This window comes from Vanacampus margaritifer, chromosome 7, assembly GCF_051991255.1.
Source record: "Vanacampus margaritifer isolate UIUO_Vmar chromosome 7, RoL_Vmar_1.0, whole genome shotgun sequence".
Classification (NCBI taxonomy): Eukaryota; Metazoa; Chordata; class Actinopteri; order Syngnathiformes; family Syngnathidae; genus Vanacampus; species Vanacampus margaritifer.
The window spans coordinates 21,968,186-22,112,364 of record NC_135438.1 but is presented as its reverse complement, the minus strand read 5'-3'; the positions used below and the strand labels follow the sequence as shown (position 1 = coordinate 22,112,364).

Genomic DNA, 144,179 nt, shown 5'->3' with positions numbered 1-144,179 from the left:
TTTGCCAAATGACAATCACCATTTTAAGCAGCCAACGAGAACAAAAGCCACAACAACTGACTCTCGTGATAGGCCTGACAATGAATGAAGGTCATCGGAGTCCAAATTACAGTAAAGAGAACAACTTGCCAAACATATTTTATTGAATATAAGATGAATAGCCAGCCAGAGAAAATAGCATTCCACGTAATGAACCAAATCATTGTCTTGTTTACAACTGCAGGGATTGATTTGCCTTCCGAAAGGGAATGATGACTAGTTGTGGGGAAGGGAGGGGCATGCTCATGTTATCTATTAGGCTTTGCCTGCCCAGCACATTGCAAGTCTCACATCACGCATTTCATAGCAAGTGTGCTGGAACAGATTATAGATGGCTGCTATAAAATAACATGAGAAAGATGTGGCAGTTGCTGGGTGGGTGAGTGTGAGCAAACTTCAAATCCCCATTTATGCACACCCCAACATATGCCTCACATTATCTATCCAATTTGCTAATTTAGTGATTTATTTAGCCTGGTGTTCAACAAATTTCTCTATCCTCTTGATTCTTATGAGCTGAACTATGTACCACCAGTAACTGAATTAGAATCATTCATACTTGAATTTGAATTGCTAAACTTAAATAATGTAGAATTACACCAGTCTGATGGGCTGGATCGGCCGATATTTTGCATTTTCCAAAATCGGTTAGCAACTGTAACGTCTTAATTTGCACCATCAATCAATGGCATTATTGCTCATCTCCGCAAAATAAGACATTATCTCATTCACTGCCAGCCCAGTTCAAATATATATTTTAACTTGTATTGCTGCCAATGGCAGTGAATGAGTTATGTTTATCAGTGGTTTTTTTAAACAATTTTTTGGGGTTTAATTTAGTATTTTTCACCGGATGCGTGGGTTTTCGCTATTGATCAAATCTGTGATCGGTTATCATTTTTTTCAAACTTGCTTGTCATGATTTGGGTTCAGTTGGGTTTGGTTTTTGTTTGATCTTTGTCATGTTGTGTTTGTTATGATCCGTGTTTTGTTATGTTGTCTTTGTGTGTCTCATCAAGCTTTATCAATTATCATGTCCACCTGCGCTTGTCATCCCACGCCCTTGTGTCAGCCAATCAGTTCCCTCAGCCATGTGTGTCTTGTCCAGGTGTCTCTCATTGTCTAATTAGTGACATCGATATTTGACTTACGTTCTGGGACCTTGTTGATTTCGTTTTTGGTTACTAGTACTTTGTTTACCCTCTCGTTTTTGAGCACCTGTGACTCTTCCACCTGCTTCCCTTCACATGGGTCCACCTTCCCTCAACCCCACCGAACCTGCCACTCGCTGATCGTGATCGGTCCAAAAAACCCTCATGGTGTAAAGCCTAAATAATCACATCGAAAAACTGAATTAGAATCACACAAATGTAATTTGTAATGCTAGATTTAAATCATTGTATTGGAAAATCTAATCTGAATTGAACAACTTAAATTAGAATTTATTAGTTTGGAATTGAAATCTATTAAACTTGAAACAGAAATAAAAATTATGAAATTAATTTCATTTTCTCTGAACCTGTAAACTGAAAATTCCATTTCACAATCAGTGTCACATGCTCAAAAATGAAGGTGCTGATTGGATGAAGATGATATCTGTGTAGCTGCAATCGATTTGCAATTCCTAAAGTACGCAAATGCCTTTGTGACGCAGCAAATTTGAATCTGTTTATAGAGAACCAAATTTGATTTGAATACATACACTATAATCACATGTAATCAATACAGCTTTGCATCTGTCTTGATTGATGACTATTTGAGTCATCAATATTTAAATGTTCCCTTCATTTTATGTAAATTTCAGTTAGGCTACCGTCACAATAATGACTATGACGTGACGTGTGTTAGAATCACAGTGATTCTGAATGATTGGCTTGGAGGGAAACCATTTTGTGGTGTTGATGCCTGTGGACACTTACTGCAGCCTGCCTCTTGTGTTCTATGAAAGATGAGATGAGTGCAGACCACCGGGAGAGGACGGAATGCCAGTGCCTCTGGAGAAGCAACAACTGCAGTCATCTGGTGGCTTGAACTTGGCTTGGAGAGTAATAAATTTTCAACATGTCTTTTACCATTAAGTACAAAGAAAATATAAAAGTACATTTAAACATTTTCCGGCAGAACATGACTTCAAGAAGTTAAACAAAACATAGAGGTGTCTTGAGATACAAGTCACTCAACTTTTTTTTCACGATGTGAGCCGCCATTGGGCCGATTTGCGATATGAATACTGTATGTTGGCAGTGAACTTAATTCACCTCACATACAGTAACAATAACTGACAGTCTGACTGTTTGGCAAATAGTGAACAATTCTTCAAAAAGAGGCTTCAAGCCATTTAATGCCACTCCCAGTTGAAGTTATACAAGACAATTATATGTTTTATATTTAAAACTATCATACACTGCTGCCTTAAAAACAGTTTGCCATCTTAATGCTAACATATCTCCTGGGAAAAAATAAAAAATAAAATTAATTAATGCTAACATATAATGAAGAATCACATTCAAATGCTAACGGTTAGCATCAATAGGTGTGGCTTTAGAACCCTATAAGCAACGGATATTCAAACAAAAACTGTGAAGTAACACGTAGATGAATAATGATAATAATAATAATAATAATGACACTCACAGGCACACATTTTTTTTATCCTCTATGAAAAATTATTAATATTACAGCATCTTACTGAGTCACTTGCAGCATAACTGTAGTTTATTGCCTCCCAGTGGCCAAGATAGGCAAACCAGAAGGAACAGCACAATGAAATTAATTGTAGCTTTAAATCATGAAGCGCAAACTTTTTATTCCTTTACGCATTTTTTAATTAGGTTTTTCTCTGTTTTTATAAAATAACAATATTAAGAGTGCTATTATTCCCATTAAAAACACAAAAATGTGGGTATGTGAGTTAATGAGGCCTGTAACCAATAATGGGACTTCCATTCATTTCAATGGGGAAAGATGATTTTAGTGACACGTAACAAATTAACATCATCGTATCTCAAAGCAACACTTAAATCAGTGGTGTGCAAACTCGGTCCTCAAGGCCTGGCGTCCTGCAGGTTTTGGCTGCAAAAAAAACAAAAGCTAGTGGGGGCCCAAGACCTTTTACGCAGTATTATTATTCTTATTAATTAATGTTATTGTGCTCACATTTTAGAATTCCAGTTTAAGTTCTTTATGGGTTGGATGACGGCGTTATACAAGTACAAGTTTTTAAGGCTTGCAGCTACTGTGATCTCTGTTAGTATAAGTATGAGCAACAGGACATAATTTGTCATCTTCCTGTCATTTCTTTTTGCTTTGGTCAGAAGACAAAGCAAAGAAGAGAAAAGGTTTTTGTTTGAAGCGGCAAAAGCTCAAGAAGCTCAGAGGTTATTCGGCCTGCCACCACCCTTCCTTTACTTGGTCTCTTCCTCCTTTAGTGTTCATGAAGGGAATGCACAGTGGGTGACATAATTGTGCTGCCATGTGCCCACTTTATACCGTGCACGCATGCTGAGAGAGGCTGCCGCACAAAGTGAAAGGCCATGCTGGAATGCTTATAATGTGCTGTGGAAACTGTGACTGCTTTTGATTTAAATGGTTTCATATGTGCATTTTGGAGGTGCATGGTGAGAAACAGCTGGCTGCTGTGCCTGTTGATGTGCACAAAAAGAGTGTGGCTGTGGTAAGGGTCACACAAAAATATGCTTGATAATTTATGTTCCGTTAATCGTCAATTGCCATCAATAAGGGCTGCTCGATTATGAAAATATTAATCACGATTAATTTGGTAATAATTAAAATCATAATTAGGACAACCATTTGTTTTTTTTGGTACAAAACAAAAACAATTATTATTTATTATTTATAATTATTATAAAATTAAACAAAGGTACAAATATATACATATAAACAACTCAAGATTAGTATTAATAGTCTTTTTTTTTTAAATCACAATTATGCCAATTTTGTAATTGTGGAGTGTAATAATTGAAATTGTAATTGAATTTTGATTAATTGCAAAGCCATACTGTCAATGATGATGGCCACCTTTCGCCGAGTGTTTCCATATTTTCAGCAAATGCCTTTTGACGCTCACCAAAAAGGTGGGCATTGTCATTGTCGGAAATTGACGATTGACAGTGCCCACCTCTGGTGATCAATCTGTTGGTCATTCCATACCATATCACCCCAAAAAATCAGAACATTTTAACAGAGCAGATTTTGATTTTAATGAACCTTGGTGCGCTGTTCTTATTGATAGTGATGGCACAAACACATAATCTCAATTTTTTGGTCAATCAGCGCAGGGGTTTGGGAAGTGCGGCCTGCAGAATTTGAACATTTATGGCAAAAAGTGGCTTGGGCACCTTTGAGCTGAGGAACCTCTGGGTCAATCTTCAGAAAACAAGCATTGCTGGAAAGGGATTTCAACAAGGATTCAGGGGTATAGGGAGGGAACCATGGTCCTCAAGATCAAAGTTTGCTGATGAGCTGATAATATCAGTCAGCTGTGTTGGAGGAGGACTGTCGAGGACCTCTGATTTAGGCCCCGTCCACACGAAAGCCAGTTTCAATGTATCCTCACAAGTTTCTTACCGTTTAAGGCCTTCGTCCACATGACGGTGCGGTTTCAAAGCTTGAAACCGATCACTTTTGAAACCGGACTCCAGAGTGGAAAGATTTCAATACACGTCCGTCTGGACACCATATGCAGGATACTCTTCCAGTGATGACGTCATGGTCGCAGCTCGATGATGACGCATTGTCGCAGATTGATGTCTGTCTGTCAACAACAATTGCGGATAGCTGTATCGTAGTTGTTTTGCGCAGCCTCCTTAGCTTACTTATGCAATTGCAGCAAAATATTTTGCTTCTTTATTCCCACGTTCAACAAGCAGTGTTGTACTTGAATAGCCCGCCATTGTCACTTCTCCTGTGTTCGTCTTTTTCATGTTGTTTTGATACATGCAAAGCCATGTTTGTTCTGTAGATTGCAATCAAGTTTTTCTTCTTTTTTTTTAAGTGTCCGTCTTCTTCGCTGATTCTTCTTCCACTCCAGACTTGGCATATACATTACAACCGTTAAAGGTTCTCAGCGTCTTCTTTTGGACACACGCAAGTCTTGAAATGCTTCTGTGTGTACGAGATTTGTTTGAGGAATGAAGCCGGCTTTGCTTCCGTTTGGACAGGGCCTTAGTAGATTGGTGTATACTTTAGTAACCTTTTGTTTTGGTTGACCTTGAAATTGTTCTGTAAAACATATAAAGTTTCAGACAGGTAACATTTTTTGCAGCAATATGGAGTCAAATTATCCATAGCCTCAGATATTCATTGCATATTAATTTAATGTTGATTATTCATCAAAAGTTGAATATCCTTGTTGCGTTCCCTTTCCAACAATACCTGCTTTGTGTAGATTGACTCAGTTCATGAGATCAAAGGGTTCAAAGATAGGCCCTTTTTGCTGAAAATGTCCAAATTCTGCGGCCGTAGCTCCCAAACACCTGGTCTGATTGACCCCAAATTTGAGACTGAGTATTCTGCCATCACTATCAATAAGGACACCAAGATTTACTAAAGTCAAAATATGCTGGGGTACTGGGTAAATTGGGATGGAACGACCCCTTCCTCAGGGTCTGACAATTCTGAAATTTCTGTCACATTAAACTTAAAGGATTTGGAACAGTTTGTTGTAGAGGTTTTTGTTTAAACATAATTTAGTTTAAAATGGAGCGGATTCTGTGAATCGGTGAACTTCAGTGGAAGTCATTTTAAGTAACTCACACCAATGGTGCTTCTTTGCCTTTTTATCTCAGATTTTACACTCTGCTTGTAAATCAGCAGTGGTGCAATGAGGGAACGTTTCATGCTATGGGGTAAACATCGGATCAATTTTTGATAGGCTTCAGTAAATACTCTGAAAGTGTTTTGTTTGTTTTGTTCACAGCAATAGTATTTACTGTAGATAAATGTGTTTGCATTGTCCTTATTGTTATGCCAACACTAAATAGTGAGATGTGTGCAGAAAGCAGACATGCTTTATGCTAAATTTTCCAGTCTGCTCAGACTCATTTCTGACTCATTTTTTCTTTTTTGTTCGATTGTTTGTTTTTAAGTGGCACGTCCAAGTAATTTACACATGAAGAGGTTCTCTTGCTATAAAATCACACTAAACACAAGTGTTAAATATATACAGGCAGACGTACACTGACAAACACACATACAAAACTCCCTTGCCTCCACCTGCTGACAATGTGGAGAAGAGATAAGGCTGCATCAAATGTGCAATGCGGTATTGATTTCCATGCCAAACAATCTCACCCAATCAAAAAAGGTCACACTGTGTAGAAATGAAAAGGAAACCACTTTGTTTTGGAATTGCATACTGGGTAGCCTTAGGCACACAGACTTAGTTTGAAGCGTAAGGTTTTTCATCTGTGGCTAACCACCTTTCGCAACAGACAAAATTGGAAAACAATATCTCTATATGACCAACGTAATGGTGCAAATACCACTGAGAGAAAAGACAATTTTTGTCTCTCTTTTAAGAAACGCCGTCTAGGCTATCGTTCTTTTGCACAAAATATGAAAAGTACACTGATTACATACTGGCATTGGAGAAAACCTTATTTTGATAGCAATATGTCATGGCTTCCAAACTCAATCTGATGCCTTTTGTCCAGCTCTGCAGCTCAGTGAAATAGTATGATGAACAAGACGTCAAGACGCCTAAATGAAAAGGTGATGGTGAATCGCGATGGTCCTTAAGCCATCCCCGCCCCATAAATGCAAAGCAGTGCATATTTGGAGTGACTTGTAAATAAATACTATACAGTGACGAGTTCCTAACTTCCTTATGTATTACATTGAGGAAAACAACAACAAACTGTGTTGAACCATCAAAATACAATAATTTTATTTTGTGGTCAAATGTATTTGAGATGTAATGTCCATGATGATAAAATATCAGTAAACTTTCTTATCACAGCATGGCAAATAATTTTTTTAAATTTTAAATCAAAATGTCCCATTGCAGAATTTGACCTGAATAAAATAAACACACTCACACACACACAAGTAGCAAGAATTAAACAAGCAAACGTTTGCAGATGATGGCCCAGAAGATGAATTGTAAGCTTAATGGGATCTTCTAAGTTGTTTTGGGCTTGAGGTCAAAATCTGCATTTTTGCCCGATTTCATCAGTTGAGATGTTTTTTTTAGTTTTTTTTAACCTTTATTTTAACCAGGTAAAATGTTTGAGAACTAATTCTTATTTACAAACATGACCCGGACAAGAAGCCCCAACAGGAAGACATAAAACACAATACACAAACATACAAATAAAACAACAAAGCACAGCAAAAGTATAAACAAAGAACAGAAGGACACTTGTGCTTATATTAACAAAAACAGGTGTCAACTATAATTTCCTGAATCTTGTTTTTTGAACAGACACAGTCGTCTGAGAAATTAGTATGAGTTTGTTCTGTAGGGTGTTCTAATCATTTGCTGCTGTAAATTGAAAGGAATTACGGCCAAATGTAATAAGTGTTTTAGGAGGGGTAAACTTAACGAACTCACTGGACCTGGTGCTGTAAGTGTTCCGAGCAAGATGAAGAAGTGACGACAGACAGGATGGTATCATGCCAAGAAAGTTTTATAGATAAAGGCAAACCAGTTGTGAAGCTGCCGGGTTTGGAAAGATGGCCAGCCCACTAATTTGTAAAGATCACAATGGTGAGTCTGAAATAGAGCATTTGCCACAAATCGGATAGATGAATGATAGACCAGTTATTTAAGTGAGTGGAGTTTGGTGCTATTCTGTAAATAATGTCTCCATAATCAAGAATAGGCAGCAACGTCATCTTCACTAGCATGCACTTGGTGGCATAAGTGAATGAGGCTTCATTGCGGAAAAAGGAAAGATAATCTGGCTTTAACCTTAGCTTGCAGGTTACTGATGTGTGTGGCAAATGACAGTGATTAATCCAACCAGGTACCTAAATAGTTGTAAGAAGTGACAGATTCAAAATTCGATCCGTCAGCACAAGTAATAGTAGGACTGTAGGATGTCAGACTTCCTCAAATTATAGAGTTAAAATCTTAGATGATGCTCTTACCTGCTACTGGAATTGACTTTCCACTGGTCTGTCAACACTTTCTGCAGGTGGGCGTGCCAGAAGCCTAGACAGGAGAATCGCTGCACATTGAAAGTGTGGAAGAAATTGACTTGAATGTGAATGGGAAAATATGCCCCAAATTTTTACTGTTTGTGAATTAGGCCAAATGAGTTTATGCGGCAACACTTGAATGAAATACAAGAGACGAGAAGACACAGAGATTTAATACTCTTCAATTGTGAAGTTGGTGGCCTGATCTCTTCCCAACTGATCATGCTTTTCACTCACTGACTATGTTTCTGGAACAATCGGAATAACACGTATACATGCGCAAGTTGACAGAGTTACCCCCATATACATGACGTTTAGAATAACTCAATGTAAGGGGGTGAAGGACGAACACAATCATGGCGGTTCTTGTCAGTACACACCAGAAGACTTCGTTTGGATAAAGTGGAATTATGTGTGTGCCATCTAATGTTCCTACACGTACGTATATTGTTGAACACTGCAAGCTGGGGATAAACATTGTTTAAGCATTATGAGAGATGTCGCGTCTTTTTCGCATGAATACTTAACATATCACAAACTGTGTCATTTTTGCCATAGAGGCACAATATAAACCTAGAAACCCGAACAAGAGCATATTCGGGCTATTGCACGTGTTTACCTGGCCTTTCAAAAGGGTTATTGCCTGCATATAAATGTAGTCACTGAGAACAAGCTAAAGACAAAAAGAGCCACAAACAAACAGCAACTAAAGGTGGCTGGCGTAAAAGTCTGGTAAAGCATATTTGGTTTTGTTCATAACATCTACAGTCAGCAGTCTTTCGCTGTAAGAGGGACCTACAGTGTTGCATCGGAATTTGAACATAATTCGTTCCTGTGAAGTGTTCAAAGTCCGATTTACTCAAATTCCCCATAGGAAATAATGTAAATGCAATGAATCTGTTCCCAAACTCCGAAAACAGAAAAATTCTATTTGAATTTATTTCTTATTTAAATTAATTTAATTTCTATATATGTAAAACATGTACAGCGTGTACATTATTTAAACAATAACAATTTCCTTAGCTTTTTTTTATTGTAGTGTGATGGCATCAGTGGATGAAAAATGCACTCACAAATGTACGGAGGCTGTTGTAAATTCCTCATTATTGCTAGATAATGCTTGCTTTAGTTCAATGCTGAGTTTGTGTATTTTACATCGGGCATATTGTTAGAATAGTAAGGGGTCCTTGCATGCACTACTTATTGTCAGGCACATTGTTGAAAAGCTAAGGCGGGGTGCTTGTGCCAGTATTCACGGAAGTAGTCACTGTAGATACAACGGTCTGATTATCTGCTTCCTTAAATCCACTGTGGTTAGTAGCACTTTCTGTTTTTCTTTGCTGCCGCTGGCACAGTTGTCTTTCTTTGGGCCCACTCGGCTTGACTCAGCTAAACGTTCGATGTACACTCGGCTTTACTTGGGTGTTCGAACTCAGAGAATGAGTTTTTTTTTTTTTTTTTAAACCCCCTCCCTGCCCAAAAAAATCAAATACTAAATGGTGATAGGCTACATATTGAATCGTGACCTTGGTGTATCGTTACAGTCCTTGTCTCAATGGCATGCACCAAGTTCATGCTGCAACAATCAACATGCATTTCAGAGGATGGAAGATAAGAAGGTATTGTACAGGAATCCTCTTTGGGAGCGTACAGGGTGGTATGTAAGCAAACACACACTTCCACACAAACTTCTTGGTTACAGCATAATTAACATTGGACCCCTGGACAATGACAAGTTGTTACTTTAATGCTGTTCACATACAGTACCTGCCTCCCTCTAAGCTACCTAACTATGGAAAATGAAAGGACCAATTAGTTTGGGCTGTAGCTTCCTTTTTCAAACCAGTTTGTTGTCTATTTTGATCTTTTGCACTGCATTTGATCTTTAGTGAAGCTGTTAACAGCACCTTTGAATTAGACCATTGGCCCAAGAAAAAGTCTGTCTAATTATTGTTCCCTCTACCTAAGAAACTACCCCAGGCCATAGTTGGCTGTCACAAAAGGACACACAAACCCTTGAACACATAACCAGCAAGGTATTAAAAGTTGTAGAAGAAAAACAATATTGACATGCAAGTATATTAAGTACAATAGATAAGCCCGAAATGGGCCGAAATGGCCCAAACAGGTCACAGATGGTGTAGTGTCTAAGCTTTTTCCTCTGAGCAGCATATAGAAAAATCCAAGGATGCACCGATCACCTACATATATGTATTCATTAAAAATAAACAGCTGCTTTTCATTGAAGGTGATAAAGCAGTGTTAGGATTTTTTTGTACATTATTTTGAGGTGGGCTTGACCCATAATCACTACAATTAATCTGCCTCTGCACTGCACTTAGTTGTACATTCAGCTCAGCACGTTAAAAATTAAAACATGAGCAAACTATAGTGAGCTGACATTTTTAAAGGACTGTTCTTAATTAGATTCATTAGTAAGATATGGTTCACATATCAGACCTCGACACGGAGGATAATGTGGAGCAAAGTATTGCGATTCACATTACTGTGGGAGGAATGTCAGGAAAAGCCTACATGAACAACTAAACACTGAAACTGAAAATAATGGACTCTCACAAAGCAAGGCTATAAGAATATAGCAAAGCGTTTTCAGATGCCAATATGCTCGGTTCGGAATGTAATTAATAAATGGCAGTCTCCAGGAGCAGTGGAAGTTCAAGCAGGAACTGGAAGACCAAGAAAAAAATATCAGACAGAACAACTAGCAGGATTGTGAGCAAGTCAAAACCAGCGTTTGACTGCACAACCTCACCAGAAAGATCTGCCAGACACTAGACTTGTGATACACTATTCCACTATTAAGAGATCCTTGTACAAATATGGTCTTCCTAGAAGAGTTATCCGAAGAAAACCTCATCTACTGTATGACCTCACCACAAAAATCAGTGCTTGAATCGCAAATGAACATACAGACAAGCCTGATGCATTTTGGAAATAAGTTACGTGGACTGATGAGGTTAAAATAAAACAGTTTTATGCACAATAATATAATTTTTTACCTGGGGTGCCCAAACTTTCAATCCCTATTGTATGGCTTTTTTTTCTTGCTTAGAACATCTGTCCTCTTTACTTCACACTTCTTCCGCACACTTATCGTTTTATGGTATCAGTCTCCTAAAGTGCATGATATGATTAGCAAGCAGGGTTGGGAGTGTTATTTTTAAAATGTATTCCGTTACTATTACAAGTTACCTGCTAAAAATTTTTGTTCATAGCGTAATCCAAGTACTATAATATTAAAGTAATGTAAATTGATTACTTTGGATTACTCCACTACCGAGTATGCTCATGAAGGCAAAATAAAAAATAAACATCACCACAATATATATTCTATACAATGTGCCCTTGCTATTTGCAGGTGATAGGGACCCGGGCAGCCTACAAATAGCAAAAATTATTGTGTAATTAAAAAGCATGTAGGCTATTGATTGATTGATTGCTTGATTGATTGAAGGCCATATGCTGTTTTTGAACTGTCACTGAAAGCAACCACACCTCAAAGTTCAGACAGACAGACAGACAGACAGATATGGTTGTAGGCTAGCAGGAAGCTACAGCGCGTAGCATGCCGCTGGACTCTCAGCTCAAACTTTCGCTCCTTCAGCAAGACGAGTAAATTCCAGTGAATACTGGTCGCCATTTCCTTCTTCTGTCCGTGAAGCTTTTTCAAACTGCCCGCGTGAGGATGACACGACTAGTCAGTTCGTTCGTCCCCACCTTCCCGACATGTAGCAACGGTCCCACTTGTGCGGGCGTGCACGCGTGCTCTCTCGCTCTGTCTCTCTCTCTTTCTCTCACCCTTACTCTCATCGTAGAAATTGTAATCCCTCAAAGTAATCCCCATTTTTAATAAATATACCTGTAATCTGATTACATGTTTTTTTTTTGTAACTAATAAAAAAAAAATAGCAGGTAAATTGTGTGTATATATATATATATATATATATATATATATATGGACCAAGGGGCACTTTGGGCATCAGTGCCAAAAGTGCCTGTGCCCATTGTCCCCCCCCCCCTCTCCCCGACCGCCCCACCCCCTCTGCACGTGCATGACACAAACAAACAAGCTGAAGAACAAGATGACAAACCCAGGCCAATGAAAACCTGTTTAGTGTAGATAATTAGCAATGCATAAATTCTGCAGCATTAGAGACTATTTGTCTCCTGTGATGTGTGCTTTTAATGGTTTTAAGCAATTATATCACTCAGAGACAATTTCATACATTGCTGGGATTATGTATTATTTATGTGAGTGCATGTATACAGCTCATACTACTTCTTCTTTGGAATGGAAATTTCTCCTGGGCTGTCCGTAATGAATCCATATGGGAATTTTCTTTCTTTCCTTTTTTTAAGCCTACCATTTTGCCCAGAGGTGCAATTTTTTCCCCATAGGTTTACGTAAGCAAAAAGATGATTCAAACATGAACTTTAAAATTAACCAAATGTATAATGATAATGGTGGGATATATTGTGAATAATTCAGTGGCAGGAGGTGCATTCCAGACCTGGGTCTTCAGTGGGGGCTTAAATGACTTCATCCACCTCTTAATTAATACCACCACTATCACGTCGCAAAATAATATACAAAAACACATTTTGTCCTTGTGTGGCCTTACAGAGAGAGACATTTCTTGAATGCTGTAGTGTACAATACATCAAACAACTCTAAAACCTACAATAAAGCAGTTCACATTTAATATCTAATAACCAGTGTTGGGAATAACGGCATTTAAACTAACGGCGTTAAGTAACTCAGTTTTTTTTTTCATAAACGGACTAATTTAACCAATTATTCTCCCCATATTTGTAACGCCGTTATTGTTATTGTATGAGAAATGCGTTGCGTTACAATTTATTTATTAGATTTAAGGCTCAAAGTAAGCTTACAAGACATTGTGCGGTGACTACCTCTGAAAATGTCATTTGCGCACAGTTAGAGGCACTGTTGTTGCCGGACCTCGTCCCAATAAAAGTGTTATTATTATTATTGTATGATGTGTCATATTATGGAGTGAGGCATTTGTGTGACATAAATACTCACAAAAATAAATGAAAACACCCTATATAGTCTGTTTGTAATTTGAATTAACTGTATAATAATAAAAAATAACAATAATATATATTTTTAAAATTAATAATCCAAATTGTTTGACATAAAACATATTTTTAAAGTTGTGAAAATAGTTACTTTGCCTGGTATGAAGTAATTCAATTGCTAACTCTTTTTTAAGCAAGTAATGAGTAACTATAACTAATTATTTTTTTAAATAACGTTCCTAACCCTGCTAATAACATGACAAAAACATGAATACTTGAAATAAAATACATCATACTCACCAGAGGTGCTCATAAATTTTAGAGAAAATCAGTCCCCAATTGTGTTGAGGTGCTACTTTGGAAGTGATGAATAAATCCCTTTCCGAGTTGAAACAAACCAGGTGCAGTGTGCACTTTTTCTTGAAAAGTCTATTTTTTAATATTTTTTTTATAATGTTTGATGTTCATCAGCCCCAGGGAGCTACACATATTTATAAATCCCACTGTGTTTACACATACCGCTGTTATATGATAGGCTGCAAAACTAGTTAGCTTTAATCAAATGTCGACATCACATTGAGCCTATATGGAGGACGAGAGTGGTGAATCCGAATCTGGCATAGACCTTTTTCACACTTCAACATTTTGTGGCCGGAAATATGTAACCGTTGCGTTTTGCGACTTTTGATGTCGCTCACAGTGACCGTAACAACGGTGCAGACGTAAAATAAAAGCCACTGTATTGTACTTAAAACTTTTATTAAAGCAGTCTTACCTTTCATTTCATTTGTTTCCCTGTGACACGGAACTAAAACAGAAATAGATTTGAGCGAGGATTTTGTCTTGGCGTTAAAGTCATAACGCCTGGAACCCAAGGCTGTTCCTAGCCTTTTCCCTTGGAAAAACTAGGTTTTTTTTAGAGAGAGAGAGCTCAGTATTGTTCATTCGGAAATTTTACCGATTCGACATGTCATCATCATTGCTCTTTTTTTAAATATTTTTTTATTTTGTATGTGCGTGAGTATGTGCGCGTGCGTGAGTGTGTACTCATTAATTCACCTAAAACCTTTTAAAAATCCCATACCGTTCATCTAACCCGAATACTTCAGAATTCAGCTAGAGTCGTGAGGTTGTCAGGAGACCCGAGGAAGGATCAATGTGTAGCTCAATGTGGCTTAATTTCAGAAAACTACGACCCATCGTTAGCAAAATTAACATGCACATATCTACGTATGTTCACAGTAATCTCTGAAAATATGAAAACGATCAACGCAGTATTTTGGATTTTATACGCATATACTGTCTTGCTCTCCATATTTGCACATTTGTCACATAGTTAAGCTTTTTATAGTGAGCGCCTATGCTAAAGGGAGGAAGACTGAATGGCAATATAATCCAAAATACTGTGGCAATTGTTTTTATATTTTCAGAGGTTGAACTGGGCATAAGACAGAGACGTGTGGGTGAATATTGTTGACTGTAATCTTTCTTGTGTTCAAAGAAGAAGTTTTTATTGTAGCTTCCACTAGCTGCTTTTATTTCAAACTCCCTTCTACAATACTCTCTTCCAGTCACATAAACTCCCAGGTCTCTTGAGGCTACACTGCTATCTATGGGTTTGCACACATCACTACAGGGACCATTCATAAAAGTTTTTTGACCTTGGGCCAGGGATAGGCAAGTTCGGTCCTAGAGAGCAGTCCTGTTTGTTTTCGGTGTCACCTGCCTCCAATCCAGGTGTTTCAAATCACCAGCTAATAATTACGTTCTGCAGGAGCCTTTCAGCTGTGTTCGAAGAGGGAGACATCAAAAACATGCAGGACTGCGGTTTCTCTAGGACGAACTTGCCGACCCCTGCCTTAGGCGACTTACATGCACATGAAGCATTTTAGACGGTCACCTTTTCGATTAGTTTTTTCTTCATTCTGCTTTTTTTCGTGATGGAGTTTTCTTGTACAATTCGAGTTTACACATCGGGAAAGGTGATTTTGGGCAAATGCTTGAGACAGTGATATTAACGTACTCTGTGATCCATCTTGCTTCTAGCGCTAATATAAGGACCGGAAGTTGAGCTACCAAATGATGATGTCGTTTTTTGTTTTTGTGAAAAATATCCATTGAAGGCCCTGGGTTTACATACATGCTACATAGAAGATGGAATCTGAGTGGACAAAAAAAGAATAATTGCAGGGTGAAACCTGCCCCTTGCCTAAAGTTAGCTGGGATAGGTGCTATCTAATTCACAACCCTAATGAGGACAGCCTGGCAAAAATATTATAAATATATAATGTTTTTGGGGGGCAAAATCTGAAATTTTGTAAAACTTCCATTTAGCGTGATGAATCCGCCCATTTTGTGTATGAGAAGTATATGTTATAAACTGTATATTGCTGTTTTAATTAAACTCCTTTGTCTACTTGCTCCTGTAGAGCTTCTTTCTATATTTCTTCATCAGCCACGATACAGACATCATTGGCATACTTTTGTTGTTGCCCCCTCCCAGACTTTAATTCACAGGCACACAAGATAAGAGGAGCCTGCAGCGTAACAGCCAGCCAGAAGAAGAATGCCCAATAAAGAGCAACGCAAACACAAAATAAACAGATTTCAAAGCGCTTTTATATCAAGACATCAAACGTCCCAAGTGATGAAACAACATGCAGCAGCTCACATTAATTGACACACTGACAACCTCAAACTTATGATAAGAAGAGAAAGACGGCCCAACTAGGATGCAAGACAAGGATGGGGGACAGAGATATGAAAGACAGATCAGCCTCAACTAACAATAATAATGCGGTGACAGAAGAGCTTAATTTTGGCCGACAGACGGCGCTTTCATCAAATTGTATGCCTTGAACTACACCTTGATTAATTATTTAATAAGGCGGCCTGCTCTTCAGCTCTGGCCCTCATTTGCCGCATCCACAAATGGGTTTCTGCTGACAGAGAGGTCTATGTTACTAAAATCAGGGTTGTTTTGATATCATTTTGACTTTTGTTTATCAAATTCATTCAGTTATATATATGTATATACACACACACACACACACACACACACACACACACACACACACACACATAAAAACAGTGCTGCTCAAAACTTTGTGACCTTCTTGAGCAATTTGGATTTTCCAATTGAAAAAATAAATAAATCCTGACTTAAATTCTTTCAAAATACTGTGGCGGGACCTGAAGCCTCTCTCAATTGGCTGCATTTTGCAAGGAAGAGTGGCAAAAATCATCCCAAAGTAGATGTGAAAGACTGATAAGTCACTAAAGAAAGTGTTTGGATGAAGTTATCATTGCAAAAGGAGGTGCAATGTCTGATTAAGTTAGAGGTTCACATACTTCTGCACCCGGGAAATCTGAGTTTTTCTTAAATCAACAACTTTTGCTCAATAATGAATGACACTATTATCGTTCCTTTTGTTGAAGTCAATTATTTTCAATGTCAGCATTGTAGATTGGGGTATGACTTAACATTTAATAAGGTATTTTAATATTTTATACAAAAAATCTGACCATGACTGCAGGGTTCACAAACTTTTGAGCAGCACTGTACACACACACACACACACACACACACACACACACACACGCACACACACACACACAGAGTATATATATATATATATATATATATATATATATATATATATATGTGTATATATATATATATGAATACAGTATATTAGTCCAAAGTGCAATAAGTGCAGTGAATTTCATTACCTCTGTTGGCACGTACTCTTCCTCCCCACTGTAGCAAGTCCAACCTTCCGGCAAGGTCTCACTGTATCAGTATAGACTGGCTCTTTTAAAGGGAAAGTCTTTACAATATTATGTATTCTCTGCCTCCACTAGTCTAAAGACGGTTAATATTGTGTTGGTGGAATATGAATTAATTGTTTTTATCCATCTCAGGGGGCGGCCATTTTGCCACTTGCTGTCAACAGAAAATAAGGCTACGTTCACACTGCAGGTCTTAATGCTCAATTCCAATTTTTGGGGTGAAATCAGATTTCACGCTACCTATTAATTGCGACCTCAGTCTGTCTGCTGTGTGGACGCAATGCGTCCCCCAAGTGACCCGCATGCACAAGAAGAAGATACAACTTCCGTCTGTGAGGCTAAATTACTAATATCACCACCGTAAATGTCATCTTTAGACTTCATGTTTTAAGTGGGATTGAATTTAAGTCAAATATAAAGTCACAACTGTTACTCAAAACAACTGCCGATTCATGTACGTCTCCCAAGCCGAGCGGACCTTGCGGATGCGAAAAGCATAAATCAAGCTTAGTGTCTCCGCCCGCGCGGAGCGCATATTGGATTTTTGATGACGTCGAGGTCGGATATATGCGACCACTTGAGGTCGGATATATGCGACCACTTGCGATCACTTTCCTTTCTTTTCTTTGGTCCTTCCTTGGGTCTCCTGACGGCCTCACGACTCTGGCTGGAAGTGTTCGGTTTAGGTGAACGGTATGGGATTTTTTAATAGGTTTTGGGTGAACTAATGAATACACACACATTCGCACGCACGCACATACACATACTCACCCACATAAAAAAATAAAAAAGAAAAAAGAGAGCAATGATGATGACATGTCAAAATCGGTAAAATTACTGAATGCACAATACTGAGCTCTTCAGAAAAAAAAAAAAAAAGGATATATGCGACCTAGCCGTTCAGACTGCGTTCGCATTGCAAAAATTCGGATATGTATCCGATCTAGGACCACATATGAAAGTATCCAGGTCAAATGTGAAAAAATCGGAATTGAGCCGTTCAGGCGGACATAAAAAAGTGAGATACAGGTTGCATTTGGGCAAAAAAATCAGATCTTGGTCGCATTTGTCTGCATTGTGAACGTAGCCTAACATCACGGTGCCTATGGCTCAGGTAACGACTGTCATGCCAAATCTTTTTTCTGAATTTGGTCATGTGATGTTCGCTAGATGAATAAAAACTGGTGGATTTTGTTGCATATTCCACAAATATAATTTAAAATATTAGTCAAAATACTATGTTTAGACCAGTGGGAGTGTATACAACATATTACTGTAAAGAACATTTTCTGACTTAACTGCCCCTGCGTCAAGTGTCAGCGGGGCTGGCAAAGAAAGGATCCCAAAAAACGCAGATGGGGGTAGGTGCAACAATTTATTGTCTAACAATCAAAACTAACGATTAACAAAAAGTGCTGGCAACAACCAGGAAAATACTAAAAACAAAAACAAAAAAACACTTGCAAAAGGCAAGGAAACAAACAAGCAACAAAATACCCTCAGCTACAAAATGCACGGACTGTGAGCAACAAAAAGCACAGGCTATAAAACGCCAGGAAATAAACTTGAATACAACTTAAAGCAACGTGAGAAACTTACATGAAAAACAACTATGAAACTTATAAGTAATGATGCAATCATCATGAGTTCTCCATGTCAATTTTATGTAACACCAATGATCAGTTGTGAGGTCACACAATCTTCTGGCAGCACTGCACTAATCGTAGTAGAACTGAACGTGATCTATATTCTGAGCTGCTGATTTTTTTGTTTGAAATCTGTAGCTATAAGAATATATGTTAGGGCTAGATTTGCCTACAAAGTATAAATCAATGTCAGTATATTGCTAGTATTTGTAATCTGCTGCTTTGGCATTGACTTATTAAAGAAAATCAGTTGAATGTCATATATGACCTTGTGACTTTTTATAGCCTGGCCACAGCTACTGTTACATGATGAAATGGTCACTCTTTGCCCAAGTCTGACCAAAAATCATAATATGCTTACTTTTCTCTTTGCCACTTTTTAGCACTGATTCCTCCATGTACCACCTGCAGCTTTTCAGTTTCTCATGTTTGGTCTGCGCATTTCTGTCATAGCTGTGGTCTTGTTAATACGTCCCCTAACTCAGCACATCTTGAAAACCTTTTACACACCTTTACAGCTGTATCAGCCACCCAAATGAAATATGTTGCTTAATGGCAATGCACAGCATGGTGTAAAAGTGGTTTGTGTGTTTGCCTCATAGTTTCTGGGGTTTCAAATCTCAGCTCTGTTGTGGAGTTTGTTTATTCTCCCCATGATTTCTCTCACTGAAACATGCTTGTCAGGTTCATTGAAAATTAAATTGTCCATAGGTATGATTAAAGTGAGAATAGTTGCTGGTCAAAATGTGTCACGTGATTAACTGGCGAAAAATCCAGGATGCACCCTGTTCTAGATCAAGTCAACTGAGTTAGGCTCCATCTCATCTGTGAAAAAAATGCGGATGATAGAAAATGGATGGATAGCCAATATTAATGAATTGAGTGGCTGAATTTCACCTACAGATGGTTAAGTTTATCTTTGTCCAAACTGTCAAGTTCCACTTCTTTTTTTGTTAGATTGCATCTAAGATGATGTCACCTTCTCATTAACCTCAAACTTTACTTGTTCCAGAAAATGAGACAAGAAACAAGTTGAGATAAACAAACATATTTATTTAGAAAAGATGGCCTTTGATGCAGTTTTGACTCGATGTTTTTTATTTTTTTGGAGAGTGCAATTTATGGCTGACTCTCACAATAATAGCTCATTGTGAAAAGAGCTAAAGAAAACTGGAGAAGCTCTAATCAGCACTCTCTCAGAAGTCTGACCGAGATGATGAAGCAGAAACATAGTGGGAAAAATCTGTCACTTTTGATGTCAAAACACAAGCTGGCTGTGCCTTATCTGATTTATTGTCCAAATTAGTACGACCAAATGAAACAAAGCAGATCAAACAAGATGATGGAATTTTTTTTATAATTGCATTACACACTCCCTGCTCCACTTTGTTCTGAAGCGGACCTCTTGCATCTGTTCAAAGACAAATAGGCATTTTGAAGAATACAGTAGATGGAGGACTGAAGCCTCCGTTCCCAACAGCTGTACCTATTCAATTTTTGAGAACAATGCAGTCTTCACCAATGTTTATTTTGTTACTCTTGCCCAAAATCATCTGGAACAAGCTCCATCTCACCTGCACGACCCTAATGAGGATAAGCGATACGGAGAATGGATGGATATTTTCTTACATACACTCTAGTGTTGAATATATTCAAGTGTGGCAAAATGGAATTGAGATAGCATTGTTTTTCATGCTAACGACTTTGGCTATTTATCTGGCTTACTTAATGGCAATCAAAAAATACTGTAGCTCACTTTATGGAGATAATGCTGCATAGGGCTGAACGATTAATTGCATTTGCAATTAAATTGCGGTTTGACAAAACACGATTACGTAATTGTGAAAGGCTGCGATTTAAATGCCCATTGAAATTTAGCGGAAGGAGCAGGAACGTCACCGCTCTAACTAAAGCCTGGCGCCATAAGTGCACATAATTTTGGTGAATATTTTTTGTCTCATGAGACCCTCTGACACATGTCTAACATGTTTAATCCGTTTGATCTTGGTTTTAAAACAACACTTTTCAGAGCTGACCGATGTCCTTAAAAGCAATTGGCATTTAGTATTCTGTTCTACACTAGCCTACAATGTACTGTAAGTTTTTGGGAGAATGACTTTGAAGCTTATTCCCTGTTCAAAAGAAAATTTCAATCTGACTATGATATCCTACGACAGGGTGGGCAAACTCGGTCCTCAAGTCAAGTCAAGTTTATTTATATAGCCCTTAATCACAAACGAGTCTCAAAGGGCTTCACGTGTCCATAGTTGACAAACATTAACGACATCCCCTCATCGAACTACAAGAGGGCAAAGAAAAACTACACACACACACGCACACGCACACACACACGCACACACACACACACACACACACACACACGCACACACACACACGCACACACACACGCACACACACACACACACACACAAACATCAAGGGAAAAATGAGAAACCTTGACAAGGGACCGCAAATGTGGCAATCCCCCTTCCAGTATGACCAAGCCGCAATGGATGCCTAATGGAATCCATTTTGAGGATAGTTATATGAATCAGCTGTGTTGGAGAAGGGAAACATTCCAAAAGTGCAGGAGTCTGGGCCTGGAGGACTGGGTTTGCTTACCCCTGTCCTACAACATTGTCTTTAGTGATTGCCTTTACTGCTACCTTTCCATTTCTATAAAAGGAACTCTCGATTTGCTTATCCAACCATTCTGTAAATGTTGGGAGCTGTAAATGTGTATTGAATGGCTACAAATTAGCATTTTGTGCACACGTTATATTTACAGTGCTTGTACAATAATATATATATGTATATGTGTGTGTGTGTGTTTTTTTTTACTACCATTGCATTTATTATAAATAATTCAAATTATAATATTATTATAAAATATTTATTTGGCACTGGCATTTAAACAAAGCACAATATAAATTGAAATGTGCCCACACCGCAGACATGTTGGCTAATGGTACATTAAACACCAAACGAGGGTTGAGCCTTTTCTGGCTGTGTGATTGCACTTTATGGTCAATGTAGTTTACACAGGCGGGCACAGATGCGTGTGGCGGGACAAGGTGTGGCACACTTAAAATCCGCACATTCACATATTCACATAAAAACTTTGAAAATAAATAAATACATTTGTTCGCACCAGCTAATCAGCTTCGGGATCAGACTGCAAAGCCACACACAGCGTCCTGTACAGGTCTGTCGCCACCCGGAGATAGCGTTAAGTGTTTCCGTGTTTAAAACTGTTGATAGCAATAGTGCTAACATTAGCTAAAGTATTTAGCACGGCCACCGGGATGGCGGTGAAAAAATGGAAGCGTTCGAAGGGTTCTTATAAAAAAAAAAAAGGGAAGGCGCTGCAGGAGAAAGAGTGGCTCAGCTGTTCTGCAGTACGCTGCAGTTCTGCAGTTCGGTGCAAACTCACACGGTGAAAATATCCTTTTCTTAAATTTGTGAACAAAATAATACAATGAATATTGTAGCCTGCGTCCCAATCCATAGGTCATTGTATAGCACATTAATTGTATCATTAAAAAATAACTCATGAACGTAACAGTTAGGAATAAATATCAATGGCTTCTTATCCTGCAAAATGTGCTTCATTCTAGTAAGAGTTCAGATGTCAGCCACAGATTCAAAGTCAAAGCTGTGTGCAGAGACTGACTCGTGACATCCTCCCAGTGTCTATGGAACTATAAAACAAGTAAGATTGTCAAATGCCACTGTGTGACTTTTTGAAAGGAATTAATCTATTCTATTTAGTGTAGTTCAGAGGGGCCCCTGCTGCATAGTGAAGACATGAGGCAGGATTAGTCCTCATATAGCGGTAGAAAGATGAAAGGAGATAAACCACTTAGCTTGGTTCTTGGATGACTTTATATATTTATTTCTTCTCATCTTTTCCCAATTCTTGAAAAGGGATTTAGCATAAATGACACTTAAGACTCTGGAAGTTAACCTTTTTTTTCCCCTCTCACTTTCTCTGTTATATATATACAGTATATATATATATATATATATATATATATATATATATATATATATATATATATATATATATATATATATATATATATATATATACATATATTTATTTATTTATTTTTTATTTTTTTCTTGCGCTGTTTCATAAACTTTTCACAGTAGCTTGGGAAAGATTAAAATGCAGAACTACTTTTTTATTGTTTGTTTATTCAACTATCATGAGATCAGATTATACTGTGATTTAGCTGAAAATGTTGAAAACAAAAATCCTCAGAACACCTTTTCTGTCCCTTATGTTTTTCTGAGTTGCAGTAAATTAACATGGATGCAGATTTTCTACTCTTTAAATAAAATCTGGGTTTGATTCAGTAAAAATGATTTCTGTGTCTTTAAATGTTTACGCCTTCACAATCTTTTAACAATACAGACAACAACATTGTAAAAAACAATGCCTATTCGCACGATGCTGCACGAATGACTGCAAACACATGCAGGGCATCTCGTGACACCCAATTACACTCAGTCACACTTAAGCACAAGTCTTCAATGAACCTAACCGCTTTTGAAAGTAAAATATTATAGCCTACTCATGCATGTCTTGTTTCAAAAAGTTGTGTCATTTGCTGTTTAAATGGTAAAACCAACATTATTGTTTTCAAAAACCTTTGACTTTGAGACTCTTTTCCCAAAGTTTATGTATATAAACGAAGGACCAAAACAACAGTTTTTATCTTTTTTTGGTTAAAACAGTCTTGTGTAAACTGCTCCTGTGTCAACTGGCCTGCAAGAATCTGAATCTGACCCGTCCACTCTCAAGCGTCTTCCCACTCCTCTGTTGATGAAGCTCCCAGCCAAGTCCACTGAGGGGGGGCGACCCAGGGAATTGCACTCTGCACTTCAAAGATTCTTTATGGAGGATGTTAATATTTGCACAGGTGCATGTTGTGGGTTTCCCCTCTAGGAGCAGAGGCTGCTGTAGCATACAAATATATCAGAGGCCAATGGGACGTCTGGCCATGCTGAGTGAGTGTGTATGTGAGAGAGAAAGAGAGAGAGAGAGAGAGAGAGAGAGAGAGAGAGAGAGAGAGAGAGAGAGAGAGAGAGAGAGAGAGAGAGAGAGAGATCAAATCAGAATGTGAATGACAGCATTTACTGTCCCAAAACACATTCACAGACAGGTTTGACACATTTCCAAGTCCGTAGCCTGCATTTGAATCTCCTCACCTTGTTCTTCCCTCTCTTTATTGTGGCCGCCTGACCTGTTGCTAACCTTTGGTCAATGGATGGGGACGACAAGCACAGGACAGCTGGGGACAACAGGACCCCTATCCCGGACAAATCACCCCCTGACTCCTGACGTTTCTATCACATGACCCTTGTATCACCTTTGAACTTCTGCTGCCTGAATTTGAGGCAAGCGATCCCTCCCGAGATGCAGACTGTTTATTCAAACAGCTAGGAACAACACAGCGGCAAGATTGGATACAACTTTCCCCAAACATTTGTTTATAGCCAAAGACCTGCAACTCTTATCTGTGCTGATTCCATCTTAGTGTTACTGATTAGAAAGGTGTATAGAAAGCCTTGGCTCCATGCATTTCATATTCTCTTGTTCCGTGGATTTGGTTGACTTGGCTCGCTGCGACTGGCTTATTTACGCTGAGCTCTGCAAATGAGATCTAACACTTAGCAGTCTGTGCTGTCAGCCAACAGATAGATAGACATGGAATGTAGAAATTCCAGCATGATATCAAAGGGACTGGAAGGCAGTCAGCCACCCATCTACGGAACAGTCTGTGAGACGGTTCTGTTTCAAAACTGGCTCACTGACAACAGATAAACGAGTCTGCATTTTGCTAATGGAACATTGTCTAAAATACAGAGCACAAGTTTTGGATCATTTTCATAGGAAGTCCTCTTTTGCTGTAGTAATCCACAAATATTTGCGCGAGGTTGTTCTTGATTTTGCCTTTACACCAGAGATGGCCCTGCAGGTCTTCGATATATCCCTTCTTTAAGACAGCTGATTCATGAACAGCTCATCAGCAAGCTCTGCATAAGCCTGATATTGATCCTGTTAATTGTAATCAACTCATGTTCGAGTAGGGAAACCTCTAAAACCTGCAGTTTGCCTTCCCTATTTTACACCATCACAACATATTTGAAATGAAATGATCATGTTGTGCCTTCGTTCCAGATTCCTTTGATGAAGCAAGTGAAGAATACTTTGACTAAGTCAAAATCTACAATCAGAAAACAGATATGATTTCAATGTACAGTAGTCTGACTGCAAATGGTGTTAAATTGCCCCTTTCTTATTAGGTTTAGAAGTATGGTCATCCAGCTACTGCTCCCCCACATCAGGAGGAGCCAGATGAGGTGGCCCTGGCTGTTAAAATCATGTTTTTTCAGCATTGTGGGCATGAACACAGCTGACCTGATTCACCACCAATCGAAGTGACATTCATTTTAAAATCAGTGTGCCAGAGTTACAGTCCTGGCGGAAAAAGAAACTGATTTGCTGAGTCAATGCAGAAGGTCGAAGTACATTTATAAGCAGAGGTGGGTAGTAACGAGTTACATTTACTCCGTTACATTCACTTGAGTAACTTAACTCTTTGACTGCCAGACGTTTTCAGAAACGGGATGTCGCCAGTGCCAGCCGATTTAAGCATTTTGACTGATCTTTCAAGGTCCACAGAAAATGTTGTGTTTGGACTATGGAAACACACATACTACCAAATGAAAGATTGAACTCTCATCTTTCATCAGAAAAAAAAGTTTGTTTCTACCTTATTCCGTTCTTCAGTAATCAACAATAGAAAATGGTTAGTTTCAGCGAAATGCTGTTTTGAAACAAAAAGCGGAGAAAAAGAGCTTTTTGTGAAACTATGTTATTTCATGCACTCTAGTGAATTGTACACTTCTTTTTGTCCATGAATGATGCCACAAACACCTAAATAGTGCTTTACTTCTGTAAAACGCTATCACCAACAATGAAAAAGTGTTTTTTGGTTGCAAAATACATTTATTTCCATTCAACAGTGTAACAATTTGACAAAACAATTTCGCAAACTATTTACAAATGTGTGCAACTGTGGTACTATTTACAATTATGTGGATGTTTCAAATGCAGTTTTTCTTTTTGTAACGCTCCCCTGCGTGCAAGGAGAGGGAGCAGGATTTGCAGAGTAGTTTCACTGCGATTGGAGACGCTACACTTTTTTTGCTGGCTTTTTTTCCCCGGGGAATAGCAAGTATATACTGCAGTGTGTGTTTGGCCATGTCATTGAGAGTCATTGCTGCCATCTAGGGGCCAAAAATAGTCATTAGGCTAACTAGATCTGCTTGAAACTTTCACCACAGCTGGGCAAGGCTTTCTTCCACCCGTTTCCAAAAAATAAATAAAATAAATTGGAGAACGTCTTTTAACGTCCTTGGCGGCCCTCCGTAGGTTTTTACTAAACGTCATTTAACGTTTTTGGCAGTCAAAGAGTTAAAAAAAAAAAAATACTTCTAAGTTTTACTACACAATACTTTTTACAGTGGTTCTACCACATGACTGTGTTTCACCAATCAGACGTAGCAACAATAATCACAGGATTCCCTCCCTTATACCAATCAGACGTAACAATGAAGTGGCATGACCACATACACAAACTTTGGCAGCGGCGAACCCGGCGGCATTGGAAAAATGACAGCGGCAACTCTCTGCAATGTTGAAACTGAAGAGAACGAACACCCCCAGCCTCATATACAAAGCATGTTGACACGCCATGCGGACAAACCGAGATTACGGCATACAAAAACTCACGTCGAACCTAAGCAAACATGTCGCAATAAATTTGACCTAAATCCCCTTTTTGTTGTATTTAGGCAGGTGTTTGTCTTGTTAAGTTACAGATTCGCGGTCTTCAAAAGGATATTTTCAGATAGACACTTTTGACATGAAGACATTTTGTTAATCTTTTGTTGTTGCTGAAAACGCCTAAAAAAGGTGCACTCAAAGTAAACTTGAAGCTGTTCTTGAACCATTTGGACTATCAGCATAATTTTGGTCTCCCTTTCAAGATAACACTTCCCAACAGTCATCATCTGTTTAAGTGCTACTGGCACTGAGTAATGGAAGTTTGAATTTTTAAAAAAGAAAAGAAAAAAGACCAATTTTATCTTATCTATCTTATTTTTTCACAAAATCTACCTTGAACATGAATGCAGAATGTTGTGCTGGACTGTAAAACACTACAATATGAAAGCTTGAGGTCTTCCCTAATTTCAGTTCAAGTTTGACAATAATACTACAGAAAATGACCATTTTACACAGGATTTTCCTAAACATGGGTTTAGGCGAACAAAATTCCCATTTGGGTGACCCTTGAAAGCTAAGGTTAAGTCTGGTAAATAAATGAAAAAACATTTAATTTGTCACTATTCTATTCTATTTTTGAACATAGTTGAGAGACTTTATCCACCTTTAGACATCATTTTGACATGAAATCAAAGCAAGGAATCAACGACATGAGCACTTTTGTGACGCAACGCTGAAGCTCTCTGGTGTTACTCACATGACGTTGCGCAAACTAGCTTTCGAAACAAACAAGCAAGCAAAGGGCTCCCGGTGGCGGAGTGGTTACGGTCACTTGCCTTCAGTGCAGGTTGGCGCGAGTTTGCTTCCCGCCTTGGAGACCATATAAAAAATAACATAAAAATTAAAAACAAGCAAGGAAGAATTCGACATATTAAGAATCTCATTGGCTGTTTACACGCATTGTGATAGGCCATGACAGACAAAGGAAGGGTAGGGGATTGGACCACATAAGGTGTCAATCACTGCCCATGTGGTTCCTATGCTTTTTTTCCCCAGTCAAGCTCGGTTGCAGAGCGCTAGTCCATATGGTAGTTTAGCCTACTCACAATGCACCGCACCGCTACCCATAATGCACCGTGCAGTCGAGATGCGCACTTCGCTTATTTTGCAGGTTGCAGCAATCAAAAACGTAGCTTTATGACATTGGAGGGCTAAAGGACGGTGTTTGTTTTCAAATAGTGAGTTACTATGGCAACCAGCCACGTCAATGTTTTGAGGATCTGATTGACTTTTCGAAACGTTCATCCCCCAAAACTTTCGCTATGACTGGCTCAAGCAACGACGGGAGGTGTGGAAGGAGGACCATTTGACGCACAAAGATGGCCATTGGGTTGCGTGGATCTTGTGACTGATAAAACATCTTTCTATTGGACCAAACAAGGTGTCATTCGGGAAAGCCAATCCCTAAGAGTTTGTTGACGAAGTCTTCCGAGGCTAATTCGTGCAGGCAATGTGGAGCGACAAGTCATCCTGGGTCGATGTCGTGCGTATTTTGGAACTTGCAGCACCAAATAATGTGGCTATATGGATCTAAAGGGTCTGTGTAGGCAAACAATTTTCCCGGAATTCTGTCATTGGACTCTTTTCAAAGTAATTGGACCAGTTTCGACCAAGTGGGACATCTGGTTGGGAATAGCGGTGGCTATAAAGGGTAAGTTGCATCTTTTCTTGCATTTACAATTGTCTGACTTGTACTTGACGGTGAACAGCATGACGAGCAAGCATGCTGGATAGTGAGTGAGACACCTGGTCGCTCTAAAAAATTACATAGCGCCCGCGGCCGGGCGGTCGCAATGATAACCGGTTTTAACTGGTGCCGTAAGCGAAACAGACCACTATACATGTTCTATGGAGGCATGAATTTGCGGTATCTACTAAGTGTCACAAATTATGAACGGTAAAGATAGTTTGGGTAACTTATAAACAATTGACTCCATGTAATGTCAGAGCCTGGTTAGAAAACATAACATTTAGCTGTTTTATTCAATGTAGCAACGATAGCTTATAGAAGCATAAAAGCTTTAGGCTAAAAAGTACAAGTTTCTAATTCTTCTGCTGGATGGGTATTTAGCGATCACAATATTTTCAGTGTACACTTTAATACTTTAATACATTAATAATCACAAATCCTACTCTAATATTGTATCTGGCAGGTACACAAGCTGCCATACTAAGTTGCTTTATACAATAACTGAGCTTGTTGAAGTGAAAACAGATTTGGAAACTTGAGTTTGTTGTCCCTTGATGTGTTATTTTGTAAGAAAAGTTACTTCTTTTTTATTTTATGATTTGAAGATGCCAAAATTTGCACATAATTTTATGTTTTTTGTCTAATTACATTGTTTTTAAAAATAAATAAATCAGGCTTTATGTTCAAGTAGTTACTCACTACTTGAGTATTCTTTTCAGCGATACTTTTTTACTTGTACTTGAGTGTTTTCTTTTTACACTACTTTTTAACTTTTACTTGAGTAATATTATTTTGAAGTAACACTACTCATACTTGAGTATACTTGAGTACAATTTTGTGCTACTCTACCCACCTCTGTTTATAAGGAACTGCAAGCAGACCTCTGCGGCCAGATGATGTACAGTTGGCCAGGAAGATCACAGATCTGCGCTGTGATGTCGGGTAGACCGCCTTTCACCCCCAATCATTTGTGTGTAAGTAAGGTATGCCGTGTTAGGAGAAAAACCCAGAAGATAAAAATATGGTGCAGAATATTGATAAATATGTATTTATTCCTTCTAGAGTTGCTGTTTGTTTGAAATCTGTTCAACTTTTATTCTCCCAACTTGATGGAATTTTTTTTTTCTTGTCTTTTGTTTTACTACTATTCCTATTCATCAATAGTGCTATTTGTCTTTGTCTGAGACTCCTAATGACCAGAACTGAACACAAACAAGCAGAAACTCTGACTTTGGTCATGTCCATTCTTTTTGACTGCTAATAATTTTTTATCCAACGTTATTAATTCAGATTGCATATGTCAAAATACCTTTGAACCTCTAAAAATGTAGATACTACATCATACAACTAAATGATGATTACTGTAAAGCTCTTTGTGACAACTATCGCTGTTTGAAAGCACTATATAAATAAAGATGACATAATTAGAATAAAAATAATTTGTATTCATACTAATTATTATTATCATCATCAAGAATATTGCCTCTAAGAAATATAGGTTATCAAACATCTCACTAATACCTGCTGCAGAAAATCAATTAATGCTTTTATCAATGTAGATATGCTGGAAAAAAATTACTTTATCTATCTAAATCCATCCTCAGTTGAAGGACGTGTGCAGAAGGAAATGTCATTCTCTGATACAATTTTGTTGGTGTTCGCAGTGAATGAGGATAAGTCGCCAAACAAAATCAAACCGGGAGTATTTAATATTGAGCACTATTGAGCATCTGTTTTTATGAGTAATCCCAGGATTTACACTTTCTCATTATCCTTATTGCTTGTGGAAATCATTCATATGACAGTAATAATGTCATAGTAAAGATTTCTGACAGAAGTTTATATATATATATATATATATACTGTACTTAATTATCTTTCAGTGAGGTCATTTATTCAGATAAAACTGGCAAATCAATTATGCCTCTTACAAAGTGAAGTTTAATCTTCGTTCACCTTGCTTGTCTGTTATAAAAGGTCAACCAGTGCGTGCTCTGCACATTGACCCACATAAACAATGTTCATTGGTCATTATGAATGTGAAGCTCAACTCTGCCTGCAAATCAGTTAAATTGCTCATCTCATCCTATATCAGACAAAGTATTCAACATGAGGTACTTGTTGCCGTTTTCTGGCCCACACTTTCTTTATCGGGTCAGATCAAAACTACAGACAGGCCAGTTAAAAATTAACCAACTCAAATTCACACCACAACCCCTGAATTCTAGATTTGTTACCGTTTATGGTGTTTATCCTAAGTCTTCACCTAATGCACACTGTGTTCATTGCTTCCCCCAACCCTCCAAAATACCTATTAAAGTTATCTGTTCACAACATTTTTCACTGGGTGATGTCCCTCTCAGTTTTTGTTGAAACACTCTTGTCATATCACTCACGTACAGTATGAACTTCAGTGGCAACCCATTCCTAATAAGTTTCGATAAAACGTCAGTCCACCCTTTGCAGCCATTACAGCTTCATCTTGTCTGGGAAGGCTGTCCACAAGGTTAAGGAGTGTCTTAATGGGATTTGTTTTTTGGTTGTTGTTTTTTACCATAAGCGCACTTGTGAGGTCACACTAATGTTGGATGAGAAGAGCTGGATCTCAGTCTTCCACTAATTCATCCCAAAGGTTTTTTAACGGGTTGAGGTCAGGACAAGAGGTAAGTTCATCCACGCCAGATTCATCATTCCTGGTTCTTTGCTCCCACTGTTAGTTATTAATAATTGTAACTTAAATTGTATCTTATTTTGCTTGCTGTGTCTTAAAAACAACCCAATTTCTCCAGTTTCTCACCACTCAATACTGTTCTTACGAGTATGGAGTAGTGAGAAACCCACTGTGGGATATTTACTGGATATAATTCTTCTCAAATCATGGAACATCATAGTGGAAAGAATGCTGAAGCATTTTGATGAGACTTTATTCAGATGTGAAATGTATCTGCTTGAATAACTAATATAATAATAATAAATATATTATTATATAATATATATGTGAAATTAATCAACCAAGTACTGCAAATATTTTATTTCCCTTCCCTAAATGTACAGTACAAGAAAAAAGAAAAAGAGAAAAAAAGAGCAAATTAACAAATGCAATTCGCTGGTGTCAGGTAGAATCCTTGTAACTCTGAAATCATCAGTTTTTAGGAAACCCCCCAAACGGTATGTTTGTTCAACTCTTAACATTGCATCATCAAATAAAGCATGTCATTATCTATACTGATTGGTCAATAATAACACACACTGACCAGATTTATAGATTTGTGACATACATAGAAGATATTCATCACTTCCCCTTTTCCTTCCTGTTTAATTCCAGCTTCCAGTTCAGTAAATACATTCGTGCATAAAAGGCAAATCCAACAGGCTCCTGGGGGATGTATGTAAAGCTGGGCAATCTTCATGCATTTGTACTTAAGAAGAATCAATTAAAATGTACAGCTGTCATATTTATTATTCATATAAACATTTTTTTTTAATTCTCCCAAGGAAACTGTCAGGTAGGTTGCTACTTTAGGAAATAGAGAGGAGAGAGATCTTCTTGCCTTCAGCATTTTCAGATCTGTCACAGGTCACTAAAGTTGACATCAGTTTATTCAGGCATGTATTTAACACCTTTTAAAGGACATTATTCGTACAACAGTACGTTTCCATAATTGTAAACACTTTACACCCTTTGAGGGCCAGTGGTCAGTCACTACAGTGGACAGCTATTCTATCTTAGTGATAGTCCACCTTAGCAGCTTTTCCAACTCTCCAACTCCTGTAGTGATTTTTTTTTTTTAAAAAGGGAGAAAAAAAGGGAGAAAAAAAGGGAGAAAAAAAGGGGAAAAAAGCAACTAGCAACACACATCTAGCAACTTTTAGTGATGTTGTTGGAGACTCCTAATGACTGACACTCTTCAGTGTACACCCCAACACCTTCCCTATAAATCGAGTGCCCATCACAATTTTTTATTGTGTATTCACTCATGGAGTGCAGTGAAGCAGACCCTGACCTTTTATCTGCCACATGGCTCACAAGAGCTGCAAAATGTTCATTGGGAATTAGTGGCTCGTTACAATTAAGTTTATTAAATATGGTAATGTTCAGATTATAAAATATGACTTTTCCGCCCAGCTTTAGTTTAACCTTTGCTCATTGAAAACAAAAGAAACAATAAACATGCAGTTTATTTGTGGATTTTCACAATCCCAGGAGTGTCACAGTTTACACCAGCTTCCAGTAGACTTTATTTGTGTCACTCAAATGGCACGTGGCATTTTGCGCTGGTGTGAGTGAATTTGATGCTGTTAATCTCATTTGCTTGGAGGGCGTGAGAAACACGACGTTCACCGGCCCACTGCAGGCTAGGGGGGCATCTCGCATCCGTCACCACACTTGCTCACAGCCTGACAGCGCTGGAGGTCGACCTGCCGTCTTCCCGAACGCCAGCACGAGGCTAGGCGGTCAGCGTCCAGTGCTCTCCAGACTTTGGGAGCGGCACGTACAGAAGCTGGCTTTCGGACGACGTCATGAATGGGGCGCGGCAGCCACACAGTGGGGCGGGTTGTTAGTGAAACAGGTGTCTTATCCGGGCTAGAATAATAGCTCTCAAAATACCCCACATTTCATAAGAAATTGCATCGCCATTGTGCCAAAGGTAGAATATAATGCATCCATCCATTTTCTGGAGCACTTTTTCTTCTTAGCTGAATGGATTAGCTAAAGTCGATCCCTGATGACCCTGGACTGGTCAGCAGTCAATCTTAGAGCACATAAACAATCAGCCATTTACTCACCATCAGATTCTCTGGCATACCTAATGTTAGGACCTGTGAGATCTTAGAGCCCCTAAGGTCCATGTAAAAAAAAAAAAAAGAAAAAAAGAATACACACAAAATCTATTGAAGCTATGTGAGTCGCTTAGCTTGCATCTTGAGGAGCCACAGGCAGACCTACACAGACGCAATTGAAGTGTGTGAAGGCTATCTGAGATCACTCATGGGTTGCTCACAAATTCACACGTGGGTGTTTCGTCTTCTTACATCCAAAAATGTTCAAAAGTGCTTTTTAAAAAGTTTCTTGCCAAATGTGTTGGAAAAGTCCGACTTATGAGCAGAGCAGCCAAGTAACACACATCCTTCATGTTTCACTTACATGAAAAGACCGACTTCCACCTTTTATCACAATTGTTATTAAAGCATCAATCTGAGCAATATTATAATATCTTTCCTATGTTGTGAAGCCTTTCAGGGGATCAATCAAAAGAAATTACTCATATTCCGTTGCAGGGGGGGGAAAGTGTAGTTGTGCAGATTCAAAGAATATATTTATGTGAAGCAATGTCTCTGGATGGGTGTTGTGGTGCAGTATATTTCACATTCCAGATGGAACCCTTTTCCTGAGTTCCTTCAGGCAGAAAGCTTCAGAGGAAGTGCTGTTTTATCAAACCTTTAAAGTTTCAGTGACTGATATCAGTGCTTAAGTTGAGCTAACACCTTAGCTACGTCTTATTGTTTTTCCCCTGAGAGGGTGGATAGTCATTGCCTATACTAGGCTAAAATTGTGGCATGTGTCCATATTTTAGCCCATCTGCTATTCTCTATAAATTATATTATATGTGAGATGTGTTGATAATCCCCAACCAAAAGTGTATGGTAGAGAATATCAAAAACCATCCCCTCCTTCTGTGGTAGCAGCTACTAATGTTTAGACTTTATACCTGTTATGTTTACCGTTCAGTTTATAAGTTGTGTCAGTGCTCTACCTAGTGGTTAAGTTCTTATTTTTATTAATTTTTTTGGTGGTTAAGTTCTGTCAGTGCACCACATAGTGGTTAATGTTATTTGTGTGTGTAGAAATAGTAGTAGAAGAAGAAGCCAGAAACCAAGTTGTTCAAGCATCGTCTGTAAGGGATTTATAGAACAACTATGCATACTGACCACGCAGCGCTTAGATGTGTACCGAATTGTAGAGGTTTGTCAACTTAAAATGCTAATGCTAATCGCTAATTGTTAGCATATGCTAATTACATTTGTTGTCTTATGATCATTCATGTGTATGTAGCGCAAATGTTAATTGTATTGTATATTTCTTGTTGCAGTTTCACAATATAAATAGACAACTTCACTGCACCCGTGGAGGTTGTTTATGAATGTTTAGCTGCTTGGGTAAGCTAATCCTTCGACTAGCAAGACCTTGACAATACCCCTAGATGGCGCATTCTCAACAGTGGCCCTGTTTCTTTAGATGCAGCTGGATCATTGAAGACTTTCTCAAGTCAAGGTTTTCAGATTTCACTGTAGCAAAATAGAAAAGAAAAGAAACACTTTTTTTTTTTTAGTCAATACGTACAAAATGGTACAAAAGACGATCTGAAATCTCAGAAAAGGGAACATTATGGCGACATGGCTGCAGGAAAAACCAGAGCGCAACTCAAACAATGACCTGCTGAAACATTTCTGACAATTCGTTCTGGCTCTTTGCCACATATTTCTTGCTTCTTTTTAACTTTTATTTATTTCTGTTCTGGCAGTAGAACATAGAAGTTTTTGAAGGCTGGAGATACTGAGGGTTACTGTACATGCACACACGCACGCAAACACAAACACACACACGGCAAGCTTTATCTGGTTTGGTAAAAGCACATCCCAGACACAGGGGGGATAACTTGGATGTTTCTTAAAACACTTCTTTAAAAGATAGCCAGGAAGGTATGAGCAGGAAAAAATATGTTGCTTTTGACCTCAGGCTCAAAGGAAGTGATTTATGCATTTATGTTCCCAAGGAGGCTTTCTAAATGTGTTCAGAACCAGCATTGAAATCAAGGCCCTTTTAACAGTGACCAGAAGGATTAGTCCCAAACCCAAATACCCCAAGTTTTGAGAAAATATTCCTAAAGTCACAAACAGACACGCACACACACACACACACACGCACGCACACGCACACACTAAAAAATGGATGAACACTGAACAATCTTGTGAGTCTTAAGGAAAGTGAGCATCATTCTAAAAGATTCACTTTTCCATGCATTTGGAAATAAAGAGCAATTTTAGTCAACGAAAATGACAATTTAGTCCACGTTTTCCTTCACCATACATTTAAACTTTTATACAGAAAATGACAACACACCTATATGTAACAGTAGTTTAACACGCAAGACACATTTACCACAACGGTCTCAATGAAACATGTTGAACTGACAATAATATGCCGTCTTAAAACTCATTTTTCACCTACATTTTTTTTTTGTGCATAATTCTCAGAGATTAATCGTACAGCTACACAATGAATGGAAACATGTTTGAACATTAAATAAATTGCAATCAAGTGAGTGGTTCTCTTCTCCCACCCGCGTTCCTTCTGATTGGATTTTGTCAATTTTTCTCACTGTGTTGTTTTTGTTTTATTCATTGATGAAATTGTCAGTCAATTTAGTTGTGGTCATTAGCTCAATGAATGGCTTCTATTTTAGTTTTTTTTTTTTCGTTTGAAACAATTTTTTCGTGACGAAAACATTTTCGGCGACGAAATGATCACAGGTGAGTAGCCTATCCCAGATCACACTATCCCAGATGACACTGAGTAAGAGGCTAGGTACACATTGAGCCCCCACCCCTCCCCCTCACACACACACACACAGGCAGTCTTGCACAAAAATTACCATTGTAAGAAATATTCTGTTTCAATTTAATTATAACTGTTTTGATTTAGTTATAACTATTTAGAATTGGACAAAATTGCTTTGATTTACTCAGTATAGTTTTGTATGACAATTCTCTTTCACTTTAAATTCCTACTCGCATGGTTGACCAAATGTATTGAGACATCATAGTGACCAATGGGGGCGTAGTCATGTGACTCTGGGAGGTAACGTTCTAGGACAAAGGGATATTATCAGCAGGCGGGGGGAGGGAACTTTACAGTTGAGAATCCAAGATGGCGCGGGTGGCGGCTATCTCTCTCCTGTCCGCGATTTCGTGAATAAATGTAAAGAAAATGCCTGAATTCACTGATCTCATGGTATGTTTATTAATCAACGGCATGAACACGCAAATGGTAAGAATCCGCCATTCCAACACCATTCATGGACAGCACAAAATTGCTGAACAGCAAAACAACATTAAATGCAAGAACTCATTTTGTGCTTTTTTTCTTTGTCACAAAAATCAACTCCCTCAAATTGTTAAGTGTATTAAGGTACAGTGTTTATCGTTGTTTATCGCTGGGATTACGTTACAAAAAATAACCACGCTAGGTGAAATCTGCTAAATGTATTATATATGTTTTAAATTACCTACGTCACGCTATTTTAATCCCTTCCACAATTAACTATAGGCATATATGTGATTTTATCTTACCTTTGGCACAGTTGCAATGTAATTTCTTATGAAACATCAATTATTTTGGTCGCTATATTTCTAACCCGTAAGACGCCAAATACTACAAACAGAGCAATTTAACTCACTCACCTTAAGAATTTTGCAATGTGTCATCTTTTAATGGTCAGTTTACTACTATATGAAACTATAAGTTAACAAAAAATTGCAAAATATGTTTTAAACAGTTGCCAGGGTAAATTCAAATTAAACATTGTCATCCAAGAAACGTATCTTCACATTTAACTTACCACAAATATCCCCACTCACTCATAATCACAAGAGAGCACACAAACGTGCACTCTCACATCCAACAGCAATTACAGGGGTATTTACAAAATGGTGCTCCATTTGCCCTATTTTCTTTTAATAGTATCACTCAAAGACAGTAAAGCTAAGAACGGCCGACTTCCTCTCTCATTTTCCCATCTGCATCACTGTGTGTGTCCTGCCCTTGACAAAGACAAGGACAAGCTCAGACAGCCTGGGAACGGCCAACTACTAAAAGATCCGAGGAACACAACTTCAAAGGCCAACCCTTTTGCACAGCAGCTTAAACACACCCACACATACACAAACAGCGGCTTACATATTTGGGGTTACTTCCTCTCAAGTTCATTACGAGTGACAGAACTATTAATCTCTTTGACGGCGTGCATTTGCATCAACTACAAAAGGGGAGAGATCAGTGCATAAATAGTTACCCAACGCAAGTAAAAACATAAAATAAAAGCGATTTCCTTTTTCCACGTGATCAATAGTTGTGTTCCAATTTGAGGATGTTGTTACACTTTGAACACAAAATATTTTTTTATTTTTTTTCCTGACTGGTGATTAGGTAGCTGGTGAAATAAAATTGAGAGGATGGATGGATTAGTTGACATCTCCCACTTCCTCTGATCTTTCACAGCAGTCTCACAAGAAGGACGACTCCCTCCACCGTCATCCAGTGCACTTAATCTTAAATGGCAATATTAGAAGCCTGAGCTTGTGCCAAAACAAATGTGTCTCGCACACAACTGGCTGTTCCCAAAGGAGAAGAAAGTGCAGAAACAGATCTCACATGAGCACATGGCTAGAGGAGAGTGCAAACGGGTTAGGCAAAAACTGGGCAGATTAACGCGAGTATTATGTGTGGGAGGGACAATTGATGCATACAAGATGTGTTGAAGATCCTTCCGCACGATGAAAGCATTAGAGAAGTCATTTTGAGTTATTGGAGCAAGACTTGGAGCAATGTGATAATAACAGCATTAGAAAGACAGCAGGTCACTGTGACATGCTTAAAATGGGGATGCGTGTGAAGTTACTCCTTAAAAGTGATGGCGGAAATGAGCTCTAAGATGCGTGTGGCTCAATGATACTGACAGGAAGCTGATAAATCAAGCTGTGGTTAAAGCATTATATTTGAGTACTGATTGATCAGGATCACGGCTGCAATGTTTTAACAGTTAGAAGTAGAGTTAGCGTTCCAGTATCCAGCGGTCACTGGATGCAAGTCATCTCGCAACATGTTGAAAGCATTACATGATGTCATGATGGGATACCAAAAAAATCTACCTCCACCATGATCATGTGTAACAGGATCAGGCCTCTAAACTGAGCCCCACATATGATATTTGGAGGAAACCAAGAAAGTTACTCTGTTAAAATGAAAACTCAAAACTCATTCAAGATTTTGCCACTAAATATAAATAATATTATATATATATATATATATATAATAATAAATATGTAAATCCACACAGTGCTGTGAAATAGTATTTGCCTCTTCTCAAATTATCATATTTTGCATTGTTTTTCCCTAATGTAATGTTTAAGTTCATCATACAAATGTGAATATCAGATAGAAATAACCCAAGTAAATGCAGTTTTTAAATGTCGTTTGTATTTACTAATGGGAAAAAAATGAAATAAATAATGAAATAATAATTGAGAAAAAAAACTGTTCAACGCTACCTGGCCCTGTGTGAAAAAGGAATTTACACCCTTGTTAAATCTTGTTAAATAAATGAGCCCGTTTACCTCCAGACCTGCTCAGTCAAGAACCTAGATCCAAGAGTGGAGAATTCAGGTCCAGAAAGTAACAACCCTATCACAGAGTGGCTCTATACACAGATGATTCTACTCAACCGACAAGTAAAAAGCTCATTTACCTCTGCTTAAATAGAACTTGTCTGACCCAAAAAAATGAGGCCGGTTTCTTACGGTTCTCTATAGGTCAATTTCTGTTGCCTTTCATTTTGCATGCATTACACTGGCACAACTGTGCACAAGGGTTTGCATTTGCCATTCGCATTATTTGGAGATGCATCAAAGATCAGTCATCACAATTCATCTCAGGTTTGATAAATCACATTCTGCATGCATGCTAAATTAAATTAATCTATTTGCACATACTCCTCCCAAAACAAGTTTAAAAATAAAAAATGGCAATTTTGCCTATTTGGCAGCCAAAATCCAATTTTTAGCCCATCCAGATTGAAACTGGATGGTTCTTTTGTAAACTGAAGTCACTAAATCAGGACATGAAATCCAATTTTGGCGGGACAGATTGAAACCACATTTGGGATGTCCGATTTGGACAGGATGCATCTCAGTTTGAACAGCTCCAATACACAGATCAGATTTGACTGTCATGCGCATGGCGTCACATGTGCAACCAGAAACAGCGAATTATTGCCCAGTCATAGACATATGGTCGTGTAAAAAAAAAAGACGCTAAACGTGCTTCTGAAGAACGGGCAAGGTAAACAATTCACAAACCAATTATATGACGTCAAACACTACACGAGCAGGGCGACGCCTTTGTTCGACGTCGTTGCTATACAGCAACCTGTCAGACGGTTCAAAAATGTGGCCAAGTCTGAACAGGGCCAGATCAGAGTTGGACACTTGCTAAAAACAGTGTGGACAGTTAGCCCTCAAAATCAGATTTGAGGAGGAATCCGATTGGAATAAGATATCCCTGCAGTCTGAGTGCAGCCACAATCGTGGGCGTGTCGGTTTAGTACAAACATACGTTTATTAGCCCTCAGTCCATCACTAGCCTGCTTACTTTAATTTTCTTTATATCAAGCCATCTTTTTAGTACAACAAAGGAGTAATAACTGTGACAGATACAGTGAGAGATTATTGCATGACCAAAATACAAAACAAAACAAAAAAAACAGTAACAGTAGTTGTGCAGAGGCCAAAGCCATTTACAGTAGATGAGACTCAAGGTAAAAGGTGCAGATACTTGAATTTATTTTCACCATTTGAGTCATACTGGCATCCTTGGAACTGTCCATCCCCCAGAATCATAATGACTTCTCCCCCTGTTTGTTTTCTTCCATGAAACTGAAAGTAGTCTGCTAACTAGCAAGCTGAGTGACAAACTCATATGACACTGCACTGATGTTCTACCCCTTTTGTTGTAACAGATCAGCCTCGGCGGATGTTTGGGCTACACGGAATAAGCCAATTGAATTCGCTGTCTGTGTTGCATAACAAACACCAACAACGACATACAGTACGCTAGTCCAACTGTATGTATTTGAAAAATAACAATTAATGATAAGATCATGTTGATTATAGTATCTGACTATAAATAGTCATGTGTAAACTTAGCACTTAAACACTTTACAAATACTTAAATAGCCCATGGAAGACATGGGCTTTAGAAGGAAAGAAATTGAATGAGATGTGGATCATTTTGCAAATATTGAAGGTGAAATCGAAGCAGTGATCGATGTTTTTTGTTTTTTTAATAACCCAATGCTCCGCTGGGATTTCCGCTGGGGGGATCTGAAATGGTATCCTGCTGTGAAAACATATGTGCTTTGACGCCACATAAAACCATTCATTTACAGAGCACAATGTTCTACTAAAAAGTCCATTAATTAAGAGATTTTTTTACAAAAGATGAACAAATAGACACTAATTAAAATAACTGTAGCAGATTCATTGTGTGCAGGATTTAAGAAGTATAGATAGAAATGATAGAAACTAAAAGTGATATATTTCTGATCTTGTATGTAATTTATACAGATCATTATTAGTACAGCAGAGAATAGTGAAACTAACTAGCTTTTATACAATAGCATATGCAAGCAACGCTTTTCCTTGAGCCTCACCTTGATGGAGGTGTATGTGTGTCCCATTTTTAGGGTTGAACGATTACAGGTAATCAAATTAGCAATTTAATTGTGATTTGATAAAACACAATTTACTAATTGTGAATGCTGTGATTTAATTGGTCACTTGCAAAGGGGGTGCAGCAGAACACGTATGGAAAATATTTCGGGCATGTGAATGGTGCCTGATTGTGTGTGAGCAGAGAGAGACTGCGTACCTCTTAAATTGGAGTAAGAGAGGGAGGGTTATAGAGCCGGGCAACACAGAAGGTGTGGAGGCGGATGACGGTGGAACCGACTTCAGTATCGTTTGACGAGATGATAACATTGCGTTATAACCAGTTGCAAAATGGAGGGTACTGCAGTAAGGTAAGTACCAATGAGGGGCACCAAGTCAGTTATGTGGCTGTAAAAAAGAAAAAAGAAGATGCTAAGCAGAACCTGCCTCGCCCCGTGGCTACCTCTAACAGCAACACTATGAACCTTTATCAGGTCTGGAAAAATGCACCACAGAGCAATGTACGATAGCTGCATGGTTAAAACGCCAGCCACCAGTAGAGCTGTGCGATATTTGAGATTTTGGTATCGATCGATACCAAATAATACTGGTGTCAGTATCACCAATACCGATACCAAATACTTTTTAGGTTCATAAAATATTATAGCATTTTAAACAATTTTTCCAATAAATAACATGTTTTTTGTTTGTTTGTTTTTTTCAAATTAAACTTCATTGTTGGGTTCTTAAATATGCCATAATGTAATATCCGAGACTTTTGTTGAAAGTTATAATGTAGTAACCAACACAGACAGAGGGGAGACAGGAGACTAAAAACACAGACGCTAACGACACAACAAGACACACCTGGGGCAAGACACAAGTGGCTGAGGGCACTGATTGGTTCGCATGAGAAAGGGCAGGATTACACTTAGACAAGACCAAGGGAGACACGCAAGGAAAACAGAACCCAAATATGACAGAACCCCTCCCTCGAGGGACGGCTCCCAGACGTCCCTAAAACAAAAAAGTTCAAAAACAGGGTTGGCGGAGGGGGGCACGGAGGCGGCAACCTGGCACACCCCTCAGGGCCAGTCCGGGGGGCGTTCCGGACGCCAGACGAGGGGAGCTCGGCGGCGCCGGTCAGGATGGCGCCCCGGACGCCACACTGGAACAGAACGGCAGTGGGACGTGCACCTCCTGTCCACCCTCATGGGCTTGAAGCCGCCATGGAAGAGGCGAAGAGACTTTGCTGCCGAGGCCAGGAGTCCAGGGACTGCAGCGGCGAGGATGCCCGGGGCGACAGCGGCGAGGATGCCCGGGGGCTTGAGGCTGCCGTGGAGGCGGCAGACCTGACAAGGGGGCTTGAGGCTGCCGTGGAGGCGGCAGACGAGGCGCGGGGACTCGGGGCAGCCGAGGCAGACGAAGCGCGGGGACTCGGGGCTGCCGAGGCAGACGAGGAGCGGGGACTCTGGGCTGCGCCGGAGCCGGCACGGGGACTCGGGGCTGCGGCGGAGCCGGCACGGGGACTCGGGGCTGCGGCGGAAGACCTGGCTCGGGGACTCGGGGCTGCGGCGGCAGACATGGCTTGGGGACTCGAGGCTGCGGCGAAAGACCTGGCTCGGGGACTCGAGGCTGCGGCGGCAGACCTGGCTCGGGGACTCGAGGCTGCGGCGGCAGACCTGGCTCGGGGACTCGAGGCTGCGGCGGCAGACCTGGCTCGGAGAATCGAGGCTGCGGCGACAGACCTGGCCCGGGGACTCGAGGCTGCGGCGGCAGACCTGGCTCGGGGACATGAAACTGCGGCAGACGTGGTTCTGGGACTTGAAACTGCGGCAGACGTGGTTCGGGGACTTGAAGCTGCGGCAGACGTGGTTCGGGGACTTGAAGCTGCGGCAGACGTGGTTCGGGGACTTGAAACTGCGGCAGACGTGGTTTGGGGACTTGAAGCTGCGGCAGACGTGGTTCGGGGACTTGAAGCTGCGGCAGACGTGGTTCGGGGACTTGAAACTGCGGCAGACGTGGTTCGGGGACTTGAAGCTGCGGCAGACGTGGTTCGGGGACTTGAAACTTGGCTCTCTGTTGCCTAATCTTTCGCCTCCTTAGAGCTGGGGCTTGTGCTTGGCTTGGCGGTAGCTGGGTGAACATGGCTTGGGATGGCGTGGCTGAAGCAGACTTGAGAGCAGGAACCGGGGCCACATCAGCCTGCCACCATGGGAAGTGAGGAGCAACAGGGATACTAGAAACCGAGGATACAGAGACTGAAGGAACGTGACGAGAAAAAACGGGATTAGGTAAGGAACCAGGTGAAGTGGGGACTAAGTCTTGACGTGGGCGGTAATGTGGGGCCATGAGGTGCACAAGATGGGGACCGGAGTGATGAACATGGCGGGGACCGAGGTGACGGGGGGTGACATGACCCGGTGTTAAAATAATGCGCAAAAGAAAACCGTGACGAAAACATGTAAGGGTCTATGCTGGTGAAAAAATCCAAATCAGTGTCTAAATCGGAACTGGAATCAGTAAGTGCATTAACCAAAAAAGAGCCTTCATCATCATCATCTGTAAAGTCCGTGTCTATGAAACAATGGGGTGACAAAATGGTGTCGTAGGGCAGGGACTCAAGTGAACTAAGGAGATCGGGTGAATGGGGAACACAGGACAAGGCGGAACCAGCCAGAGAAAAAGAATTTACATGGAGGGAATGGGATTGGGTGGCAAGCTGACGGTGCTTTCGAGCCGACCGACAGCATGCCGGTCGGCAACGGGAGCTTCCCGCTGGGTCCGATCGTGGTTGGTTCATTCTGTCAAGAAGGTTGAGGTTTGGTGGAGGACCCAGATGCAGGGAGCAAAAACAGCCGGGCAAGGATGCAGTTGATGATGCAAAAAAGGGATTTTAATTTCTATGAAACAAAAGGCGATCTTCCAAATTACAAGATAAACCAAAACATAAACCAAAACATGGAGGGGATCAACAAGGCAAAAACGAGCAGCATGACATGGGGAAAAGACAATGAACCAACACAGACAGAGGGGAGACAGGAGACTAAACACACAGACGCTAACAACACAACAAGACACACCTTTGGCAAGACACAAGTGGCTGAGGGCACTGATTGGTTCACATGAGGAAGGGCAGGATTACACTTAGACAAGACCAAGGGAGACACACAAGGAAAACAGAACCCAAACATGACAACCACCAGTGCCGCCAACCGCTGTCATTGGCGGCCCGGCGCATGCATGACAAAGGGACTGCGCGAGGTACCCATGATAAACCAAAATAAAATAAATGCAAAGGATCGATACTAGCTCTTTGGTATTTTGATACCGATAATCACTTTAATATCAATTCTATCAATATTTGGACCGATCTAAATACACACTACATTCGCTCTTAAACTTTACAGACATTCCCTTTCCACGCTCTTGTCTTTAAGGAGCAAATGTTGACATGCTGGTTTTCTAAGAAAAAAATTTGTGAGCTGCTCTGAACTACAGTATATAGAAAAAAAAATTCTCGCTGATAGTGCCATACTTACTTTGTACGCAAGTGTGCTGCTGTTACTGAGTGAATGTAACATTTTTATTGGTATCCAAAAGAGTTTGTTGTTCTTAAATTTGAATTAGAATATAGGCTTGTTCATTTTGTTTTCATTGGTACTTTTGGCTTTTTGAAAGTACAGTGCCTTGACTTTTACTTAATGTGTCAAATTGGTTCTTATAGAACAGGACCTTAAAAATAATAATGTCATAGTAAATTGCAATATTAAGGGAAAAAAATAATCACAATTAGAATTTTTTTTTCAAAATTGTTGAGTCCTAGTCCCAATAATCCTAGGAACTAGCCAGTTGTTATGGGCTTCATGCCCTTAGTGGGGCACCCAGGGCAAACAGTCCCTCGGTGTGGGACCAGACAAAGCATGACTCAAAAGCTCCAAACAGTATCATTGAATGTTTTCTCTTAACAGACGTGCATCACTAACTTTGCTCTGCAAGATGAATTCTCATGGTATTTGTTCGTTCACAAATTCTGGAGAATACATCTTGTACTGAGCTTGTACTGAACCAGTGGTTCCGGACCAATCGCAGAGTGAGATTGTGTTTGGGGCGTGAAATGTAGCCGTGACTACACCAGGAAGCAAGCGGCAATGACGGGCAAAGAAACAAACTTGGATGAATGGACGCTGCAAGTGCTTCTGTTCTTGCATAATTACTCACCGTTTCCTTGTTGAATGTTGAACAGAGAGGCGCTTCGTGCATTTTTAGCTTGTAAAGATGTTCATGCCCCCCAACGAGAATGAAAACAACATTTTCATCCGTGGCCATGATTGGTTAAAACAAACGTACAACCTAGGAGCCAGGGGTACGCCCCCCTCCTCACAAGTTTTTTACCGTTTAGGCCGTTCGTCCACACGAATGTGCGGTTTCGGAGCTTGAAACCGATCACTTTTGAAACCGATCACTAATGAAACCGGGCTCCAGAGTGGAAAGATTTCAAAACGCGCCCCGTACGCGTCCGTCTGGACGCCATATGCAGGATACTCCTCCAGTGATGACGTAATGGTCGCAGCTCGATGACGATGGATTGTCGCAGTTTGATGACGCTCCAATTCTATGCACCAATTCTCGCGTGACTGCGCGCGAACCGTCATTCTGACAGCAACAATGGCAGATAGCCGTATCGTAGTCATTTTGCGCAGCCTCCTTAGCTTGCTTATGCTTTTGCAGCAAAATATTTTGCTTCTTTATTCACACGTTCAACAAGCGGTGTTGTACTTGAATCAATCGCCATTGCCATTTCTCCTGTGTTTGTTTTTTTCATGTTGTTTCGATACACGCAAAGTCATGTTTGTTATGTAGATTGCAATAAAGTTAGATGAAAAAAAGTATTTGTCTTCTTCGCTGTTTCTTCTTCTACGCTTTCTGTTAATTCCCTTTGGCTGCGCTACAGTGCCACTCCAGACTTGGCATATACATTAAAGCCCTCAAACGTTCTCAGCGTCTTCTTTTGGACACACGCAAATCTTGAAATGCTTCTGTGTGTACGAGATTTGTTTAAGGAACGAAGCCGGCTTTGCTTCCGTCCAGATGAGGCCTAAACTAACTGTTGGTACACAGCGGTGAACAAGTAAATAGTTAAAGCAGCCTGATTACTACAAACAACAGGTGTGCAGCTCGAGGATCCACCCACCGTCAATCAAGCTGGGCTGCAACAAAACACTAAAAGCCTGAGAGCAGAGAAATGACATTGAGAGCCACACTAAGTGTTTGGGCTCAGTGGTGAGCGCCATCTGGCCCCTTCTGCACCAATGGGGCCCTGCTTGACACTGTCCATTGAGACCATGTGGGTCGCTCTTCTTCGGATTCAGGAGAAGTAGTGTGGTTATCGTCCTGACTGTGGAACAGAGAACTAGCCCCATTGTCAGACTGTGTTCCTTGTGACTTTCTCTTTTGATGGGGTGCAATAGATGTGTGGTATTCAATTCTAGTGATGGTTGGACTCCGCCAAGGCTGCCCTTTGTCACCGTTTCTCTTCATAGCCTTTATAGACAGAATGTATAGGCGCACCTGGGGGCGTTGACAGGATCCGGTTTGCAGACTTTTGCATTATATCTCTGCTTCTTGCATATTATTTGGTTATGTTACAGGGAGTTTTAACATGTGACAAAAAGTTCTTGTTTTGTTGGTTGTTTTAAAACAAGTCATTAAAAAAACATATTATTCATTAATTTCTTTATATATTTAATTGTAAGTATTTGTATTTTGAGTACCCCGGGTTTAGACTTTTGCATAGGCATAGGCACCACTCATTGAGCACCACAACATACCAAAACAGTGACTGCATCACAGCAGAAACCACCAATCTTACTGTGCCTGCCATGTTCCATCTCTCGTGCATGAACAAGAAACAAACACTCACTCAGTTCTTTACATGAAAATACAAGGAAAGTACAGTAATAATACAATTCCTCAAACAACAAAAGAACAGTGGCCAACTCCTATGGAGACTGATTATGTTGTAATTTCATGTTTTAAACATCAAGACAACACAAAGCTGGCCTAAGCACAAAGAGGGCTAGAGAAAGTTATGTGGCAGTTGTTAGGGACAGGTGGCGAAGGCTTTCTCAATGTTTGAACATAACATGTCAAGAGCGGAAAGTGCAATACATTTGTTACAGAAGGATTAAGTAGCCATACTAGACACTAAGAGTTATGACCGCAAGCATGAGCAGGGGGCAACTACATGAAACAGCCAGCAGCAGAAAAAGTTCTATGAGATGTTTTCCAGTAACCCGAGTTCTTATTGAGTGTACAGTATGCCTGGGTATAGAGCTGAAGAACTTAGCCACACACACACACACGCAGATTAAAAGCCGAGCGACATTAAAGGAGTTAACCACCTGTCTCAGGCCTCTCTCAAGACCAAATGGGACCATAGGGACACCCTCTTCTTCAAGTACACCACCTGCTACCACTACTTCCTCTTTAATGTTGAACAATTCTTTAAGGGCCCAACAATGGCGCACAGACTATCCAACATAGAATAAGAGCGGTTTGCAAAAGCACAATGAGCTTTGTGTTTATATGCAGACATTTATTAAAATCTATTGAAAGAAAGTAATAACCAGAATAGTTTTTTTTAAATCTGATCCTCACATGTTGCTTCCCTACAATATTGAATTTTAATAGTTCAGGGGATGATGCTAATATTTGTCAACTCTGGGTTTGAGAAGCCCTTTGAGACATTTCTGTGATTAAGGGCTACACATAAACAGAGGTTGGTACTTCCGTCTCTCCGTCAGCCCTTCATTGACGGCTGCCCATCATTCTGGCAAGTGCTTCCACATTTTCAGTGAGTACTTCATGACGCAAAGCCTCAATTCGACTGACGTAAACCTGCTTCAGTTGGTGCTCAATCTGTATATTTATTCCAGGCTTCGAATGATCGCATCATGACGCATTCACCGAAAATGTGGTCATCCGTCAACAGTGTTGGGAACGTTACTTTAAACAAGTAATTAGTTATAGTTACTCATTACTTCATAATAAAAATATCTGAGTTAGTAATTGAATTTCTTCATAATAAAAGTAACTTGTTACCAGGCAAAGTAACTATTTTCACTACTTAAAAAGGTTTTTTATATGAAATAATTTGTATTTTTTTAATTGTATTTTTAAATATTATTATTATTATATTTTTATTTTTTAATACAAGGAATTCAAATTATTAGAGTCCTGCATGTTTTCGAGGTTTCTCTACTCCAACTCACCTGATTCAATGATCAGGATAATTATCAGGCTCCAGCAGAGCTTGCTCATGAGCTTCAATATGAACGAGCTGTGTTGAACGTGGGAAACCTCTAACATGCAGGACTCCACTGTATAGGGTGTGTCATTTATTTTTGTTAATATTTATGTCACACAAATGCCTTGCTCCATAATGACAGATACGATATACTGTATGCTCTACCACAAAAAAAAAAAAATACTGCATATATGGTGATTTGTGGCACATATGTCACCTATATGTAATTCGTGGACAGTCGTTGCACAAACGAGAAATACAATTGCTGTTGCTATGTGACTTATCTTTTTTTTTTTAGAGAGAGAGCTCAGTATTGTTCATTTAGTAATCTTACCGATTCAACATGTCATCATCATTGCTCTCATTTTTTATTTCTATGTGACTTATCTTTATCGCTGTCATAGTGCTTCTGGAATTGAGATGTCCTGTAATGGTTATTGGTGGAACAGAATTGTCAACAAATCGCTCCTCATGGTGGCCGTTTTTCGGCAGATCTCTACTGTTATTTTGATCTACATCAGTCTTGTCAAAGTTGTCAAACCCCGAATGAGTTGTGAAGGAAGAAGACACGTCGTCACCCGCTTCCGACGGTACCTCCAAAATAAAAGTCACTACGCATTATCACGATCCCTGCAGCAGTCTCTTCACAGCCATGGGGAGGAAACTGATCTGCAGCCTGTTGCTGCGGGCTCTCATGACTCTGAGTCTACCAGAAGGGAGGTTGGAGAAATGCGTTTGTCCTGAGTGGGCGGAGTCATTGCGGATCTTTGTGGCCTGATGGAAGAGCCAGTTTGAGTAGATCTCCTCCAGGTGTGGAAGTGGCGAACCAGTGATCTACTGAGCCGTCTTGATGACCCGCTGCAATTGTTTCATTTCGGGTGCCATGCAGCTGGCATACCACACTGTACATCCGTGGGTCAGGACACTCTCATTTGTACAGCGGCAAAAATTTGTCAACAAACGTGAAGGGAGTTTGTTCCTCTTGAGCGTTCTTAGGAAAAAGAGACTGGGCTTTTTTAATGATGTGGCTGTATTCACAGTCCAGCTCAGGTCCTCTGAGATGTGCAATCCGAGGAACTTGTAGTTGCTGACCCGCTCTACTTCCCCATTGATTCTCAGGCCTGTGTGTGATGTGGTCTTTTGTCTTACGGAAGGCTATGATGAGTTCTTTTGTCTTCTTGGTGTTGAGTTTGAGGTGGTTGTCACTACACCAAGCTGCCAGTGCTCGGACCTCCTCCCTGCATGGTGCTTCATTGTCATTACTGATTTTTCCAACAATAGTTGTATCATCCGCAAATCTGTAGTTAAACATGATTTGACTTTGTTTGGCCAACATCACTAATGTGTAATTAAATCGTAGGCCAAGAAGTCCATAGAATTTTATAGTTTAAGTAAATTTTTTTGTGATAAGTTGATTAAGTTGTTGCTTTTGGTAAATGTGGTTCAATGGTAGCAGGATCTTTGTATAAATCAGACAAAAATGTGTACAGCTGACACCCTAATAAATAAACAAAAATGTTTTCAAGATTAAAAGCATACTTTTTTCTTCGTATCGAAAAAAGGAAAATGTGAATTTTGGAGATGGAAACAGGTTTTGCGTTTTGATATAGGATATTACGTCACACGCACGTTTGCAGTCCCAAAGCAATGTCGGACGATGAAGTAAGGTATGTTTGGGAGGGCGACCAAACTTTTTTTTATCACTCTTTTTGGAATTGATTAAAGCGAATATTAATGCTATTTTAGATGGAAAACAGCAAAGAAACGCTACGGTTTATCAAGAATTACAAAAGCAAACTCATACGATGTCCTGGTCTTCTTCTTCTTTTAAATTAAGGGTGGATCACATCTCTATAACGTATACCGCTACCTACAGCGGTGGAGTCCCCTCTCAATATTCGCAAAAGAAGAACAAATGGAAATGGGCATAAATCGCATGTCCGTTTTGCACATTTTCAGTATCAATTTGCTTAAAAAATTCGAAAGAATTGGATGGAAAAATGACTAATGTTCAGCACACTTCATTCAAAATACTATATGGCAGTTGCATCTGCCCATTGAAGGAAACCCAACAAAACACAGTGTTGACCAAAGACAGAGGGGAAACTGTTTCATGCCAAGTTGTACCCTTGAGTTGAAATTCGGAATAAAAGAAATTATTAGCAAATGCAAGGCTCAAAATTAATATATTTTGACGTGCTTTTTGGATGCAAAACCTTGCAGCCAAGCCTTGCTGCAACAGTGAATGAAGTTGTGTTGTCTCTCATTAATATTATGTGTAGTGCTGTACGGTATCAGTCTAGGATTTGGAGACATTGGTGTGACTGTCTGATAACTGTATAACTGACCCTGTTTTTAATGTTTTATTGTGTGTATTGTGTGTGTCTTATGTTTGTTTATATTGGACCAAGTTGAATTGAATTGGGGGAAAAAAGTCAGAGGGCTTCACAAGATTAAAGACCACTTTTTGCTGCTCTACTGTATCAAAAGACAAACTGCCATTCTGATCATCAAAGTTGACCATACATTGTCTTTCGTCTGATTTATATAAAGAAAACTATTCCAGAACGCTCACTGGCATGTAGGTCAGTGTCAGTGAATCAGATGTTACATATATTAAGAGGAACAAATACAGAGCTGTAGCCAGACTCATGTTGGCCATCTGGCTGTTCTGGCACACAAATGAAGACCCAATCTACTTTACATGAGGTACTGATGATGAATTGTAAAACAGTTCAGAAAGAAATAAACTGTTCTTGTGCCAACTTTCTGCCAAAGTCAGAAACAAAGCCCAGAAAGAGTTCTGTTTCACTTCAGATAGATTGTTAGCTGACTCTTACATGATTAGTTGGTAAGATTCTGCTCAGGAAAAACAAAACAACAGGTGGTTATTTTAATTTAAAGTACAGCTACAGTTTGATAGGGTACAGGTAGAATTGGTACACTACAACTTAATCTGCACAGCAAATTGGCCAGCGTTAAACTTCCAGTGTTACATAAAATATGCAATAAGCAATCTTATTTTAAATTGTTTTTTTTTTCAAAAGTGACTGTTCATTGAGTGCTGGGATTGATGTTGGGTGTAACCTGAATAGTACTACGTTGAGTGTTAAATTGACTAAACCCTAATTTCCGGTGAAGAAGAAACTTTCCAATTTTCTCAGGCGCGGTAGACAGGAGCTGTTTCAATTTCAATTACGAGTGTTTTATTGCAATAGTGATACATCCATCAGCTGTTGTTATCAGGCCGGCGTGTATCAGTGGTAGAGTGATCGTCTCGCAACCCTGAGATTGTGGGTTTGATCCCAGGTCAGTGTGATTATGTCGAAGTATCCTTGAGCAAGATATACTGAACCCCCAGTTCCCTCTGATGCTACATCAGAAGTACACTCTCAGAAGGAAGGGTTTCTTTTGAAGGGCAAAGGTTCTACCCAGAACTATTTGCTTCTGAAAAAAATCTTTTTTTTAAAAATATTTCTTCAAGGTTTCTTTTGATGCTAAGGGTTCCTCTAATAATGGTTTCAATGCAGAGAACCCTTTTTGGAAGAAGGAGCTCTTCAAGGGCTGTTGAAAACATGATATTAGAAGATCCTTACCATCAAATATTCAAATGTTTAGCCATGTTTCAGTATTCACTCACAAATTTTAAGTACATTTTACAAGGAGATTATTGAGTACATTTAACCAGTTTATTTATTTTTTTAAAGTTACTCAAGCATTGAGGAAAAAACTCATGATCTTCAGCTTGGGATACAACCAATCTACCACCTGAGCTATGCCACTCTTGTTTGCCCCTGTACTGCATTGTTGGTGTGTCCAAAATACTGTATGGCCAACATACTTGGAGGTACGAGGATTCCACCTGACACCAGCAATATACTAACACACAGCATAAGCAGCATGGCTCAGGTGGTAGAGTGGCTGTCCCCCAACCTAAAGGTTGTGGGCTCCTTACACCTTGAGTAGCTTTTTATTTTTATTTTTTTATTTTTAATAACTGGTAAAATGTACTCAAAACTTTTTGGGGCATTTTTTTGGGTGAAACTTTCCAATTCATGATGTACAACACTCAAACTAAGCATGCGGTGCACATATATAATGTAGCAACACAATATGCTCTCTGTATATTAATTTTGTTCCTGCCGTTGTAACCCACCCAGGAGGGAGGACCTCATCCAATTTATTCACCTTTGGAAATTGAGTAGTTGACCTATTTCTTCTTGGATGGATGACGGCTGTGGCTCAGGAGGTATAGGGCTGGTTGTCCAGTAACCAAAGGGTCTGCTGTTCAATTCCCATTCTCTCCAAGTTGTGTCGTTGAGTCCTCCAATATTTTACACACAGTGCCTCCAGTGTCACACTGGCGTACGTACGGATGGTGTGAATGTTTGGTGGTGGCCGTGTTGCCCAGGGAAAGGATAGATTTTAGTGTGTGGGAGCGAGCTGTTATGTTGGTTGCCCTGTGGGAGTTGAATGCCGGTTTTGCTATTGAATACACGCTCCGCCCTCTTCAAAACAGGTGTGATATATCAGTGATAATTACTATTCACATATGTGATCACCTGTGTATGAATTTGTATTACAAGCTGGATTGAAATGAAACCTCAAGCAATCAGAAACATCAAATAATCAAGATAAGTTAAATCTTATTTCAGCAAGTGTGTTATTGAGAAAGGTAGGCTTTTATTTTTTATTTTTAAATAATGTTAACATTTGTTTCTTTTTTTGTAGTCATGACTTAGAGTTTGGACAAAAAGGATGTGTTTGCTTTAACAATATGCTTATGGTGACTGTTGAACCTCCTTTTCCAGTCATTTATTTTAACTGAAAAGTATTTCAACTTTATTTAAAGTAATTCATGTGAAAACCTTGTGTGGCTCCCTCACTTTCATCTGATTTTGTGCCAGTGGAGGCTCTTGTTATAGGAGTTAGAGGACAGGCTTATTCAGTCTATTCCACTGTCACTATTACGATGTAATGATACTCTGACTGCTCTCATTCGACCATGCATTAGGGCTGTGCAGATCGATACACGTATCGATAGAATCGATACTAACGTGAGTATCAGTAGTGTATCGATACCAGAACGCTAGTATCAATATTTTACATTTATTTTGGTTTCTCATGGGTCCCTTGCCCAACCACTTTGTGGGCGGCGCTAGCATTAACAAATAATTATTTTTACAGTGAATGACATAAAATGACAATGAGTCATATTATACTTTGTTTGAGTTTTTCCAACTACTACCTGGCACAACATGTAAGTATCGTTTGTGTAATGTGACTAGAATAGAGGAGCTATGGTGGCTGACGTTTCTTTGAGTGCAGAAGATCAACAAACAGGGACTAAGAATCTGAAGATTATTACTACATTGCAATTTTAAATAACAGCCCAGTTATGTTTCCGTTAAGGATATTATATTATGGCATGTTTAAGAACCTAACAAGAAAATCTAATTTGCAACAACAACAAAAAATAATTTAAAAAAACTAATAGGACAAATGATTTAAAATACTTTATGAACCTAAAAGTTCTTGGTATCGATATCGGCAGTATTGGCACCAGTATTTACTTGGTATCGATTGATACCAAAATCTCAAGTATCACACAGCTCTACCATACATGGCTTTACTTTACCTTTTATATATGGCTTCATCTGGTGCAGTATGTATGCCTTGCATTGGTGGTACTAACTCTTTTTTGTTTTTTTACCGTCTCTTCCTATGTTGTGATTGCTGGAGATGATATGAATCCACCTACTGAGGACAGCCTGGTGTGCATGGCTTGTGTACGTCTAGCTGTCATGTTGCACATTCCACTGGACCTGTGTTCACTTCTGTCCTGCCCTCCCTCCGGGACCTACATAAAGGCTTTTCCTCAGAGAGTCTGCTGTCCGTATCCATCAATGTTAGAAGATTTTTAAATTATAATAATTATAATAATTTAAAAACATTGAAAACTGTTTGAATGTTTCTCAGTGTCAACAATGATGATGAGCACAATAAACAAATTTGATCTGTAGAATACAGCGTGGTTCTTCATATAGGCCAACCATTAGAAGATGAAGGTTATTGGTAAAAACCCTTATAGTCCTAATCAAACCTCGGTGTGACACGACATATTCATCTGTGCTTAACATAAAGCTTATTTTAATCTCTGATGTTCTGCTCAAATTATCAAAGGTTATTTGATCATTTTTAGGCTCTCTGCTGAGATTAATGACTGACATGAACGATAATGGCCAAGACGTGCAGAACCATTGATCCAGTGCTGCCAGAAATTTGACACAAACAACGTGACCGGCATTTTCATATTTCAGTTTTCTTTTAATGTGGTTGGGTTGTCCAGCCAGCTTCTCTCAGGAGACGCCAGCTTGACACCATGGCCTGATTAGGCAGCTGCAAGCTAACTATTGCAGGGGCCTCATTTATCAAAGAGTGTGTAGAACAGGTTCTAAATGTATGCGTATGACTGAAACTTAGAGTGTGCATAAGTAGGGTGGCCAGACGTCCGGATTTAGGCCGAACAGTCCTACTTTTTAGTGATGAGTCCGGCGTTCTGTGCAACTCTAAGACGGACGCTGGTTTGTCCACCTTTGAAAGAAAATGAGCCGTGGTTGATTTTATGTGACCCAACATCCCCCACCCCGTTTGTCACAACTGGTCTGTGCATGGCAACTGCATGACAAAACATGCCTCTAAAACCTATGGGTGACTTATGAGTCACCCCCAAAAAAACCTTTTCCTGGAAATTCAACAATATTAAAAAAATAATTGATATCTCAGCTCCTAAAGCAGATAGAAACATAAGTCCAAAAATATTTCAGCGCTAACACCCGTGGCGGTCACACAAACAACCTTATTATAAACCTTCAATATTTTTTTTTCAAATTAACAAACAAATCTTGCATCTGCGGGTTCATAACACCATATAGGCCTACATTTACCTTCAACATTGGAGCAAAGTTGTAATAACCTCAGGGGATCGATTCGTCCATTCTGTTACAAGGCCATCAACATTCTCATTGTCTACAAACATATTTCTTAAAAGTATGTCACTGTCGACCCGTTACACTAATTCCTCCCGTGGTAATCGCGTCATTTATTTAATAACTCGCACGAAAATCTGCGTCAACCATAGATGCTTGAATAAAATTCCAGGACATGATACGAGGCCCACGTCACCCTCTCGTGCATATTCTGATGATTTGAATCGGCGAAGAGAACAAAACAAAACCAAATAACGCGCTTTAAAGGGAGAAGAGTGCTGGAGCGCTCTTGCTTCAACGGTTGAAGCGCGGTCACGTGCTCCCGGCCTTAATGGTAGTGTAAACTAAATAAAAGTTTGACTTTTTCCATCCATCCATCCATTTTCTTGGCCGCTTTTCCTCACTAGGGTCGCGGGGGTGCTGGAGCCTATCCCAGCTGGCTTCGGGCAGTAGGCGGGGTACACCCTGAACTGGTTGCCAGCCAATCGCAGGGCACACAGAGACGAACAACCACACTCACATTCACACCTAGGGACAATTTGGAGTGTTCAATTAACCTGCCATGCATGTTTTTGGAATGTGGGAGGAAACCGGAGTACCCGGTGAAAACCCACGCAAGCACGGGGAGAACATGCAAACTCCACCCAGGAAGGCCGAAGCCCGGACTCGATCTCACGTCCTCTGCACTGGGAGGCGGACGTGCTAACCAGTCAGCCACCGTGCTGCAGTTTGACTTTTTATTTATATTTATTTTTTTATCATTTAGTGCACAAACATGATCGAGAAACCATGCAAAACTTTATTGGTGATGAAAATACACCGCGAGTCTGATATACAGTGTTGCCTCTTTTCCGCTGGGGTTACGTTCCAAAAAATATTTAAAATAAATGAAATCCGCGAAGTAGTTATAGCTTTGTTTTACATATATTATAAATGTTTTAGAGCTCTATGACACAATGAGGCTGTTTTAGGACCCAGAGGCAGAGGAGGAGGGTTTAGTAGCTTTTATTTAGCAAAACAAAAGCTCTTCGTTGAAAGGGAGAAAGTAAATGCTATTCAAAGATTAACTGAAAGCGCTCCAAAAGGGAAGTTCAAAACTACATTCAAAAACAAAAATCACTCTATGACTAAACAAAGCTAAGCTATACAAAATTACAAACAAAAGTTCTTTCACGAGACAAGGCGATAAAGGCAACAAGGCTGTGGTCTATGGCAGGCTTCAGTGGCTCAAACGAAAACACTTCGGCACAAGACAGGGGGAACGCAGACTATTTAACAAGTGAGGGTAATGGGGCACAGGTGGACACAATCAGGGATCAGGGTTGACAGACACCACACGAGGAAGGGCAAGTGACCTGAAACGAGAGGATTCAGTTTTTTCAAAATAAAACAGGAAATGACAAGACACCCTCACCGCGGTGAGACAGTACCCCTCCCCCTAGGGCCGACTCCTGACGGCCCAGGCTGGTCAGGATGATCCCTAAAAAAGTCTTTAATTAGAGAGTCATCCATGATGAAGCGGGAAGGTATCCACTGTCTCTCCTCGGGCCCATACCCCTCCCAGTCCACCAAGAACTGCCTGCCCCGGCCCCGCTTGCGGACGGCCAGTAATCGCTTTACTTTGTAGACGGGACCCCCATCCACAATCACAGGAGGCGGCGGGGGCGTAGGAGCCGGAACCAGAGAACTCTCCCTGACTGGCTTGACTTGGCTTACGTGGAACGTTGGGTGAACACGCAGGGACCGAGGCAGGCGAAGATGGACCGCGGCCGGGTTGATCACCTTGGAGATGGGGTATGGGCCAACAAACCGAGGCGCCAACTTTTGGCATGGCACCTTTAAGTGCAGATGTTTGGCTGACAGCCACACTTTGTTCCCTGGCTGGTATACTGGAGCAGGTCTCCTCTTCCGATCCGCTGCTCGCTTGCCTGTGTCCCTCTGGCGCTCCAGAATCTGCCGAGCGGCTGCCCAGACGCGATGGCAACGACGGACCAAGGCATGGGCTGAAGGAACAGAGGCCTCAGACTCTAGGTTAGCAAAAAGGGGAGGATCGTATCCAAAAACGCATTTGAAGGGGGTGAGTCCAGTGGCAGAGGTAGGCAGGGAGTTATGGGCAAACTCAACCCAGACTAGGTGTTTGCTCCACGATGCAGGATTCTGAGAGACAAGGCACCGTAAACCGGTTTCCAGCTGCTGGTTGAGACGTTCTGACTGACCGTTAGCCTCAGGGTGGTACCCTGTGGTTAGGCTGGCTTTGGCGCAGATTAGGCGGCAAAACTCCTTCCAGAAGCGTGACACAAACTGGGGCCCCCGATCCGACACAATATCTCTAGGGAACCCGTAAACTTGAAAAACGTGATTAACTCTTTCACTGCCACTGACGTTTAAAGACGTCAAGTAAAAACCTACGCTTCACTGCCAATGACATCCAATGATTATTTTTTATTTTTTTTTGAAACGGGTAGAGGAAACCCTTCCGCATGTCTGGTGAAAGTTTCAAGTCTGTCTGTTGTGCCTAATGACTATTGGCCCCTCGAGGGCAGCGATGACTCTCTTTTGACAAGATCGGGTGGGCGTCAGTAGAGGCGGAGCTAGAGCGTCGAGCAGGAGATGAGAATGGAAGACAAAGGAAAAATGGCGGCCGGTCGCGAGGAGCTCACGCCCGAGACGTTTTTTTCAAAGACCAAAAGCATCGCTGAAAAAGCACATTGTTGACGACGATGATCATCATCGATGATGAAGATGAGGGTGGTGACTCCGTGGTTGAGAAGCATTGACGCGGCAGTAGAAGACGTTAGATGGAGCTAGATGGAGGAGGGAACGGGCAATGGCGAGCGTTTGCAAGCAGCTCTACACTTACAAGACGAAAGGCATCGACCAACGCTAAAATAGTACATTGATGACGACGGTGATCATCCTCGATGATGATGAAGGTGAATCCGAGCTTGACGGCGAAATTGGAACCGCTGACGCGGCGGCTATGACTGTGTCGTAACGCGGAACACAACCGAGCACGCACAGGCGGACGTTCGATCGGACGACGGAGAGTGCCCCGAGTCCAATGCATATTCATCGGAGGAAGTGTGTACAGTCTGCTACTTGCTTTTTATTCCCCGGAAAAAAAGGCCGTCAAGAAAGTGTAACGTTTGCACGCAATACGGACCAATGTGAAAGTGAAAGTAAACTGTTGTGCGAGTCCTGGCGTCTCCTTGCACGCAGGAGAGCGTTACAAAAGGAAAAACTGTATTTGAAACATCCACATAATTGTAAGTAGTACCACAGTTGCACACATTTGTAAATAGTTTACGAAATTGTTTTGTCAAATTGTTACACTGTTGAATGGAAATAAACGTATTTTGCAATCAAAAAACACTTTTTCATTGTTGGTGAAAGCGTTTTACAGAAGTAAAGCACTATTTAGGCGTTTGTGGCATCATTCATGGACAAAAAGAAGTGTACAATTCACTAGAGTGCATGAAATAACATCGTTTCACAAAAAGCTCTTTTTCTCCGTTTTTTGTTTCAAAAGAGAGAATTTCGGTGAAAGTAACCATTTTCTATTGTTGATTACTGAAGAACGGAATAAGGTAGACACAAACTTTTTTTTCTGATGAAAGCTGAGAGTCCAATCTTTCATTTGGTAGTATGTGTGTTTCCATAGTCCAAACACAACATTTTCTGTGGACCTTGAAAGATCACTCAAAATGCTTAAATCGGCTGGCAGTGGGGACAACCCGTTTCTGAAAACGTCTGGCAGTGAAAGAGTTAATCATGACCTCAGCCGTTTCCTTGGCTGAGGGAAGCTTTGACAAGGCTAAGAATCGGACCATCTTTGAAAATCGGTCGACAATTGTGAGAACGGTGGTTTTCCCTCTGGAGAGGGGAAGTTGGCTTGTTTAACTTCCCTCTCGATTTGCCATGTCACGGCTCCAATCACACAGTTTGGCGAAAGGATGGTCTCTGGTTCCTTAGTTACTGGCTCGGGGTCATAGAGACGGGACAGAGCGTCGGGTTTGACGTTTCAAGACCCTGGCCTGTAAGTGAGAGAGAAGGAAAAACGGTTGAAGAACAGTGCCCATCTGGCCTGGCGTGAGTTGAGTCTCTTGGCTTTGCGTATGTATTCCAAGTTCTTGTGATCAGTCCAGACCACAAATGGATGATTTGCCCCCTCAAGCCAGTGCCTCCACTCTTCCAGAGCAAGCTTGACCGCCAGAAGCTCTTTGTCCCCGACGTCATAGTTCCGCTCGGCCTTGGAAAGTCGTCGTGGCAAGAATGCGCAGGGGTGCATCTTTCCGTCCTTCTCTGTACGTTGAGACAGGACAGCTCCGATCCCCTCATTGGACACATCCACTTCCACCATGAATTGCCGCTGTGGATCTGGTACTATGAGGATCGGAGCTGTGACAAATCGTTTCTTGAGTGCTTGAAAGGCGGCTTCAGCCGCCGGTGGCCAACTGAACCTCACCAGAGGGGAGGTGAGGGCATGCTATTGCGCTGAACCCTCTGATGAAGCGTCGGTAAAAGTTTGCGAACCCGAGGAATTGCTGAACCTTCTTGCGGCTATCAGGAGTGGGCCACTCCGTCACGGCCCTAGTTTTAGCCGGGTCCATCTGAACCCTCCCCGGGGCTATGACAAAACCCAGAAAAGAGACGGTTTCGGCATGAAAGACGCATTTCTCGGCCTTGACATACAGTTTTTGCTCCAGCAGTCTTTGCAGAACCTTGGAAACATGGATCTGATGAGTGGCTAGATCTGACGAGTATACCAGTATGTCGTCTAAATAAACGTACACAAACTGGTCCAGAAAGTCTCTCAAAACGTCGTTGATCATGGCCTGGAAAACCGCAGGAGCGTTAGTGAGTCCGAAGGGCAAGACCAGGTATTCATAATGGCCACTAGGTGTATTGAACCCTGTCTTCCACTCATCCCCCTCTCTGATCCTAATGAGGTGGTAGGCATTGCGCAAGTCCAATTTAGTAAAGATCATGGCTTGTTGGAGATTTTCAAAAACAGAGGACATGAGAGGAAGAGGGTAGCGGTTCTTTATCGTAATGTCATTGAGGAGGCTATAGTCTATACATGGCCGTAAAGAACCATCCTTCTTCCCCACAAAAAAGAAACCTGCTCCTGCTGGTGATGAGGAAGGACGAATCAGTCCAACCTTCAGGGAAGTTTCTATGTAATCCCTAAGGGCCGCCTTCTCTGGTCCTGAAACGGAATATAGGCGTCCCTTGGGAATGGTGGAACCAGGAATCAGCTCTATGGCACAGTCATAGGCACGATGGGGTGGGCGCGACATGGCCTTGGTCTTGCTGAAGATCTCCTGGAGGTGATGGTAGCATGGAGGGACGATACTCAAATTCGGGTTTTCTGCGTCTGTGAAGGATTTGACAGAAATGTGATCAACAGTGGTGATGTCTGCTTCTCGATTTGGTGAACCAATCCCATGGCTCACACAATTCTTTCCCCATCCCAGAACTTCGCCGGTTACCCAATCTACATGGGGGTTGTGTTCACACAACCAGGGGTGCCCTAGGACCAGGGTCCGTGAAGGAGACTGAAAAACGTGAAAAACTAGGTGCTCCTTATGTTTGCCAACTTGGAGCTGGATGAGTTCTGTGATGTGCGTAATGATGAATAATTCACTTCCATTTAGTGCCCTAGCCTTAATGCGCTTGATTAGTGGCTCAGTCTTGGCTCCTAAATGTCTCACCAGCCCCCAGTCAATTAGGCTCTCGTCGGCCCCAGAATCTATCAGGGCATAGAGGTCTGTGGGAGTGGTGTGATGATTGATCCTCACTGGTGTGAGTTTTCGTGGAACCGCCACTGGAGTCGTAACTTGACTCACCATTTGGGTCCTTTTGGCTGGGCAGGCGACCACGAGGTGATCTCGGTTCCCGCAGTAGAAACACAGCCCTTCCCGCTGTCGACGCCGTCTCTCCTCCAGCGAAATCCGCGCTCTGCCCAGTTGCACGGGAGCTGGTTGGCGCTGAACTGACAGGGATCCGAGAGGAGCTGACACTCCTGATGTTGGGAAACGCGGGGATCCCTCCATCGTCCTGGCCCGGCGACCGCGGCTCTGCGTCACCTCCTGCAGCCAATGATCCGTCCGTATGGCCAGGGCGATGAGGGAGTCCAAATCCGGTGGTAGATCGACTGCGATGAGAAGCTCTTGGATGGACGTTGCCAGGCCCTTGAGGAAAACGTCGTAGAGCGCCGTGGTGTTCCAGCCACTCTCTGCCGCAAGATTGCGGAAGCGTATGGCATAGTCGCTCACGGAGTCCCTTCCTTGAATCAGGCTGCTTAGCTGCCGGGCCTTTTCCCGGTCGGAACAGGCTGGGTCAAACACTCCCTGAAGAGCGGCTCGGAATTCCGTGGCGGAGCTGCAGAGTGGGGAACTGCGGGCCCACTCTGCCGTGGCCCAGGCTCTCCCAGTCAGGTGAGAAATCATGAAAGCCACCCGTGAACGATCTGTGGGAAAAGCCTAGGGGGAGTACTTAAAATGAATGTCAAAGTCTGTTAAAAAGGCTTTGCATTGTCCTGGCTCTCCAGAGAATCGCTCAGGAGAGGCTAGCTTGATCCCCAATCCGGTATACGGCCCGGGTGGGATCGGCAAGGTAGCTTGAGTCACTGGCTCGGCCGGAGGGCTATTGGTGCGACTTCGAGCGCCCGGAATCTGAGCTGAAAGCTCGGTCATTTGCGTTGCCATGGCGGTCTGAAACTCCTCTTGCCGGCGTAGACGGGCATCCTGAGCCCGCAAAGCTGCGATCATTTGCTCTCTCTCTGCTGGGTCCATGCTGGCCGAAGTGTTCTGACACAATGAGGCTGTTTTAGGACCCAGACGCAGAGGCAGAGGTGGCGGGTTTAGCAGCTTTTATTTAGAAAAACAAAAGCTCTTCGTTGAAAGGGAGAAAGTAAATGCTATTCAAAGATTAACTGAAAGCGCTCCAAAAGGGAGGAAGTTCAAAACTACATTCAAAAACAAAAATCACTCTATGACTAAACAAAGCTAAGCTATACAAAATTACAAACAAAAGTTCTTTCACGAGACAAGGCGATAAAGGCGATAAAGGCAACAAGGCAACAAGGCAACAAGGCAACAAGGCAACAAGGCAACAAGGCAACAAGGCAACAAGGCAACAAGGCAACAAGGCTGTGGTCTATGGCAGGCTTCAGTGGCTCAAACGAAAACACTTCGGCACAAGACAGGGGGAACGCAGACTATTTAACAAGTGAGGGTAATGGGGCACAGGTGGACACAATCAGGGATCAGGGTTGACACAGACACCACACGAGGAAGGGCAAGTGACCTGAAACGAGAGGATTCAGTTTTTTCAAAATAAAACAGGAAATGACAAGACACCCTCACCACGGTGTGACACTCTAAAAAACCCTCACCATACAGTTTATACACTTTTCTAATTGAGGCATTTACATTTTCTCACATTTCTCTCATTTAAACATTCTCAATGTTCAAACCTTCATACATTTTATAAAATAGGCACTTTGCTGTAAAAAAAAAAAAACATGCAAAATTGCACTAAGAAAAAAATCTGCGAAAGAGAAAAGTGAACTGCGTTATAGCGAGGGAACACGTAGTAATTTATTTTTTAATATGTCCTCCTTTTTGACCTTATGGATGTGGCCAGCCTATGCATAAGTAAAGAAAAATCCGTATTTATTGAACGTGAGAAACCCTCCTCATACAAGTGCGAATGGTTATAAGTTCAAGTCAGTTGATCTTGACAACATGTAAAGGCCCACTGATCTCTCTATACCTTATTTATCTCTATCCCATTGTTAAATGCTAGTACGACTGCATTTCCTCTGAAACTTGGTCATATCCCGCGCAACGCTGTGTGGGGAATTGCAAAGCCTCACGTCTGCAGCCGATTAGGGAGTGAGATTAATGCCTGCCAGGAGAAACCGGGCCATGGTGGAGGTGTGGGTACTGGAGGTGATGGAATGAATAAAAGACAAGTTCAAACCAAATCAGACTCACTGCACTTATCCACCATCTACTGTGCAGTGTTTGGTTCCTTGATCAAGATACAAGCAAAAATGTCAAGTTTGCAATGGGTTTAACACCCATCCAAATTCTATGCAAAATCTTGCATTTATATTCTCATCTTCAGCGTCAGAGAGCCAATGATTGATGATCATTTTTTAAACAGTCAATCTTCAAATCAGATTTATATCTTTTTTCATTTCCTCATGGGAGAAACAGAAATCCCTGTGTAAAGTGATCAAATGTCCATCCTTATATGACACCCTGTACACCTTATAATTTAAAATATATGTTGGTTGAATTATTGACATCTTGCTGGTAAAGACACAATAATTTGTTTGTATTGTCAAAGAAGATTAATAGGTTTAATGTTGAGATGTTTTTTCTATTGCAGTCCATTAGTAGGCTATTGACAATGTAAATTATCTTTCTGTTTGAATATACGTTTTATAGCTTTAGGATGTGTTAGTAAAAACACTATTGCACACATTTCATCTTGAAATCAGTATGTCAGTACATATTTTGTGCTTTCCTATCCTCTGACACTTTCCTGAGTGGGTCTACCATCTAGTGGTGAGAACAAGAAAATACTGCCTGTCTTCAATTTCAACCACTTGCATTTGCAGCGCAACAGTCTCCAACACAGAACATGAAAACGTACTCATGTTGCTTCTATGGTAACGCAAATAACTGGAAGCCAGTCATTTGAAGTTCATCCATACGGCACTAATGAAGCTAATAAGGCTAATGACAGAGGATCCTCTGTTCTCCTTTCATGTCAGCCACGAAACAAAAACAACTTCCCTCCTTAGGACAGCATTGAAAGATGAATTTTAGTTTCTCGGGGTACATTAATTCGCTTTGAAAATTGAGAGGTTTTTATCGTGAGCAAGGCCAAACAAAGCGGGAAAGGGGTTGTTTGAGTCAGAAACACAATTCAAATGCTGCCACCAAAAGAGCCAGCAAAATTTGAAATGAGTCCAGCTATTAAAGTGCCACATGGTAATAAATAATAGAACAAGAGGAAACAACATGAAAGACTTTATTTTTAATCTAGATATGGAAAGAACAAAGGAAAACAAACAAGAGCATGTACAGTAAGTTGTGCTGTCAAATCATTTGTGTGAGATTTGTATGTGGAAGTTGGAACATTCGATTTTTAGCAATATCTTTATTAATGTAAATGCAGATTAACCATGAATGATACATTAGAGCAATTCAATTCCAAAGAAAAAGATATGCTCAGAATCATTTTTGTTGAACAATTTGTAGAAGTGGCTGCCTTTCCATTCATTTTTTTTCATCTTTCAGTTACTTTTATTAGTTTTTTCTCCATAGACACACATCCACAATCACATAAGGTTCTTGTTTAGCTGTTTGTGAAAAAAATATCTGAATTCTAAATTCTGCCCACCAGTTTGTGGTCCAGTTGGGAGATTTAAAAAAGAAAAGAAAAAAAGACCATGACAAAGCAGACGGGAAAGGTTCCAAGACCAAACTGTCTTCAATTAGACCTGCAAATGGACTTGACTAGAAGTGGATGTGTGATAATATTATTCTGGTAATTTAATGTGATAAAGAGGAGATTGAGGGTGGCGACCTCAAAGCTGCATGATGTGAAACAATTATGTCCCAGCAGATGGGGAAATGAGGACAGGCAAAACTGGATGATGGCAAAGTTATCTTTGTGCAACACTGACATCTCGTGGCTAACCAGGACATCACTGTTAGAAATTACAGTATAAACACTTGTACAAAAAGTATGCGGGCGTCTCTAAAAGCACATTAGCAAGTAAGCAAGGGTTTAATACCTTAATTATAGAATATTTATCAAGTTATATCTATGTCGGTATGTTTTCACACATAATGTTTACCAAAAAAAAAGTTTAAAGACAGAGAGGAGGAGCATGTACTGTAATTGATATGAAAAAGGAAATCTACGGAAAATTGTGACGGGTTGGAACAATGATGAGAAATGCTTTCCTCTAGGGTAGCAACTCTCACCCAACTGTATTACAAGAGGAAAATGAGGGCTGCCAGACCTAAAAACAAAGGGGTGACAGCAAGCATCAAGAAAGCCTGGGGTTCCAAATCACCCAGGCAATGCCACGGCGCATCAACGCAGTGATGAAGGCAAAGGGATTCCCAACCAACTACTGAAGATCCAACCATCCAGCCTTTTTTTTCATGCAAAACACTGGAAAGTATGCATGGTGATTTCTTCACAGTATTTTTTGAAATCCTGTTTTTGTTTTATGAGCTGCAAGCCCAAATAATGTAAAGATAAACAAATAAATACTTGAAATCACTTAAATTGTTGGTCCTGAATCTATAATCTATGAAAGTGTTACTTTTTGAATGTATGGAAATTAGAAATTATTCAACTTTTCAAGGATATTCAAATTTATTGACGAGCACCTGTAAACCATCTTATGTTACTATATGAAATACACACAGGCTATGATGGGGTGGGGGTGTAAATTTGGCTTAAAAAAAATAATCTGGTTGAATGCTTTTAATGCTGCAAAATCAGCAAGGTTTTTCTTATGGATCTAGGTTCGAATTCACTCCACTTACTCTTAGTAGTCCCCTCGGTGTCTGCTGAAAAGCCACAGCGGAATGTGTGTGCGTGTGTTTATAACGGGACAACACGACAATTGCCATAGATGTTTACAGCCTATAATTAGCCTTGATTAGAACTCAATGACGTCGCAATGAAGTCTAAAAGTAAAAAAAAATTTTTTTAAAAAAAATCAGCACAACTTTGGCAATGAGTTGTGCACAGAGTGAATGCTGGTAAATTAACTTTTTAAATTAAAAGACGCACACTCACCCATGCTGAGAAGTTTGGTAAAACAAAACGTATGTAACTAGAGGCATATTTTCGTAATTTGAAAAGGTTGTAAAACGGGTCATTCTTAACTCAAAGTTCCACTGTATTTAAAAATGTCATTCAAATGTTTAAATGAAATGTAACCAAAAGGAAATATTTTAACAGAGTTGTTCAAGCTTCAATGCAAGTGTATTTGCATATTTGACTGCTATAGAAAGTATACTTTTCGTAGTCGAGTAGCCTAGCCAACATGTTGCTGACGCAGGCTGTCCTGTTATTGCTCAGGTTAAAATCCGGTGTGACGTTAGCACTTTCCACGTGTTTGTCAACGGCGACCACATGAAAGATCCCCAACACCAAGTGGACGAGCTACGACACATCACGGAGATAAACGTTTTCGTTCACGCGTTGGTCAAGGAGATGGACATCAAAATGGAAACGGTTCCTCCGTCGCGCTAAGCGACCACTCTCTCATGCCACATACACACCTTCTGTGACTTCTGTTGATAGCAAAGCAGAGCTTTTTTTGCCGTTGCATTTAATTGTATAGTACCGTGTTTTGAATGTATGCTCCGCCTTCTTGTCCCGATTGCCCATCTCCATCTGTCTCAATTAATTTTATTTGATTTGTTTATGGAATCCCAATGGTGTGATTAAAAAAAAAAACATTTCAATGAATAAATGTGCAGGCAATTTATTGTCTGAATGAGGTTTCCATAGCGACGCAATGTCGCTATTTGTCGCCATGTGAATGGAGTTTAAGTCTATAGGTGGGAGCTTGAGTCTCACTGAGTTGGGGTTGACCGCAGACTCAATTTCAAATGGTCCAATGAAGTGTGGGTACAGCTCTTCTACACTGTATTGTTATACATTGCTTTCTCAATATATTATACGTGTTTAAATGTGTTTGTATTTTTTAAACGTGTGCTTAAAGACTGTTTTAAAAAGTACTTTAAATGTTACTAAAACATGCCTGGGGTGTTAAAAAAAATATTATTTCTGTATAGCAGATTTTTATTTATCGTGTAGAAGGGGGTCTACAATGCTGGAATATAACCTCCTGTGTATGACAATGGTGAAGCGTACTGGTGCAAAATGAAGGTTTTTTTTTTTTATTCCTTTCCTTGTTCCATTTGACACACCGTAAGAGCTACCCTATACCGTAAACAAACAAATAAACATAAATAGAAGTCCTTAAAAGTTATCAAATACACCGTTCAACACAACTTTTAGTTATACATATGAAAAGTTAGCTAAAACCGAAAGCCGAAAGAAAGCACTTAGGATAAGCTATCATAAGCTTCACTTTAATGGAAAATAACATACAAAAAAAATAAATCTTTTTCACAAGTAATTAATTCATGTCATGAACAATCACAATAAAACAAGCAAAACCACACAAAGACCTTGCCCCCATTCCAGCTAGGTGCTTAGACAGCAATAACGTAAATCGGCGTTTCAGTCAGCAACACGTTGAATCACGGACCTTTTTCTGTTCAAGTCTTTAGTTGTAAAGACTAGTGATGGCAAAATCGAAACTGTGTTTTGGTACGTACCGGACCACAGGCGGGACTTGTGATTTGAATCGCGTTCCTAAATCTGCCTCAGAATCAGGATGTCACATGACAGTTGCCTTTCTCGTGCCATTACGCCTCCAAACGTCACATTAAGTGAACATGTTATCCCTTTTCTAAAAATAAATATCAGCATTGCACTATATTAAAATGTCTTATACAGTATCTAAAATAAATCCAACCTAAGTATACTTCGTAAAATTATCCTGGCTGCTGCTACAATGACTTACCTAATAAAATGTCATCAATACCATTCTTGTATGCTGAAGTTGGTCCAGTGGTAATGCACCCGCACAATGGGCTGAGAATAATATTGCAGGTAACCTCAGTTCGATTCCCCATCCTGGCAGCATGTTTTTGCAGGTCATTCTTTTTCCTCTTTAATACTTTCTGTCAAAACTTAAGATGCCCTGTCGCAATTTTTTTTTAAGCCTTTGAAATGTAGCCTACAGGTTTTTGATTAAATGTGATAGTACTGGGGGTTTCATCAAAGTATTTAGGTCATGAGGAGAGACAAAATTAAAAACAAAGTATCGGCAACAAAAATCTCATTTGTACTTCTATACTTATTTTGACGGGGTGGAGGGTTATTCAGTTTTTGTTTACCATAATATTATTTCTTTAAATTATGGCATCCATTACAATTACAGAATAGGCCGATTGCCAGTTGTGTAAATTAGGTGATGACAGACAGCCAATAGTTAATTTCCTTACTGGGGAGTTGGCAACACTGCTCTACTGTTTGATTGTAATATTTTACAACTGGCCACCTGATGTCGCTGTGGTGATGTTTCAAACGTTCCAAAAGATTGATTGTTTTTGTGAATCAGTTGTTCCAAATGATGTGATCGTTTCAATGTTCCATTTCTGTTATCTCTAGTAAAGACCTCTCTAGTAGATAGCACTTCCTGGACTGCTGGAAGTGTGCCAAAATTAAAGAACATAATGTAAAAAATACGACAGAAAATAAGAGAAGGGTCTTGCTGCATACCATGGGTGAGTGGAGCTCTATCGAAAACACGTGACCTCCAATTTTGTCTTTTTTTCTTTTCTTCACTATGCCTAAACTTAACTATAACACTAAACATAATCATAATCTTAACTCAAACTAATGTTAAGTGGTAGTATTTGTATTTTTTAGAATATTTCACTGTTTTAACCAAGACGGCTGTTGGCGCTTTCCTCACCACCTGAACACGTGACCCCCACTTGAACATAAAACCGAATGGCGAATGTAGCGTAATTGCAGACTGCAGTACGTCGTGTGTAATACGCTTCACGTTGGTTTGTCTGAACAATTAAATAAAGTGGATGGAATCTGATTTATATTGTGATGGAAATATTAAATAACAGAAGCACTAGCATCGGCAGTTGAGGTGGGTGCTGAATAAATACTGTACATCATTCTGTACTCTGCAGGCAGCTCCAGTTCACAACACCTGTTATTTGTTATTGAACATCTTTGTAGATCGGTATCATTAACCGCTCTTGCAAATGCAAGCATTTTAAAACTTAAGGCTCAAATGCAAGTACTTGAAAATTTAGGAATAACTCACAATTAAGTACTCCTAACTTTTTATTTAGGTGTAAACAAATGAATAACGCGTCACGTGCAATTGAAAACAAGTTTGAGGATAACACCCAGTGGCGATATAGTATAATAATACACAAAAAAATGTCATTTTTTTAGAGAAAATTACCTGAAGTCACGTGTCTCCGGTAGAGGTCTCGTGTTTCCGGTAGAAGTCATCTGTTTCCGGTGGAGCAGGTAGCCCCCAAGGACCACAGGAACTGTCGGTGGGCATGTTCTAAAAATAACTCACCAGTTAATTCTATTAATTGTAAAAGAACATTTGATTATTACAGTCAACTTCACTCAAAATCATTACTTTCACAACATACCAGCAATCAAAATGGCGAAGAAGTCAGTTTTTAGCAAACAAAGAAACACCGTAGTCACTGTTTCATGAAACATAAAATACACACATATAACAATATTTCCCCGTCACTGAATAAAATCTGGCTATGCCCCTGACTAAACAGCAGTTGCTATCACGCCTGACTATCTCAACAAACTGTGAATACATTGTTATAGTTTAGTGAAAGATGGAATAACCGCACAAGACTTGCCTTGTCTGTCAGCTGGGAAGAAGTAAAAACTTGGCTATGAGTATGTTAATGACCAGGTCATGGGATGACTCTTTTACAGAAATACCATATAAAACATTTTATTTTGTAAAAAAAGAGAGATTGGGCAATTTAGGGAATAACCAGTCATACAAATATTTCCAGAAGGCATTAACAACTATGCAATCGTAAAATAAATGTTGTCAATGTCTTCATCACAAAATAAATAGTTGTGGTCCAAATTGAAACGCTTTCTTAAAAACTCAGAAGAAGGGTACACTCTATTAAAAATGTTATAGTGAATTTTCTTTGCTTTGGGGGAATTGGAAATTGAAAGTACTTGGATCGTACTTCTTTTTTTTAGAAAAATTGTAAGATTGAAATTCTGTTGGGTTCACCTTGCTTTGAAACAAATTAGACGAGGCAGATATAGTTATTCCTACTTCCTCCGTCAGCAATTTACATGCGGGGCGGGGGGAGGGAGAGAGAGAGAGAGAGAAGAGAGAGAGAGAGAGAGAGAGAGAGAGAGAGAGAGAGAGAGAGATTTGTACGGTGCAGCGTGCGCGCGCCTCACCTTCCAGCATCGCGCGTGCTCCGCCACTGTGGATAACGTGCGTCATTTGCGTTAACATGGACGGTTGCCTTCGCTGAATACGTGTTATTAATTAAAAACGTTACTTTGTGGACGCTATAATTCCACGTCTGGGACAGTGTGGATCCCGCCGCCACATCCACCCCCCCACGCTCTCTGGAGGGGATTAGAAACACAAACCCGCTCGATAGGTAAGGTCTTTAACGCTCATTAACAAGACTGAATAACAACTAGTCAGTTGGAACCTTAAATAGATTGTGTTAAAATAAAATAAAAAATAATTGCGTGTAGGTTAAATTGTTTTAAAGTCCTGCCTCAATTCTGTCCCGCACACATTAAACGGGGCTGATTACTGTGTCTATCGAACAAAAAGGTAAAGAAGAAATAAAACAGCAACGCCTTTCTTTTTGGATGTTGTTTCCTAAAAGTGAAAGTAAAGTAGCCTAGTACCAATAGGCAAGACGGGCATATTCCTTTGAGGTTTCCTCAGCACAGCAGCCAAACCATTAGGTGTCAATTGCGTCCCAACAAATGTTTGGATACTGTATATTACTCAACAAAGTGTAGCCTATATTATTAGTTACATAGTAGACAGCAAAGCTACCTCAGACCTACCACAATCAATAAATATAGTATCATGGAAGTTTTTATACTATGCAGTGAGTGATTAAGTACACTGCCACTCAGGGATAATGCAGGCGAAAAAGGGCTACCACTGCACCACTGCTCAACTTCACAAGTTTAAAAATACATGTTTAGATCAACCGAGTCATATGATGAAAGCAATGTAGTCATAGGGATGATGGCATGTTTATTTGAGGATTTCTAAGCTGGAAGATGGGTGGTGCTGAGAGAACTGGAGAGTTGGGAGAAAGGTGAACCTAATAGTAAGGCTTAGGATGTTTCACTGCTGACAGGAATAAGCTTAAGAAAAAAACATTGCACTTTCTCCAAAAGTAAGCAACTTCTTTATTCAGCAACTTCCAAGGAATTAATGACTACACAAATAAATCAGTCAGTGACAAATCAATAGCTTTATTCAGTGACCAACGGTACCCTGAGCTCACACACACTCTCATGCACTTTATTGGACTATTGCTCGGAATATTTTGCTGCATCATTCCTCCCTGAACCAGGCAACCTTTATTATTGCTACTGAATGTGCTCAAATTGTGTGTGTACATTATTTTTTTTACGGTGCAAGCAGTGTGTATGCACGTCTTTGTGTAGTGTTTATGTGCAATAACCAAATTTAGAATTAAAATAAGCAGTGAGACTTCTGCATGAGCCGCCAAGTTCTAAAGGCCTTGCCAGGCTTTATTCATTTATGATGTTATTTTTAGGCTCGGATGCATTTTTGATGCAATTGCATTTATCAAGTTTAATACCCAATGACGGCTCTGGGTGTGCCTATCATCTTTTGCATGGAACTGCATCTAAATATGAATTCACAGAGAAACAATTCAGTAAGAACAGTAGCATTGTTATTGATTATCAAAACAAGCTTAGCCAAGTGCAAAATATGAGAGGGGAAGATGGATAAGATGGAAATAGGTCTATTTTGGCATGCTGTTGTTGGTGTAAATATGAAGTATTTCTTGTACTGTATGTGTAGCACGGTCGAACATGCAGTGCAGCGAAAAGGTTCTGGTATTGGTGCAGGTTTCCTTAGTTCGGACTTTTCTGTTGTTCTTTCGGTTATATACGGCCCGAACACATGCATGTTTGCTTCAGTCTTGCAGAGAGTATAAGTGGTATTTTGCATACAGCGCACGACAGCCAGCAATTACTATTAGTTGTTAAGGGTCCCGTCTTGGCAAGGGCCGATATTAGATTCTGTTGGTATGATAATCGTGAACAAAAATATTGCTGTATCACTATTTTAAAATTAAAGCTCTGATATATATATATATATATATATATATATATATATATATATATATATTTTTTTTTTAGGTATTTGGGGAAATCAAAACTTTTTTTTTCATTGAACAGTGTCAAAAGAAAAGTGTAGACTATATAAACCCTAACCCACAGCCCCAACAGAGGAAAGGCATCCACAGTGTTTACAGAGTGTCTCTCACATCTTCCTCCCTCCCTCCCTCCCTCATTCCTCTGTGTGTAACTACTCACCCACCCCTAACCTCATCGCTCACTGAAAAGGTGAAAACAAAAGTTAATTGGAGGCAAGTAACTACAAAGGGGCACCTCATTCACTCAACTCTACAAGCAGCCAATCATATTGTGCCCTGCTTAGAAGTCTTGTAAAAAAAAAAAAAAAAAGAGAAGAAGAGCTCATAACTGGTGACAGCTAATAGCAGTTATTGAAACCTTGACTTTTTAAAACCTCATTAAATCATAAAAGCGGTAATCGGCCCATGCTTAGTGTCATCAGGCAAGTCCAGGCAAGTTTCATTAATTTTTAGCTGTTGTTGTGGTTGTTATTATTATTATAATATTTTTTTTACAATAATTCTGATACACACTTTACTTTTGTCAGCTTGTTCTTCATTACACCTGCACAAAATAGAATGGCAAAACTCATGTTCCAACGAGGGTGTGTGCCTATTTGTGCCTAGGTCCCTTTCTTGAGTTGTACGCATGATGAAGGCATACAATAAGGTAGCAGCATTCCCTTGTTGGTGTTCATTTTAACATTAGCATTCCAAGTCCACAGCCAGGGAGAATGTCTTTTCTTTTATTTTAATACTTTTCGTCAACTGTTTTAAAAGTGCTTTACTGGCATCAAGATAACTTTTTACAGCCTATGTGGAACAGTGAAAACCCAAACGTACAGTTTATTGTGTCTCTTAGTCTCTCTATATCAGTGGTGTCAAAGTCCGGTCCTGCATGTTTTAGAGGTTTCCCACGTTCAGCACAGCTGATTCATATTTTCTAAAACATGCAGGACTCAGGCCCTCGAGAACAGGATCTTGACACATGTGCTCTATATAGTGAATAATTCTTCTAGATTTGTTTTTAATTAAATATATACTCAACAAAAATATAAACTTCTCCCACATACACAATATCATAATTTCTCTCAAATATTGATTGATTGAAATGTTTATTTGGAATATTTCAACATTATTTCAATACATGAATAAGTGACAATACTTAACGAAAGAAAGAAAAATCAAAAGAAAACAGGCAATAGAAAAAAATCAATGACTATTCAAAAAGGAGTGAGAAGTAAAACTTTAGTCCCACCCCTTCTCCTTAAGTAAACAACATAACTTCCGTCCTTTTCTTACACACAATATATGAATTAATACATATAAACATACATCCATAGCCTAATACATTAGTTTAACACCAGATGTACAGTACAGTTCCACCTATAAATCTACTACTTCAGTCTATTTACACAATATAAATGTTTAAAAAAAGAAAAAGAAAACAGTCAAATATTGATCACAAACCAGTCTAAATCTGTGATAGTGAGCGCTTCTCCTTTGCCAAGATAATCCATTCCACCTCACAGGTGTGCCATATCAAAATGCTGATTAGACACCATGATTAGTGCACAGGTGTGCCTTAGGCCCTGTTCAGACGGAAGCAAAGCCAGCTTCGTTCCTCAAACAAATCTCGTACACACAGAAGCATTTCAAGACTTGCGTGTGTCCAAAAGAAGACACTGAGGACGTTTAATGGCTGTAATGTATATGCCAAGTCTGGAGTGGCGCTGTAGCGCAGTGTTGTGGAGGAGATCTTTTCCTCCGCGTGTTCGTTTTCTTTCGGGTAGTGAGAATGTTGGTTATCTGAATACAGGCTGGAGATCGATGAACAGTTCCTTCGAAGCTTTTATTTCTACAGAATATTCCGGGCACAAGTGAGTTACAGACAATGGCTGTAGCCTCTCACAAGTGTGAAGATTACAGAGGATTTACAATATTCTTATACTATCTTGAAGGGCAGTACCACATAGTTTCCAGTAAACAGTTCAACCGGAGTTGACCGGCCATGAGATAAACTCAAGTACCTCATTCAAACACAGACAATTGCCCATTTGAGGAATAGAGGAGGTTTTTCCAGTCATGACTGCACCTGGCAGAAATTGTGATAACACTCTCAAAGATACATCCGCAGAACAAAGCTCTACTGAGGAAATAAGGAAATTAAAACAGTTATGACTAAATCTGGGCAGAAGACCCTCTTCAGCAGCCACAGGGAGTTGACGGAAAGCGTAGAAGAAGAATCATCCAACTTTATTGCAATCTATAGAACAAACATGGCTTTGCATGTATCAAAACAACATGAAAAAGACGAACAAAGGAGAAGGGACAATGGCAGGTGATTCAAGTACAACATTGCTTGTTGAACGTGGGAAAAAAGGAGCAAAATATTTGGCTGCAAAAGCATAAGCAAGCTAAGGAGGCTGCGCAAAATGACTACGACACGGCTATCCGCCATTGTTGTTGACACACTGACTGAATTGTCTCATACGTCATCAATGTGCGACAATGCGTCATCGAGCTGCGACCATTATGTCATCACTGGAGAAATATCCTGCTTATGGCGTCCAGACGGATGCGTACGGGGCGCGTTTTAAAATCTTTCCATTCGGGAGCCCGGTTTCAAGCTCTGAAACAGCGCCATCGTGTGGACAAACGGCCTGAGCATAAAAAAAATAAACTTGTGAGGATACATTGAAACTGGCTTTCGTGTGGACGGGGCCTTAGACTGCCCACAATAAAAGGGCACTTTGAAAGGTGCAGTTTTGTTTTATTGGAGGGGTCTGGGGACTTAGAAAAACGTCAGTAACCCCCCCCCCCCCCCTTTCTTCTTTGAGTTCATCTCATTAAAAAATGTGAGCAAAAACAAAATTGTTGCATTTATATTTTTGTTGAGTAAACATGCTTGAAGATTATTGCTTCAATAATGTGCAACCCCTGCTGATTGTCACTTTGCCTGAACCAGTTGTGGCCTTCAGACTATTGTCCACTTTGACAGGTGTGGTCATTTCAATTCAGTGTTTTGTTTTTCAAAAAATATATACTGTAAGGAGATTATCCTATGCCTGTTGCCTTTCTCAACTGTGGGAGATAATAAACAGTCACAATAGAAAAAGTCTGCATTGGGAAGGAGAGACAGAACAAGGAGAGACATAGGGTGGCACTGGCACAGATGAAGAGAACATTAACTTGATGATTACATAATACAAAGCCAAATCAACCAGAGCCTAAAATCTTGCAAAAACGAGTGCACAAAGACCGGACAGTGACATTCCAAAAATCGTTGAATGACAAACAACCCTGGTTACATCATCATGTAACTATGATTATGAGTACTGATGGTGTTTTGTGCCTTCACTGCTCTATAAATACTTTAAGACAAGGACATTTGCACAAGTCCAGAGTTGACCCAACTTTTGTCAAAACAATTTAAGAAACTGGTAAAAATCATGTGAAAATTGTTGTATACATAAGAAATAATATTGCCACAAGTTGACTGTTCCAAATGCTACATATGAAAAAAGGCTAGTAGCACTTGAAGGCTAATTAATAAACTAATTACACAACAATATCTACCAATCAAAACATTGAAAATGTAGCTTTCTCTTCACGACTCAATTGTGACGGCATTCCTTCCTCAACTGTGATTAAAACCTGAGATATTAAATACAGAGAAATTCCAATTGAGCAAGTTGCAATGGTAGTTTGAAACAAAGACAGCACCATATTGAATATTGAATAACTTTTTTTCTCTTTTTGTGTGTGTGACTTATTCTTTGCAATCTCATATATTATGTCTCCCTCCTTCCACTCTCAGTCTCTGTCCTAGTCTGTGCGCTGACATGCTTGTAAATTGTTGGCAAAGTGGAGCGGCCGCATTATCCGAATACATTATTGATGTGTGCAGCCCGTGACTAAGACACACCCACATTCAAACACAAAAGCGCTCAAACTCATAAAACTGACATTCACAAAAAACAAAAACATAATTAGTCACATACAGCATGGCTCTTTGTGTGCAAATGTGAATATTTGTTGTGTGCACTTTACAGGTCACATTTTATTTCATCGTAATATGTCACATTCACACACAAATACAGTATGTTAAACAATGGGACAATGCACGGTGGGATACATACAAGTTCACCAGGAACTCCTAAACCGCCTGTAAATCTGTTTTTTCTACATATAACCTTGTGTCAGTGTTAATGTTTCTGTACTGTAGTAAACCAGTTAGCACGTTAGCTAAATTAGCATGACATGATACATAAAGTAATTTAAAACATGGTGGTTTTAACGCCACAAGTAACATATATAACCACATATAACCTTATTTATTACAGGCGGTTTAGGAGTTTCTGGTGAACTTGTATCCATGAGTATTGCCTTTATCCAACAAAGCTCTCCTCCATTTGTTTTTTTAATGTCTGTATTTTATTTTACAATACAACCTTTTACAATGCCAATACTTGTTTTACAATGTCAATATTTGTTTCAACGTCAATGCAGCTTTTTCCACAAAGACATTTTTTTTTTCCAATACCAAATCTTATTGTCAGTGTTGAGGCTCCATAGATGAGATGATGGCCAAAAAGATCAATGTTAGTCAAATTTAACCAGAGTGACTTCCTCCATACATTTTGTTAGTCTCCTATATTTCTTTTTGCAAACTCAAAAATGTGCCTTCTTATTTTAGCTGAAAGTAGCAGCTTTCTTTGGGTCACTCTTCCTTAAAGACCAGCTCGAACAAGTTCACGATTTATTGTGGTCCTCTGGACAGATACTCCAGCATCTGCGTGTTACCTTTGATCTATATTCTGCCGCTCTGATTAAGCACCCCCTTGCCTGGTCCGTGAGCTTTGGTGGTTTGCTATGACGCCATATTATTTACATTTGATTGTGATGGATTTAAAGTGACTGTGTGATCTTTAGCGCCATCTAGTGGTGAACTAATGATTCATTCAATTTAAATACCCATTATTGATTTAAAAAATATGCACAAAAAAAAGTTCTATCACATCAACATACATAAAAAAATAATAATTGTAGTTCTAGTAGTCACTAATGATATTACATGGCTGGAGCCTCACCTTACAAGAGGCTGACATGTTTCACCGCAATCTTCCTGCTATGGATGCCCAACAACTTAGAACGTAGAGTGTTAGACCAAAATGGGCCGCTTACCTTCCACAGCTGGAGCCTGCAGGTGGTCGTCGCTGAGTGATTCAGGCTCCCACCGCTTGTCACCTTCTGCTTTGCTCTCGCAAGCTTTTACTAGCTTTTTAAAAAAAAATTAAAACGTCTTCCGCTAGCCGCCCTTGTTAGCAACTTCAGCCTATGGCTCCGACTAACTCCCACTAGCTGCTCTTGTTAGCTGCTCTTGTTAGCTGCTCTGGCTGTCTCGCTTGGTCTTTCGGCGTCACTCACTGGGCTTGACGCTGGCTGCCAAGTTGTCGTCGATTGCCAAGATACTCGTTACCTCAAGTAAAATAAGAATTGGTCGTAGGCTTGCAAAATGTGGTCTCTGAGCCACCGTAATGTGGGTGCTTCAAAATGCATGCGCTTCAGCTGTATTCTATGATCTAGTGGTCAACTATTACACATTGTCACTTTAATGGTGGTCTGGGATTGATTGGTCTTGGATTCAGATTTAGATTTTTTTTTTTTTGCAACCCAACCCTGATCTGAAAACTTTGCCTCCGACTTGTTTGGGGAGTTCCTTGCTCTTCATGGCTGTGCTCGGATGGTTGTTGCTCTTGCTTTGGTGTAGCAGCCTCTCCGAATTTTCTGAAAATGGTTATGCAACACTTAGATTGCACTTAAATGGGCTTTTTTTTTTTTAAAGAAAAAAAAAATTGTACTTTTGAATGTAATTTGATGCATCAGAGTTTTTTAGGAGCTTTATAACAAAAGGGGGTTAATACATAATGCACAAGCCAATTTTTTTTAATTTAAAACTCTTATACAGTATGTATTGTATGTATGTATTTTACTTTAAAACTTGTGCAGATCTATCATATAAAATTCAGATTAGAACAACATTTTAATTGTAAAGAAATGCAAGACAAGATAAAGATTGATTCGAGTGAGAGCTACAGGAAAGAAAAGTCTGGAGTCAGTATTTGACAGTTGGGCTGATGGGACATTTCCCGGGGCTTTGCAAGGTCCTCATTAAATATGGATGCTGTTTGGAGCTGGGGCAAGTGGGACTCAACAAACAGCACAAAGAGCCCAGCCTGGCAGGACCATCATGCTTTTTTTTCTCTCGCCTGTCTCTTGAGCTGTCTCCAAATTCTTGATTCTTTTTTCACTCCTTGTCTCTTTTATTCTTTGACTGCTCGACTATCCCACTCTTTCTACTTTTCTCTCTGCTGAGCTGTTGGTCTTTTTATTTGCATTCTCGTCACTGTTTCTTGCTGCTTCTTCCAACTGTGTGATGCTGCCCTAATAAGCTCTCTCTCTCTCCCTCAATGCATTTGGCCACTTTTCCCCCCTCTCCTTCTGTGTAAGCATAAAGCATTTGAGTAGGGATATTTTCAGGGAAGTGCTTCTGTTTTGCAGCAGCATGCAGTAAGTGCTGTAATCACATGAGGAGACAGCTTTCTTTTGTAAGTGATGTTTGTATGCTTGTGATTGACTATATTAAGCTAGTAATAGCCTATTCTAAATTAGAGCACGTTGACAACGCGGCCGGTGTTCACACACTTCACAATTATCGAATTACCAATCAATTTTACAGAATATGACTGGAACATCCAATGTCTAATTCAGAATATTGCTTTCTGAGAAATGGAAAAAGTTCATTCTAAAATGCTGACATATTTTGAGTGTTGCTCAAATCATGTTAATAATGGTTATAATAGGCGGTAATAGTACACATAAAGAATGAAAGGCTTGGACTACTTCACCTGTCACCTTTTAATTCCTATATTTGTTTTTCTTTCATGACTTTGTGTTTGTCATTAGGTAGCCTAATGAAGACTCGTCCTCCTCAGCAGAATGATGGATGGAGAAATAGCAGGATGGGACTTTAAGTGGCGCCCACATGGAGCCCTGACAGAAAGGGCTAAGAGCAGGTGCGTGCTGCTCTGTGAATCTGAAACCATTTGTAGGTGTATATAAAAAGACTCAAGTCAAGATTAGACGATTAGGAGAATGTGCAATAAATACTGTGTGGGGCAGACAGTGAGAGGGACGTGTTTAGTGAACCACAGACACTGTCTGTGATACCATTGAACTTACAGTAGTTCGGTGCCCTAATCAGACCTCTGAGGTTCAAGAGAAGATCATTCTAATCTGGCTAAGCGTGGGTGACGCACAAAGTCCCTGCACCTGCAGACGGACAGTACTTTGTAATCTCATTTGGCTGCACTGTGACTTTGATGTATTCAGAATACATCATATAATGTATTTTTTTCTGGTTTTAACAAGTAGTATGCAAGGTTCAAAATAACTTATTTTAGGAGCAATTTTGCTAATCAATTACCGGTACTCCATTTGAGGAGCAATATTAGTTTCCGGTTTATTCCAGCGACCTGAAGCAAGGGTTTTATTAAACAATAAACAATAACAAGATGGTGGTTGAATGTAGCGCTGCAGATATTGAATATTTCAGTATTCGAGTATCCTATCGAAAATTTCTATAAAATAATCGTGTATTCGAGTAAGTGATTTTCGTTGCTTAATGCATTTCAGTTTATAACAACCAATTGGTTTCTTTTTTTAATAATTTTTCTATAAGCAATCGATTCTATGTCTTAAATTCAAGCTGTGTATAGAGGCAAAATTAATTTTATTGTCTCGAAACATTTTCAATGGGGCAATTTCAAACATACTCTAAAAATGGATTGGTTAAAAATAAGCTCATATTGGTCAGACATTGACCATTCCAGATGGTTACGGGCATACCAATTTTATTGGTTAGCCAAACAACCAATAAAATTGGTTACAATAGAAAGTAAGTCTAGATAGATCACTTGGGAATATATTTATTGTATCAATTTATTGTATTCTAAATGTATTTATTATTATGTGATTACTATATAGTGTTTAAAAATGGTAATTTGTGTCTAGATAAATCACTCTAAGTGTGACCCGCTCAATGGCCTAGTGGTAGAGTGTCTACTCTGAGACTGAGAGGTTGTGCGTTTAATCCCTGGCCGGGTCATACCATAGACTATAAAAATGGGACCTGTTTGCCTCACTGCTTGACACTTAGCATTAAAGGTGCATTGTGCCGTTTAAAAAGGAAATATTGAAGCTTTTTCTACATCATGCATGCTCCACCAATGCCCAGATGAGTACGAAGAGCCCTGACTGTTTTGCTCTGACTGCACCTATCAGCTTTTATCTTCCCTTTATAGTAGAGTGTGCGGACCCTCACACTCCACAGTTTCTTTGCGGAGGGGAAGGGTGGAGTGGTGGAGGGTGATGTCATGTGCGCCTCCGCGGACTAGCGGGCATGTGGCGTGCACTTAAGATTGTGCACATACTCGCATGTGCACCATGATTCCCGAGCGCGGCCCCTGCTGCTTCTCACCGCTACCTCAGGGAATGGGTCAAATGCAGAGAACAAATTTCGGCACACTTAGGTGGGTGTGACAATCAGTGGTACTTTTTTCGTGAATCCCGTGACCCGCAGGGTTCCCGAAAAATGTCAGCCTCTAACACAGATTAACCAATATCTTGGTCAGAATGATCAATTTGTCGGTTGGCCCACTCACCAATATATATTGGTTGAAAACACCTACCATTCTAAAGTGGTTGTTTTAACCAAAGGACACATAACTACCAGCTAGATTGGTCAAATGTAACCTTTTTTTTTGGGCGGGGGGGGGGGGGGTAATTTTGACCTATCTGTTTTTAGGGTGCAAATATAATTTTAAACTTGAATATAGCATTGCTTGTATCAAAAGCATGAAGGCATTAAATACAAAAAGCAGATAACAGCCTTTGTGCATCTTTATTGGCAAAGGTAGAATTTTAGCATGCAACATAATCGAGTAGAATCATGGCTCGACCTGTGTTAGGGCAGAAAGCAACCAGCTAGCAAATTAGTATGACAAATATAGAGATAAAATAAGACAACAGCTGCATAGTTAGCACACCCTCGAAGACCAGAAATTAAGTTTGTCACTACATCTACAAATGCAATTCTATCGTACAAAGCGAAAGCCATATATCAACAACAACCAGTATTACCGCTGGCTTCTCTAGGCCTGAGCTGATCTTAGATGGACTGACGCAAAGTAATTAAGTGTGCTGTGCTCTGACGAATCCACATTTCAAATTGCTTTGGAACATCATAAACAGAGTGTCATTCAGGACAAAAAATAAATATGAAAAGGACACTTGTCACATTACCTTTCAAGTGCTTATATGAGCTTCTGTACTGTATCTGTCTGTATCCGCCGCCATGCTTGCTTATGATCCGACGGCATGTATTTCTTCAACTGCAAATGTCGTTTTTCTCTGCTATATTTATCCTTTTCTATTTACGTATTTGAACAACTCGTGCAGGGCTTGTTTATTGATAGCCTCATAATTTATTTTGTCATTGCATGTTTTGCGTACAGCATTCTGTAATTTAAGAATTAATAAAAAATGCTTGACATCATTATTACGTGTTGTCAGGAGTTCAGCAAGGTTTCCAATGATACGAACCTTTCGAAAATGGGATAAAGACCAAAAAAGAACTTCACTCAAAAATGTATTTTTATTTAATTTTTTTTTTTTCGCTCTGCTACGTACCGGCTAAGATCCGTCAAATGGATGCCCTTCTGGGGGGCAAATGGGCGCGGGTTATGCAAATTAGGGCGCCGCGGCGTAACACGTGATTGGTTTGGGCCGAGTACAGCCATTGATGAGTGCTACTAGATAGCGTTGAGGTCATTTTTCTGCCACTAGATGGCATAATTGCATTTGAAAAACATTGGTGACAAGCTCGGTGCATTTTTCTTTTCAAGAGCTATGTAATCTTTAACATGAAGTAACTTGTGAAATTCTGCAAATTTTTCAAATTGTAAAATACAACCCAGTCTGTCAGGCGATTAACATTTTTTATCAAATAGTGACAGGATTTTAAATTAATTAATATAATTAATCAATTTTAATCTCATATCTGCTAAAAGTCCCCAAATAAAGAATTTATTGACTACACCAAGAAGAGAAGATTTGAAATCCACATTTCTATCGTTGAACTGTGCTTCATAAATGAAATCCAAAAGAAAATGTTTAAGCACATCAACAAACCAATTAGGCCAGGCATTATTTCAAAAGATCATCTAATAATAATAATAATCAGTCTAATAATATCTGTGGTGGTTTTTGAGCTTAACTAACAAACTGGTAATCAGGAAAAGTTAGAGTTTAGAAGGAGAGGTTAACACAAATCTAAAGCTACAATATCTGGGTCATATCAACTCAATCCCAAAAGAGGAATTTAGGCTACAGTAACAACTCCTCAAATCAAAAACCCACCCCAAGCTCGGCTACAGGATCTGACAACAGACAACTAACGCTATGTGTCTTTGAGTTAGTTGCTCAGACAAACAAGCTTGTTTAGTAATGTTTACATTCAGAGTCTTAAATGATAAGTCAGGCTGGAGCTGCTTTTTTCTTTTTTACAAAAGATACAAATCACTGCGTTCTTGTTAATAGTCCCATCTTAGTTCTTTTTAACTACTAGCACTACCGGAATTTTAAATCAACTAGATCTCCCAGAGCCGTCATTTTGAACTTGGTTATGGTTATTACTCGCTGTTTTGAGTAGCTAATAAAACCCCTCTCTTGCTTTTCTGAGGCAGACGGGTATAAACTTTTACTATACCTTGAACGGCCAGAGGGGGCTGGTCTTGTTTGGAATTGCTGTCTGGAACTCCCGAGTGATCCAGCAAACCAGACTCCCAGTCAGTTTTGTCTCAGAATGAAGCAGGAAAGTTTCCTCTGTAGTATATTTATTCGCCATGGTGATCTAGCTTGTAGCCTCCGTGCTGAATGGCAGTTGCGGCAGCAACTACGGAAGCCCAGCGGCGCAATCCCGTGGGTCCCGGCGACGTGAAAGATATACAGTACATTGAAAAGAATAGAACTGTCAAAATAATGGCTCTGGGAGATCTAAGTCACCAGAGAGGTGAAATAAACACAATAGCCAGTATAACCTGTTCACAATCATCGACTTAATCAGGTTGCTACAGAAATCTTTTTTTTTTTTAACTTTCACTTGATTGCAGTATTATTGATGCAATGAGTTTTCCCTTCAGTTTGGCAATGGTGCAATTCAAGAAAACCTTTATTTCCTTAATAACAAAGTCATCATTCTTAAATAAGTTTATTTTTTTTTGTAGAATAATCCCTATTGGCAGGATGGTGGAATAGTATTTAACACATCTGCCTCACAATGTTCAAATCTCTGTTGAAACATCTCTGTTTCCGGTTTCCTCCAATATTCCAAAGTCGTGCTTATTAGGTTATATAAAGACTAAATTGTCTTTAGGTATGAATGTCCGTGTTAATTGTTGTTTATCTTTATGTGCCTGCCTGTTGACTGCCGACCCATTCCCAGCCTCTCGCCTAAAAACAACCTTACTAAGAACAAGTGGTATGGAAAACTGATGTATGGAAAATCCGTATTGGAGGCCTACTCTACAAGACTTTGATCAACATTCAAGAAATATTAATTTAAGAAAAAATGTCATGCTCAGGAATAGAGTCAATTGTCACTGAAAATCCATTATGCCAGGAAAACTGTGAGGGTATTTTTCTTCTCTTGTTTTCATTTCCATGACAATATCAATTGGTGGTACTCTAAATGTATTATGTTTGGCAGATCATTATGGGATTATTCTAGTGGCTAAATAATGTGATCTCAAGCAACCGTGGTAAAACACATTTTGTGTCTGTGTAACCAGAGAAGGAAGTAAGTGAAGAATGGTCAAGAAATGCCAGTGAATGCCATCCATGGCTAAGATGAAACGGAAAAAACAGACTGTCAGAGGCAAAAGAGGATATTTAAGACACACGGATGGATCATGTGCTGATGACACAAGATCCCAATGGAGACATTCTCAGCTGTGTCACTTAGCATTATCATTCCCAAGCCTTTGCCTCCTTAACCGGTTCTCATGATATTTTCATTTTATGTCCTCCTTTCTTCTCTGCTTTTGTCTCTGTAAACTGGCAAAGCATCCTCTCCTTTCCCGCCTCATCCGTTTGTTCCCTCTAATGGATGGTGCTAATGCCCATCATCAGCAAAGCACGTCTGCCAAAGATTGCTTCCTGCAGCTGTGGGATACACCACAGCCTACATGATCCATCTCGTCATCCATCATTTCAGTCCTTTTCAAAAAATGCTGATTATAAAGTACTTTTCATGAGTTTATCATGTTGTGAAACAAACCAGCATCTTAATGTTTTTGATGATCCAGTTCTTTTTTCAGGGTGTCTTGTATAAAAACAACAGTCTTATGCTTCCGACTTGACATGAATCAGTAACACTGTATCATATTTGTGATTTTAGCAAACTTGACCTCTCCTCAGGTAAATGGAACTGCAGGACAGGAGTCGCTCCCCGTCCCGCAGGACCAGCAGGGTCGAGCAGGTGGTGGGAAGATGGTTGAGACGTTCCCGAGAGTTGGGCAGCAGGTCTCACTCGTTGAGCAGGTACAAATTTGGCCGCTAAATTGGATATCTGAAGTATGTTCCCAACCAGTTGTTCCAGTACAATAGTGAGGTACATGTTAGGGCTGGGCGGTAAATCAATATTAAAATGTGTTGTGGTAGTCACGTGATCAACATCAATAAAAAAAATTGATAAAATGTTAGATTCAAAAATCAGGAAGAAAACCCTCGCAAGCCGGGATGCAGGCGGAGGGTACAGGATGTAACTCATGATGGCAGCAGAATTAATTCAGAAGTCTACAAAACCATTTTGTCTAGCAATTTAAAGAGAAATGTATCCAGACTAATCAGGAGTAGTTTAAAAAAGATAAGACTATGACCCAAAACACACTGCCAACACAGCAAAGAAACTTCATCAGGAAGAAAAAGTGGAAGGTGTTAGAGTGGCCAAGTCAGTCGCTGGACCTAAACCCAATAGAGCATGCATTTTACCTCCTGAAGCAAAAAACACCCAGAAACAAACAAGAACTGAAAGAGGCTGCAGTAAAGGCCTGGAAAAACATTTCAAATAAGGAGTGCAACAGTCTGGTGAAGTCAGTGAGTCGCAGGCTTGATGTTGTTTAGTGGTTCATGCCACCAAATATTAAATGCTATTCACTTTAAGTAGATTTATGAATGCCTGTTCCAATACTTTTGCCCATTTGAAATGTTGGTGGCTTCAAACAATAAGGTACTCTTCCCTGAGTTATTTCACACATCTAGAAGTAAATATCTGGAAACTGGAAATTCTATGCTTTTGTCTCATATTCATCTTTTGATCTGAAACCTAAAACCTGGCCATTCCAATACTTTCGGAAGGGACTGTGAGATCCTGATCCTCTTGGAGGTTTCAGCATTGATCATCTCTCTTTTCTACTGCTATTAATGAATCCTTTTCAAGGGAAACGTTTTAACAACAGTTGTTAAGTTAGAAAGTAACCAGCGAAGATTGGTAAATTAGCAAGAATCTAACTGAACAGGCAAAAGGACAAACAATTAAGTGCGTTCACTGCAAAGTAATGACGTATGACGACAAGCGATATAGAAAATGGATGGATAGATACAATGTATGGTCACCGTACTAAAATAATTACATAAGTCTTTTTTTTTTTCAGAAAACACACACAAAAAACTCAAACAAAAATTGATTAGATTAATTATTAATAATTTCATTTCAAGGGTAGAATTGGATGATCTGTTGAACCAAAGATGTAGCTAATTTTATTAGAGGTGGTCGGCATCATGGGGAGATGTTAAAGGCAAAAAAAGAAAAAGAAAAGAAAAATTGTCAAATTAATTTCATTCATTGGAGCATTTTTGGCAAAATCACTTTTATCATTTTACTCGAATGCATAATAAAAAAAATCTGAGATGAGGAAAAGATTTTCTGATTTCATTGACCATGTATCTAGCCTCTAGTTGTGAGTGACTTCTTAAACAGGACATAGTGAAGTGAGTAAAAGGTAGAAGAGGCGTTGAGAAGCAGGCCAAGCAGTGTTCAAAGTCAAAGGTATCCAAATGCTGATTTTAGTAATAGTAGTTAGTACTCACATTCTCCCACATAAATGACGTGTCAGACGCTTTATATCACAACTTGTGAAAAATAAAACGTGGACAAATCCACATTCTGCAATAATGTGATTTTTAAATAGTATGTTTTTTTTTTACTATAATTAATATATATTACTTTAAAATACGGCATTAGTGACTTTCCACCAGTTGCATATTTGTTGATGGAACATAAAGATAAAGAAAGTGTTGATGTGAGGGACCTCATTTACAATTTAACAGCACAAGACCCAAAAAGGGCAACCAGTAGTAAACTAACTATGACTCTTTACTGACCTCTTCGCAGAGACCGAGTTGCAATAGATGGGAGACCAACAGAATCCATTAGCACAGATCAGAGGAACTATCCCTTCCGTCTGAATGTTTTGATCCAGCAGGACCCAAAGCTCAAATCTCATGGCCTCACTCTTTCCTCCGAGACACCTATCTTGGTACAAGAAGTCACCCAAGGTAAGACAAGAAATGTGAAATGTGTCTCTTTTGCTCTTTGTGCACAGATTCAATTGTGTTCACGGTACAAGGACTATACAACGCACACCATCAATGATTTCCGAAAACAAAAGAATTTAGTGTTCAGTGTTGTATTGTTGACGTTATTGTTGTCATACAAATTACTACTTAAAACAGGTCGTACTTCCTATATTTCTCCGGTGAGATGATAGAACATCAGTTTGTGTGGATAACACATCATATTTTGCTACACTATTAGGCACCATATAATCCCCCATATATGCGAGTACCAGGATATTGTATGCATCCAGGTGGTCCTGCAGATGGCCGGCTCGTCCCTGGCGACCAGCTTGTGAAGATCAATAATGTTGCTGTCGATGACCTGACCCCTGAACAAGCTGCTGAAATTATCAGGTCTACACTTTCACTGACAATTTCATTCAACCACTACACACAACACATATGACCAAATTCAAATTGAACTATGTCCTTATTCATAATAATAGTTACCATCTCCTCTCCCTTTTTTCCCCATAGAGAGTGTCAAGATTTTTTGTCTGTGACTATACTAAGAACAATGCTGGTAAGTCACAGTATCTCACCAATTTCATACACAACACGTCTTTGTGAACAACGGGCAGTGTTATTGAACTTTGTAAATGTAATGTGAGACTGCTTCTGGCTTTAAACCGCATGTTTAGAGCGAGATTGTCACAGATACTGAAGGGAAGGTAACCAATAGCACAAATAAATGATTTGGCATCGGCATGTAGACTATACATAACTTGCATGAACTCTTTTACTGCCAAACGTTATCCAAAAAAACACCCCTGCAGGGCCAGCCGATTTTGAGCAGAATATTGTGTGCTATGGCTACATAAACATGGTGGATACAATATGAAAGATTGGATTCCATTTATTCTGTCCATGTTTCTACCTTAACCTGTTCTTCAGTAATCACCATTTCAAAATAATTCTAATGACATCAGGCGAAAATGGAAAAAATAAGGAGAAAACAAGCTTTTTGTGAAAATATACATTTTCTGCAAAACAGTGACTTTGACACTAATATTTTTTGATTAGTTACGCTCTGTAAATTAGATTTAATGTGACAAACGCTTTGATCATTCACGTCATCCAAATGTTCTATTTCCTAAAATCCGCCATGTCATGTAATTTGATACAGGTGAGCCCATTGAAAAGAGATACAATGCTGCCATCTGCTGGCCATAGTTAGTGGGTGTTTTGTGATTTTTCCAGCCCATTCACAAAGTACCGCTGCACAAGAAGTTGCACTGCCCATTGAGAAAAAAAAACGGAGTTAACGTTAATGGATGTTATTGGCGGTATACAGTGGCCGTTTCCTCAACGTCAATCGATGTTTTTGGCAGTGAAAGAGTTAATGAAACCACCATTTCTAGCCGGGCCAAACCGCGGTCAATGGCAGCCTGTCCAGACCCACTTTCTGTTTTTCAAGAAAGTGGGTGTGGCTTGGCAGGCTAATCACAAACATGTTGTTTATGTATGGCCATGTTTTTCTTGGCCAGGAACTGACAGATGCTTAGGGCTTTGTGATCAGGTATGGTATCATGGTGAAGCAGCCGTGTGTGTCCAATTTTCGCACACTAAACAAAATAAACACCACAGGATGACTGATTTTCTTTGTGGATGTGCTATTTAAAGTTAAAGTTAAAGTACCACTGATTGTCACACCCACCTAAGTGGGTTGAAATTCTTTCTCCGCATTTGACCCATCCCCTGAAGGAGCGGTGAGCAGCAGCAGGTGCCGCGCTCTTTGATTATCTGGCCCAGACTTGAAGATGAAAATGTGTCAGTTGCAGTTACTATATCTTGTGTGACACAAGCCCTTGAACCTTTCTGACATACCTTGTATACTGTATGTATGTGTCCCTTTACGTATACAGTACACATGCAATGTACAAGGTTCAGATGTATGTTCTTATTAGCAACAAACCTATAAATCATCACGTCATCAAGGATTTCGTTTGAGTATCATACTGCACAACTCTCCTGTCACCAAGGTCCTACCTTTAAATCCCTCAAAATTGTGGTGATGTGACGTCTTCGTCTGTGTGTATGAGTATGTGGGTTGTATGTGTGTGTTGGTGCGAAGGGGTCTAAGCTTCGCACTTCAATCAGCAACCCAGTAGCTTTTTTTTTTTTCCACTGGTGAAGGGGGATCACTAAATAAACAGGATTGAGCCTCAATAACTCTCCTCCATGCTTCTGCTGATAGAAGCAACTCTGATCTCATTTAATTCTATGTAATACACAGCTATATGCATTCTGAGTATTCATGGGCATGTTATGCTAAATATTAAATTTAAACTGAATTAAATATATTTAATTTTAATTAATTGAAAACCAGCAAAATCATTCTAACTTGTGTCTGTGTTCTGAGGTTGGTGAGTTCAAATCATGGCCCGGCCTTCTCAAGCTTGTGTTCATTTTCTAAGGACACTCTGGCTTCTTCCCCATTCCAAAAACATGCATGTTAAGTTAATTAAGGACATTGCGCATAGCAGTGTATGGGAATGGTTGTTTGTCTATAGTGATTGACCGGCGACCAGTCTTGGGTGTACCTCACCACCTGGGCTTCAGCACAATCACAATGCACAAATACCATAGAAAATGGAAGGATATCAATGGAATGGCTTCACCATGGCAATATGTGTGTGTAGTATAATCACAATGGCAATTGCCTCACCAGCGGTTCTCAACTGAATGTACAACTGATGTACACAACTGCTGCATGCCTACGTTGAAGAAAATGGCTTGCCTCTAAACTGTGTTTAGTTACTCAAAGTACACATCCTGCATAATGTGGACTTGCATTAGATCAACTGCTGATAAAATTATGAGAATATTCCGCCAACGTTTTAGTGCCTTGCATATCTTCCAGGGCCCCAAGTCATCATTTATCACACCCGAGAAGAGGGCCAAGCTCAAGTCTAATCCCATAAAAGTTCGCTTTGCTGAGGAGGTGGAGGTCAATGGGCACTCTCAGGTTAGTGTTAAAACAATATCCAGTTACTGTACTTCGACACACTCGCTTTTTTGACAGTGTTGGTTTTCAGTGCAGCGCTTTCACACATCTGCATGACATAGTGCTGACATCTGGTCATGTGAAATGTTTCTCTTGGGACCGAAACTATATGGGCAATTTCAGAGCATACTTTAAACACCTGGCTGACAAATATCACAGTTGGTGGTCATATGGACAGACCCCCATTGGATCTATTTCTTAGCACTCTTATTGCATTTCAGATTGACATACTAATAGTATAGTGCAAGATGTAGTAAGTGGTTCAAATACACCTGTAAATTAAAAAAATGTATTTGTGAAAATGTGCTATGAAACATACTTGGTTGTACGATGTGCCTTTCTGCACGTAAAATAAGTGATGCATTATTATTATTTATTTACTTTTTTTAATCACACAAGCCTGGCTCTGGCTGCTCCCATTATGTTACCGGATGTGAAATTAGCTGGATGGGATAAACCACCAAGGCTGGAGTGCCCATTACTAATCCCAGAGAAAATGCAAGTTGATATTTGCCTCATCTCCCTATAATGGCTGTGATTAACATGCAGGACTAGACATGTTAGAGAGAGAGATTTGTGGAGAACAGAAAGACAGAGTAGGTGCTATGACCAACTTAAATACAACAATGGCTGGCAATTATTTATATAATTGCACTGCCATAATGAAATTATCAAAGCGAGATAGATAAAATGAAGTCAGATTTACATGCGGGTACGGGAGGAAAGCGAAACAGCTTTCATCAAGTAATAACCTGCAGTCTGTCCGAATCTTAAAGGTAAAATACAGTGGATATTAAAAGTCTACATTTCCCTGTTCTGTCCCTGCTGTTGTGAATTGATTGTTCAAATATGAGGCCAAGACAACTCACCTGTTTCCACCATTAATGTGACCTTTCAACTATACAACTCAACTTGGCATTTGATGTCATGAGTAGACTTTTAATATCCACTACATTATGGAAAATTGACTGCTTACCCATCAAGGGCATTTTTACTCACCCAAGTAATTAATTTTATGAGCTACCTATTGCTCCAAAAAAATTCCCAGGTGTTTTAATAACAGTCTGTGATACTTTAGCCAAAATACCCGATTGATCAAAAATTATACTTTCCCCACCCTATATCATGTTCCGCTAAAATTACCCCACTTTTAAGGCTGGCTCTGTATAATGCAAGCAAGCGACCCGTCTCGTGCAATCAAGTGGCTACATCCTCATATGATTTTGGGCTGTACAAGTGTGGGCATTGTTACTAGGGGTGTGCCAAAAAATCAATTCTCATAAGAATCGTGATTCTCATTTAGTACGATTCAGAATCGATTTCAAATGTCCCAAAATCGATTTTCTTAAAATTATTTTATACTGTCTTCTCTTTGTTTTTGTGTGCCTTTATTGGGAGTGCATGTTGTACCCGATTTGGCCACTTAGGGGCAGTGTGGTTCCACGCGGTCTGATACACAGTTAAGTTGTAGCCACATTAGAGAGTAAAAGGAAAAAGTCATGAAAAAAATTCTCAACTTTTAGATATATTTGAACAAAAAGTGGCACATCCAAAATTATTTGTGTCTTTCTCCTCAAAAATCAATAGAAAAGCCTTTATTGGCTATTACAGCAAATAAAACGCATCCCATATTTGCTGATCAGATTTTTGCATGACTCGGCTGATATTTTTGCCCATTCAGCTTTAGCAATGAGCTTTTCTTGTCATCACCCTGATCTTTAGTTCCCTCTACAGATTTTCAACTGAATTCAAGTCTGGACTGTCTGGGCCACTGCAAAACGTTACTATTTTTGTTCGCAAATCATTTCTTAACCATTTTTGCTGTGTGTTTTGGGATTTTGTCATGCTAAAATGTCCATATATTCAAAATTGGTCGGGGTTATGAATAATTTCAAGCTTGACTATTAAGTGCCCAATCTTGGTCAGGTGTCCCTTTTTTTCACAAATCCAAGGTGGCAACCCTATTGTTAATTGGCCCACAACCTCATCCTCTGGTGAGGGCTTTCTGGTTGTTCCAAAGCCAAGACATAAAACAAGGCTCGAAATAAGTGGTTTAAAAATTTGGATTTTAAGCTTAATTAAAACACATCGCGTCATAGATTTAAAAGTTTTTCCAGATCATGTAGACTTTCTCAACTAGGCTTGGGAGGTCGACCGTTGAGGCAAGCTCGGTGCTACTTAATTACGCAACAACCAGTTAGCTAACAACAAACTTCGCTGGCTGCTTGTTTGGTAACACATGTTGCTTGACTCGAGTCAGTAATCATCACCTCAATGGCGAAAAAATAAGCTACAAATTTGACAAGTATCATTCCAACGAAGGGTTGACGAGGAAAGATAGAGAAGCCATGCTAATTGCTAAGTGCCCCTTTTTTCTTTTTCTTTTTTCATTTACCAATCTGCATCAACTCAACTCATATCCCTCTTGGTTCCAGTCCATGTTGTCAGGTTCTTATATTATTTATGTTTGTTTGTTTTATAAGCTTATGATTGTGTGTCATTTGTTTTCATTTATGGATTCAGTTCTGTCAAAGAACTTTATAATGTGCAACCTCAAATAAATACATGTTACTTTATTTTAGTTCCTATTTTGTAAAACTTTGTTCACTTTGCATGGTACACGCCTACGTTGACCCTGGCTGTTGTATGACTTGCAGGGCAACTCGCTGCTATTCCTGCCCAATGTTCTGAAGGTATATCTGGAGAACGGGCAGACCAAGGCCTTTAAATTTGAACCCAGCACCACTGTCAAGGTACAGGCTAGATATGCATCCACATTATTATTCTCACAACATACATGCATTATACTGGAGAATAGGTGCAACAAACCTAAACTATTCGTCAACATCTCAAGTTTACCTCCGAGCGTTGATAGATTTAATTTACAGTGTATAGCTACCAAAAAATATATGATCTTGCGTTACATACTGATTTGATGTGAAAATAACCCACTACAAATGAATGCCTGTCATTATAACATGTTTTAAAATTGCAGATGTATTTAGCATCCCCCTTCTATGGGCCTGTGTAAAGGAAAAGGACGCGCCTTTGACAAAACAACACGTCCTTGTCACTCCTTGTCATGTCTATTGTTAATTTATGAATGAAGGGCACGTTTGCTGACTTGGTTGGAAGAGGGGAATCGTGTTCAAAGGATCTCAATTGTAACATGTATTAGCAAAAATAGTGTTGCGTTCATTGCAAGTCAGGTCAAATGGCTTCTATACCAGTCAGATTTTACCAGGACCATACAGTAACCATCACACAACTAAACCACTTTACTAAACTTCCACTTACTGAAGTACAAGTATATTATATTTTTTCCCCTCTAAACTCTTTTATCTTGTCTAAAATGTTTATTATTATTATTTTTCATCAGGACATTGTGATGACGCTGAAGGAAAAACTTTCCCTGAGAAGTATGGGACATTTCTCCCTGGTGCTTGAGCAGTTGTACAGCGTCACTAAACTACTTCTGCTTCATGATGAGGAGAAGATACAAAAGGTAGGACCTCACCACTACACTTTTTACCCGATTCCTTAATTGGATGAATTGAAATTAATGTATGGACGTACAAGCAACATTTTTTTTAGAAGTGAATTAATACATGTGACTGTTGGCTTGATTTCAGGTTGTCCAGAAGAAGGAGTCGCGTGACTACAGATGCCTATTCCGTGTTTGTTTCATTCCAAAACTACCTGAGACTCTGCTACAAGATGATCCAACTGCCTTTGAGTACCTTTACCTGCAGGTATGTTGTGGAAATTGTCATCTCTATGGCTAGCATCTTGCAATCTCTAGGCCAAAACTGTCATTTTGAATACACCGTACTTTCTTTTGCTTGTTTGTCAATCTTTTCCATCAAATGAATTGTGCTATGCTAAATCTGTTTAGAGGAATGTTGTATTTTAAGGTATTTAGTGCACTATAGAAACAGTTACGGTATTCATTTAACTCAAAAAGTTGGGTCAAATTAATAACCTACGAAACAAACCTAAAAATTGGTGTTTTGCACAACACAGATGACTTGACCCCTCCTCCCTTTTTTTTCAACACAAAAAAATCGGGTTGTTTTGTGTTTCAATCATTTGATCCAAGTTTTTCTGGTTAAATTAATGACCTAAAACGTTTTGTTATTTAATTATTTGGGTAAAATAACCCAAAAAGTTTGGTTATTTTTGTGTTGAATAAATAACCCCAAAAGTTGGATTATTTTTTTGTTCAGTAAACCAAAACTTTGGGTTATTTAATTAAATGTTTTATTTTATTTTATTTACCCAATTTGGGTCATTTTTGACCCAACTGTTTTTAGAGTGTGTGATACAAACACTACATATATTCACATCATCGACATCCAGCTGTTATGCTCATGACCCTGCCGATTATTCTACTCTACAGTCTTACTCTCTACTGGCCTTCGTAAATAAAACAATAAATAATAATAATAATAATAATAATAATAATAATAATAATAATAATACAATAAACACTGATTGTGATCTTGTTAGCACATTCAGTTGTAATTTTGATTGCTGCTACTGGGCTTCTCTAATATTTTTCACCTTTTGATTACCTTGTTTGTTTGCATTTGTGAACAACTGTTATCATGGGGGACATTGAGGTATCTACGTTTTTGTTTAGTTTTTGTTTTAATGCATGAAATGTTTGCAATTAAAAACTATCACAAAAACGATTTAACTGTGACACTTGGGTTAAGCTTCCCAAATCCTCGTCAGGTTTTAGATGTTTCCGTCCTCCAACACACCTGATTCATATAATCAGCTCATCAGCAGAAGCCTGATAAACATCCAGATCCTTAGAATCAGGTGTGTTACAGGAAGGACACATCTAAAACCTGCAGGACTGCGGCCCTCGAGGACCCGGATTGAGGAAACCTGCGCTAATGTATTGAATCTAACCGTGCTTTTTTTTTTTTTTGCATTTACATTTGTGTCACAGTTCAGTAGGTTTTATTACATTTTTGATCGAGTTAAGTGCAATTAAATTATGACAGGGTGCTACAGCTACTAACACAGGTAGGCAACAGGTTTGTCACCTAATAAAGAGGATGCGAAACGATGCTTGTAGATTTAGTTTTACTGTTAACTTTATTGAATAAATCCTGCCAGGGTTCCAGCATTCATAAGGTCTGAGCCAGAGACTTGAAAGGAGCCTTTTAGAGAAATATAATAGGCCACAGCCGTTCCCTAATTTCAAAATCAATAGAACAATACTAAAATTACAATAAATTTGTGGGAGCCCAATTGTGAGCAGGCTGTTGCTGCACTGTACAAGCTACAAAGTGTGGTAGCTTTTCTTCAGCTTCAGACAGAAGAGCCTGGCAATGGTCCAACCTGTTTAGGATAAAAGCAAATGGACGTAAATCAGGAAATATGAGGCTGACTGGTGTGTTTCTGTCTGTGTTAGGGAGTGAATGATGTCCTGCAAGAGCGTTTTGCTGTGGAAATGAGGTGTAACACGGCTCTGCGACTTGCCGCACTGCATATCCAGGAGAGATTGGCGAGCTGTGGACTGTCCCCAAAGACCAACCTGAAGATAGTCACGTAATGATAGACACATTACATCTTCACTTTGTATAGAAAATTTTGCACTACAAATAATGTGTCTGCTACATTGTAAATTCTAACACAAGTAGAGTTTTAACTTTTTTAAACATCTGTGGAGTATTTCTGCCACTTTAATCCTCTTAACGGGTCGAATTGTGTGTTGATGCGTTTGCTCCAGTAAGACGTGGGGCATTGACAACTTTGTTTCATCAACACTGCTGAGAAACATGCGGGAGAAAGATTTGATGAAGGCAATTAGCTTCCAACTGAAAAAGAGCCAGTCACAACATGATTCCAAACAGAAGGGCCTGACAGTCAATCAAGCACGCATAAATTACCTGGAAGAGCTGAGTGAGCTCAAGTCTTATGGCGGGAAATCCTTTAGTGCAACTATGATGGTAAGGATTTTGCATTTTTATGTGTCACTCATTTATTCATTGTTTCTTTTTTGTATTATTTGCAGCACAGTAACCTAGTGGTTAGTGATGATAATTTTTTTTTTTTTTAGGGCTGTCAATTAATTTTTTTAATTGTAATTAATCGCATGACTTATAATAATTAACACATGATTAATTGCAAATTAATCACACATTTTATATCTGTTCTAAATGTACAGTAAAATAAAATGTACAATAAAAGATTCCCCCAAGACCCCCAAACCCCCCCACCCACAAACTCTGGTTAATATAAAAGTGTCAACATATGTGATCCTAATACAAATATTGTGGTATCTTTTAGTTCATTTAAACAGTAATATCATAGTAATTCATAAAGTTATTTGAAGTTAAAGTTGAAAAGATGTATTGTACTGTAAAAAAAAAGAAAGAAAAAGTGTGCGAGACACTGATTTGTGTTGCGGTCATTTTTCATGTTGGACATTGATGACAGTACAACGGGCAGCATTAATAGAGCGTTAAGAATATTAGTGGCGTTAAAGGAACGCTAAATTAACTTGATATTAACGCACTAATTTTGACACCCCTATTCTTCTTCTTCTTCTTGTTATTATTATTATTATTATCCATCCATCCATTTTCTTAACCGCTTGTCCTCACAAGGGTCGCGGGGTGCTGGAGCCTATCCCAGCTGGCGGGGTACACCCTGAACTGGTTGCCAGCTAATCGCAGGGCACACAGAGACGAACAACCACCCACACTCACAATCACAATCACACCTATGGACAATTTGGAGTGTTCAATTAACCTGCCATGCATGTCTTTGGAATGTGGGAGGAAACCGGAGTATCCGGGTAAAACCCACGCAAGCACGGGGAGAACATGCAAACTCCACCCAGGAAGGCCAAAGCCCAGACTCGATCTCACGTCCTCTGCACTGGGAGGCAGACGTGCTAACCAGTCAACCACCGTGCCGCCTATTATTATTATTATTATTATTATTATTATTATTATTATTATTATTATTATTATGTGCTCTGGCTAGCATGGAGTCCAGGGTATACCCCATCTTACACAAAGTCACATTCTGGTATAGCCTCCAGCTCACCCTGGCGCTGAACTCAGTGCTGTAGAACATTAATATATACATGAAATATGTATATATATGTTTACCAGACCTTCTCTCCTCTCTTTAGCTCCAGGACAGAGAGTCCACAGTTACACTGTTGGTGGGTGCCCGTTATGGAGTGAGTCAGGTGATCAACCACAAACTTAGCATCCTGTCCACCCTCACAGAGTTTAACAACATCACACGCCTCGAGCTCCTTCCAGAGTCCGACAAGGTCGGCTCGGTTAAAATTTACCTGCAGGACATTATGGTAAGACTTGGAAGGATTGATTCACTCACATTGTGTGTACTGTGTGTCAATGTGTGTCTGCGTAGATTTATATAATAAAAATGCTTGACAGGTTTCCTGCACTATTTTTTACACAAATTTATCAACGTACAATATAAATCAATATACAATCAATCAATATACAGTACTGTGCAAGTCTTAGGCCACCAAAAGCTTTGTTATTCTAAGGACCTATTTCACAGCAGCCATTCTGAAATAGTCGAACAAAATACAGATGGTCCTCAGTTTTGTAACAGCTAAGGCTGTTTGAAAGCGCTATATAAATAAAGATGACTTGATTTGACTTGACTTGCCTTACATGGAGTTCTGTTCCTTCAGTGGCTACGCAACCCAAACATGCTATACTAGCATAGCTCCGACTTTTTTACTTTTACATATTTTACTCTCTTCCGTGTATAAAGTTTACTCTGTTTAGTCTGGGACTGAATATAGTCTTTTCAGAATAAAATTTTATCTACAAAATTTACTGTGTTATTAAGGGTAAATATCATTGTGATTGATAATTAACTATTTCTTGACATTACAATATGTGTTTTACAATATGTGCTTTGTCCTTTTTTGTCCTATTATTGCTTCTTTCGCTCATCCTCAGCCGATTACACTACTACTGGAGACAGCTGCAGCTAAAGATATGTCATGCCTAATAGCAGGATACTGTCGAGTGTTTGTTGACCCAAATATCAACATCTTTCCCTGGACGGACGTCCCAAAAAAGCACAGAGTGTCTGCTGAAGAAGGTGCACAGACAGTTCATAGAAACAAGTCAAATACTGTACATTTCCAAGAAGTCTCATTAAGGTCAGAGTAATAAAACATGAATGTTTTCATCTTTTCAACACCATTTCGGTCCACAGGTTATGTGTCCCGTTGTGGTAGCGACTCTGACCACTCGTCCGACTTAGACATGGAGCCGCTTCTCACCAATCCGTCTTCCAATTCCAAACGTCGTCCACGTGTCAGATCCTCTTCAGATCCAGATGCAAGGAAAAGACGAGACAGGCAGGCCAGGCGAAACAAGCATGACAGTGAATGTAGAAATAACAAATCGACAGACAAAAGGCCAAAAGAAGAGAATGATATTGATACAGAAAAAGAAAATCATTTACCTCAGTGTGAGAATGAGGACAGACCGCTCAAAGAGGAAGAAGCCCGAAATGTTGGACAACCAGACAAGAATTATGTGAAACTTGAAAATGAGATGCAGGACTCGAAGTTGGGAAGTGGAGGCGTAGATGATCAGCCATCACTCTCAGATTCGTGTCATACTGACTCTCGTATTGCTACCAGCCTTTCGAGTGACTCTCTCGACCTCCTGGAGGAAGACGACTTGATTTCATGCTCCTTTTCCTCCACGCATCCCGTCGTTACAACACAAAACCATGCGCAAATCTATTCAGCCCTTGAACTTTACCCCTACACGCACACAAATTCTGAGGCCAACTTACTCGTTCCTCCGCCTGCTCATTCCCATCCTCTTCTCCATCTCACATCTTACAATAGTGATGAAAGAGGCGACAGAATGCCCGATGACGTCGTTGATTCCCAAAACTTTGAAACTTCCCAAACCTCGCTTGCCTTTCACCTTACCAATCAGTCCATCAGCTCTTACAATGAAGACGACACCATATGTTTCGCTGAGCTCTCGCGCCTTGCGGACTTCCTCCCGAGCCCTCCGGAGGCCAGTGACGATGAAGAAAAGGACGTGAGGGAAAAGACAAATATGCTGAGTGAAAACAAGGAGGACGTTTTAAGGAGAATAACACAAACAAGCAGGAAGAGCAATATTAGGGGACACCCACAGTCCCCCTCCTTGTCCTCTGCCTCCTCCCACTCGGATTTCGTGTTCACCTTTGACCAGAGAGATGCCAGCTGCTACTACAAACTCTGCTCCAACATCACCCCTGACAGTGCTCGCAGTCTTTCCCAGCCTGTGAATGATACTCAGAGAGGAGACGGCGAGAAGATGGCGGTTGAGCAGCCTCAAACTAATGAACTGGAGGCAGCTCCCGTCCTCCAGCCTCCACCTGGCTTTGGAGACAGCAGCTCAGATGAGGAGTTCTTTGACGCCAGAGATGGCTTCACATCATCTGATGACCCAACCTCAGGCATGGAGCTAAAAGGTGATACTGTTTCCATAATGAGGTTTCTGGCAGTGACTTACTTATGAGATTGTGTGTTCAGAATCACTTAATTATGTTTTCAATTCAATTGAGGTCACATACACAGGGTTTACATAACTGCCACACTTGGCATTGCATTTGTTCTCTACAACGATAGCATCGATCACAGTCAGACATTTGGGATTCAAATTTGATTGGGCTATTGTATGCAGACTTTGCATGTTCTACCATGCTTGCGTAGTCCCCCCCCCCCCCCCACATACAACAACATGCATGCTACGTACCCTGTGATTCGGGGGTGAGCAGTCTAGTTATTTCCCCACATCTTTCTTGAAGTCATCTGCGGTAGGTAGGCTACAGCTCACCCATGACCATCAACAAGATAAGTGGCAGCAAAAATAGATGGATGAATGGGCAATCAATATGACTGTGGCTATTGATTTGAAGATTAATTTCTATGGTGTCATACAAACTCCAATAGATGTATAAAAAACAACCCCTAAAGTATTTTCAAATGTGAATTATCAAGCATGCCAGTTATTATATTAGTGTCAGTACTGTGTTACAAGTGTTTTGTTTTGTTTATTATCCCATGTATTCTAAACTGATAAGGAACTATATTATTGTACTGTAAGAGTTGACTGTTTATGTGTTTCTGCCATCTAGCGGTTGAAGTCATACACTGCATGAATATTACATGTCACCAACAAAACAGTCCCCCCAGAGAAATTGTTTTGTTTTCAAAAAGAAAAAGTTTGCAACTAAAGAGTTTACAATTGACCTCTCAAGACAGAAAAACAAGCAGATAGGAACTGGTTTAAATACAAATGTGTGTTGTCTTTCTTTTTTTTCTTACAGACAATTGCACTGAGATGAAAGTGGATTTAATGAGCTCACTCCACCTTAGTGACATCAGTGTCTCTGAGGGAGATGCAAAAAAAGATGGAAAATTAGAAGAGGAGAGACAACAAAGCGACAAGGAAGGAGGTGGCAAAAAAGCATTGTATGAGTTGAGAAAAAGATCCCGTAAGCGTCGTTCTTTCATGGAAACGGATTATACCTCCAGGGTGTCGTATCCAGAACCCCACTCAACATCGATGCAGGACCGAGTCCATTGCATGCTCAGTAACACCTTCATGGCCGAAAACACACTGAGCTCTGCGCCTGAACCTTTAGAACAAACCGATAATCCCAGTCCTACTGTCTCCTCTTTGATTTACTCTGAAGGGGAACCACCACAGCTTGAGTCAAAACCCATTCCCTCTAATACTGGAACCGATGAGCAAACTCAAGACACTCTGGCATCAGGAACCAGGAACAGGACACAAGAAATGGAGATGGAACCTGATGCGATGGAATTAAAATCTGTCACAGATCACATGAAGATAGTCGCTCCTTCCATCAGAGTTGTGCGATGTCAGCCAGATTCAGATGTAAAGGAGAGTGTTGATTGTGGAGGTAAAAGACCAGAGACGGGAAGACACCAGGAATGGGGGGGAGAGAGAAAACCAGAGGAATACAAGGAGCAAAGTATTTCAGAGAATGGACCATACACTTTAAATGTAGTTACAGAGCACCAAGACAATTCAAAAGGACCAATTCACTGCAGTGAAGGCGAGCTCAAAGCTATCACATTGACTTCATGGCTGATAGAGATGAACAACCAGGGTGTCGACCAGATTGCCCCTGTTCCAAATTCACATGCAGAGGATGATATGCCAGAAGATGACACAACACTTTTATTATATTGCCCTCCGCCTCCTCCACCATCATCCCCTCTGCCCCCATTGCCGCTGTGTCACAAATCTCAAAGTGACTGCTTAAATACAGAATGCACAGGAACTTTGACCAAAATATCCTCATCCCACTCTGAGGAGAAACAAAATGAAGTCAACAACTCACAGTTGCATGTAGAATCGATGGCGAATGAAGATGAGCCTACTGATATGATTACATTGGCTATAACTGCTAGTGATGAGGTTACTGACAGCATAAATTATGATGTTTTTGATGATGATGACTTGGCAAATGCTTATATTGGAAACGATGCTGACAGATGTGATTGGCCAACAGCTTTAACTTGTAGCATGGATGTCAATTCACCAACAGGAAAGGATCAATCTGAGATGAGCATTGAATGTGTCAATGATTCAACCACTGAAGCCCATACAAAAAGTAATGCTCATTCTGAATACACTCACACTATAAACTCAATCACAGCTAAACTTGGAGTTGCAACACGTGTCATAGATCCCACATTTAATTCAGGGGCTGGATTGAAAACGACTGAAACTATACATACACCAAGAGAAGAGTACTCTTCTCCAGAAGTTGACTGTAGCCCGCTTCAAACTAACACTGCCATGGCCAATGATCTTGCCAAAGGGCTTCCTCTGCCAACTCACTTCATCTTCCAGTCATGTTCCCCCAGCATCATGGGCCGTTTGTCTGTCTCAACACTTAGAGGAAAGATTCAAAAGTTGCCTCTTTATTTGTCTCGTTCCCAAGAGACCCTTAACAAAGTTGGGTGTAAGAGTGAAGCCCAAAGTCCTATTAGGGACAGTGAGGAAAATACGGATATCTCGCACATTGTAAAAAACAATGATGTAAATGAGACAATGACTGAGGAAGTTGAGTCAGATGATTCCGATACAACTGTTACAGGATCGGAGGTAGAGTGTGAGTTCTTTGTTGAAACAGCCTTAGCCGAGAATGCTAGTTTATCATCTGAAGTACAGGAAACACCAGTGAAGATCATTGTAGACTACGAAACTGGATCCTTACCTGTCCAGGTTGACCCTGAACCACAACATAAAAATTGGTTTCTCCCTGAACATAACAAGAATACTCTGGAGCCAATAACGCAGCCCCCAGTTTCCATGCTGAGTAGCCTCAGAAAATATTCTGTAGGCCTTACAATGGACACTCCTGGACCTATAATAGTACCTCCAGAATCAAAAATGAGAGATAAAGCACTCGTTGAAAGCATTCCAGGAGATAATGTAAGCACTCTGTCACCTCGCAGCCCTCCTCCAATTGTGGTGACTACACAAAATCTAAATGGGCCAGGTTTACATTTTCATAATCAGTCACAAATAGCGCCAAGGACCAGCAGTGACAGGCCTTTGATGGGTCTTTGTAGACCAGCAGAACAGACAATAGACTCATTGCACCCACTTTCTTCAGGCTGCAGGGTGTTTACCTTCTGGGAGGAACCAGCTCAAGTATCATCCGAGGAAGGGACTACTCTAAACTTGAAACCTGAGATTGGGTGCACTTCTGTGTTGACATCCAGGTGTGAGTCAGTAGTGGAGGGATTAAATATGGATGCTTGTGGTTGCCCAGCTGTCTACACCAACTGCTTCAACAGAGAGGGCAGCTTTGATGAGGACTTGACCGTCTATGAGTTTTCATGCCAAGGCAGTGGTGAAACGCAAAATTCAAGATTACCTCTTCCACTCATGACTGATCTTCCAACATCATCGCTTCTTACATCTTTGTCTCCCCCCTATCCGCACATTCTACCCTCCTACCCAACATCTGAGCTCAGCCCTCTCCTCTCTCCACTATCTGATGCAGATATTCTCCACACGCAAACACAAAAAGACACTATTAATCGCCTTAGAAAGCAACGTTACCCAGAACCGCCCACAGGCTTCCAAGTTCTACGTGCGGATGTGGATCAGCTACTTTCTGTCCTGGAAAATAGCAGTGCTGACTGTTCTGTAATTGGTCGAGGAGGTTGCCACCCAAGGGAAACGTGTGCGTCTCACTTTACAGAGAACAAGCAATTGCTCCAAACGGAGGCAAGGCGGTTGACGGCAAGCTGCCAAAAAGTGGTGGCCATTGACCAGAGTCCAGAGAAAATGCTCAACTCTCTGGCTGATAGTTTCCAGACGCTGGTGGAGTTGGCGGGCACATGCGTATGGTTTTCTAGTTGCGACAGGTGTAAGCGGAGGAATGCAGAAGCAGTTGCTGGTCTGCAAGATGTGGCACGCTCATTCAGGGACTTCTGCCTGGCAGCAGAGCGAGCTGGCAGGAGGCATAGCTGCCATGACCTGAGCACGAAGCTGCTAGCCAAACAGTGCACTGCACTCACTGCATCTGTCTTCTGCCTCACTCAAATCTTCCGTACACTCACCGCACTGTGAGGCTAACAGCCGCTTGTGCAACACCTCAGCTGGCATGTTTATGCGTGGAATGGTGATGTGCATGTGTTTACTGGCTGTATGATATGCACAAACCCAACAGTCTGCCAGTAACCCACCTGCGATTTGCCTAAGCAAATCTGCTTGCGTTGCAGTCTAGGTTTGTACTTGAATGTATGCTGTATTATGTTTATCAAATAATTCAGCTGATGAACGTTACTGCAGTGTTTTATTGAGTTAACAAGGAATGTAAGGTATAAGAGCATATTTGTAATTGTTTACATGCTTAGCTTTACTCTCAGGAGTAAGGTGGCATAGTAGGGGGAAAAAAAAATTGCGTTCCCTCGCAAAAAACGTTGCGTTCTCTCACAAAAAATTGCCTTCCCTTGCAAAGATTGCGTTCCCTTGGAATATTTGCGTCCCCTTGCAAAAACGTTTGCGTTCCCTCGCAATAAATGCGAGATAACGCAAAGTTTTTTGTGAGTGGGCGCCTTTTTTATTTTTAGACGTGTATGTACTTCCGGGTTAGTTTGAATGATGTAGCCTCGAATGCACGGGTGTCACCATACCACAGATATCTATGGCAGTGCCTTTTCGAAAAATAAAATTCAACTAAGCTTTCCCACTGCTGTAGACATCCATCTTCGTCGTTTTTGGTCACATCAAAGTTGACCCGGAAGTACATCAACTCGTTAAACAACAAAAAAATTGCGTCCCCTTGAAAAAAAAACTTTTGCGGTATCTCGTAATCATTGCAAGGGAAGACAAACGTTTTTGCTAGGGAACACAATCTTTATGTAACGTAAAGTTTATTGCAAGGGGACGCAAATATTGCAAGGGAACCACAGTCTTTGCAAGGGAATGCAATTTTTTTGCGAGGGCATGCAAAGAACGTGAGAGAATGCAAAGTTATTTGCGAGGGAACGCAAAATATTTTTTCCCCCTACAATGTGGCTCCGTAGTTTTGGCTTGAAGAAGTGGTGAGGATTTTACTTTTATTGCCCTGAGGTACAAAATGCTTCACAAAATTTAAATATTAGGATGTTTTTAGGTTTGCCATAGTATTTTGTTCAATGTTTTCATTTCATACCTTAGGGCCAAAATATTTATTAAAAGTTGTGTACTGAAACGCATATACAGCATTTTTCCATTTAAGGCTTTTAGTGAGAACGTCCTTGAATTTATTTGTTTACAAAACCAAAAACAGTGAGAGATAAGATTCTGTGAAATTATATAAATCAAGCCTAGCTGTGTTTGCGATTTTATGAAGCTTTCCGGAGAATTATTGCATCAATGATTCAGTTACAGCAAATGTTGGGGTGTACATTTCTTGAAATATTCTCAAATTTGTTTGGTATGATTTTTGAAAGACTGACATCATCAGTTTAAGACTTCTTGCTTTCGCTACCTCCAGTTGAACACAATGTGCTTGACTGCATGATCATGTTAGTCAAGCAATTGTTTATTTGAATTGATAGCACTTTTGTGGGGCACCGAAGAGTCGACTATTGCTCATTTTAATAACACTGTCAATACCACTAAGTGCATTTTTAGCAACAATTTTGCAGTATGGCAACAAATCTAGTAAACCTAATAAATTGACATTTTTGGCTTGTGCTTTTCCAACATTTCATTGGCAAAGTGTTTAGAAAACACCAGTCACATTATTCAGTCATTGGGAGACGTTTTGTGGACATGCAAACTTAGTTTTTCATCACAAACGTATATGCAACTGGAACATGCCTGAATCATGTTTCACTGCAGATACACTGGGAACACAATATTCAATTGTATACAATGGCTCTTGTACTTAAACATTGTATTTATTTAACTCTATTTGAATATAATAGAATCTGACTGGAACTGTTACTTTCATATACTGTAAAAGTAAATGTTTTTAATTATATAATATGTGCTCCAGAAGCATGCAGTTAAGCCATACTATGTGTTGTTGTATCAGGGATTGTGTCTGAATGGCTGAATTGATGACTTGTTGCCCTTGCTTTGTACTGCTCTATTGTACTATTAAAATTCCATTCAGATTTATTTATTTTATTTTACTTTTTGGGAGGTGGGGTGTGTGTGATTGTGATTCAATTCCAACCACATGACATAGTTTAAAATTCAATATTCATTTTGTCGGGTTTCTTTGGCTATAGTTCTCTAAATGTCTTCTCTGAACTCTAAATCATTATCTACCATACAGTGCTTTCATTTTAACAGTCTTCAATTCCATGTCCTTTTTTTTCTTCACATTTTGAGAAGGAGCATTTTCCCTAGCCTGACAAGCCACACCCACTTTATTCAAAAAGAAAGTGGGTCTGGACAGGCGCACATAGACAGCGATTCGGCACCGACCGAAAACAGGCCGGGACAATCAAATTAGTCTATTTGCGTGACGTTGTCTTCGTGAGCAACGTCACTCTTCAAATTTTTTCCGCAACATCGACATTCAACAACAACGTCATTCACTACTGTTTCTCTTCGGCTAGTAGCCATGTTGGATTTTTCTCCGCAACAAAAAAAAAAGACTTCAAGAAGTCACTTTCCTGATGTCAATCACGTCCGTTCTTCGCTCATTGGTTCATTCCACTTTCTTTTAGCTCAAGTCTGCACCGCCTCAGAAATACGACTGATAGGGCGGTTGACCAGACTCACTCTCCGGCAAAGTGAGTCTGGATTTCCAGGCAGGGTTATTATAGATTAGAGATATTTGAGGTTTGTTTTTAAAATTTAGTTAGTTTTAATTTAGTTAGTTTTAATTAGTTTGAGAGTGGCTCTGTTAGTTTGAGTTATTTTATAAATGCTTAGTTTTAGTTAGTTTCAGTATTAGATTTAGTTCAAATAAAAAAAAGTTTTTTAATATTTTAAAACCACCATGGGAGCGATGTCATCTGAAGGGTTTTTCTATTGGCTGCTGCTAGATTATATCACTTCTGTGACACACTTTCAATCGTCCTTATCCCGGTTAATATCGAAATAAATCTACTTAAAATCACATTTAAAATCATCCCCAAAGGCTCATTTATTAAATTAATTACCAAAGACTGAGACAATTTTTTTATAATTATAGTTGGTTTTAGTTAGTTTTGTAAACATAAAATGTGGTTTTAGTTAGTTTTCGTTTTTTAAAAACCATTATCGTTTTTATTTTATTTCATTAACGACATTGTTTTCTGAATTTTAGTTTTAGTTTTTTTGTTAGTTTTAGTTAACTAGAATAACCTTGTTTCCAGGCTTCATTTTCCCCGCCATATCACAGGAATTATTATTATGTCAGCAGGATTGCAAACTTCCATAGCTACTGTTGAAATTAAAAACAATAATTTTCAAATATCTTCAACCTCTTAAAACAATTACCTAAGTCATTTTTTGCAAAAAATATAATTTGTTTGCCTAAATCATCTCCTCATTATGCCAATGGTTCATTTTTTTGTGTTTCCTGAAAAACCTGAAAAAAAGACTTTTATAATGAGAAGGCATCAATATCCTAATCATAACAGACATACAGTAGACCTAAGTTGGTATGTGTTTCGGTTTTCGGTTAAGGATTTGTTATTTTCTGTTTCGGGCAAACATTCTCATTTTGGTGCATCCCTAACATATATATATATATACAGACGCTCCCCAACTTACGAACGAGTTACGTTCTGAGCGATCGTTCGTAAGGTGAATTTGTTCGTAAGTTGCTTCAGTGCTATATTTTGTATTATAATTTATGTTTAAAGAGAATACATACAGTACTGTACTACGTATGTTAGAGAGAGAGAGAGCGAGAGACACACACAGTATGTACATGTACGTAATAAGATAAATAAAATGAAGTTTAACTTACTTTTGGAAGATGTACTCGATGCTTAAGGATTTGATGGAGGAGGAGGAGGAGGAAGAGGAGGATTTTATACCATGAGAGGTTCTTCGTCGTCGCTGGAATGGGCTTCAAAAGTTACTTCCTCCTCCGTAACTTCAATGTAGGAAGAAGTTGAGGGTCGCGGAGAAGAAGATGAGGGTTGATGAGTATCTTCCTTGGAGGATTTACTAGAAACTGGCCGAAAGAAGCGATCTAACTACGATTGCACAGTTTTCTTCTTTTTTCATCATAAATGATGCGGTAGCACTGTATGGCATCATTCAATTGATTTGCAACCTTTGTGCAACGTTCAATATTTGGGTCTTGCTGCTCGAAGAGTGCGATGGCTTTATCTATGAGCGACAGGTGTTTCTTCTTCTTCCTCCTCCTCGACACGTTGCTGAGCCTCCAATGCTGGGTGAGCCCTCACAGCGCCAAGCGTCGGTATTAGCGGCGGAAAGAAGCACTACAGTACTCGGAAAAAGGTGCGCAATAAAAAATCTAACAGCATCTCTTTCCGAACATTTTTTGACATGCGCGCATGCGCGCAGACATGTTCGTATGTACCGTTGTTCGTAACTCGAATGTTCGTAAGTAGGGGAGCATCTGTGAAGTGATTAATCAAAACTCTAAGATGTAATTAATCTGATTAAAAAATGTAATCATTTGACATATATATATATATATATATATATGGCAGCACGGTGGCTGACTGGTTAGCACGTCCGCCTCCCAGTGTAGAGGACGTGAGATCGAGTCCAGGCTTCGGCCTTCCTGGGTGGAGTTTGCATGTTCTCCCCGTGCTTGCGTGGGTTTTCACCGGGTACTCCGGTTTCCTCCCACATTCCAAAGACATGCATGGCAGGTTAATTGAACACTCCAAATTGTCCATAGGTGTGATTGTGAGTATGGTTGTTTGTCTCTGTGTGCCCTGCGATTGGCTGGCAACCAGTTCAGGGTGTACCCCGCCTACTGCCCGAAGCCAGCTGGGATAGGCTCCAGCACCCCCCGTGACCCTTGTGAGGAAAAGCGGTCAAGAAAATGGATGGATGGATGGATATATACTGTATATATATATATATATATATTTTTTTTTTTAAATGGGCCTTTAGAACTAAGGTTGGTGGATCAATGCCTTGTTCAAGTGCACCACATAATCAGCAAGCAGACTTGCATCTCTTCAACATAGTTGCTATGTCTTTTTGTTTGCAACAGGATTCAAAGTCGTTAAATATGATCTGAGATGCTCACTGATCTGTTTTCTTGTACAATATGCCGGGTCAGCCTTATCCAACTGATGTTTCTGTTCAAGGCATATTTTTCAGGGCAAAGGCAGCTTTATTTAAACTCCAAATTGTATAAGTTAGGTGTGTTCAACTTTGTTCCATACAAATGTAGTTGTAGTAAAATAAGCAATGTAAAATTATCTGGATTTTTTTTAGGGACTAAAAATATCCCTCTAAAAGATTTCCTCCTCTGTGTTGTTGAGCTTTCCCATATTCCACCAATGATCGTGTACCTGTTGCCTTGAGAGTGTCTTTGTATAAATCATTCACAGCACAGTAAATAGCTCACACAAAAAGATGGTACGTGAGCGAACACAATGATAAACCCTTTCACCCTACGCTGTCACTTTCCAGCTGTCGTTTTTCCTCATTTCAACAAGGACTTTGCACTTGACTGCTCACTGTTTGCTCCTGTCAGCTTTCTGGTATTTGTGTTTGATTAGCTTCATTAATGAGGAATTACCAAGGCACCTGGACATCTATTTTTACAAATACAGAGAACATTTATACACTGCATGTCACTCCATTTAGCAAACATAATTGAGCCCAAGCAGTTATTTTTGTTTTATTATTTAACATTGAAACTGGTCACTTAGTTTGAACGGATAAGACATTATTGTATTGAATTGTGACGACTGATACGATGTGGGCAAAACACAAGCCTGCTTACAATTATGTGTTGTAATTGCGGCTTAGTTCAGATTCAGAACAATGTCACATTATTTAATGAAAACATGGTCTGCTTTGTGGTTGTGTGTGATCGTGTAATGTTGTGAATGATTGCAACCCAGTTTTGCGGTTAGTGTCAACTCTTTACCGTACGTACCATACCATACATACTTACTGTGCCACAACATGAAGGTCTTGTATTACAGGTTTTCCCGCATGCCCACACATCAGAACACACACACATAGTCTACACTTGATTTAACACAAACACCCACTGGGTGTGGAGAGACTGCTTTTTATACCTCTAGTCTGCCTCTTCCTGTCTCACTGCCGTTCTTGTCTGGTTCAAGTAATGTGTCACTAAGCGGAGACTGCAGCAGGCAACCAATATTGGTGACTTAGACGACTCGCTCAAGATGGCAGGAGAAAGTGTTCCTGAGGGTCCCGACCTGAAGGAGATGGGCGAGGAGGAACTGTGGGAGCTCATCAATGATAATCGCCATCGGCTGTCCTTGGGGGTGCGACCATGCATCGTGATCCCGTACCTTAGGCAGGCCAGGGTGCTCACTGAGATGGATGAGGATGAGATCCTCTCCAGCCACAACCTCACCAACCGCTCAATGAGAACAAGTAAGACGCTGCTGCTTTTGTTTTTACTTGTAAAGTCCACATTAAGCAATATTTCCAATCTGCTCTAGAATGCACACCTCATTTCCTTTTAAAACACAGACACACTCACTGTTAAATTATTATGACATGTAATTAAAGTTATTGCATAATTATATTATTATAGTCATAGTAATGACAATATTCTAATTGTGCTTAGTTTTGAAATGTCAACCTTGGATTGCGTTGGCCAGTAACTCAAAGTGAAATTTTGTTGTTTTACTCATGGCCAGGTCGGCATTGCAAATGAGAATCTGTTCTCAATTTCCTTACCTGGATAAATACATTTTAAATAATAATAATAATAAACTCCTCCATGAGCTATCACCTTACTGGTGTGGAGGGGTTTATGTTTATACTTAGAGCTTTATACCCCTGATAGGGTCACCCATGACAGACAGGTCCTCGGTGAGGGACAAACCACAGCTCAAAAGACCCTTGTGAGGAAAAAAAAAAAAGATTACGTTTTCCCTTGCCTGGATGCAGGTCACTGGGGCCGCACTCTAGAGCCAGGCCTGGAGGTGGAGCTCATTGGTGAGCGCCTGGTGGCCGGGCCTCAGCCCAAAAGGACAACATGGGTCCCTCTTTCCATGAGCTCACCACCTGTGGGAGGGGCCATAGGGGTTGTGTGCATTGTGAGCTGGGTGGCAGCATGAGGCAGGGCCTTGGCGGTCTGAGGTCTCCTGACCTGGACTCGGGACGTTGTGAGTCGTTGGGTGGAATACTTCAGAGACTCCCTCAATGCCCCCGACACACCTTCCTTTGAGAAAGCAGATTCAGGTGACTTGGTGGCAAGGCCTGATGAAATCCGCCCAGAGTTCTGGATGTTGTGGAGCTGTTCTTGTTGACATATCTTTCCAACATTGCGTGGACATTGGTACCTGGCAGACCAGGTTGGTGGTCCACTTTTTCGAGAATTGGGTGTATTCCTACAGTGTGATAGTTTGGGGTATCACACTCCTCAGACCTCCTGTTAAGGTCTATTCAGGGCTACTGGAGAGGAGCATCCGACGGGAAGATCCAGAAAGAGCAGTGTGGTTTTCGTTCTGGCCATTGAATAGAGAACCAGTTCAACACCCTTGGCAGGGTCCTTGAGAATGCATGGGAGTTTGCCTAACCACGCTACATGTGTTTTGTGTACTTGAAGAAGATTTTTTTTCTGGGATTTTTATAGGGGTTGCTTCAGGAGTATGGAGTACCAAACTCTCTAATATGGGCTGTTCGGTCCCTGTATGACCATTGTCATAGTTTGGACATTTCCGGTAGTAAGTCTGATTCGTTTCCAGTGATGGTTGGGCTCCGCCAAGGTTGCCTTTGTCATTGATTTTGTTCATAAGCTTAAACAGATTAACCCTAACGCCACAAGGCATAGAAGGGATCCAGTTTGGTGGCTCCTGTATTGCATCTTTACTTTTTGCAGAAGATGTAGTATTGTTGGCTTCTTTAAGCCGCCATCTCCAACTCTTACTGGAACAGTTCGCAGCTGAGTGTGAAGTGGTTGGGATGAAAATCAGCATCCATGGTCCTGAGTCGGAAAATGGTGGAGTACCCACTTCAGGCCGGAGATGAGATATTGCTCCAAGTGCAGGAATTTAAGTATATTAGGGCGTCTTTTTCATGAGTGAGGGGAAGATGTGGCAGGAGATTGACAGGCAGATCGGTGCAGATTCTCACAGATGGCCACAAGTTGTGGGTTGTGACCAAAAGAACGAGATCCCAGATACAAGCGGCTGAAATGCTTTTCCACCACAAGATGTATGGGCGCTCCCTTAGAGTTGGCTGAGAAGCTCGGTCATCCAGGAGGGGCTCAGAGTTTGGGCTACTGATCCTTCACAATGAAGGGAGTCAGATGAGGTGGCTTGGGCATCTAATCAGGATGCCTGCTGGACACCTCCCTAGTGAGGCCTCTTACCACAGGGAAGAGGTCCTCGAAATGACCCAGAATACTCATGAGAGAGCATGTCTCCCGACTAGCCTGGGAACACCTTGGATTTCCCTGGAAAGAGCTGGATGAAGTGGCTGGGGAGAGGGAAGTCTAGATTTCCCTGCTAAAGCTGCTGACCCTACGACCCGAGCCCAATGAAAGAAAAAGGATGCATAGATAAATAAATAAAATTTGACAAAATGTATTCTGTAATGTACTCTCTTTTCTAGTTAGGGAATAAGGATGATGTGCTTGCAGGCCATATGATGGATCTGCTCCGGACCCAAGGTAGGAACGGTGCTGTGGCTTTGCTGGAAAGTCTGATGATCCACTACCCAACCCTCTACACTCAAATTACTGGACACAAGCCCAGCTCAGAGCCCTCAAGATTTAGTGGTTTGTTACCAAATGTCCTCTAGTACCAAATGAGTTCTATTTTCCGTTTTATTTTCCATATATGTGACTATGTCCCGGCTCTCTACCCAGGCTTGATAAAGTATTCCGAACTGACTGAGTACCTTATCAGAGCAGTAACCGGGATGCAGGATGAGCTTCGGGAGGCTCGTTGCGAGGCTGAAAGAATGAGTGCTCGCTCTGCCTCGCTGGAATCTGAGATTCAGCAGATAATGGATCGAGAAGAAAAGTCCAGAAGCCTTCAGTTGGAATATGAGCGCATACATCGACACTTGTCTTCGCTGCAACGTGAAGTTACCCAATTGAAGGATGAGAAGTGTGACCTGTATGTACGCTATACTGCAGCCATCGAGGAGAAATCAGCTCTGAGTCTGCACCTACATGACCTCAACTTGCAGGTTGGTCGTAAATTGCCCATAGACAGGCCTCAAATATTCCTGATCAAGGTTTCTGATCTCACTTGTAAAATTAATTGGGCAATTGCACCCCACAATTCAATTAACAACTTTGTTTGGTTTTGGGCCAACATTGCAAATTCGATAACATTCGTTGAGCAATACTGTCACAGTTCAATTTTGAGCAGTTTTTAATGATAACTTTTTAAAATGTGATTAGAATGTCGCTTCACTACAGATACACGGCATCTAATAAACAAATGAAACCATGTTACATGCTCACAAGCTCAAGTGCCAATCTTCTTAGATGATCAACTCAGCAAGGTATGTTTTCACTTACAAATTAAAAAAAAAAACTGTGGGAATATTCGGCAGTAAACTACAGTATGTGAAATATGAAAGCAATGCAGTTATAACCAACAACATCACCACCATGGGGAACACTATAAATTGCCCATAGGCTTAAACATGAGTTTGAATGGTTGTTTGACTTAATATACCCTGACAACCAGCCCAGGGAGTACCCTATCGTTTCGCCAAAGTCAGCTGGTGTAGGCTACAGCTTACTTATGATTAGAGATGTTCAATACCACTTTTTTTCAGACTGATACCAATACTCAACTCTCGAGTACAGTGTTCCCTCGTTTTCCGCTTGGGTTAGGTTTCCAAAAATACTCACAATAAATAAAATCTGCAAAGTAGTTAGCTTTATGTTTTACATGTATTATAAATGTTTTGAGGCTCTAAAACCCCTCACCACACAGTTCATACACTTTTTTCATCAAGTCGTTTACATTTTCTCACATTTAAACATTTTCAATGTTCAAACCTTCATGAATTTTACAAAATAAGTACATTACTGTAAAAAAAAAAATGCATGCAAAGTTGCACACAAAAAAAATGCATGCAAAGTTGCACACAAAAAAAATCTGCGATACAGCAAAGTCGCGAAAAGTGAACCGCGCTATAGCGAGGGACCACGCTAGTCACTGATACCGATACCAGTTACCAATACCACTAGCACATAACATTTCCCCACACAAAATGACAGATAATTTTAAAGAAAGACCTATAAATCCAAATGTAGTTTTTCCTTAAATTTGCAGGAAAGTAAGCAATTTTCCATTCCCTCTCATTTCTAATTTCTAGTTTCTGATTGTAAAACGGCCAGTACGGCCAATACTGGTGTTGGCCACCGTCACAAGTACCAATACCTTAAAATAAGGCTGGTATTGGATACCGATACCTTGCATCAGTACTCGCCCATTCCTACTTATGATCATGATCAGCAGTATAGAAAATGGTTGGATGAAACATGACTGGCTGCAACTAAAACTAATAGTGATGAAACCATCACCATTTTTCACCATTTTTTTCATTTGTGTACCATTATTCACAGCATAACTAGTGGTGCCCTGACAATAGAGAAAAATTAAAGCAATTGAATCTGCATTGCACTACATACACTATTTTAATTTTAAAACAATGTTCAATGAGTCCCGGGCACACAAGGCTCATAAAAATAGACATAGACTTGATGTTTTTGTTTAAATTAGCATAAATCATAGATATATGGCACATTTTGACCTACATTTATTGATCAGGCTTGGTTCAGCAAACTTTATAGTAAATCATCAGTGCAAAATATGTATTATGTTCATTACCCAAAGATGTCGGCATTTGGTTTGTTAAAACAAAGTCATGATGGTTGAAACTAATTAATTAATTCTTATAGCAGCTGATCATTAAACAATAAAACATTTTAATTTGGCATCTATATCTGTTGTTGATGAATTAATGCTGTACATTGAGATGAAACAATGTGATGTATCCCAAGATCAATATTCTGTCTCACCCCTAGTTAGAGTACCTTCCAGTGAGGGTTTATGATTCTTGTGTCCTGCGTGGTGACAGATATATCAACTGCAAACAGAACTGCAAAAGGTCCAAACAGAGAATGACTTCCAGAAACGGCGCTCTCTGAGAAGCGTGCCTTTAGCGGAGGCGTCTCAGCTGCAAGAGGAAGTCAGGAGTCTGCGCCGCCAGTTAGTCAAGATAGAGAAACTGAACCCAGTGAGGAAAAAACAATCATTCTATGAGAAGACACAACTATTTTAGCGTCCATGTTGGTATTTCATTGGCTCTCATTCTTTGTCAGGCTCATCAGGAAATTCTGACTCAGGACCTGGCTGAAGCTATTGATAGCCAAGTGGAGCTTGCAAGTCAGCTTAGGTGTTATCGGGAAGAGAATGAACAGATGCACAGAGAGAAGCAAGAGGTGAGTTTCGTGATTCTGACTGTGAGATGGAAAATGTCATTCAGGATTCTGGGAGTTCTTGATTAGCAACTATGCACCTTAGGTCGCAATGCCGTTGAGTCAGGCAGTGAACACTTGACTGCACAAGAATGGGGAGAACTTGTGCTACTTTGTCACCAGTTATACAGTGATGTGGTTTCTGTGTGTAGTTAAACATTGTGCTGACTTCAACATCAAACTTTGTGTGTGTCGATATAATTTCATATCATTGTTCAGCTTCTGGATCAGAATGAGTGTCTGGCCCTCCAAGTACAGCAGCTGACCCTGGACTGTAACATGCACCAACAGAAGAGCACTGTGATCCAGAACCAGATGAGAGAGCTGCAGACAGAGAGAGACCTAGTAAGAAAGAGTAAACAATTTAACCCTTTATAGGGCACCATAAGTTGAAATCAAAACCACACCCCCTCTTGAAGTGATAGAATAGTTTTAAGTCTACCACCAGTCTACCACCCATGAAAGTTTTTAACCCCTAATTGTGCTACCTTACAAACGTGTAAGTGCCAAACTGCTAGGATACGCTCCGGCTCACCCGCCAGCCTAACAAGCGCTGTTAACGCTATTCCTTTTCAAATATATATAAACAAACTATGAAGTTGTATTTCGTCCCTTCACCGATCGACAGAAGGGCTGCTTAACATCACGGAAATACCTTCCCGTCATCGACATCATTTAGTGTGAGGTTGTAATCTCTGCTGTTTTAGGTCAGTCTTTTCCTAGTTTTTGATATTATCGCGAGTCTTTCAGTCTTTGCAGTGATGTGACACAACCAACTGAGGTTATTATAGTTTTCATTTGAGTTATTTTGTATTTTGTTTTGAGTTTTGTTATAGTTAGTTTTGATTATATTTAAGGACAGTTCTGTTAGTTTTTATTGGTTTTAGTTACCGGTATTTAAAAAAAAAAAGATTTATTTTAGTTTAGATTTAGTTAGCTTCAGTATTACTTTTCGTTTAAAAAAAAAACGTATATTACTTGTGTGCAATATTTAATAAACACCATGGTAAACTGATAAAAGTAACACATTTCTTGCCTAACGTTGCATTTCGGCTGAGTTAAATAAAAAAGCAGGCAAGCCAAGCCATTGGAGCCAAAAGTCAAGCAGGCAAATCTGTCGTTTTGGAGCGACATCATCTGCATGAGCTTTTCTATTGGCTGCTGCTAGATGATGTCACTTTTGTTTGACACACTTTTAAACGTCCTTATTCGAGTTAATGTTGAAATAAATACACTTAAAATCACATTTAAAGTCAACCACAAAAGCTCTTTTATTCAATTAATTAACAAAGACTAAAACGAAATGTTTTCGGAATTTTTGTTTATTTCGTTAACTAAAACAACCTTGCAATCAACCATGAATAAATGAGCTTGAACAAAATTGGAAAAATAAAACTTTGCAAACACTGTTGCACAGACTGTCAGGAAACAGATGCAGGCGATAGATCTGTGGTCAGAGCAGTCCAGCCTGCCTCTCGACTCTATCACCACAGAGTGCAGCTTGACCACACTCACAAGATATGACTGCAATGTGTGCCTGTATACAGGTATGCATGTACAGTATATCATGTATGCAAATGATACAGTTGTATTTGCTCATGGTCGTTCCAAAGACATTGTTGCAGCCAAACTCACTAAAGTAATGGGTAATGTTACTACATGGCTGCAAGAGTGCTGTCCACAGCTGAATGTCTCCAAAACAGTCAGCATGTTTTTTTTTTTTTGTAAAACCAACAACAATTGCCATGATGATATATGAGTTTCAGGCAAAAACTACAGACTGTTAATCAATATAAATATCTTGATGATTGACTCTTCTAACCTTTCCTTTTAAGCTCATGTTGACAAATTATGTAAAAAAAAATCAAGTTAAATCTTGCAAATTTTCATTCAATCAGGAATTAAATGTCTGCTGAGGCAGCAAAAATCTTTTTACACTCTATGATTTTTAGCCACCTTAATTATTGTTTAACGAGTTGGTCTCAGGCTTCAACTAGCACAATGAGACCAATCGAAATATTGTATAAGCAAGCCATCAAGGTTTTGGACAAAAAAACAAGTTACTACCATCACTATAATATATTAGTCAAATGTGTTTTTCTAAATTGGACTGATCTTCATAAGTGTGCAGACTTGTGCTTGATCTATAAGGTCACTCACAATTTAGCCCCAGCTACATTATCCAAGTTTATCATTCAGAGAAATAACAGTGAGCGTGTGACGAGAGGATCTGCGAGAGGAGACTTTGTTATCCCTCTGCGTAAGAGCACCTTCAGTCAGTCCGCCTGGGCTGTGGGAGGGGCCAGGGAATGGAACTCACTACCAGATCAGATTAGACAGATAACAACATATGAGGCTTAGACTAAACATTTGAAAAAGTGGCTTATTGATTCATATACTTGTCAACATTAAAATACACTGAATCTGTTGTGTTGTAATGTGTATTTGTAATGTACTGTATTGTTTCTATTCTTAACAGCAAAGTTCTTCTTAGTGTGTCAGGACCTGTTTAGTCCAATTATTTGTTTTTACTAATTGTGTGTCTACGCTGTATTCCTATTTTTGTATTTTATTGCTTTTTTAACATCATATGCCAGAGGACTACAGATGGAAAATAGCCCTCTGACTAATTCTGGCTTTTTTAACTCATGAATTTCTATGTTTTCTATTAGATTGCACTGTCCCCTTTTAAATAAATCAAATTAAATGTAATGGCTGGAACGGTGCTGTTAAACAGTAAATAGTTGCAAAATTCAGATTATTTGTAAAATCTCAGTCTGAAACCAGGCTGAGTCCAAAAACTCAAAAAGTAGTCTTCAGATGTGAGCAGGTGTAAGATTTTGAGTTTTCCAAGAGTCTTTTCCAAATCTTCTCCAAGGCTTCTGATGTACAGTTAGCATAACATGGAATAGGATGCCTGGTCAAAAGGAAAATAATATATTTTAATGTCTATTTTACCATTAGTAGCATTTAATTTCTTTCTTTTTGAACAGTACATGTACTTTTTTTTAATGTGTCTGTGAACAAGCCATTGAATTTTTCCAGATTGTGTCATGAGCCAGATGATTGACACAGTACCGCCCCCACGCAAAGCTCTGCTGAGCCAAAAATTTAAATTAGCAAACCACATAACGTCAGCTTCTGTTATGTGCCTCTTATTAAAATTACCACATGTATTTAGACTTGGTGATGAGTGAGAATCACGGGAAGACGCAATCTGCAACAACTTCACATTTGGGGCGATTGTGTTTGCGCAAGTGAATAACACCTGCTCTGACTGCAGCTGAAAAGGAGTTGCAAGAGGCAAGATTCTCCGATGACGCCAGAAAAAGTTGCTAAATTCGTCAAGGGTCTTTTTTTCTTTTCTTTTTTCTTTTTTTTTATGTCACCAAATGGGTCTGAATATATACAAAATAAAGCAAGAAATTTGTTTTACCCTTTAGGACATGGGGCTTCAGCACACAGGGAACAGGTTGAATAGTGGCTAATTTCCATAGACAGTACTACTTCCTCAAAACAAGTGGATTTTTAGTGAACATATAACTAGAGGGTGAAAAGTGCACACACAAAAATACTGATACTTGGGCTACTTTGACAAAAAAAAATGTCACAACAGTTTTAAATGTCAGTGGGGGGAAAAGTGCAATATATATTGTTAAGGTTACCAAATAGGGCACCTTGCCAATATAAGTGTGTGTGAACGTAACAAAAGCTAGACACATGCCAAACCCAGAAAGCCATGAGGAATTGACTCATTCGAACTAATCGATTATGAGACGTGTGTGTGTGTGTGTGTGTGTTAACGCTGAATTGCAATGGTTTCTGTGCTTTTTAGGCATACCTTTCCAGAAACGAGGTCCAGACTCAGATTGCCTGCATCCTGGCTGAGAAGGACATCCTGAGGTCCAAAATGATGGAGCTCCAGGAGAGAGCCTTTATTGTGAATGCCAAACACAGCAAAGAATGGCAGAGCTCTAATGTAATTTGGGGCCAAAAATGTACTGGCACACAGAGAAACTGAATTTCTAATGACATTTCTTTTTTTTTCTCCCCCAAGGAGAGGGGAGTTGGCTGGCAGTGCCCTATATCCAGCTCTGAAGATTCATCATTCCCAAACAGACGCAGACTTCGTCGCATGGAAGCAGTTAGTCCTTTGTCACGGAGTTCATTTACACCAGAGGTATGTAAATCAAAGTTGTTAAGTTACTGTCAAAATTGGCATCGCTAAGGAGAGCATTTGAAAGCTTTTACAGACAAGGATTGTCTAAAAATATTTCCGCGTTCACAAGCGACATAATAAACGTTTAGTGGCTTCACAATAGTGTGCAGTCTTTTGACACTGACATCTTTTCATATTTCTGGTTCATTGACAGGTTTTGGCACTCCTAAAACAATTGTGACTATTTTTAACAAACACAACATAATAGACAGATACATCAAGTATTGTGAAGCAATATATACAAGACATCTTTACAAAGACAATAATGCACAGTTTTGACGATCACAGACTCAAATTGTCTGATTTAATTTAATGCACTCTAGAAACAGAATTGTTTAACCAACTCAAGTCTAAAAAAAATGTTAACCAACATGATTGAATTACTTTAAGTTGTAACACTAACACACAATTGAATTAAGTTAATTCAAGTTAATATATAGATTTTAATGAATTATTTTCTAGTTCAAGTTAATATATAGATTTTACTGAATTCAATTAACTAAACTTTATGGCCTCATAATTAATTAAACTTAATATATTAACTTCATTCAATTGTGTTACCACTTGAAGTATTTCAATTAAGTTGGTCAACAATTTTCTTTTTAAATGTAAATTAGTTCAACATTCTCTTTTTAGAGTGTGACTGATGTGTTTATTGTTATTGTAGTTTTCTGTTGTGTCAAACTCTACTACATCATAATACGTCATGAAGTAAACATTTGGCTAAATTAACACCGCACTTTGGCATGTTTAGCCAGCCTCTAATTAAGCACTTCTAAATGTATCACCAGCAAATGTGGCTGGTAACGCCCTAAAGTTACCAGCCAATCTACCAGCCTTTTTTTTTTTTTTTTTTACTTTAGCTCCGCTGTTTTAATCTACCTCCCTCAGATTATCTACCTGTATGTTCGTTTATCACACGTGCGTATTAAACGTCATTACGTAGCATTATGGCACAGTATTTACTGGAAATGAAGCAGTCACTGCCAAAATGACCATGAACAAAAAAGTGTAGAGTATTGAGGGTTCGGCATTGTTTGAATTTGAACACTTCCGGTTCCAAACTATTCTCAATTTCAATTTTATTTGGGGTGCCTAAACTATAGGGCCATTCATTTTTAGCAGCTCATAACATGGACTAAAATAACATTTAACACAGCCGTAGTATTTACCTCCATTATACTATGGTAATTACCGACACTGAGTGGCAAGTCAACAAGTTGGGACAACAGAAAAAGTTTGAAAATGTAATTGTTTTACTTTACTACCTAGCTGTTCCTACCCCCCAACTCCATGATATATACGCTATTAAAATTTATGTAGTTTTGCTTCACATATCTTTACCTACACTGATGAATTGGTTTGGTGGTAAATTAAAGAGGTCAAAGCAGCCCACCTTTGATTTTTCCATATGTATGATTTAAATAGCTTTTTTTTTTTAAACTTTAATATGATTTTTTCACAGAGTTGTTTTTATCTAGTACAGTATTAGTATCAAATTTATGAAATTAATGTATAAATTATTTAATTCTTGACTTTTCAGTAGAACTTTATATTTCAAAACCTCATGAAAACAAATTCTCACATGAGTGTAATTAATGCAGATGAAAACAGACGCTCGGTTTAGAAAATACTAAACATATGCTAATGTTAGCTGATTATTTGCATTTGAGTTGACCCATTGTTTAGTTATTAGATGCATATTGGCAGTGTATTTTATTATTACTCTGAAGTACAGCGCACTGCAGGCTGAGGCTGAAGCGACACACCTCTCCGTTAACTTCAACACATCATGCCACATCCTTTGCATAATACAATCTTATTGTAAGTGTAGCACTGAGGCTACTCTTTAACAAGGGTAAGGCACACTTGTGATCGGCACCTGCCGGTGCTCCCGCGCGAGAACATGGCACGGGCATGTGGCACATGCACACTTCTTTATTGGTCTCAGCAAGTAGTTCTTCCGGTCGGTGGACGAGGCTGACAGGCACCATGAAAAATGTAAAATGTGAACGATTTCGTTAGAATTGGAATGTTAGTTAAGGTTGGGTATTGTTTGGTTTTATCAGATACCGGTGTCCTCTCTGTACTTTTCAAACGGTTCTGGCGCTTAAGCGGTTCTCAAATCGGTACCTAAAAAATACGTCCAAAACCCGAAAGGCAGCACGGTCGAAGCTTTTCGGGTGAACCGACGATCGGTATCAGCCAGGAGTCGACAGGGTCCAGGATACGCCACAACGCAGTACATCCATGCATTCGGTAACGAGAAAGAGACGAAGCTTGTTCCAGCGCACGTTTTCGCTTCACCAGCTGGCCGCCACGTTTACCCCGGCGCCTTTGTCAACACCGGCATGAGTTGTTTACGTTTTTATATCCCACTCCCGTAAAGAGGTTGCCGGTTGCCTTTAGGAATAATGACTACCGTCGCCGATGGTTTGGAGGGGAATTACTTCTCGCTCATGCGCTATAGGTACGTAATAGTCGGTGCGGCGTGTATTTACATCATTTTTCTACGCGACGTGTCGACGTCGGCGCTGATGCCACAGTGAGTAGGCGTCGGTCACATTTGGCCGACGTCGGATTGGTGTATCTAGGCCTTTAGACTCACTAACATATTTTAAATCCATTCTCAAAACTCATCTGTTTAGACAAGCCTACTCCATAACGGCATCGTCTTTTTTATTTTATTTTAGTCTATTTTATTTCATGTTGTTCTTAACATTGTATTTGTATGTTTTTAACTGTTGTTATAAGGTGACCTTGAGTGGCACCTATAGATAAAATGTATTATTATTAACATTTATCTTGAAGGTTGAAGATCCGTTGGCAAGTATCCGATCCAGAAATGTAGAGCCTCCCAGTCCGCAGTCTCTCCGCAAAAGAGAGGCAGCGCTTTATGAAGACAGCAGGTAAGAGTGGTTGTGTGAGTAATATGTTACTGTGTTTCAGTTATTTGAAAGTAAACTATTAGCTCAATGGCCCTTGACAAAGTTATAGACACCTGAAGGGGGCATGTCTTCAGCATGCCTTGTGTATAATGTCAAAGCAACCAGTCAGTGACGTTGTGAGAAAACAATTGACTTCACTCTTTAAACAATGTGATCATCCTGGCCTGTGAAACCTGTCTGAGTTGTTGCAATTGCCTCAAACTCAGCATGCACGTGTGTAAAATTGCGCTCGATTGTATGAAGTTGAACATCATTGTTTGCGTGTGTGCACACGTGCATAAATGATTGTTGTGTATGTGTTGACAGAAAAAAATCTGATACAGATGTTTTCTTGTTTTGTAGCCTGGAAACAGTGGAGACTGATGATTCTTCATTGGATGACTTTGAAATCCTCCCCCGGGGTTTGTTTTGCACATCTACTTTCCTTAGTAAATGTATGTTTTTGTGTGTAAGATCTCAATCCTGTTTCTACATGTGCCCTGCAATTGCCTGGCAACCAGCCCATGGTGTAACCCGTCTCTCGCCAAGTGGGGACAAACAAGAAAAACAACATTGTTTGAAATGTACTCCATTTATTGTCATGGGTTTTCAACGTTTTCCTTCTACAGTAACCAAGAAAGGCTTTAAATGACATATTATCACAGACACTTAAAAAAGTTATTTCAGAGGGAAACAACCTTGCCAAATCATTCATGTCAATCAATCATGTCATCTCTTCTGTTCAGTGTTGAGTGAAGACAATATCAAGACCCCATCAAGACAATATACTCCTGCTGGGACCAAAAACGCATACAGGTGAGGCAATCCTACATCCAACAATACTATAAAGATGATACAGTGTTTCCTCTATGATTTTGGGGTGGGGGATGGGGGGCTGGATTCTTTCTGGTCATCATTTTGTCTATCCAGTACCCATCCGACATATTGCTGCGTTCGGGACTCCCCTCCCCCTCCCCTCCAGCCTTGAAGGAGTGGCAGCTAAGAGCTTTAAGAGTGGGGTTGGGGGGGGGGGGGGTACTTTTAAAATGTAATCCATTACAGTTACAAGTTACCTGCTAAAAAATGTAGTTAGGAATGTAATCCAAGTACCATAATACTAACGTAACTAGATCACTTTTGGATTACTCCAATATTGAGTATGCTCATGAAAACAAAATAAAAATAAATATCACCACAATATACAGTATATTCTATACAATGTGCCCCTGCTATTTGCGGGTGATAGGCACCCGGGCAGCCTACAAATGTTTGTTTGTTTGTTTGATTGATTGATTGAAGGCCATATGCTGTTTTCTAAATGTCACTGAAAGCAACCACACCTCAGATAGATAGATAGATAGATAGATAGATAGATAGATAGATAGATAGATAGATAGATAGATAGATAGATAGATAGATAGATAGATAGATAGATAGATAGATAGATAGATAGATAGATAGATAGATAGATAGATAGTCATCCAATGAGGATGACGATTTGTGACATCAAATGCAAAATAAAATGAACTTTTATCCCTGTCACAAGTTTAGCCGTGTATATGTTGTGTATGATGTTTAAATAGTGAATTGGTGGGAGGAAGATTTGTTAGGAAGGTGTAACTTACATTATGGTTGTAGGCTAGTGGGCTAGCTAGCAAGAAGCTACAGCGCGTAGCATGCCGCTGGACTCTCAGCTCAAACTTTCGCTCCGAGTAAATTCCAGTGAATACCGGTCGCCATTTCCTCCTCCCGTCCGGAAGCTTTTTCAAACTGCCCGCATGTGGAGGACACGACTAGTCAGGTCATTCCCACTTCCCCGACATGTAGCAACGGTCCCACTTGCGCGGGCTAGCATGCGCTCTCTCTCATCGTAGAAATTGTAATCCCTCGAAGTAATCCCCATTTTTAATAAATGTACCTGTAATCTGATTACATATTTTTTCCTGTAACTGTAATGGAATACAGTTAAAAAAAAATTTGCAATCTGATTGCGTAACAGCGGTACATGTATTCCGTTACTCCCGAAGCCTGCATACAGGGCAGATGCCCGGTGTGCCGGCGTCTTTTGTAGCCGATGCAGTGCTTTTTAATTTTTATTTTCCTCCATTTTACCTCAAGAGACTGGCCCACAATTTAGAGTGACCAACCCATTAATCAATTTCGAACATCAACAATAAACTGAACCAACATCAGTCAATACTACCTCGCTTTCTTTATTCCCATTTGACATGCAAAAGCCGTGCAGTGTATCATTTTGTCTCCTTTTTAGCTGGTGCTAGTATAGATTGCAATTGTTTTGCTTTGCTCGGCAGAGAGTGAGCATCCATTATACATCACTATGTAGAATGCTTTGTGACATAAACAATGGTGGCGTATGTACAAATAAAGTTTCTACAAAATGTATTACACAGGAAATTATTTTTGAAGAATTAATCTCATAATTATGTTAATAACAACCAAATAAATCATATGGATCAAACTTGTCATTACAGTGGGGGTTCCTTTTAAGCCCGCATCTCACATGAGCGGCTTGCGAAGGTGCGCGCTTCCTTCAATGAAAACTTTTTCAATTTGTTCGAAATTTGATGGCGACAAGAAAAACGGTTTAAGAGTATAAACTGGTTTGAGAGTTTTTCCTCACCAGAATGCTCTTTTACCTAGCCGGTCATTACAGTATAATTTTTAAGGTGTCTGTATGTGCATGTGCTTGTGTCTGTGTCCTGAGCCAATGGAGGGAGTTGTTTTTAATTCATGGAAAGCGCTTTGGTTCCATTTTATGCATGAAAACCTCTGTATAAATAAAGTTGATTGTACAAATTAAATCACATTTACTTTCTTTTCTTTTTTCATCTAATCTTTCACCAGCCTGGATAAAAATTCCATACCCCCATTCCTCATGCGTTCTCGTCAAAAAGCCGTGCGCATTAGTGGACGCGTGGTCACCATTGCCTTCCAGGGAGGAACACTGCTAAGTCAGATTGCGGTGGTAGGAGGTAATAAGACTGGAATACTTGTGCATGAAGTAACAGAAGGGAGTGCTGCACATACTGTGGGTATCACTCATGGAGCACAAATAGTGGAGGTGAGAGAAGTCTTGATGTAAAAGTAAGTAAAAGAAAGTATTTGATGGTACGAATTATGGTGTGTGAAGTTGTCTGAAAAACCACTGATCATCTGCAGGTGAGATACCAACAGGATGAGAGGGCTCTCCGCATGGTGCTGGAGGATTCCACCCTAGAAGAAGCTCTGTGGGCACTTGCCCAGGTCACGGGTCTCTGCCATCTCTCTTTGCGTCCCAGGCAAGATGGTACGTCCAACAGCACGTTCTTGAAACCTGCATTCTATGCTACTTCCCTTGCAAAGATTTCTCCAGAACTCCAAATCACTATGTGCAAACCAAAATTTATGGAAATTTGGATATTGAGTAAAATGTAAATACAACGGAATACCTCGATTAATAAATCATTTCCAACTCATATTGAATTGAATACACTTCAAAGACAAGATATTTAATGGTCAAACTAATGAACCCGTTCTGCTGAAAACTGTTGAAGCTTTGTTGAAGGAATTATTTCACATTCTTGCTTGATTCACAACTTAACTTGCTCAAGAGTTTGGGGTCTCCATTTTCATATTTTGCACTTCATAATGTGCCACACATTTTCAATGGTAGACTGGTCTGGGCCGCTACCATCAAAAATCACTAGGATGGCAGCATATGTGTCTTCAAAACCTGTATGTACCTTTCAGCATGAATGGTGCCTTCATAGATGTGCAAGTTACCCGTGACATAGGCACAAAGACACCCCAATACCATAATAGATTCTGACTTTTGAACTCTGCACTGATATTGGTCCCTTTTCCTCTTTGGCGCAGAGGACACGATGTCCATGATTTCCAAAAACTATTTGTGGACTCATCAGAGCACAGCACTTTTTTTTTTACTTTGATTCAATTTGATTCAATCAGATGAGCTTGGGCCCAGAGAAGCCAGAAGCATTTTTGGGTGTTCCTGATACACCGTATGGCTTTTGTGTTACATGGTCTTATTTGATGATTTAACTTGCATTTGTAGATGTAGCGACAAACTATGTTAACTGACAATGGTTTCCTGATGTGTTGCTGAGCCCACGTGCAATATCCTTTAATTACATAATTCACATAATGTTAGGTCACAGGCATTCAATGTTGGTTTTAGGCCTTGCCGCATGTGTGCAGAGATTTCTCCAAATTATCTGATGCTCCTTTTATACACAATCATGGCACTCACCTGTTTCCAATGAACCTGCAATGTTCGAAACAGGTGTTTTTTTTGTTTTTTTTTTAAGCATTGCTGAATTTTCCAGTCTTTTTTTAATTTATTTTTTTGCCGGTGTCCCAACTTTTTCGGGGGAAACATGGTGCAGGCATCAATATCTGATAGAATATTTGCAAAAACACAAAACTAAACAAAAACACAAAACAAACAATAACCTTCATCAGTTTAAACATTAAAAATATTAAAGTTGTGGTGTATTCAATTGAATATAAGATTTAAAGGATTTGCAAACCATTGTATTGTTATTATGTAAGTTTAAAAAAAAAATCCCAACTTTATTGGAATTGGTGTTTGTACTGTATATTAAATCAATCTATAAATAAAGATAAAGCACTTATGTCCATACTAACAATACAGGGATGGTAATATAGCGAAATCAATCTACTTTAGTAGAAATCGTGCAGTTGCTTTCTTTTTTTTTTTTCTTTTTTTTTTTTCCAGGAGAGCTCAGTATTGTTCATTCGATTTGACATCATCATTGCTCTCCTTTTTTTAAAAAAACAAACAAACAAATAAATAAAAAAAATTTAATAAATGTTTTTTTTTTTTTTTCGTGCAGTTGCTTTCAATACTGTCAGTGAGTTTGTATTACAGCATTTAAAATAGCTACATTCACTATTTACTGCCAATCGTCAATAACCTTTGCCTGTTTTGTTTAACCCCTAGGCGTTATTGTGACCATCTTTTGGCTTTTTGTTGGTTCTGACCAAGCCATTTCAAAATAAAATATTGCCCACGGGTTAATGTGTCACCCAAATATATTCATCTAGTCAGAGGAATGTACTACTATGCAAATTTAGATCAGGTAAATGTTTATGAATGTTGGGTGGATATATTCTCAACACAGACCAAAGTACAGTGCAATACTTCCTGCACCACTTTGTTTTCGCTAATTGTTGATGACACTCACTGTGATTTAGCTAATATGAAACACCGAAACACATGTCAACAATTACGTCAATTGCCTTTTTCAATAGTATTTGTGGGTCAGAGCTTCTCCTTCCCTTGATGATGAATACATATTTAATAATGCAACTCACTAAATGTAAAAAAAAAAAAAGAAGATTTTGTGCCAATCGTGAATTACAATTATTGATGTGTGTACTCAAGCAATTTACAAGACTGTGTTTTCCTCTGCCTATTATACAGACTATGAGGCACTGGTTCAGCAATTGCAGAAGAGTGAGATGTCATCAGGTGACTCTTTCTATGTGCGTGTCAACGTGACCGTCCCAGCAGGTCCCAAAGGGACACTGACTGTGTCCTGCAATGACATTCTACATGTAACCAACACACGCCCGGCCGACACTGAAGACTCGTGGTACGCTGATCAAGTTCATCCTTGCCAGCTTTTGGCCCTCCATAGTGGATTAGTACCCAACTACTACAGGTATTTATGAGCCGTACACTCAGGGTGAGGACATTAAGCTTTAATATCACTTACTCTGCTTCTTGATTTGCTGATACCACAGAGCACAGCGTCTTCTTATTCGTGCTATTGAAGAAATGAACCTTCAAATGCCAAAGTCTCAAAAGGTGAGAGTGACTGCATATGGAGTGCAATTGCACAGCTCACTGGTGAATATTTCCCTATTCAGGAATGGCACATGGACACTCAGCATACTCAGAAAGCAGTGAGGATTGTCAGCACTGGTCGCCAGGGCCGAAACCCCCTCTGGGTCAGCGTAGAGAATGAAAAGAGCAAGAGCACAGAGTCGGGTACAGAAACATATTCCTCTATAAGCGTGGGTTATTTATACATGCAAAATTAATAATCATTTCCTGCATGAAAACACTGTATATTCCCTCACACCCAGATAAAACATCGGCCCCCAGAAGTTGTCTAACCCTCATGCCCTATACACCGGTCACACCACACTTCCCACCCATCTGTCGACCAGTCCTCTTGCTACCATCCATCCTGGGACGCATCCTGGATAAGAAGGTGGCAGGGTGGCAGGGTTTTGAGCTCTGTATGCCTGGTAAGAGAAAGTCTGCATTATTGGATTTGTTTAAGAACAGAGCAAATAGCAAATAGATTACTAACAGTTTAAAGGGTAACTCAACACAAAATTCACTTTTTTTTTTATAGCTGATAAACTGTATAAACTGGTGTTTACTAATGCTGTTTACAGGCCATTATTTTGACATTTTAATACATGTTTGATTAAAGCTTGAAATTGGGGCAAAAACTGTTTGGTGCCATCTTAAGGTTAAACACGGATGGATAGATAGATAGATAGATAGATAGATAGATAGATAGATAGATAGATAGATAGATAGATAGATAGATAGATAGATAGATAGATAGATAGATAGATAGATAGATAGATAGATAGATAGATAGATAGATAGATAGACAGACAAGTGTTGTTGCTGTTGCTCTTAATTCTTCTTCATTGAATTACAATACTATGCAAGCAAAAAAACAACATTGTGTATGTTTGTTGCAGAGATGTTGAGCTCCAGTGACCATGCAGCCCGACTGCAGAAATCGGAGCTCCTGGAGGAGTGTGAGCAGGGAAGAAACTGCTGCTACACCCTTCAGAGTGTGGAAAAAGTCATGAAGAAGGTCAGTGTGTGTCTTTGTATGCATGCATGTAGATTGCAATTCTTAGGCTGACTGAATCGCAAACATGTACTGACTTCAAGGCTTTCGGTGTATTTAGGAAATGCTACGACTGAGGAGCATAAGCTCTACAACACGTCAAGTTGGCGTTTGTTTTTTGTATTTTTTGCAGTAATTAATAAGCAAAACAAACTGCCAACAGTCCAAACATACAAGCATAATATCCATGTTGGTTCGTTGTGGTGTGGCTTGGCTCTGATGGTAGAGTGCTGCCAATCCTTCTGTGGTTTTAAGGGGACACTCACACTGGGGAAGTTGTCCCATAAGCAGGAGTACAGTTCCAAGCACCAATACTGAGCTTACAGTTCCCAAGATGACCGTTCCTAATTAATAGCCACCCTTAGGTTCCACTGTATTTTTTGTCTCCTCATCCTACAGGGTATTCATTGCGTATTGCCACTTGGGCTGGACTGTGTACGTCGTCTGCACAGGGCGGAGATCTTCCCTATTATCATCTTCATTGGCCAGTCAGCACGTAGTGTGCGCAAACTCAGGTACGTTCTTCCTCCTCCATACAAAATATGACAACCAATTAATCGCATGACTGCAATAATTAAAACACAATTAATTGCAAATTAATTGCGCATTTTATATCTGAATTCTAAATTTACAATAAAATATTTGTTTTCTAATATTTCATACTTTTGTTAATATAAAAGTGGGGAGAAATGTTAACCTAATTGAAATATGGTTGCAATTTTTAGTCATTGATCCAGTAATTTCATAACAATTCATAAAATTGTTTTAAAAGTAAAAATATGTACTGTACTGTAAAAAACAAAGCAAGTGTGACATTGATTTGTGTTGGTCATTTTTCTGTCACTGCATGGCATAATTGCAATGGTGATAGCTCAGTGCATTTTTCTTTTCATATTAAAAGCTGACTAACTCATGAACTAATTAATAAAAATAAATAATAAATCAATTTGATACTATTACACAGTTCATAGGTTATAATAAAGAGAAAAAATATAAATAAAAGCACATTTGTTATTTAAATGCATGTTTACAAAGTTGAGTGAGTCTGCATTTCATAAATGACTTTAATTTTCAAAATAGTTTCATTGTAATTTTTAATTTTTTAATCAAAATTCTAATTCTAGGTCACTCCTTATAGATTACGATACGATACGATACGATATACTTTTATTTTCCCCGTGGGGAACTTTTTCCTGGACTCCGTCCAGCTGCAGTTTACAGTAAGGAAAAAACAACAGAATAGAAAGAGATAAAATCAAAATTAAATAAGAAGTGCAGCAGTAGTTTACAGTAAGAAAAACAACAGAATAGAGAGATAATTAAAATAAATAAATAATAAATAAAATAAATATATAAAAAATAAATAATACACACACACTCCTATACTGTATATATATATTGCACCACTTAGTAAATGTCGGTTATTAAGTAATTTGATGGATGTCGGCAGGAATGAGTTCTTGTAGCGGTTCAGCCTGGTTCTGGGGGCCCTGAATCTCCTGCCGGAAGGCAGTAGCTGGTATTACCATACATTGTACTAAGTATAACAATGCACTAGTGCTGCCTAGTGGGGAAGTTAGTAAATTCAGGTTCATCCATGCATCCTGTCTGTCCATCCATCTCTCTATTTCATTGAGTGTCAATTGTAAGTGTGTAGTATGTACACAAATATCTACACCCTAATTAAGCTTATTACCAAAAAGTGACTGATTGACCACCCAACTTTTAGGTCAAAGCTTCACCGTCTCAACTGGTCTGAGGAGCATCTGCTGGTGTGTTCCAGAAGCGAGGAGACGCTTTTGGACAAACTGCCATGTTTGTATCACCGCATGGCTCCTGACTCATGGTGTGATCAAACCTCACTACTGACCAGGTTGCGCACAATCATCCGGGAGGAGCAGAGGAAGATTGTGTGGGTGGAGCCTGACCTGTGGTGAAAGGAAAAGTAGACAGAAGAATTAAAATCAGTATTTGCTTAAGATTATTACAAACTATTTGTAAGCATGCGTATGTATCTATGAACAGATCAGATCTATGATTTTTCCGACCCCCAACTTCATGGATGAACTTAAAGACTTACAGCACAACTGGGCATTGAAAGCAAACAATCTCCATCCCGCCTTTTAATTTTATAGTGTTCCTTTAACTACCAACAAATCCTCACGTTAGTTCCTGGTGGACAAAAGCCAGCACACCTCGTACAAACTATAACTTAGCTTCGTGTATTTGTCCTTTTCTATGTTTTTTGCCACTTTATGAATCAGAAAGAAATTTTTGAAATTTATACGTGGCCCTAATAACCCGTCGTACTTCTCCGACCATTCTAGCAATTATTTTTAGAAAAACGGCGGGGTGGGGGGTTAGTCGTGGAAGGAAGAGAATAATCGTCTATGGTAATGATTGCTAAGAAGTGGTTTGTGCTCATTGTGTCAGCACACTAAACACAGAGAAGAAAAATATGGACTAACAACACTGTACATCAGAGGTGGGCAATCTCGGTCCTCGAGGGCCGGAGTCCTGCAGGTTTTGTAGGTTTCTCACTTCCAACACAAGCTGATTCCAATCAACAGGATCGTTATCAGGCTTATGCAGAGCTTGCTGATGAGCTGATCATATATCAGCTGTGTTGGAGAAGGGCAACACGCAAAACCTGCAGGACTGCGGCCCTCGATGCCCACCTCTGCTGTACATGTACTGTATATCAGTACCTTATTCGGTTTTATTTTGAAGTTGGCTCTCGGAAGCAATCTTTGTTGCGGCTGACTTGACTTCAACTGGAGGGTGGCCTGACTGCAGTCACGCTGACTACGCTGCTAGTACACAAATACACACTGACAGGGTCAAATCTGGCATGCACATTAATATTTTCAGTACAAATGCGTACCTGCACACCGCTTATGTTACACCCCTGTCTATGATGCGTAAACATAACTCTGTGAAATAAGGAGCCTCGTGATTTGAATGACTAATTGATCACAATTTTAGGATCTCTACTTTTGCACAACCTGGTGAGATCCACTATAAAGAAAATCATGTTGTTACATGGGCGTTTGTCTGGTTGGCCAAGCTTGTTTTTTTACATAGTCTGAGAGCTGTTTCTAGTTTGTCCCTCTTATGTACCTGAAAAAGGTAACCTAAATTGGATCATTTTAACTTGTGCAGGTACACAAATTGAAAGTTTGCTCAATGTATGATATTTTAGGATATACTTGTTTAGAATGTAAACCTTATTAGTTAGGTCTGTAGTCTACCATCATTTGCTCAATACCTTCTTTTACCATAAAATTGTATGTAGTTTTGTCCTCAGGTCTTTACAAAAGTTTATAAATGACATGCTTTTCATGACATTTGGCACATTAAATTTTAAATGCTGCGTGTTTTGCTCATATTCAATGCATGCCACCATGCTTGAAACAATTAAGTAGAAAAAAAAAACTGGTGTTATTGGTAACATTTATTTGCATCATGAAATGTTTCAAACCCTGTATTGTGTGTGACACCCAAAAACATTGTTGACATTTTCTATGCAAAAGAGCAAAAAATGTCTGAGAATAACTTTATGATTTGATGAAAAAATTAAGCAAAATGATATTAAGTGTGAAGTGTGAACACTATGTTACAGAACATTTTTAAATTGTTGTAAAAGTCATTGCAAAAGTCTGGTACTTTAGGCCAACAATGACCAAACATGAACTATGTTGTGCATGTATTTTCGGACTGTGCATTTTAGTGTAGGAAACACTTTTCCTTGTTTATCTATTTTTCAAAGTGTTCGTAAAATGTGTAAAGCATTTAAGAAAATAAATGTTCAAAATCAGAAAACAGTAAAATAGTAAAAGAAACAACACTGTGTGTATGTCACATTTCTATTATAAGGAGCGAGAGACAACTCATTCACAACAAATTACTTTACAAAAACATAAATTCAAGTATGTGCAATTTAAGTCGAACCTTATGAAATATTGGGAATGTGTTTCATATCTGTGTGTGCACGTATTTACCTTGCATTATCTAGATTCATTAGTTTGCATGTAATAAGAGTTACAAATTTGAATTATACGAATGTTAAACTTGTTTTGAATCAGTCATAGTTGGATTTATTTGAATTTTGACTTCAAGGACCATCCATCCATCCATCCATCCATCCAGGGTTGGGTTGCAGGGCCATGTAGCTCTATTAGGAAAGCTCAGACTTCCCTCTCCCCAGCCACTACATCTAGCTCAGGGGTGGCCAAGTTTGATCCTCGAGAGCCCCTATCCAGCCTGTTTTCTATGTATCCCTCCTTCAGCGCAGCTGAATCTAATGATCAGATCATCAACAAGCTTTGCAGAAGCCTGATAACGATCCTGATCATAAATCAGGTGTGTTAGTGCTGAGAAACATGGAAAACAGGCTAGATAGGGGCTCTCGAGGACTGAACTTGGCCACCCCTGATCTACCTCCTTTGAGGGAATCCCAAGGAATTCCCAGGCCAGCCCAAAGATATAGTGCAGGGGTGGGCAAACTTTTTGACTTGCGGGCCACAATGGGTTTGAAATTTTGACAGATGGGCCGGACCAGGAGAATTTGGACCTCATAGCACAGTAAAAACACAAATAAATGTACAACCCAATTTACTTATAGTGTGCACTTAGGACTGCGTTTTTCAAATGTGCAAAATCCACATAGTTAAAACAGCTTTTCCAAGAGCTTCATTTTTATTGTTTTAGCTAAACTTTTGCTGTGTTTTTATGCTTTGTAAAGTGACCTTGGGTGTTCTGAAAGGTGCTGTTTTTAAATGAAATGTATTATTATTATTATTATGATTATTATAAAATAGCCCTAATCCAGGTAGTACGTTTGCCTCAATGAATATGCAAGATGCGGCATTTACACACTATTTGGCAAAGTGGGAGGAGAAATGTAAATAGATTATAATAGCACATACACTGTGATGTGTCAAACCTGGTGACTGCATCTATTATTAATAGATTTCAATTCAAGGCGTAAAGTTAAAGATTTTTTTTCCATTGGCCCACCCATTTTTAACCCGGGCCCACAGTACGTGTGACACATGCGGCTGCATGATAGCCGCTGCTGCCTGTCACGCGCTGAGGACAAAGCGCGTACATCCAATCCGTCTCTGACCACTTTTCCATCTACGTGGGGGACGCATAGCACACGGTGTTTGTGCAGCAGCTCAAAAAGAAGCCAAAAGCCAACGAGGAAATGCTCATAGAAGTGCTCGACGCACGCCCCAGGGATGTATTCACCAATATCAACAGTCTCCTGCATGCTCGCTCCTCACCTCACTCATGACAACATGTAGAAAGACTATCTTCAGCTGTCAAAAGGATCAAAACACGCAACAGTGCCACAATGTTGACTGATAGACTGAACTCTTTGTCCCTGCTTTCTTTCAAAAAAGAATTGACCGATTCTCTGGACTATCAGGACATTATTACTGTGTTCAACACAAAACCGTGCCGTCTCCTGCTGTAAATGTCCAAATCCAGGAAGAATTATATTTTTTAAATCAGTTATCTTGAGTTAAGCTTACTGCCATTCTCCCGTTTATTTTAATAAATTGCAAACGCTGTTATGAATGTACCCTGCGTATCTTTCTGTCCCATTTCTGTGCGTAAACGAGCTTATCAGTGAGACCCCGACCCAGTGATCATATTTTCCGGGTGTGTAGAAGTTATATAGTCTAGTATAGTCTTTGGTATGACCCGGCCGGGAATTGAACCCAGGACCTCCCAGTCTCAGGGCAGACACTCTAACCACTCGGCCACTGAGCTGAACAAAAAAAACAAAAAAACAAACAAAACCAAAAAAAAAAAAAAAACCTAAAATAAAATAAAATAAAAATAGATTTTTTTTTCTAGCCTTATTGGATAAATTCGGCGGGCCGGATTGAAACGCATAACGTGCCTGTCAGTAAGGTGGGGGCTTTAGGACCCAGATGCGGGAAGGCAGAGGTGCAGTCCAAAAAGAGGTTTTAATTTCTAATCAAAAAAAAAACTAACTTCAAAAAACAAAATAAACTGAACTAACAAAAGATGAAGCTAAACATGACAAAACAACTAAGGCGAGACTAACAATATGACATGGATCCTGATAAGGTAACAAGGTCAGCGTGACGTGGCGAAAGACTTACGACAGTGGCAACAGCAAAAATGAACCGACACAGACAGGAGGGAGACAACCGACTAAATACACCAACACTAATGACATGACAAGACACTGCTGAGGGCACTGATTGGATGACACATGAGGGTGATGGGGACACAGGTGGACACAATCAGGGTTGACACAGACACCACACGAGGAAGGGCAAGTGACCAGAAAAGAGAGGAGTAGACTTTTCACAATAAAACAGGAAATGACAAGACAAGGGGAACACACAAGGAAAACATGACAGGGAGTAAACAAAACTGAAAATAAACATGACAGAACCCCTCCGTCTCGAGGGACGGCTTCCAGACGTCCCTTAAAAAGTTCAAAAACAGGGCGGGCGGAGGGGGCGCGGAGGCGGGAGCCTGACACATCCCTCCAGTCTAGTCCGGGGGACGTCCCGGGCGCCAGACGAGGGGAGCCCGGCGGCGCCGATCTGGAGGGTGCCCCGGACGCCACACCGGAATAGGACGGCCGTGGGATGAACATTTCCTGTCCACTCCCATGGGCCTGACGCCGCCATGGAAGAAGCGAAGAGGCCCCGCACGAGAGCGGCCGAAGCCAGGAGGCCCGGGGCTGCAGAGGCGAGGACGCCCGGGACGGAAACCTGGGCCTGACGCGGAGCTGATACGGGATCTTGGGGCTGACGTGAAACGGGACGGAAACCTGGGCCTGACGCGGAGCTGATACGGGATCTAGGGGCTGACGTGAAAACGGGACGGAAACCTGGGCCTGATGCGGAGCTGATACGGGATCTTGGGGCTGACGTAAAAACGGGACGGAAACCTGGGCCTGACGCGGAGCTGATACGGGATCTTGGGGCTGACGTGAAAACGGGACGGAAACCTGGGCCTGACGTGAATCGGGACGAAAACCTGGGCCTGACGCGGAGCTGATACGGGATCTTGGGGCTGACGTGAAAACGGCACGGGAACCTGGAGCTGACGCGGAGCCGGCACGGAGTCCGGGGCCTGCCGCGGAGCCGGCACGGAGTCCGGGGGCTGCCGCGGAGCCGGCACGGAGTCCGGGGGCTGCCGCGGAGCCGGCACGGGAACCTGGGGCTGCGTCGGCAGACGTGGCTCGGGGACCTGGGGCTCCGACGGCCGACGTGGCTCGGGGACCTGGGGCTCCGACGGCCGACGTGGCTCGGGGACCTGGGGCTCCGACGGCCGACGTAGCTCGGGGACCTGGGGCTCCGACGGCCGACGTGGCTCGGGGACCTGGGGCTCCGACGGCCGACGTGGCTCGGGGACCTGAGGCTCCGACGGCCGACGTGGCTCGGGGACCTGAGGCTCCGACGGCCGACGTGGCTCGGGGACCTGAGGCTCCGACGGCCGACGTGGCTCGGGGACCTGAGGCTCCGACGGCCGACGTGGCTCGGAGACCTGAGGCTCCGACGGCCGACGTGGCTCGGGGACCTGAGGCTCCGACGGCCGACGTGGCTCGGAGACCTGAGGCTCCGACGGCTGACGTGGTTCGGGGACTTTGGACATCGGCTGACGTGGTTCGGGGACTTTGGACTTCGGCTGACGTGGTTCGGGGACTTTGGACTTCGGCTGACGTGGTTCGGGGACTTTGGACATCGGCTGACGTGGTTCGGGGACTTTGGACATCGACTGACGTGGTTCGGGGACTTTGGACTTCGGCTGACGTGGTTCGGGGACTTTGGACTTCGGCTGACGTGGTTCGGGGACTTTGGACTTCGGCTGACGTGGTTCGGGGACTTTGAACTTCGGCTGGAGGCGGCCGGCGAGGCGCGAAGACTTGAGGCTGCCGTGGAGGCGCGAAGACTTGAGGCTGCCGTGGAGGCAGCCGACGAGACTGCCGACGAGGCGCGAAGACTTGAGGCTGCCGTGGAGGCGGCCGACGAGGCGCGATGACTTGAGGCTGCCGTGGAGGCGGCCGACAATGCGCGAGGACTTGAAGCTGCCGCGGAGCCGGCACGGAGTCCGGGGGCTGTCGCGGAGCCGGCACGGAGTCCGGGGGCTGCTGCGGAGCCGGCACGGAGTCCGGGGGCTGCCGCGGAGCCGGTACTGGGGCCGGAAGCTGCTGTGGAGCTGATCCGGAATCCTGGGGCTGCCGCAAAGCCGGGACGGAAACCTGGGTCTGACGTGGAGCTGATACGGGATCTTGGGGCTGACGTGAAAACGGCACGGGAACCTGGAGCTGACGCGGAGCCGGCACGGAGTCCGGGGGCTGACGCGGACTCGGCACGGAGTCCGGGGCCTGCCGCGGAGTCAGCACGGAGTCCGGGGGCTGCCGCGGAGCCGGCACGGGAACCTGGGGCTGCGTCGGCAGACGTGGCTCGGGGACCTGGGGCTCCGACGGCCGACGTTGCTCGGGGACCTGGGGCTCCGACGGCCGACGTGGCTCGGGGACCTGGGGCTCCGACGGCCGACGTGGCTCGGGGACCTGGGGCTCCGACGGCCGACGTGGCTCGGGGACCTGTGGCTCCGACGGCCGACGTGGCTCGGGGACCTGAGGCTCCGACGGCGGACGTGGCTCGGGGACCTGAGGCTCCGCCGGCGGACGTGGCTCGGGGACCTGAGGCTCCGCCGGCCGACGTGGCTCGGGGACCTGAGGCTCCGACGGCCGACGTGGTTCGGGGACTTTGGATTTCGGCTGACGTGGTTCGGGGACTTTGGACATCGGCTGACGTGGTTCGGGGACTTTGGACATCGGCTGACGTGGTTCGGGGACTTTGGACTTCGGCTGACGTGGTTCGGGGACTTTGGACTTCGGCTGACGTGGTTCGGGGACTTTGGACTTCGGCTGACGTGGTTCGGGGACTTTGAACTTCGGCTGCCGTGGAGGCGGCCGGCGAGGCGGCCGGCGAGGCGCGAAGACTTGAGGCTGCCGTGGAGGCGCGAAGACTTGAGGCTGCCGTGGAGGCAGCCGACGAGACTGCCGACGAGGCGCGAAGACTTGAGGCTGCCGTGGAGGCGGCCGACGAGGCGCGATGACTTGAGGCTGCCGTGGAGGCGGCCGACAATGCGCGAGGACTTGAAGCTGCCGCGGAGCCGGCACGGAGTCCGGGGGCTGTCGCGGAGCCGGCACGGAGTCCGGGGGCTGCTGCGGAGCCAGCACGGAGTCCGGGGGCTGCCGCGGAGCCGGCACAGAGTCCGGGGGCTGCTGTGGAGCTGATACGGGAACTTGGAGCTGACGCGGAGCCGGTACTGGGGCCGGAAGCTGCTGTGGAGCTGATCCGGAATCCTGGGGCTGCCGCAAAGCCGGGACGGAAACCTGGGCCTGACGTGGAGCTGATACGGGATCTTGGGGCTGACGTGAAAACGGGACGGAAACCTGGGCCTGACGCGGAGCTGATACGGGATCTTGGGGCTGACGTGAAAACGGGACGGAAACCTGGGCCTGACGCGGAGCTGATACGGGATCTAGGGGCTGACGTGAAAACGGGATGGAAACCTGGGCCTGACGCGGAGCTGATACGGGATCTTGGGGCTGACGTGAAACAGGGACGGAAACCTGGACCTGACACGGAGCTGATACGGGATCTTGGGGCTGACGTGAAAACGGGACGGAAACCTGGGCCTGACGTGAAACGGGACGAAAACCTGGGCCTGACGCGGAGCTGATACGGGATCTTGGGGCTGACGTGAAAACGGGACGGAAACCTGGGCCTGACGTGAAAACGGGACGAAAACCTGGGCCTGACGCGGAGCTGATACGGGATCTTGGGGCTGACGTGAAAACGGCACGGGAACCTGGAGCTGACGCGGAGCCGGCACGGAGTCCGGGGGCTGACGCGGACTCGGCACGGAGTCCGGGGCCTGCCGCGGAGTCAGCACGGAGTCCGGGGGCTGCCGCGGAGCCGGCACGGGAACCTGGGGCTGCGTCGGCAGACGTGGCTCGGGGACCTGGGGCTCCGACGGCCAACGTGGCTCGGGGACCTGGGGCTCCGACGGCCGACGTGGCTCGGGGACCTGGGGCTCCGACGGCCGACGTGGCTCGGGGACCTGGGGCTCCGACGGCCGACGTGGCTCGGGGACCTGTGGCTCCGACGGCCGACGTGGCTCGGGGACCTGAGGCTCCGACGGCGGACGTGGCTCGGGGACCTGAGGCTCCGCCGGCGGACGTGGCTCGGGGACCTGAGGCTCCGCCGGCCGACGTGGCTCGGGGACCTGAGGCTCCGACGGCCGACGTGGTTCGGGGACTTTGGATTTCGGCTGACGTGGTTCGGGGACTTTGGACATCGGCTGACGTGGTTCGGGGACTTTGGACTTCGGCTGACGTGGTTCGGGGACTTTGGACTTCGGCTGACGTGGTTCGGGGACTTTGGACATCGGCTGACGTGGTTCGGGGACTTTGGACATCGGCTGACGTGGTTCGGGGACTTTGGACTTCGGCTGACGTGGTTCGGGGACTTTGGACTTCGGCTGACGTGGTTCGGGGACTTTGGACTTCGGCTGACGTGGTTCGGGGACTTTGGACTTCGGCTGACGTGGTTCGGGGACTTTGGACTTCGGCTGCCGTGGAGGCGGCCGACGAGGCGCGAAGACTTGAGGCTGCCGTGGAGGCGTGAAGACTTGAGGCTGCCGTGGAGGCAGCCGACGAAACTGCCGACAAGGCGCGAAGACTTGAGGCTGCCGTGGAGGCAGCCGACGAGGCGCGATGACTTGAGGCTGCCGTGGAGGCGGCCGACGATGCGCGAGGACTTGAAGCTGCCGCGGAGCCGGCACGGAGTCCGGGGGCTGTCGCGGAGCCGGCACGGAGTCCGGGGGCAGTCGCGGAGCCGGCACGGAGTCCGGGGGCTGCCGCGGAGCCGGCACGAAGTCCGGGGGCTGCTGTGGAGCTGATACGGGAACTTGGAGCTGACGCGGAGCTGGTACTGGGGCCGGAAGCTGCTGTGGAGCTGATCCGGAATCCTGGGGCTGCCGCAAAGCCGGGACGGAAACCTGGGCCTGACGCGGAGCTGATACGGGATCTTGGGGCTGACGTGAAAACGGGACGGAAATCTGGGCCTGACGCGGAGCTGATACGGGATCTTGGGGCTGACGTGAAAACGGGACGGAAACCTGGGCCTGACGCGGAGCTGTTACGGGATCTAGGGGCTGACGTGAAAACGGGACGGAAAACTGGGCCTGACGCGGAGCTGATACGGGATCTTGGGGCTGACGTGAAACAGGGACGGAAACCTGGGCCTGACGCGGAGCTGATACGGGATCTTGGGGCTGACGTGAAAACGGGACGGAAACCTGGGCCTGACGTGAAAACGGGACGAAAACCTGGGCCTGACGCGGAGCTGATACGGGATCTTGGGGCTGACGTGAAAACGGCACGGGAACCTGGAGCTGACGCGGAGCCGGCACGGAGTCCGGGGGCTGACGCGGAGCCGGCACGGAGTCCGGGGGCTGCCGCGGAGCCGGCACGGGAACCTGGGGCTGCGTCGGCAGACGTGGCTCGGGGACCTGGGGCTCCGACGGCCGACGTGGCTCGGGGACCTGGGGCTCCGACGGCCGACGTGGCTCGGGGACCTGGGGCTCCGACGGCCGACGTGGCTAGGGGACCTGGGGCTCCGACGGCCGACGTGGCTCGGGGACCTGTGGCTCCGACGGCCGACGTGGCTCGTGGACCTGAGGCTCCGACGGCCGACGTGGCTCGGTGACCTGAGGCTCCGACGGCCGACGTGGCTCGGGGACCTGAGGCTCCGACGGCCGACGTGGCTCGGGGACCTGAGGCTCCGACGGCCGACGTGGCTCGGGGACCTGAGGCTCCGACGGCCGACGTGGCTCGGGGACCTGAGGCTCCGACGGCCGACGTGGCTCGGGGACCTGAGGCTCCGACGGCCGACGTGGCTCGGGGACCTGAGGCTCCGACGGCCGACGTGGCTCGGGGACCTGAGGCTCCGACGGCCGACGTGGCTCGGGGACCTGAGGCTCCGCCGGCCGACGTGGCTCAAGGACCTGAGGCTCCGACGGCCGAGGTGGTTCGGGGACTTTGGATTTTGGCTGACGTGGTTCGGGGACTTTGGACATCGGCTGACGTGGTTCGGGGACTTTGGACTTCGGCTGACGTGGTTCGGGGACTTTGGACTTCGGCTGATGTGGTTCGGGGACTTTGGACATCGGCTGACGTGGTTCGGGGACTTTGGACATCAGCTGACGTGGTTCGAGGACTTGGGGCTGCCGCGGAGCCGGCACGGAGTCCGGGAGCTGCCGCGGAGCCGGCACGGAGTCCGGGAGCTGCCGCGGAGCCGGCACGGAGTCCGGGAGCTGCCGCGGAGCCGGCACGGAGTCCGGGAGCTGCCGCGGAGCCGGCACGGAGTCCTGGACCTGCCGCGGAGCCGGCACGGAGTCCTGGACCTGCCGCGGAGCCGGTACGGGAACCTGGGGCTGCGGCGGCTGACGTGGCTCAGGGATCTGAGGCTGTGGCGGCAGACGTGGTTCGGGGAATGAGAACAGCGGCAGACGTGGTTCGGGAACTGGGAACAGCGGTGGCAGACGTGGCACGATAGGGACTTGGGGCGGACGTGGCTGACGTGGCACGATAGGGACTTGAGGCTGCGACGGTAGACCTGGCAGGATAGGGACTTGAGGTTGCGACGGTAGACCTGGCAGGATAGGGACTTGAGGCTGCGGCGGCAGTCCTGGCAGGGAAAGGGACATGAGGCTGCGGCGGCAGTCCTGGCAGAGAGGCTTGAAGCTGTGGCGGCAGACCTGGCAGAGGACTTGAGGCAGCGGCGGCAGGCGTGGTAGGACAGGGACTTGAGGCTGCGGCTGAGCCGACACGGGGACCTGGAGCTGCGGAGGCAGACGTGGCTCGGGGAGTTGCGGCTGGCGACTCCGAGCGCCACCATCTGAAGCCCAACGACGCCCAACTCCCTTAATCAAAGAGGACAGCAGGTCCATTTGGGCGGCCATGGCGTGCTGGAGCTCCTCCTGGCGCGACAGGCACGCCTCCTGATTCCCCATCATGGCTTTCAGCACTCACGCTGGGTCCTTCTCTGGTCGGTTCATTCTGTCAGTAAGGTGGGGGCTTTAGGACCCAGATGCGGGAAGGCAGAGCAAGGAGGCAGAGGTGCAGTCCAAAAAGAGGTTTTAATTTCTAATCAAAAAAAAAACTAACTTCAAAAAACAAAATAAACTGAACTAACAAAAGATGAAGCTAAACATGACAAAACAACTAAGGCGAGACTAACAATATGACATGGATCCTGATAAGGTAACAAGGTCAGCGTGACGTGGCGAAAGACTTACGACAGTGGCAACAGCAAAAATGAACCGACACAGACAGGGGGGAGACAACCGACTAAATACACCAACACTAATGACATGACAAGACACACCTGGCTGAGGGCACTGATTGGATGACACATGAGGGTGATGGGGACACAGGTGGACACAATCAGGGTTGACACAGACACCACACGAGGAAGGGCAAGTGACCAGAAACGAGAGGAGTAGACTTTTCACAATAAAACAGGAAATGACAAGACAAGGGGAACACACAAGGAAAACATGACAGGGAGTAAACAAAACTGAAAATAAACATGACAGTGCCGTTTTTGGCCCGCGGGCCGGGGTTTGCCCATGTCTGATATAGTGTCTCCAGTATCTCCTGGGTCGTCCCTGAGGCCTCCTGCCGTTGGGACATGCCTGGAACATCTCAGCAGGGAGGTCTCCCGGAGACATCCTAACTAGATGCCCGAGCCACCTCATCTGGCTCCTCTCAACATGGAGGAACAGCAGCTTGACTTTGAGTCCCTCCCCACCCTATCTCTAATGGATGAAACTCATTTCGGCCGCTTGTATCCGGGATCTTGTTCTTTCTGTCATGACCCACAGCGGGAGTCTCAGAACTGTTTATTAAACAAATAGGCAAGGGTTGCCAGATATTCTCTAAAATATTTCCCACAAAGTACACTATAAACTTTGTCATAAAATTGGAAGATTAGTGAGAGAAATATGGGCAAGTATGTTCTGTGATCAATCTTCAGTAATAAAGTTGTGCTTGTACGAGTGCACACAGCGTGTACGTGAAGAAGGGAGTGTGCAGTTGAATTTTTTGGCCACACGTGGCAGTAGCGATTCGAAGTGCAATTTCCTACATATGTAGTGCAGCAGAATCAAGAGCACCTCAGTACTTAGTAGGCATATGCATACATCAAAAATACACGTTGCAGAACTTAGCTGTTTAGCCACTTTGTTATCTGAATGAAGACTATTTTTCTGCTTACATTGCCATGATGCTAGGGATGTCCCGATCCGATCACGTCATCAAATATCATGCCCGATCACGTAGTTGCTGACTTAAGAATCGGACAATGACTCCCGATCAGGACTTGGATAAATATATGAGCTTATTTTTTTATAACTTTTTATTAAATCTTGAGTTGCGCGGTGGCACAAAGTGAGACTTCATTTTTCCACACAGCTTAGCGTGCGGCATGGTGTCATTTTGCAACAGTGACACTATTAATGTCATCGAGCGGCGAGGCTAGACAAGGAAATAGCGCAGAGATATTTGGAAGTACATGATAGTAAGTTATTATCTTTAATGTGGAAAGTGGAGACGGTGTGACTTGCACTGTGTGCAAAGTGAACATTTTGTGTGGCGGAAAGGATATACCACGGAGTTTAAACGTCTCGGAACTTGTACAATTCGGACTTCAACCAAAAAATCTAGTAAAAAATGCCTCGGAGAACTAATTTTCGGAGTTCGAACACCCAAGCAAAGCAAGCTAAGCCGAACGTACCTTGAAAACGGGTAGCCGAGCGAAGCCGAGCAATGCCAAATGCTCACGTTGCAGTAGTTGATGATGCACTGCTTATTTTGTTAGATTGTGAATACTCCTGGAGGTGCTCCATACTCGCGAGTGCATTTTGATTTTTCCACAATTTTGTGCTACAAACCACAGTGGAATTAGGAAGGAGATTATTGCGCAGTTGTAACT

The 144,179-nt window shown here is 41.2% G+C and overlaps 2 protein-coding genes across 4 annotated transcripts; both read left to right on the top strand.

The window, feature by feature from the left end:
- The first annotated feature begins 70,131 nt into the window (after positions 1 to 70,131).
- On the top strand, positions 70,132 to 106,064 carry frmpd1a (FERM and PDZ domain containing 1a). 2 transcript variants are annotated; one of them, XM_077571673.1, is made up of 16 exons: positions 70,132 to 70,365; positions 79,096 to 79,205; positions 84,647 to 84,789; positions 86,642 to 86,805; positions 87,117 to 87,219; positions 87,343 to 87,388; positions 89,729 to 89,833; positions 92,530 to 92,625; positions 93,252 to 93,377; positions 93,505 to 93,624; positions 95,301 to 95,437; positions 95,619 to 95,838; positions 97,032 to 97,214; positions 97,846 to 97,990; positions 98,108 to 99,373; positions 100,232 to 106,064. In XM_077571673.1, exons 3-16 carry the CDS (start codon positions 84,671 to 84,673, stop codon positions 103,522 to 103,524), a joined length of 6,123 nt encoding a protein of 2,040 aa, XP_077427799.1. In that variant the 5' UTR covers positions 70,132 to 70,365; positions 79,096 to 79,205; positions 84,647 to 84,670; the 3' UTR covers positions 103,525 to 106,064. The 2 variants fall into 2 exon arrangements, with proteins under 2 accessions (XP_077427799.1, XP_077427798.1); XM_077571672.1 differs by having other exon boundaries at positions 84,667 to 84,789; positions 100,232 to 106,063.
- A 2,419-nt stretch (positions 106,065 to 108,483) lies between these two features.
- On the top strand, positions 108,484 to 132,484 carry card14 (caspase recruitment domain family, member 14). 2 transcript variants are annotated; one of them, XM_077570913.1, is made up of 20 exons: positions 108,484 to 109,956; positions 112,175 to 112,312; positions 112,403 to 112,728; positions 114,640 to 114,798; positions 114,884 to 115,003; positions 115,259 to 115,384; positions 118,875 to 119,018; positions 119,097 to 119,219; positions 122,070 to 122,167; positions 122,549 to 122,607; positions 122,932 to 123,001; positions 125,051 to 125,267; positions 125,366 to 125,492; positions 127,653 to 127,893; positions 127,976 to 128,039; positions 128,102 to 128,222; positions 128,321 to 128,485; positions 128,957 to 129,075; positions 129,511 to 129,626; positions 130,841 to 132,484. In XM_077570913.1, exons 1-20 carry the CDS (start codon positions 109,743 to 109,745, stop codon positions 131,046 to 131,048), a joined length of 2,955 nt encoding a protein of 984 aa, XP_077427039.1. In that variant the 5' UTR covers positions 108,484 to 109,742; the 3' UTR covers positions 131,049 to 132,484. The 2 variants fall into 2 exon arrangements, with proteins under 2 accessions (XP_077427039.1, XP_077427040.1); XM_077570914.1 differs by having other exon boundaries at positions 109,813 to 109,956; positions 112,147 to 112,312.
- The last annotated feature ends 11,695 nt before the right edge of the window (positions 132,485 to 144,179 follow it).

Excerpts from the sequence above, each read along its gene's own strand:
- frmpd1a (XM_077571673.1), top strand. The coding sequence starts at position 84,671 with ATGGAACTGCAGGACAGGAGTCGCTCCCCGTCCCGCAGGACCAGCAGG. Across the intron at positions 84,790-86,641 it reads AGGTCTCACTCGTTGAGCAG|AGACCGAGTTGCAATAGATG; the intron begins GTACAAATTTGG and ends ACCTCTTCGCAG. Across the intron at positions 87,220-87,342 it reads CAAGCTGCTGAAATTATCAG|AGAGTGTCAAGATTTTTTGT; the intron begins GTCTACACTTTC and ends TTTTCCCCATAG.
- card14 (XM_077570913.1), top strand. The coding sequence starts at position 109,743 with ATGGCAGGAGAAAGTGTTCCTGAGGGTCCCGACCTGAAGGAGATGGGC. Across the intron at positions 128,486-128,956 it reads TTTTGAGCTCTGTATGCCTG|AGATGTTGAGCTCCAGTGAC; the intron begins GTAAGAGAAAGT and ends TGTTTGTTGCAG. Across the intron at positions 129,076-129,510 it reads TGGAAAAAGTCATGAAGAAG|GGTATTCATTGCGTATTGCC; the intron begins GTCAGTGTGTGT and ends CTCATCCTACAG.